At 39.6% G+C, this 142,899-nt stretch overlaps 5 protein-coding genes, 2 long non-coding RNA genes and 1 other non-coding gene across 16 annotated transcripts; 4 read left to right on the top strand and 4 right to left on the bottom strand.

Annotated features, from left to right (window-relative positions):
- Window positions 1-8,097: 8,097 nt before the first annotated feature.
- TRNAT-AGU (transfer RNA threonine (anticodon AGU)) lies at window positions 8,098-8,171 on the bottom strand. The gene has a single exon. It is a non-coding gene; the product is annotated as a tRNA-Thr (tRNA).
- Window positions 8,172-9,281: 1,110 nt separating this feature from the next.
- On the top strand, window positions 9,282-18,525 carry LOC128812960 (uncharacterized). The gene is made up of 4 exons (XR_008438884.1): window positions 9,282-9,777; window positions 14,152-14,243; window positions 14,336-14,544; window positions 16,317-18,525. It is a non-coding gene; the product is annotated as an uncharacterized LOC128812960 (long non-coding RNA).
- A 954-nt stretch (window positions 18,526-19,479) lies between these two features.
- On the bottom strand, window positions 19,480-34,268 carry GPATCH1 (G-patch domain containing 1). Its single transcript, XM_053987626.1, has 20 exons — window positions 34,171-34,268; window positions 33,076-33,210; window positions 32,789-32,874; window positions 32,242-32,402; window positions 31,811-31,908; window positions 31,620-31,678; window positions 31,046-31,291; window positions 30,132-30,279; window positions 29,336-29,415; window positions 28,098-28,302; window positions 27,175-27,462; window positions 25,251-25,432; window positions 24,756-24,883; window positions 24,357-24,490; window positions 23,859-24,028; window positions 23,016-23,223; window positions 22,205-22,315; window positions 21,607-21,731; window positions 20,945-21,090; window positions 19,480-19,786 (listed from the first exon to the last, which is right to left on the bottom strand). The coding sequence occupies exons 1-20, from the start codon at window positions 34,241-34,243 to the stop codon at window positions 19,765-19,767; spliced, it is 2,805 nt and encodes a 934-aa protein (XP_053843601.1). The 5' UTR covers window positions 34,244-34,268; the 3' UTR covers window positions 19,480-19,764.
- Window positions 34,269-41,806: 7,538 nt separating this feature from the next.
- Window positions 41,807-72,521, top strand: RHPN2 (rhophilin Rho GTPase binding protein 2). The gene is made up of 15 exons (XM_053987178.1): window positions 41,807-41,969; window positions 52,631-52,746; window positions 55,897-56,025; window positions 58,780-58,855; window positions 59,830-59,907; window positions 60,581-60,705; window positions 61,636-61,802; window positions 64,108-64,295; window positions 65,662-65,818; window positions 66,278-66,397; window positions 66,494-66,688; window positions 67,821-67,897; window positions 68,639-68,785; window positions 69,600-69,755; window positions 71,059-72,521. The coding sequence occupies exons 1-15, from the start codon at window positions 41,907-41,909 to the stop codon at window positions 71,308-71,310; spliced, it is 2,046 nt and encodes a 681-aa protein (XP_053843153.1). The 5' UTR covers window positions 41,807-41,906; the 3' UTR covers window positions 71,311-72,521.
- On the bottom strand, window positions 46,713-58,545 carry LOC128812658 (uncharacterized). Its single transcript, XR_008438787.1, has 2 exons — window positions 58,458-58,545; window positions 46,713-48,878 (listed from the first exon to the last, which is right to left on the bottom strand). It is a non-coding gene; the product is annotated as an uncharacterized LOC128812658 (long non-coding RNA).
- Window positions 72,522-75,241: 2,720 nt separating the features above from the next.
- On the bottom strand, window positions 75,242-78,466 carry FAAP24 (FA core complex associated protein 24). Of its 5 annotated transcripts, none has more exons than XM_053987183.1 (6): window positions 78,264-78,466; window positions 78,026-78,137; window positions 77,590-77,741; window positions 77,002-77,141; window positions 76,541-76,693; window positions 75,242-75,568 (listed from the first exon to the last, which is right to left on the bottom strand). In XM_053987183.1, the coding sequence occupies exons 3-6, from the start codon at window positions 77,699-77,701 to the stop codon at window positions 75,332-75,334; spliced, it is 642 nt and encodes a 213-aa protein (XP_053843158.1). In that variant the 5' UTR covers window positions 77,702-77,741; window positions 78,026-78,137; window positions 78,264-78,466; the 3' UTR covers window positions 75,242-75,331. The 5 variants fall into 5 exon arrangements, with proteins under 5 accessions (XP_053843158.1, XP_053843156.1, XP_053843157.1 ...); XM_053987181.1 differs by lacking the exon at window positions 78,026-78,137 and adding an exon at window positions 77,885-77,976 and having other exon boundaries at window positions 75,482-75,970; XM_053987182.1 differs by lacking the exon at window positions 78,026-78,137 and adding an exon at window positions 77,846-77,976 and having other exon boundaries at window positions 75,482-75,970.
- Window positions 78,467-78,592: 126 nt separating this feature from the next.
- Window positions 78,593-111,738, top strand: CEP89 (centrosomal protein 89). 5 transcript variants are annotated; one of them, XM_053987431.1, is made up of 19 exons: window positions 78,593-78,810; window positions 80,561-80,667; window positions 81,855-82,010; window positions 82,832-83,033; window positions 84,286-84,388; window positions 86,407-86,435; window positions 87,619-87,673; window positions 88,273-88,491; window positions 88,879-89,021; window positions 89,377-89,427; window positions 90,525-90,608; window positions 91,467-91,568; window positions 92,733-92,844; window positions 93,466-93,646; window positions 94,513-94,677; window positions 95,499-95,631; window positions 96,913-97,002; window positions 103,807-103,976; window positions 109,017-111,738. In XM_053987431.1, exons 1-19 carry the CDS (start codon window positions 78,772-78,774, stop codon window positions 109,282-109,284), a joined length of 2,409 nt encoding a protein of 802 aa, XP_053843406.1. In that variant the 5' UTR covers window positions 78,593-78,771; the 3' UTR covers window positions 109,285-111,738. The 5 variants fall into 5 exon arrangements, with proteins under 5 accessions (XP_053843406.1, XP_053843404.1, XP_053843409.1 ...); XM_053987429.1 differs by having other exon boundaries at window positions 78,594-78,810; window positions 95,499-95,640; XM_053987432.1 differs by having other exon boundaries at window positions 78,595-78,810; window positions 82,862-83,033; window positions 95,499-95,640.
- Window positions 111,739-123,886: 12,148 nt separating this feature from the next.
- SLC7A9 (solute carrier family 7 member 9) lies at window positions 123,887-135,443 on the top strand. The gene is made up of 12 exons (XM_053987499.1): window positions 123,887-123,991; window positions 125,218-125,365; window positions 126,305-126,547; window positions 127,106-127,231; window positions 127,572-127,671; window positions 129,041-129,085; window positions 129,469-129,592; window positions 131,309-131,412; window positions 132,187-132,283; window positions 133,541-133,690; window positions 134,235-134,409; window positions 135,322-135,443. Exons 1-12 carry the CDS (start codon window positions 123,887-123,889, stop codon window positions 135,384-135,386), a joined length of 1,482 nt encoding a protein of 493 aa, XP_053843474.1. The 3' UTR covers window positions 135,387-135,443.
- Window positions 135,444-142,899: the final 7,456 nt, after the last annotated feature.

The following is a 142,899-nucleotide window of genomic DNA, read 5'->3' on the forward strand; positions in this document are numbered from 1 at the left end:
AACATGGAGGCAGGCAGATTCCTTGCTCCTCTCTCATCGCAATAAATTTGCCACCATTAGGATAAATTATGAGAACCTGCTAGAACACAAAATTCTCTTCAAATTACATACATTAAAAGATCTTTTATTTATTGTTCCCAAGTTAATTTGTAAGGCTTTCATGAAAGATTGGAATTATAGTATTTTCTGTTCCAGATGGAAAATGTTTTATTAGACTAATTCAAGACAAGGCTTCACTTTCAACTCGTAACACGTGAGAGTGTCACATGAAAACCAATAAGCAGATTCTGGCCAGAGCACTGCTTCAGGCTGGACTCACCTGACCACTTCTTTTGCCATGTATTTTGAGTGCCTTGCATTTAAACCAAGTCAAAGGCAGGCATCATAAAAATAGTCACCAAATACATAAAGGTAACATAGTTGATTATATAAACTGTGCTTTTCTAAGCTGAAAATCTTTTTGCTGAGCTTAACACTGCACTGCATGGCTGACATGAGGTTCTGGTCACAGATTATGCATGAACAATCCAGAACCTCCTGACTTCTTCATGAATTTGTATCTTGTGTAATTTGTCCTTGCCCACAGAAGCTAGAAAATTAAGGAAAACATGTACAGTTATTAAGAAAACACAGTGCAATTTAGGAACAATTCAAGAAAATAATGGTTCAATTACCTATGTGTTACATACAGAGATGACCCAAACAATTGCTGCTGAAGAACTTATACCATTAACTTCATCACAAATTTTCAAAGGCAGTTGGATTTGCTCTTCCTGCTCAAATAATTTAACAGAATTCTTGCTATTGGCAATTAAATGATTATTTGGTTCCACCTTAATATGATTTCAAAGATTCATTATAGCTCTAAAAGTGTAGAACACTGTGTGCTTTGTGGATAAAAAGACCAGAGAATAGTTAACAATTCTAGGGATTTGTGTCTATCACATTGATTGGTCAGGGTAATACGCGAGCTCCTGTAAAATCCTTTTACAAAATGTTATCGTTTAGCGTACTTGAAAAGATTCCCTGTCTTTACCAGGTGTTAATTTTAAAGAATCCCAGAATCAGTTAGGTTGTAAGAGATCTCTGAGATCATTGCATCAAGCTTTGGACCAAACACCACCTTGTCAACCAGACCAGAGCACTGAGTGTCACGTCCAGCTGGTCCTTGAACACCTTCAGAGATGGTGCCCCCACCACCTCCCAGAGCAGCGCCTGCCAATGTTTAAGAACCCTTTCTGTGAAGAAATTCCTCCTGATGTCCAACTTAACCTTCCTGGCATAGCTTAAGCCTGTGTCCCCTTGTCCTGTCACTGGTTGTCTGTGAGGAGAGCCCAATCCTCATCTTACTAGAACCTCCCTCAGGGTGGTGTAGAAGTGACAATGTTCCCCCTTGAGCTCCTTTGCTCAAGACTGATCCCTCCCAAGCTCCCTTAGTTCTCTCACACACTTCCCATCAGACTTATTCTCTAGACCCTTAATCAACTTCCTTTCTCTTCTCTGGACTTGCTCCAGCACCTCAATGTCCTTCTGGAATTGAGGGGCCAGACCTGGACACAGCACTCGAGGTGTGGCCTCAGCAGTGCCCAGCACAGGACAATCTCTGCCCTGGTCCTGGTGGCTACACTATTGCTGATACAGACCAGGTGCCACTGGCCTCTTGCCCACCTGGGCACAGCTGGGCTCCGGTTCAGCCGCTCTCAATCAGCCACTCTTTCCACAGCTGGGAGCTGCAGGGGGTTAGTGTGGCCAAAGTGTACAACCAGGCACTTGGTCCTGTTTAACCTCATGCCAGTGGTGTCAGCCCAAGGATCCAGCCTGTCCACGGTCCTCTGCAGCCTTCCTGCCCTCCAGCAGATCCATCCTCTGACCCAGCTTGGCGTCATCCATGGATACACTCAATTCCCTCATCCACATAATCAATAAAGATATTAAACAGCACTGCCCCCAGTACTGAGCACTGGAGGACTGGAGCACTGACCAGCTGCCAACTGGATTTAACTCCATACCAGCACTCCATCAGCCAGGCCATCAGCCAGCTTTTAACCAAGTGGAGATGCTCCATGAGCTGCCAGCTTCTCCAGGAGTGTGCTGTGAGAGACAGTATCAAAGGCTTTGCTGAAGTCCAGGCAGACACATCCACAGCCTTTCATCTATTGGCAGGTCCCCTGGTCATAAAAGAAGATCAGATTGGTCAGGAAGGACTTGCCCTTCCTAAACTAGTGCCAGCCATTTCTGATCCCCTGGCCATCCTGTAGGTTCTGTGTGATGGCACTCAGGGTGATCTGTTCCATAATCTTGCCAGGCACCAAGGTCAGGCTGACAGGTCTGGAGCTTCCCAGAGCCTCCTTCCATCTATTCTTGTTGGATTGGCATCACATTGGCACCTCCAGTCCCCAAGGACCTGCCTGGTGAGCCAGGACTGATAGATAATGGAGCATTTTAAGCTTCCATTTGAAGGAGGCAGTCATAATGGGAACATAAATTGGGTATTCACCCTACTTTCTTATGGACTGCGGCCGTTTGGTTTACATTTGGCATCAATAAATGTCACAACTGGAAAGATTCTAAAGTGTTTCTTAAATACTCATAACCTACATATTACACTTAACCCTTCTCAGGTAATGCCAATCATATATTGATATCATAATCACACACCTTCATGTAAAATGTTGCAATATTTTGAGAGATTAAAGTATTTTGTCAGAAAAATACAGACCTGTAAAAATAGGTATTACATATATTTCTGTGGATAAACATAAAATAATCTTAACAGTTAATAAGCACCTTCAACAAGAAGGCTAAAACAGTCCTACATGCTAAATTTTTCAATGAACTCCCCTATTTAATAATTTCAAAAGTTTTATTTGCAAGTTGTTTTTCTGTCTCATCAACGAGATGAAGTGAGTCAGGCCCCTTTTCTCAGAAACAGTCTAAATGCATCTGTGAATGCTGCCAGCATTATTGAAAAGGCTTGGTCCCAGCATGACCTGAACTCACTGAGGAGAAAAACAAAAACATGATTTTAATAACATTGATTTTATCTGAGAGCTCAGAGTGCTTCATACTACATTCATTAACTCTCCCAGCAACTCTGTGAGAGCAGTAGGTATTATGGTAATGTTGCAGATGGCAAAAGAGATGAAAAGTTAAGAGCAGTGTGTGCAGAGCCAAGGAGCAGCTGAGGGACGAGGACAGGGCTCATGATGCACTGGGCTACTCTGACCAGGTGCTCTTGCTCGCTGGAAATTAAATAGATCACAGCTGAGTACAGATGGATTTCAAACACAACCTTGGAAACACCAGTAGCATAAGGGCCAGGGGGCCTATAAGCACAACATGCTGTATTTTAGAGCAGTTGATAATATAATTATATACAGAGTACAACTGCTTTACCTCTCTGGATAGTGATGTGATGACAAAGCACTTGGGTGAGGGGTGGGAGAAGGAAGCTTATCCAGCTCACATTAAAAATAAAAAAGCAAATATTTATACAAAGAGAGCTGTTATTGCCTGCTACCTGGCACACCATGTATAAGCTTTAATGCAATTTTAACAACATTCACAATTTTGTTACTACAATCCTACTTTAGAGTTAAGCAGACTTCTTCTGGTCGATTCCCACATATAAATGCAAGAGAAAAAAAAATCCCCATACACACTCAACATATGCATTTAGCTTAAGAGTTAGTGATTTATTTAGCAGTTTTAAACTACCTTTAAAAACTTTGGAGAAAGTCAAATGATAAACAGTACCAAATATTTTTGGCATGATTGGTATTTAGATGTTTTAACAGAGGTGTTTTTAATCAAATGCATTAAAGCACTTTACACAATCCCCATTGGTGAGTATTTTCCTTGGGTTGCTCCCCCTACTCTCATCTTAGGAACTAAATATTACCTGTAACAGAGGGAAGACACCTGAAGCCTTAATCCTGGGGAAAAAGAAAAAAAATTGTCAGGGAATAGTTTCACTAAGGTTGGCTGGATTGACTGAATAATCCAGTTGCCCACTTTGGCAAAGAAAACGAGTGATGTAGTGCTCAGCCAAAATCAAGACCCAGTTCAAGAAGCATAGACACCCTTTCTATTTCCAAATTGAAATCTGCCCATATTTCCCATTTCAGGATACTCAAAAAACCCAACCTTTTTGAAGAAAATGGAATTTTGCCATTCGTTAGACAGCACTTAGCCTTCCTCCTCGCAATATGCACAAAGGTGGTGTAAAACATTGGAAAAAATGAATTAAGAAAGCAGATGGACTTACACCTTTTTAGGCTGACATATTGCAGTTTGAAAGGATCCTTCTCCCCTCCAAGGAAAAGACTGGTAACAAATCTTGGAAATAACTGCACACTAAGATGTTGTTACAGCAGAACAGGCACAGTGAAGTGAGTGTCACATTTCTTATTAGTGTTGATTGCTAAATAGGAAATACAGCAAATTGCTCAGCCCAGCAGGCCCTTCAACCACACACTCTGAGCAGTCAGAAAAAGCTCAGTACTCAGATGAAGGCATTTAATAAAAACATATTTAAAACGTCCAAGGTTGAGCCAAAACAAGCAACTGTATGGTGTTTTTTTTATATCCTTCAATCTAGGCAAAAAAAATATGCCTTGGTTCAATCAATTTACTTAAATTTGTCTTATAGGATTAATTCTCATGTAAGTATATAGATCAACCTTGAAATTTGGGGATTTCAGAAGGTGGGGCTTTACAGAAGCTGGAGCTACATATTTCTGACTAATGCATAAAAGCAGAGTCTTGCAAAATCCAGACAAATCAGGTCTGATTCAGATTCTGATTTTGCCCTTCTTCTTCAAATATTTTCATAGAGTCATAGAATCATAGAATATGCTGGACTGGAAGGAATACATCAGGATCATTGACTCCAACTTTTGTCCCTGCACAGACACCCCAACAATGCCACCCTGTGCCAGAGAGGATTGTCAAAACACTTCTTGAGCTATGACAGGCTTGGAGCTGTGACCACTTTCCTGGGGAGGCTGCTCCAGTGCCTGACCATACACAGGGGAAAAATCTTTTCCTGATAACCATCCTAAACCTCTCCTGATTCAGCTTCACGCTGCCTCCTCGGGTCCTGTCCCTGGGCACAGAGCAGAGGTTGGTGCTTGCCCCTGTGCTGCCCCTTGGGAAGATGTTGAAGAGCTCAGTGGGGTCTCCCCTGCGTCTCCTCTTCTCCAGGCTGAGCACACCAAGTGCCCTGGGCTGCTCCTCATTGAGGGCTTCCCCTCCAGCCCCTTCCCCATCCTCACGGCCTCCTTTGGGCCCTCTCCAATGGCTTCATGTCCTTCTCATGCTGTGATGGCCCAAAGTGCCCCCAGCACTGAGGGCGAGGCCGCCCCAGCCCAGAGCAGAGCAGAGCAATCCCCTCCCTGGCCTGGCAGTGCTGGGCCTGATGGCCCAGGACAGGGATGTCCCTCCTGGCTGCCAGGGCACTGCTGGCTCAGCTCCAGCTGGCCACGGAGCAGCAGCCCCAGGTCCCTTCCTGCAGCTGCTCTCCAGCCTCTCACTGCCCAGTGCAGCACAGAGCCAGGGCTGCCCCTTCCCAGGGGCAGAGCCCAGCCCTTGCCTGAGCCAAACTTCACACGGCTGGGGATTACTCTCTAATTTCTCTAATTTGTTGAGTTTTCCCTCAAAGGAGTCAAGTTTGAGTTTTCAGGCTTTTTTTAGGGTGCCCATGTTAAAGCAGGAAGTGACAAGCCCCTTCCAGTGCCATCTTGGCTGGCTCATCATGCCATTCCTGCTGATGCATTCAAAAGAGCATTAACCATTTTTATACAAATGCCTAGAACTCTTCATATTGGTGGTTCTCATCTACAAGCCAAAGATTGGAACCTAGCTGGAAGCGAGCAGAGTAACAGCAGGTAGAAATATTCAAAGCAAAGGAAGCCCAAGTAATCTCTCTCCTGTGCAAGAGCTGAGAACAAGTCTGTTTCATTGGCTGCATTCACTGCAGCTTCTTTTCCCAAACCATCCTTAATTTGCACTTTCCAGTTGTCTAGTTCTTGCTTTCTTTTGGATAATATCAATCTATGGGAGCTTAGTCTGAAGCTACTTCTAATTTTTTAAAAATATATCACAGTTTGCAATTATGGTTTACTTATATTTATGACATATCAAATACTATCTAGCCTACATTTTTACTGTAAGTGCTACTCAAAGAAAGATTCCTGCAGGTAAACATTATAACCAAAATGTTAAACCTAGACATTAAGCCTTATACATTACATTTGAGGCTACCGACAACTGTGATTTGGGTGCTGATCTGAGTCCTAAAAGCTCTAACCCCCAAATGTGGCTGCCAATCCATTTACTCCCATCACTGCTGTGTGAGTGCAAAAAAACCACCTGAAGGATATGGTTGCTAGGCTGGAACTTGTACTAATGGATTTTAAGCCTTTTATCTTTAGGTTTAGGGATGGATTCTGCCTTTTTTTAGAGTAACACAAATTTGGAATATTTTTGCTGAACCTAATTCCCAAGCCTAACAGAGCAAGGTTTGGCTTTTGATTTTTCAAGAATTCTAGGAACACCCCTTTGTCCCTCTGCTGTGTCACTAATGACGTGGTAGCACAGAGTGCTTATTGCAACTCTCACTTGGAAAAGCCAGACTTAATGTGACAGTAGCAGGTAAGAGGCGAAATGCAGGTCTCAGTGCTGATGGACAACAAAAAGCCTCAGCAGCAACCACTGAGTCACCAGGCACTCCAGCTATAAGGGCAAGAAAACAGGCAATAACAGCTTTGTTTACCCTAGGGGCTACTGAAGATGTGGCAATTAGAAGGAAAAATTGTGAGAGGCATTTTCCTGACTCTGTGTGAATAAACACTCCTGGAAAACAGCTTCCTCATAAAGGAAACAGGAGACAGCCTGAATGTCCAGCTGCCGGCTGCTTCTGCGTGTCTGTGTTCACACACACACCCACCACACACCCACGGGTGTTGAATTTACACACACACACACCAGGCTGTTGTGTTTACACACACACACAGCGGGCTGTTTGCTGTATTTACACACACACAGAGCGGGCTGTTTGCTGTATTTACACACACACACACACAGCTGTTTGCTGTATTTACACACACACACGCACACACATACATGGCTGTTTGTTTTATTTACACACACACCAACCACACACACAGCAGGCTGTTTGTTGTATTTACACACACACACAGCTGTTTGTTTTATTTACACACACACCAACCACACACACAACAGGCTGTTTGTTGCATTTACACACACACACCGGGCTGTTATATTTACACACACACATACACACAGGGCTGTTGTATTTACACACACACAGCAGGCTGTTTGTTGTATTTACATACATCAAGTGGGCAGTTGTATTCACACACCCCCCCGCTCTGTTTGTTGTATTTGCACACACACCAACCACACACCCACCGGGCTGTTTGTTGTATTTAGACACACACCCCCCCCCCCCACTCTGTTTGTTGTATTCACACACACAGACCCTGCTGTGTTTGTTGTATTTACACACACACACCCCCCGCTCTGTTTGTTGTATTTACACACACACCAACCACACACCCACCGGGCTGTTTGTTGTATTTAGACACACACACCCCCCCCCGTTTGTTGTATTTACAGACACCCCGCTCTGTTTGTTGTATTTACACACACACACCCTGCTCTGTTTGTTGTATTCACACACACACACGCTCTGTTTGTTGTATTCACACACACACACCCCGCTCTGTTTGTTGTATTCACACACACAGACCCCTTTGTGTTTGTTGTATTTACACACACACCCCCCGCTCTGTTTTTGTTGTATTCACACACACACCGCGCTGTGTTTTTTGTATTCACACAGACCCCTTTGTGTTTGTTGTATTCACACACACAGACCCCTTTGTGTTTGTTGTATTTACACACACACCCCGCTCTGTTTTTGTTGTATTCACACACACAGAGCCCTTTGTGTTTGTTGTATTCACACACACCTCACACCCACGGGGCCGTTTCCCCCTCACCGCAGCGGAGCCTCCGCCCCATCCGGGCCGGTAAAACAGCGCGGGGACAAAAAAACCACCCCTCGGGCGCAGGCACCGCTGGGATTCGAACCCAGGATCTCCTGTTTACTAGACAGGCGCTTTAACCAACTAAGCCACGGCGCCGCGCGTTGATCGGCACCTTAGTGCAGCATTAATAGAGCTGACAGTGCGGGCCGGGCCTCCTCCGGCCCGCCCGCCCCGGCCCGGCCCCGTGCGGGACTGCGAACCGCACACGCGTCCGCCACGGCTTTGGCGCCACACGCGTAGGGAGCGGAGGAAAATGCATAAATGTCGGCTTTTCAGACATTTATACGTGAAACTGCCTCCAGAGCTCCAGCCCTGCCTCATCCTGCAGTGCCTCGGCTGGCCACGGTTCGTGGTGTTGTAGATACATATTATAATATTGGCTTTTAGCAAACATTAAAATGGATTCTATATGTGTGGCTTTATAGTAACTTTATAATAAAGATATAGTTTTTATTTCTGTAGTTAATTAAGCTTAGACATAGTAGTGCAATAGCTGATAGAAGTGTGCTTGTGTTAAAATGCCTGCTGGGACGGGAGAACACCCAATGAACACAGGATAAGGACACCTGCACACATCTGCCAACCATCAGCACTCACCCTCTGAAGGCACTGTGCACCAAGGCCCAAACTGGAGGTGATAAAAAAGGACTGAAACCACAACCAAAGAATCCGCATGCTCTAAAAAGGCAGACACAAGGAGGAGCCAGGCTAAACAATTCTTAGAACATGTAAACTAGTTTGGGGAAAAGTTTACTGTGCATGAGTAATACGAATATGCAACAGGCTGATGGAAGGGAAAAGGTATTTAAGGGGTATCCCCGAAGATAACAGGGTGCTCTTGGCTGAGGGCTGAGATGCACCGGCTGTAACAACCTTTGCCCTGTGGTCCTTGTCGCCTATTGTTCTTTATTAAGGTTGTTTAATTTTCGCAGGAGCGTGCCGGAGCTTCCCGCACACAAAACAAGGCACGCGCACCGCACCCACACAAGGCCGCAGGCGCGGCCCAGCCTGCCCGGGCTGCAGCGCCGCCCCCGTGCGCTTCCGGCCACCGCCGCCAGGGGCGCTGCGGCTCCCGGCCGGGGCCGTGGCTCCCCCGCGGCTGCAGGGGGCGCTGTGGCGGGCGGGCCGGCGGAGGGGCGGCCAAGGGGCTTCCTCGGCACAGCCGCAGGGGCCGGCGGTGCCTCAGGGGGGCGGAATGGCGGCGGCGGGGCCTCGGAGCGCGGCGGAGCGGCAGAGGCAGCACGAGGGGCAGCAAAGGCTCCGGAGCCGTGCCAGAAATTGCCGTGTGTCGCGTTAAAATGTAGCCAAAAACCCCAAGCAGCGGCAGACAAACAGCAGGGCTGGCCGGGAGACGCTCCCTTTGCGAAGGGATTGGGGTCGGGGTCCCCTTCCCAGCGAGGTCAGTGCTGGAAAAGGTCCCGATCCAACAGCTGCTCTTGCGAGAGTAAGTGGAGTGAGTACAATCAGTGCAGGATGAAAACGCCGCGGTGGGAGCGAATCCTCTGGGCAGCAGGGCTGGCACCAAAACCACCCCTGTGCACTGGGACCTGAGAGAGGGAGGAGCTGAGCCCAGCCCCTGAGCCCCAGCCAAAATCTCGAGCATCTCTGCACTTCCCAAGGGAAAGCTTCTCTTGGCCCAGCCAAGAGACTGCAGTCAGCTGCACGCCTCCTCCTCCTCCCAGCCACATCTTCTGTCTCCCAGGTATCATCATTGCCATCTCTTAGGCAACAAATGGGAGAATATTCCCTGAGGGATAAAAAAAAGGAAAAATCCTAATCTCCAACACACAAGTAAACGAAAAAAAAATACATAAGAATGTTACTGATTTAGGAAATTAAGGAGATGTCTTGTTCAAAAATTAAAATACAGGCAGTTGCAGAATTGTTAGTTCAACTATGAATAAAAACAAAGGAGAGTTCAGTTGCAAAGCATGCTTTCAGGTTCACTGCTCACAAACCTATGTCCCCAAGCCACAGGTACGTTTTTCCCCATAGGACTGCTGTTTGGTTACTTGAGTTGCCCAACTCAGCTGGCACCATTAGGGTGTGACCCCAGATTAATCTGGTGGCAGCAGTACGGGAGTCATCTTCATTACAGCATTCAGATCTGAAGTTGCAAAAGAAAACAGCCAGCTACATCACAATGTAGAAATTCACGTGAGCCCCTGGCAGTGAGGAGAAGAGCTGTGCAGAGCAGCAGTGGTTTGCTTATTTCATGTTGTGGAGGGACCAAGAGTTGTCTGTGATCCAGCAATGAAACTAGGGCAGTAAGAAACAGCTCCCCACTACTTCCACGCAGACACGGGTAAACTGGGCAATCTGATTATTTCTCTTTATTCATCCAAGCATCAAAGAGACATCTAGTTACAGGTGCTGCATTGTCTTGCTATAAAATCATGAGTACCATCTGCTACAAATACGGTAGTTCCTGTGCTCCTTCAAAGCAGCTGAGGGTATCCATGAAATCTTTCAGGTGTGTTATTACTGCCACGTGTGCTCTGGGCTGTGGGTACTAACAAATACATACACATTTTCCTAATTATTACAGATCAGTACAGTATTTACTGAAGGAGGTTTTTTTTTAACTAATTAATATTAGGACAATATCTGTGAGTGCTGAGTTAATCTTCTAACATGCTGCTGTGCTTTTTCTCCATTATGTTCTTCCTATTATACTTCTTGATGGATATATCAATTAAGTAAATGTTCAAGTTGCCTCATTAAGACAGAACCCAAACAATCAACTTCAATTTACTTACTTAGAAGGACATAAATGTGTCATAATTAAACATGTTTTCCTGCAAATGATGAATTAATTACTTACATGATTAGAGTGGTCACTCTTGGTGTATCTGAGATGTCCTACAGATAGGTGTTGAGATACATCACCCACTAGTACTGACATACCTCTCTTTTTTGGCCAAAAAGAGAGGAACTGACAGAAGCCTCAAATGCTTGGTTCAAGGAAACAGGTTCATGACATTAAAATTCTCCTGTCTTTATATCCCATCTTTTTAAGCTTTTGTCCCAGGTTGCTGTGCACAAGTAATGACTACCAGCAGCAAAGCAGCAATCTGACATTGCACTGCTGCCCCCTGACATGAAGAGCACAGGAAGGGTGAGCTTTTGTAACCATTACAAATCTCTCAAAGGGCATCCTGCAACTTTGAGATCCCTGTCTCCATCCAGCAAAGCAGAAGCATATTCTGAATTTTAATCACACCAGCAGTTCTGTGAACTCTCTGGAGCTGCTTACAATCTCACAGCCAGCACAGGCTTAAAGCCTTATTGAAAGGTCATTTTGTAGGACTGAACCCAAGTTATTAAAGAACAAATGACCAGGTAGTTTCTCTGTTAAAAGCAGTTTAACAAGAAATTGTCCTGCAGATACAACCCACCTGCATTTTAATACATTACAAAAAACAAAAAAAAGCGCACCCATTTTTCATTTAAAAATAAGCATCCATCTATCTCTATGCATAAATTTCAACTCAAATATTCAGAGGGAAAAGATTAAAAAATTCTTGATTAAAAAATCAAAGCAGTCAGAAAAGAAACCTGGATGTTCCAGAACTCTAGTGCTTCCTGAAATCTACAGAGGGGGAAAAGCTTATGAGCATCTCTTACAGGAAACAGTGCTGTAGTCACTGCAATTTAAAAGAAACCTTGTGGTGTTTCAGATTGAATTTCCCATCCAAAGTAATTCCTAATTCCTCAAAGACAATTTTATTACAGTGTCTAGTGGCAGACTCTCTGTGATTATTGCTTTAAGAATGCAAAGCTAAATTGGTTGAGTTTATTTAATGCCATCAATATTTTTAACAATTGATTTGACATCTCTTGTTGCATCCTTCCTTCTTAAAATGGTAACAATGCCCTAAATTGACATAAAGGTTTTCCTGTTGCTGACTTCAAAGTGAGCTTATTGAGTGAAGGCTCAGGAGATCATACTGAGCAAGGCTTCTGGCACTGGGAATGTCTTTCTTCAAAAGCATATGAGGAAAAATGACACAGGTAAAAGATCTCCTGGTAGTGTCACCTAACAGAATTCTAATTGTTACAATCCATTTGTTTCATGTTTTATTTTTAAATCTAAATGAATTATCATCAGGCTCTGATTCACTGGAGCTAACTTTACATTTGTAAATGTAAAGGCTGCTTATATATTCTGAAACCAATTCTTAAGGAATGTCAAACTCACTGACCTGAGTGGAAGCCTCACAGAACTGAGGTCTCAGTAGAAAAATTACCTTCAAAGGAAAATTATTGGTCAAAAAATAATCATTGTTGGTCTAACTTTGGCCATTATCTCCTTTTTGTAAGTGTATGCTGAAGAATGCTATGAAGAATGCTAGGTTTAATGTCTTTACAGATCACTCTCTTTGCCTTTCTCAAGTAAGAATCTTCAAACTGAATGGAATTAATTAATTTTTTTAATAAGATTGTTTTTTTTAAATCAAGAGCTGCATTAACAAGATGTAAAAGTCGTAAGTCATGTTTTACCTTGGATATGTGCTATTACTGTTGGATGCATTGCATCAAACACATCTGTGGTATTTTCTTTGTCTCAACCAGAGACATACTTCCTGTCACAGGAAATATTACATGAAATTACAATGTCTTCATGTTCCACTGTCCACTAAAGGGAAAAGAAAAATTCTTAAAGGTCTGAGGGAGTTTTTTGGCAGATTTCCTATAACCTATAAGCAGATTAGGAAAGAAATCCTTAGTACTTTGCTTTCGTAAAAGCTGATTGAAGTCTTCAAAGTAAATTTTTCTATTTTTTCATTAGTAATAAACTTAGAATTAGACAAGGACATCCTGTTAAAATCTTAAAATGTTAATTTAATCAACCTTAAACAGATCTTCTGAGATGGGTTATTATTATCTTACCCATTTGTATATGAAAAAAGCAAGAAATGCTCATGTTCAGAATTACCTGAGATCGAGCAATTAGCAGCACCAAAACTAGGATTAAAATCAAGCCCACTTACCCTAATTATATTTTATTGTGCTAAAAAAGAATGTTTGTTTTCTTATTTATCAATAACAAAGCAATAAATAGAAATTTTGCAGTTGTACCTTCTGCAAGATGCATTTAAAAGGATATATACAAGTGTTTTTCAACATTTAATTCTGACAATTGTTTCACCTTCTCACACCCACTAATTAAAACTAGATTCTTAAGGGCTACAGCAAAAATTATTGCACAGCTTGGTTGAAAAAGGGATAATTTATATTTCAGATAGAAACTAAGAGCAAAAATGTCATGTATGTAACTTTCAGTGCAAGCAGTCAATTTCATTTCATCATTACAATACATTTAATTATTTCTAACATTAGAATAAATATAAAACCACTATGAATATTTTTTTAATGAGTGTGAACTGTTGGCATCAGAAGGTTTTTTGGGGTTTTCAGTGGTTAGGTTGCTGGGTAAGCCTCTACCACAAAATCTGTTCTGCACAAAGTTGTGTTAGACATCAAAGCTATTCAATAAAGTTTCCTAAAAGTGGCAGGTTTCCATTAAATGGGCTGACAAAATTTCCCCCCCCCCCCATCACACAGTTTTATTAAAATATTTCCAGATATCTAAAGTAATATTTATATTGAAAGTCACTAGATATGAGAAGCATTTTAGCAACATTTTGGCTGTTTGTTTTTATGAAGTGCATAAACTGTCACTTATATATATTTCATCTGAGGAATTTGATTCATTAACATTCTAACAACTAAAAATATGACTAAATATATTACTAATCTTTTTTCTCCATGGGGATAATTCCTACAACCAACACAATCTCTGCTCCTAAACAGAAATACATAAAGCACAGGACCACATGAAATTTATGAACTTGCAGCATTTTTCATGGGAAAATTGTTTCACAGATCTTTACTCAATGTATTTTACTTTCTGCTCAGCAATTTAAAAAAATATACAAAATTGCAATAGACAGCATAGCATTTGTACTATTTAGTGATAGAAAAAAATCCAGAAATAGTACCACTGGAGGCACTATGTTACTTACTTAAACATTAATATATGCTGCAGTTATTTTAATTATTATGTCCACAGATTGACACTGGATCAGGATGCATTTCTTCTTTAATTGAGAAGACAGGCTTAATGGAAAGGCTGCATAACAGAGAAAGAGAACTTCTCTGAAGGTATAAATCTCACTGACAAACAAATCCCTGCACTTTGGCTAATTCAATGTTGTTCTCTATATAAGTGACGTATATTTATATATATCTTTCAGAACACAAGACAATGACACTTCCAGCCCTGTGTAACTCAGAAGCAGATTTAGACAAGTCCTTTGTCCTGAAAGGAGCCATAATCTATCAAACTATTCCACTATGCATTTAAAATAACAAAAATATTACTTTTGCATTCAAGAGCCATAGCCATTCAAGGCAAAACAGAAAAGTTTTAAGAGATTCTCTACAAATTTTAGATGAGAACAAGGTGAGATTTATGGTTGTTCATGTGGATGAAGGAAGCTGGCAGTAAACAGTCTGCTAGCAGAGTACGGGTAGCATAAATGAAAGTGCAAGGATGGGGAAAAGTAGGAGCATAGAGGAGCAAAGACAAAACTGGAACAGGCTTGGAGCTGTGACCTCTACCCTGGGGAACCTGTTTGGGTGCCTGGCCACCTTCTGGGGAAATAACTTTTTCCTAACAACCAACCAAAACCTCTCCTGATTCAGCTTCACGCTGCCTCCTCGGGTCCTGTCCCTGGGCACAGAGCAGAGGTTGGTGCTTGCCCCTGTGCTGCCCCTTGGGAAGATGTTGAAGAGCTCAGTGGGGTCTCGCCTGCGTCTCCTCTTCTCCAGGCTGAGCACACCAAGTGCCCTGGGCTGCTCCTCATTGAGGGCTTCCCCTCCAGCCCCTTCCCCATCCTCACGGCCTCCTTTGGGCCCTCTCCAATGGCTTCATGTCCTTGTCATGCTGTGATGGCCCAAAGTGCCCCCAGCACTGAGGGCGAGGCCGCCCCAGCCCAGAGCAGAGCAGAGCAATCCCCTCCCTGGCCTGGCAGTGCTGGGCCTGATGGCCCAGGACAGGGATGTCCCTCCTGGCTGCCAGGGCACTGCTGGCTCAGCTCCAGCTGGCCACGGAGCAGCAGCCCCAGGTCCCTTCCTGCAGCTGCTCTCCAGCCTCTCACTGCCCAGTGCAGCACAGAGCCAGGGCTGCCCCGTCCCAGGGGCAGAGCCCAGCCCTTGCCTGAGCCAAACTTCACCTGCCTGGGCATTGCCCTTCTCTCCCGTTTGTCTGGGTCTCTCTGCAGGGCCTCTCTGCCCTCAAAGGAGGCAACAGCTCCTCCTAATTCAGTGTTATCAGCAAATCCTGAGGGCTCCTTTGAGTCCTGGGTCCAATTCCTGAATGGAGATGTTGAGCACAGGGCTGAGGATGGAGCCCTGCAGAACCCCAGTGGTGACAGGCCCCCAGTCTGATGTCACCCAGCCACTGTCACCCTCTGTGCCCGAGCCGTGAGCCAGCTGCTCACCCGTCCCACAATGTGTTTATCCAGCTGTGGCCTGGACATTTTGTCCAGAAGGATCCTGGCAGAGACAGTATCAAAACTTTACTGAAATCCAAAATTATTACATCTAGTGGCTTTCCTAGATCAACCAGATGGGTTACTCTGTCATAGAAGGAAATCAGGTTTGATAATCAGGACTTTCCTCTCATGGAGCCATGCTGACTGTGACTGATGACTGTCTTGTCCCCCAGGTATTTTTCAATACTTCCCAGTAATTTTTTTCCATGACATTACCAGGCACTGGAGTGAGATTGACAAGATTGTAGTGCCCTATTCTTTCTTTTTAATATCAACTAAGATAGATATCTTCCCCTATCACACACAGATTTCTATTTACCTCCTTCCCCTCACAGTTTTAACCAAAAATTACTTGAAAAGAGGTTAACTTAGACTCTCACATCCATGCCCATACCTAAATCCCAGCAAGTTTTTCTTCATAAATTATATGGCTTTCCATTATCATTCACATAATTAAAACTCAGGCTCTCAAGGCCTGCCATTTCTGTACCAGTTGTTGCAACATCATTTTCTTCATAAGTGCAGGCTCCTGTGCTTGTATCCACGTGCAACACTCCTCCACAGTGTCTTGGTTTGAAAGATGGGTGTCTGCCAAGGAAGGCAGGAACCTCCCTTGGAATGGAAAATATGACCCCCTTCCCCCTAAATTGTTATAACCTTGAAACGCCTGTGCTTTCAGGCAAAGCCATGGGAAAAGGAGTAACAGTTTGTTGGTGCTGTGTTTATGTATAAGAAGGCAAACAAAGCAGAAGCTTGGCAGGACAGCGCACCAAAGCAGAGAACCCAGCCGAGGCTCTTTCAGCACCTGCCCCGGTGCCGTTCCGGGCACAGCCAGCAGGGGCGCTGCTGGCTCCCGGCTGGGCAGGGCTGCGCCGACGGCGGCTGCAGCGGCACAGGGGCACAGCCACGTGAGCAACCAAACTGGGCAGAAAACTCCACAGCCTCGGCAGGAGCCGCGGGGCTCGGCTGGACACGCCGCTGGGTCAGAGGGTAGCAGAAAAGCCTGAGCCAGAGGCAGAAAGCAGAGGGGCTGGGCAGCGGCAGCCGGGCCACACGCAGCCGGGGGACGCGCCCTTCGGGAAGGGGAGAGGGTCAGGGCCCCAGGTTTTACCCTGAGGAACCCGAGTAAATGCTGAGGGTCCTTTCCAGTCAGCTTGGGACTGGAACCTTTTCCATGAGTAACCTAATTTCTACAATCAGATTTTTGTTTGTGTAAGTACAAAGAGATTTTAGAATCAGTCAGAAAGTAAGCAACATAAACTCCCTTCTTGATATGTTCTTTCATTTGTCTTCAATATGAAAATAAAATCTTGTATCTGACTGTAACTACCCTTTTTGACATCAAGTGTCAGATCTAGAGCTGCTCCCTCACAAGGACGTTCACTGGAAGGAGCTATCCTGCTAATTTGGCAGCCCTTGATAACAGACAAAACTTGAAAGTAAATTTATTTTTCACTTTTTCACTTATTTTCTCAGTGTGTGTCAATGTACTGACACCAGGATGATTGGGAATGTCTCTAAGATCAAAGAAAAAAAAAGATCAAAGCTCCTGTGTGTTCTTGTTCTATCGAGTCAAAAAAGTCTTGCAGTCAAAAGTGCCCTTCTAGACTTACCCAGTCTTTGTCTGCTGCATGCACTATTAATCTTTGTTTTCCAGAAGATATGTGCACTGTCAGTTCAGAGATACTGTTTGTTGTCAAGAACAACTTCAAATGCTTTCTCAGGACAGCCAGCATTTGGTATCTACTCTTTCAAAGGGAAAAAAAGAGAATGCCAGAGTGAAAATTGTCAGGGCTAGCCTAGTCCCCCATGATCCAAATCCACCATACTCTCCTGAATTCTAACTGCTTCAGCTGTTCCTGCAGGGGAAGAAATTACACTTAATATATTTCACATAATCTTGCCTTATATATTGCCGTCAGGAAGTTCCCAACACTCAGGGGAATACTTTTAGGTAGATTCTGAAAAATAAGTATTGCTCAATAAGTGTTAAAGAAAACTTCCTTAGAGAAAAATTGGAGAGGTAAAATTTCTTAAACAGAAGTTAGACACTTCAGACAAGTGGCACATTATAGCCTTTTCAGCAAAAAGAACATTCAAGGATCTATTATACTTTAAAAAAAATTAATGGATGATCTTCTTATTTTCTGGGTTAGAGTTCTGGGTTGGTTTCAGTTTACTTACACAGAAGAGAGCTGAATAGCATTTTGCTGAAGACAAAAATAAAAATTCCAGTTCTGAGTTCAGACAAAGCAGGAAAGTTTGGAACTGTCAATCTGACAGTTATTCAATTGTACATGTCGTGACTGATACACTGAGACACTTATTTTTATATCTCCAACCTACAATATCTGCTTACAGTTGCCACGTGTTTATTTACTCATCATTAAAAGATGTGACTTTTTCCTTCTACATTTCCTGGTTTCTTTGAGCTAGCCATCCACAGCTCCTTGCTAACATAATGCTGCTAAGCTGAACCTTGTCTGGACTTTTTGTGCTTTTTGGCTTCTTGGGCCTTTTCAGTATGCCTGGAAAAGCTTCTGGTTATGGTAGAAACCTAGCACTGCACAGCAGGAAATCGACATTTTAGATACTTTGTTAAATTATTTCATCTGAATTAATATGACATTAATGCACTACTACTCATTACCAATTCTTAGATGAAGTCATGATTGCTTAATGTATGCAGATCTCAATGCCTGCAATCTGCTTAGCACAGATTTGCCTGCACAGCACTCACGGTTCGCATAACCTGACAGTTTAGTCCACGAGGGGGAGTAGGAAAGCAGGAACCACAGGAGAACGTATCCTAAATTCCAAAGTTCCACTTGACAGCAAAGTTCACATCCTTGACACTACCCTGGCACAAATTTACTGAATCTGGTTGAATAAAAAATGCTGATGGATGGAGGACTGTGTTTTTATTTTTCTGGATATTTGTTTTCAAACTCTTCTTCCTCTCAAAAAAAATAATGTTTAAATCTCATGAAGTCTCTCAAGTCTTTCAAACACTTGTTTCCTTGATTCTGGCCCATCGAAACGCAGCACATCGAGCTCTCAGGCCACATGTTCTAGCCAAGACTGTTACAGATTTTGGCAAAGATATTTCGAAAAGTAATTTCTTCCCTCATTTGGGAGTTTGCTCATGACTGCCAGGCACGTTTGTGTGAACAGAACTACCGAACACCAGCTGCATTAACCACACACAAAGTGTCAGAGAGCTTTTCGTGCCTGGGCTGCCAGCAGTCCCCCAGCTGCGGGCAGAGGGCCCAGCCCCCCCGGCCTCTTGCCCTTCCCAGAGCACCTGAACCCAGAGCTCCTGCCAGGCCTCCGGGCTGCCCCAGAGCTGCTCCCCACCACCTCCAGGCAGCTCAGGATTATTTCATGGCTCACATTTAAATTATTCTACAACATGACAACTGCGGACAAGAAGTAGCATGAACAGTTTTCTTTGTAACTACATAAAATGAGGCAGGTTATAAATCATACATAATTTTTTAGCTGATTTGCTGTGATAATTTATGTGAAATGAACTGTGCAGGGCCCGGATTGGGCTTGATGATCCTGAGATGTCCCTTCCAACTCAGCATATTCTGTGATTCTGTCAAAGGTTATTGGTTTAGAGCTGCTATAGTAAATGTTATACAATTTGGAGAGGCAAAAGTAACAGCCAGATACTCAAAAACTGCAATGTGAAATTCTACATTAGATTGAATAAAATACTTGCACCCAATAAAAATTTTACATTGCTTTAGTTTTAACTCCCTAACTTAACTCAGACTGAAACTGACTCTCCAGCATTTTAGAGATCCTAGGCATAACAAATTATCACAAAACAAAACTTACTTGTAATAATAAAGTTTATTAAAATGCTTTTTTTATTAAATAAACAGAGCCTGCAGTATTTCAGACTATTATGCCCTTAAAGGGGTCTTTTCAATGTTCTATCATCCATACATTTTGAACTCACGAAACATCATAAACATATGCACATTTACTTTCAAAGAAATTCAATATGAATACTGTAGCTATAGTGCTTCACATTATACACCACTGATCTACCATCACAGAGGAGATCAAAAATTTGAGATCAAGTCACACAATACTGAAGAACACAAGAGAGCTCTTCAATACTGAAGTTGTTTTAATCTGAAAGGGAGGACAAAAAGCAAAATGTCACTAAACAGTCACACACCACATTAGGAATATTTCATTACTTAAGTAGTTTCTTAAACCTTAGTTGCAGAGAGAGAGATCTGAGTTGTATCAGATAAAAACATTTTCTCAATTATAAGGGACATGCAATTGTGAAGATTCCAAAACAACTGCTTGTACAAAGAAATCTATTTTGTGCAAAATGCATAGAAACATGTTTCAGCTATTCAGAAACCCAAGTAGTAGTTTGTTTTTTAGTATGAAAACACCAATACATAACTGACACTCAGTTCCAAAGGAATGGAAGGCAGAGTCCTTTCAAGTGCCAGTTGGTACCTGCCCCTTCCACTCCACACCTTGACCCCAGTCACTCTGCCAGTAGAGCAGATGGATGTGGTATCCAACAAATACCTGGAGACCTCTCCTTCAGCTAGTCAGAGACACTACACAGAAGCCACTGCAGTTCCACATGGGACATTTCTGAAGCTGACTATGATCTGCACTAGAGACAGTTAGGCTTCTTCTACTTTACTTCAAGTGTGTGCAAAATATTGTGAAATGTGCTGTCCTGATTTTCACATTTATGTTAGCACTATCTTCAAGTCTCTTGTTTATAAAAATGTAATAGCAGTGTCTAAATTTAGAAGGCATGTACATGACTCAAGTATTGTTCTGCTTGCTTCACTGTGCCTTGCTGAAGCACACACTAGCTTAAGCATTGGTGCCACACAACAGATCAATCTGAATGGAATCTTAGCAGACAATGTTTCTTCCAATGTTCCCAAGTAAAGAGAAGTAGATAAATTAAAATATTAATTTCCACCTGCACTAGTTCAATTTTTCATTCCAATTCAAAATACCTTCCAAAAATATCAGTCATCTTTAATTATAATGTCCATTAGCTCTGCTAGGCCTGTGTGTTTAGTGGTCTTTACCTTAAGAGGCTTCTATCCTAAAATTAATTACCCTCTAGATTAAAATGTCTAATATTTGTACTCCTTCCTCACCAAAGTGAGCAATATTTTATCGTTATAATGAAACTGGCCTATTCACATTTGCTGCAAATAGGTTCACTAGAATGACAACTCATAAATTGATGTTTTAGTTATTCACTGTAAAATTTTCAAGTGTTTGAGTAACCTTTCTGCTTACCTTCTTAGAAGTTCTTTAGGCGACAAGCCTGTGGTATCCATATCACTAAGGCTGTCACTGCTATCTGTAGTGTCTGAGCTGCTGTCTTTTTCTGATCTTTTATTCTTGTGTTTTCCTTTGTTTTTCTGCTTCTTATGCTTCTTTTTCTGTAAAAAGAACAGAAATAATCCTTTATCTCCTTGTGAAAGACTTCGGTTTCTGAATGTCAACAAAAGAAAAAAGGTCATTTCAGTAAGCTTTTCAAAGCTTAACTGAAACAGAACACCTATCAATGACTCTTACCCACTACTCAGAGTAAGATTTAAAAAAATATATATCAACCAAAATTCATTTAATCCAAGCACTCAACTCTTCATAAAGCAGACATTTCATTACATTAATTTGTATATAAGCCATGAATGCAATTCCCAGAACGTGTTTGGCATCTTCCACATAGAACATGAAACTACCCACAGTACTGTACCTGTAGTCACATATGTGCATATGGAAAAAGCAGCATCATCGCGGGGTAATTTTCTGGTTTCAAAACATCAATGAAATTCTATTCCTTAAATTCTAATCTCACTATATATTTTTTTTCTAAATCAGGCATAAATAATAAAACATTTTGAAAGGCAGAGCAAAGAATCAATAAATCAAAAATCAGTATTTAAATCTATTACCTTCTCCTTTTTTCGTTTGCGTTCTTTCTTAGTCTTGTGCCTCTCTCTGGTTTTCCTATGTTTTTCTTTCCTACTAGGCCCAGGAAAAGTTGCTGGCATCTCTGTTTGTTGTTGCCAAGTAGTGCCTAAAGAACAAAGCAAAATGCATACAGAATAAAAAAAAAACCTGACAAAAATAGGGTAATTTGGTTATTACACTCTGTATTACTTTTAACATAATATGATAGTTAAACAAACAAAACCCCCAGCTTAAAAAAGGAAATTATGTATCTAAAACTCCTATCTGCAACATCCCTATTGTAAATATTTGCCTTTGCAATCTGTTAAAAAATGAAATTGCAGGGCTGTCCTATCTTTTCACATCCATTTTTTATCATTACCTCTACAGACTTAAAACAAACCTGATACACAGGCAAAGATGTTCCTGTTGGTGGGTCATAGCATGGCAACAAAACGTTTGGTGATGCCTGTTTACATAATACACATTTAAGAGATAGATGGCCTATTCACAAAATGCTTTTTTTAAAGAGAGATATCATTTATCTTATATACAATTTCAATGTGCAGAATTTACACTCTAGATGCTTACAAAACCTACCAGAAGAAAAAGCTGGTGGCAACTTTGGTCCAAATTCCTCTGTTGCATCCAGTTCCTGCTTTGAAGTAGGCAACGAAGAAATGCCAGAATCAGTTGAAGCAGTCACATTCTCTATGAAAAAAAACAAAACTTGCTATATTTGAAAGGAAAATAAGAAAACACTTTTTCTAAGAAGTGTTGAATAAATTTCAAGGAGGCTTTCTAAAAATCTTTAAGAAAGCAAACTGATCAGCATCCTCTTTCTCTTTGGCCAACTGGGTAGCCGACATTCTGAAACATGTCAACATACTGTAGTTTTTTTTAATCAAGAAAACTATAAAATTATATTATTTTCAACTATAAAATTATTAATTTAATTGCTATTAGTATATTTGTTTGCTTCCCTCTTGTAACAGTACTACTTTTCCATTACTCAGAATGAATAAAAAACTCCATGAGATGTATAAGGTTAATAAACACTAAAAGTTAAATGTTAATAGAACCAACTGTGACAGTAGTGAACAAAGTATTTTCATTTTAAGTATGTTCTTACACTGGATGCTTTGTTCCCCCTCCCTGTGTAACAGGCATATTCCATAGAGCAGTTTGTGCTGTACAAAAGGTAGGTGGCAATGCTAGTAACAATGTAACATGCAAAGCTTTATTCAGTGCTGTATTATTTGCATTTTCTACACGACCAGCTCTACCAATCTCAGATTACCTGCACTGGTTAGCATTGTCCTAACAGTCCAAGAATGTGTGATTCAAAAACGGAACTTTTACAAGGTATTTATTTTATGTTGCATAAAAATCAACATCCATTAAGTACTACCTTGTAAATTAGAGGAAGAACTCTCTGCTATGTCAACTTGCTTGGTGGTTTCTGACTGTCTTTCTGAAGTAGTTGGATGCTGTTCTTCATCACTCTCTTCTTCAGAGGAAGATGATTTTTCATCTGAGGAGCTCACAAAGATGGCCTTAAATAAGTCCATGGGTGGTCGTCTGCTTTCTTCCTCCTGATTCTTATCTTCATCAGCTACCTGCTAAAAATAGCATCACAGAAAACTATATTTAAGCACTAAAGAAATGAACACTCTCTCTCTGATAAGGAATAACCTCAAGCATGCTGACAGGTATTTACAAAACATTTGGATGGCACAATAGCTGTGAAATAAACAATCTGAGTCCCAAATAGTAATTAGCTCTGAAACGCTGAGGAACTCAGCCAGTGTCCTATAAAGAGTAGTGCAGTTTGTGAAAACAGATCCCCAGATATTATAAATTCTAATTCATTAATTCAAACTTCAATTCTATAATACTAAATGTAAGCAAAGGGAAAACATCACCTTTCTCCCCAAAATATGCACTCTCTTCTACAGAAAGGAGAAATAAATACATTCTGTGCCTGTGAGCAGAGTGGTGACTGAATTTAGCTCATTTTCTCTTCTCTTAAGCCCTACTTCAAGTATAATCAGAGGTAAGCTGCAAACATCTTGCATCCCAGAGTTAAAACCTCAAAATTCTTCAAAGTGCCATCTCATGCCTTTGCTGATCCGAGCTGGCTCTTGTGCAAACTGATCTGTGTTAGAACCATTAATGTATTAACCCATCTTGTTTCTGGGTTGTCAAGGTTTACAGCTATTCCCTTTAAGTTCAAACCTTGTTGTAAACTCACCGCAGTGGGAGGAGTTTCAGTTGTCCCTGTTCCAGATTCTTCTTTTGCTGGCACTGGGGGCTGCTGCTGAACGTCAGCTTTTGATCTAGCAAGACTAATGAATTCACTGATAGAATCTTTCTTCTCCTTCTCTTTATCTGATACATCCCACCTTGAAGATTTCTTTGGTTCTAAAACATCCAAAATATTCAAATCACCTGCATGCCAAATTGTTCTGCATTTCATGGCCTACTTGATTTTAAATTACTCTGCTTCTTCAGTTTGACATTTTTTTAAATCTTTCTAATTAATATTTGACCTATAAATGTCATTTAGGTAGAAGAAATTAGCTTTATACCACTAACTTCAGTTTTTATGACACTGAATTTTTATTATGAATTCCTTTGTTTTGGCTTTTTAAATGAATAAAAAATCATGTGGCTAGGTTCTCAATGAAAAAGATACCTTTTCTGTACTATTATCTCATGTACAGTTAAATTAATAAAGTAACAAACTTACTGTTGAGACTGTTACTCTCTTGGGTCTTTTCGTTTGTTGCTTGAGTTACAGATGTGGTGGGCTCAGGCACAGTTAAGAAATTAAAAACGGAATACTTGTCTCGTTTCACTTTTGGCAAACCCACTACAGAAGACCTAGAGAGAAATAAAATTGTTTGCTGATTATTGTTTTTAACACAGAAAAGTCCTCAAATTAGCTACAACAAGTTGAAGCCCCTAAACTAGTCCTTCAAATGCATGCTATTTTATCAGAGGTCACCATATTTTGTGACACAAATAAAAACTTTGGGCAGTTCTGTATTACCTTATGACACAAGAAATTTTCCACAGATTTTCCACAAGCAAATTAAAAACTCCGTATTTATAAAAAGTTTTAAAATATAAGTATCAATTATCTTACTCAGGATATGGATCACGAACATTAAATCTTTTACACAGCAGCTTATCAGGATGCCATTCAAAATTGTCTCTTGTGAGTTTGCCAAACATCTTCATCTTCACAGCTGTTTCCTTATCATCAATATCATTCTGAAAAAGTCAAACATTTACAGCTGATAAATAATTTTTTAAAAGATATAATGTATTTAATACACAATTTCAATGTGCAGAATTTGCACTCTTTAATTTACAGAATTAATTTACAGAATAAATTGCAGAATTTACACTCAAAAAAACATACTGAACTGTTGTAAGATTTATCAACAGGACAAATCCATCAATATTTAAATGCTGTTTAACGAATCACTGCTCTGTATGCACCAAGTGTTTTCAAAAGCTGCTAACAGAAGGGCAACAAAATAGTGACATATCTTCATGAGAGTTTAAAAGAAAAAAAGTCAGGGCTAATGCAACAACTGCAGCTCCAATGTATTAAAAGACTGTAGGCAGCAAATACCTCTTGGTCTCGAGGAACCTCAACTTTGTCAACATCATCTTCGTATTTGGCCCGGGTGAACCTGGATGAGAGTGTTGAATTTGAGGATCTGTAGAACATTGCTGCACGGAAGAACTCCTCCTGTTCTCTGCCTCGCTCCCACTCTGTCATATTCTGGTCAAAAAAGCGCTCCAGTCTTTCTCCTGTAGGATGAGGAGAGAAATGCTTAGCAGAGATGACAGCTTACTTTGGGTCAACACTTTCCAAACAAAAATAACGTTCTTGCAAGTATTTAATGAATATTTAGCTTAAGGGTAGTATTAATCTCAACTGTGTTAATCCTTGATAAATGGAGGTCGTTTTTCAAGACAGCATGAATGACAGCATTTTCCAAATGCAAAATTGATATTTTAAGTAATTTTACTTGTAAAATTGATTCCTTACTCATTGCCCTTTAAAGAATGTTCAAAATACTTAATGGATTTAACAGGTGATTAAAACAAAAAGTATAACCCAAAGCTTTATCATATACCTAAAACATAGAACAGAAGAATTTAAGCCTGACTATGCTTTGGTAACTTGCTTTCTGGTCTACGACGTGCTCACAGATAAATACAGAGTTTGCACACAGGTTTACAGCAACAGGTTCAGTTTCTGTCCCAAAGGGAAGAGGAAATAACACCAGCCAAGCAAATGCACTTACAGTAAAGCAGACCTTTAGCTGTTCCAGTTATTTCTACATTTCTGCATTTTCATCATTATGACTAGAGAGACACTTACTGTCATAACTGGGAATACTCAACTTGACCCAGGGAAAATCCCAGTCCTGAACAGAGGAACTATGGACTCAGAGCTCAAGTAGTCTGTCACAATGTGGCAACCAGAAAATACTTATTTTATGTAATGAAAAGGACTTAAAAAAACCAACAAAACAAAAAAACCCCAAACCACAACTAAATCAACACACCCAGGTTTTCTACCTGTCACTATATACTTTCCTCTGTCATTTCCCTGGGGCCCATTTTCTTCTTCCCCAATAGCCCCTGTGTACTTCAAAATCTGGAAAAAATCCAACCTTTTTTTTTTTTTTTTTTTTTTTTTTAAAGTTTATTTCAAGGCAATTTAAAGTCATGGGCTGATGATGAACTCCCTAGATCAATTTCAGCTTTTTAAGCCTTACAGAAAAATCACAGTACTGGAGAACTCACCACAAGGTATCTCAAGTACCTAATTTAATCTAAGGTAAACCACAGTATCATTTAATATCAAAAACCTAAACAAAATGGAAGGAGACTGAAACAGCATGAAAAGAGATGATGAAGCAGATTGGATGTTTCTTGGTTTTGAGTAAGAGCTCTGCATGGATGCTGTGTTTTTACAGTCATAAATTTTTCTGCTAAATTTTTCACATAAGTGACAGCAGAAGCTTGAGTATCTGAAGGACATACAATAGAAGCTTTGATAAGTGTGGAGTACTTCATTCACTTCAGGGTTCTTATCTTCCCCTGGTGCAGAGGGTAAGGGCTTTCTTTTGATTCTACTGTTACCTAACCATCTTTCTGCTTTTATATGATCTGTCAATTTAACTCCTTGAAGAGAAACAAACTAAATTAAAAGGCTTGTTCCACTGACCAAAGCTGAAGTGTACCTTGGCAAATGAAATAGGGAAAATCCAGGAAATGAAGCAGAACTTAACTTCTGCTACATCACAGAACTATGAAATGTAATGGCTAAAATCAAGACTTGATGACAACTGAATAACTGAGCAGTTCTCTTGAAATCAACATGACTAAATATCAGTAAGATTTCTGTTAATATTGGTCCTGAAAAGACAAAATGCTGTGGAATTCAGGAAGAGAACTCACAGTGAATATAAAACGCACTGGGAATAAAAAAAAAAAAGGGGGGGGAGGGGAAGAAAAAAATTAATCAATAAATATTTTACCTTTTTCTCCTCGCTTAAGACTTTTCACAAAATTTTCGTATCTCTTTTGTTTTTCTGAATTTTTTGCAAATGGTTTGAAGTCACTAGAACCAGCATTTGCTACCTGTCCCCCCAGCAGCATCTGCCATTTGTGAGCAGCTTCTTCTGGGGAGGCCAGCTGGAATCTGCTATTTGGTGACTGCTGAGACACTGTTTTTGCTTTCATTTGTAGTTCAGATGCTTGCTTCACTTCTTTGAGTCTTTCTCGATCTTTCTCAGACAGATATTCCAAAACAGAAGGAGCCGGACCTAAAGCAGAAAACAAGCAGTAAAAGATAAAGAGAAATGAAAAATTACTAGAACTATTTCTTCTACTTCAGTAGAAGAAAAATCCCTACCACATGTTTATAAATTCAGATAAAATGCTCTTAGGCAGAAATTAACAATAAAATGGCATACATGGCAAATAAAAATTTGGCCACTACTACATTTTTTATGCTATTTACATATAACTTGATAAAGTTTACTATTGCGGATACAAATGTGAGCCACAGTTACAAATTATCTTTGTATGTCTGAATGTATTTCAGCAAAACATTTTACAGAAAAAATTATCACAGCCTATTATATTCATAAAAGGCCTCAACCCTCCCACACAAAATTCAATCCAACACATACTTTTTGTCTTTAAAATATTTAAGTAAGTGAATATACAGATTCTTAAATATATAAGTATTTAAATATATAAATATTTAAGTTACATAAACAATTCAACTGCTGAGATGAAACTGAACAATTAAATGGTAACTAGCTATGGTAACTAGATTTGCTATATTTATGTTAGAAAATAAACACTCATGGCCAGACCAAATTCTTACTTTCTATAAATAAACATACAAACATGCTTGAAACGCAAACTAAGATATGGTCAGGTATCTTACTACCTTTCAGCTCAGTCTCTCCTAGTTGTTCCCTCCTCTGAGCTGCATTTAAAGCATGCCTGCTTTGGTGTGTTGGATCACTCTCCAGTTTCCCAGTTGACTCCTCCAATGCCTTCTGTAAATGGCAGCTTTCATTCCCAGCTGTTATCACAGGTCGAAAGTAATGCACTGGTCTGTAATTTCGTGGCAGGCTAGGCGGTGGGTAAATCTGGGGGGGAAAATGGGCAACAAAACAAAAACCCACTGAGACAGAGAGAGAGAAAGAGAGAGCTTTGTATGCAAGACTTATAAATGTGTTTCAGAAAAAGTCAGCTCAACCTAAGAATTCCCCAGTATACATCTCAGCAGTAGAAGCAGATAGTACAAGCTAACAATTCCTTTAGACCTAGTCAGTGAGTGGCACTGTAATACAAACTATGGGAACAAGTATATTGACAATATATTTACAACTATGAAAAAATATGAAAACATGCACATTAAGTGACAAAAAAATTAACAAGAGCCTTAGGATGCACTGCTTTTATTTGAGAAAACACCTTTTAATATTGCTTACTATTCTTTTAAACTGAAGTCAAATGATTTAATCAATTGGACTACTGAATACTTCCATGCTTACTATATTTTAAGGTCTTTCAAAGTGCTTTTCCCCACGTTCTTCATTCAAGCCATTATTTAAAGGGTTATCTCTGTGCTCCCTATACGATGGGATTTTAAATACCACACACATATTCCTCCTTAGAAAGAGGATCCTGTCATACAATTGTTTGTCATTCTAATTTATGCAAATATATATGGCATGAATTATGTAAACCTGAAGACAGGACTAAGAAATTAAATTGTCACCAGAATAGCAAAGTGGACAAAGCATGAGGCCTGCTTTTTACAGAAAACTGAATGTTACATATGGAAGATCTAGAACCAAAATATGTAATTTTTTTTTACTTTTTTAAGTTAAATTAAACCATTCCTCCAACTTTATGGCAAATAGCAGTGAATAGTGTGGAAGGCATTTGTTCAAAGCCAGTACTCAGGCAAAGCTTAAATATCTTCAGAAGTCTGATAAATTTTAGGTTTCTGTTGAATAGCCCCCAGTGTTATAATTTTGTTCCTTCAGCAATTTTTACTGCTGACCAAAGCATTTATTTCTAAGAACAGAAAAACACCAAGAAGCAGTAGAGTCTGCACAGTTCACATGATGAATGATGTTACTCTTAATACATAAAATATCACTGTCTGCTTACCTTGATTGGAGCGGATGGTTTTGATGCCAAGGAAAAACCAGCCAGGACTTTGCCTATATATTTAAATTCTCTTTCAGGCCCTGCAAAATGATCACAGATATAATATTTAAAACATGCATGTTAGGCAATTTTTTTCTGAATACTTTCCATATGTCACTGTCTATTATGAGTCATAATTGTAGTTAGTCTTCACCACCTTTCATTTAAAATTAAGGGTTCTGATTCTGGATTAGTATTGCACAACTAAAACCTGCTCCCAGAGTGACTGCTGAAGGTTGAACATGGCTTAGAGTGAACAGTATCCATACTGTTCACACCATCAGTGCCATTAATGTGTACAACTAATGTGAACAGGTACTCCAGAAATTACAACAGTGTTTCATGCACTTACACAGTGCTGTAAAAATCAAGTGGTACCAAGATACAATTTACAAAAATTATCTAAAAATACAGAAATTCAGCTAAAAAAAAAAAGTTCTCTTTTTAAGTGCTGGGTCATATTTTATAACTGTGATTCACAATCACTTGTTTTCTTCAGTGAAACTGAACCCTCACCAAGCAGCACATATTGTCCTTTTGAAAATAAGCCTTGAGGGTTTAATCTACACTGGGATTAGTGGAAGACTTTGGAAATCATTTCTGTAATTGAACACTTCAATATAGAAGGAGGACTAGTTGAATTTTCAGATATCAAGGCTGAAAATTAAAATATATGGCAAATACAGACTACATTTCTTTTTTTTTTTTATTCCCCTCCATATTACACTCACTTTTTAAAGAGAATAATAGTTCTTACTATTTTTGGATTTATACTGTTTCGGTGCTGTCCAGCCATACAAGCCATCCCCAGGCTCCTCATCCTTTAGAACTGTATCATATTTTGACAGTGTGTCAGTTGCATAAATATCATCATCTTCTTCCTCTAAAGCTCCTACACCAAAAGCCTAAAATATATATTTTAAATGAGAACTCAAAAGTGTAAAAACTTTTAAGTCACATATCAGAACACATCTACACAGATATCTATTCATCTATATAAAATCTACAGTACAATGGGAAAAATGTACAGTTTCACCACAGAAACTGAGGTGAAAAAAAAACTTTACACCTCAGTAAGCACAAAAGCAAACACATTCCACTCCCTTGGCAGGGAGGAACAGCAAGTTTGGTGTGTACAAGACATGGACAGCAGACTAGTTCCGCCAAAATAACATGTGCAATCTGACTAAGAGCAGGTTGAATTCTCAAAAGTAAAAAATATGTCAGTTAACAGGGAAATTAAACAAGTAGAATTCAGAGAAAACATAAACTGGCAGTGCTTCTAGGTAAGAACTACAAATACCCTGGAGCAACACAAAACCTCTCTAGCTGACAGATACAGCATTCCTGAAAGTACAATAGACAAAAAACGAACTAAAAACATACTGAATATTAACTTTACCTAATCAAAATAACACAGAACATTTTTCCATCCAGCTACTCAAGAGTCAGGTAGTTTTATAGTTGTCTTTTACAGTTTCAATAAGTGAAGGCATTTGAGAGTTCTAAGGATTTTTCCACATCTTCAAAATAAGTTTTAAAAAAATCCTATTCTCAAACCACGCTTGACATTTCTTACAATAATACAATGATTAGGAGCTTTTAACTTAAAACAAAATGTATGTGGGTTTTACTGCACTAATCATAAAAATGCATTTAAAATGTCCTTACCTGACCTGTAATACCTAGTTTTCTCCCTTTACTATGTCTCAGATCACCAAGTAAATTGCTTGTTTCTTCAGAACCACCAGTGAAAAGATTCAGGTGTTCTCTTCCAGACACACCAAACAAAGCTTGTGAGGGGTCCAAACCCTTATAGCCAAGTCCATGGACATTCTCTTTCGGAGTCAAGTCTACAGGCATGACATCTTTCGGTGCAAACGTCACATTCTCTGGCTGGTATTCATCCTCTTCATCCTTGTACAAAATAAAGGCTTGTGAGAGCAAATATGACTAAAAGTTCTGTATGTTGAGCTTTTACAACATTCAGTTAGCATGAGCCTAGGCAAGTTTGCATTTCCTGAATTGTGTATGAACCGTAACTTCTTACATAGCAAAAGAAGAAATTTAGATCTTAAAACCTTTGTTCACATTAAGCATAGGAAGTATTTATAAACACTTTTAAGAAGATTTGCAACTACATTTTAAAATACTGTTCGAGGCCATTAAAGAAGTTGTTTTATTTTTTTCATCTGTTATCACATATTCTTACATAAGCCAACAGAGCACTTTCCCTGTACAATACCTCAGAGCCCTCAGACAGTCCAGGTGGTAATGCACAACCATATATCTTCACTGTAGGATCTGTAAGAGACATCATAACATCATATTACATTAATAAAAAGAGGGTTTAAAATCAACTTTCTAATCAGTCTATGAATGTTAACTTTCTACTAACAAGAAAGCTAATTAGCTCAGGAACTTCCCTGAACTTACCAGGTTTCTGTCTCCGTGGCTTTCTTTTGACTCGTGGTCCAATTCCTTGTCCTTCTTTCCAGCCCATTTTTCGTAACAGCTCAACCCCAACTGTTATTCTAAAAAGAAAACAAAAGGAAACAAAACCAAAAATTACTTCAAACCACACTTTTCTTATTTGTTGATAAATAATGTACATATAAAATATTTGAACTTCCAGTTATATATCCCACTTTAAAATCAGTTACTATTTGCATACACACTACCTGCCAGTTTATAAATGTTTACTTGGTATAAGTCTGCACATTCAAAACAAAAATCCAGGTGGAGGCCACTTAGGAAATGTAACACTGCAGGATCTTCCAGTCTCACAGTTATGGTGGTCAAACATTACTTTTCTAAGCAATACAACACTCTAAGTGAAATCAACAGTTTCAGGTAAATTTACTTACTTAGATGGTCCAATTAAATCATCAAATGCAGTGGTTCCTGGAATGGGAGCAACCACTCCTGCAATCTGTCTGGCTTTCTCCTTTATTCTGTCTTTAGCTTTAGACGCAAAATCATCTGTAGTTGTAATATCTTTTGGTGCTATCCCAAATTCACTAAGGTCCTGGAAACATACACAAAATGAAAACATTTAGATTAAACATCCCTCAAGTTCCTACTTAACTGTAACAGTAATGTAATGAAAATGGCATATGACCTTTGTATTTGCTAATTTTCTCAAGCCACTTATGCAGTTGTTTTCATAACAACTTTAGTGGAAATATCTTAAACAGTTTCAAAAGTATTTGCATTTTCTGATAAAGTGAAAAGGTTGAGTTCTGGTTTTATTTTTCAATACTGACATTACAGGAGCTTCTTAAGTGAACCTATGAAATAGTCTATATAACCTAGTAGAATAACACTGTATACAAGAAGTAATTTCAAGTTTACTTCAATTTTTGTTGTCATGGCAACTATTTACACAAGTTTTCTATTCCTTTCTAAATTTACCTCTTCATCCATGAAGTCTTCTGGTCCAAGAACGGTTCTACCTGCTCTCTTTTGCCGTGATGATACAAAAGCTGATGGCGTCCATCCTTTAAAGAAGGAAAATATTTAAGTAAGGTACTTAAGGCAACATAGTACTCAAAAACACTTCAAATATTTCAACCTTACACCTTAAGGATACATCAAAGGAATATGTACAAAGTTACAGTCCAAAAACTCCAGGAGAACTAACTTCAGCAATACTATTTCAACTATTCACAGTGTAAGGAATAGCAGGAACAAAAACGTACCTTCCTTTGTACCAACAGTGTTAAAGTAGCCGGCAGAAAAGCCACCAGTAAATGCACCATGGAAACGCTGGTATCGTCCCTTTGCATCTTTAACAGTCTGCTCTTGAAGAGGGACTGGCTTTTTAATCCGTTCACCTGCAGTCAAATAAACCAGAAAGTAAGGCACAACTTTACACGAAGGAATGATTTCCCACTTCCTCCAGAAGCTCTTTCTTCCTTGCAAGTAAGAACAGGATCAAACACTAGTCACCCTGGTGTGGAAAGCATCACGTTTTATTTATTTCTGCTCCACTGCAACTATTCATGTACAGCACTGAAAAAGGAAAAGCATGAAGTGTTCACATCAAAATTCTTAATTCTACTGACTTCTGAGAGCATTGGATTTTTCTTGTGAAAGGAAAGTTTTAATTTTTAAGTATGCAAGACCTCTGGCAGGATTTCTTCACTTCAGTAATTGCTTGAGAAAATACACATAAAAAGTGTATAAACCGAAACAAAACACAAAAGCCACAGACTTTGACACAAACATTTACTTCTTTCAAACAATATTTCTTCAATAAAATGGCACAGACTTGGGAATCACAACTGTACATTAGTCCTTGCCTTGTCCATCTCAACAATATAAGCATAGGACCGTCAGATTAGCATAACTGCGTACACTTGAACTGTACTGGGTTTTTTGGGGTGTGGGGAGGACAGAAGCAAAGACCAGCACCCAGCTCCACCCAGAGCAGCCGCCACCAGCCCGGGGTATGGCAGCCAGAGCCGCGAACCGCGCTGGTGCCGAGCAGGCCTCTGCCCGCTCCGCTCGCACGCGGCTGGGCCAGACCCTCTCGCAGCACAGCACGGCTGCCGAGAAAGGCCCCGCGGCAGCAGGAGGAAGGGGCAGCAGGTCTGCGCTGGGCCCACACGCCACAGTCCCTCACAGTGAGGGCTGCAGGGCGTTCAGCCGCGACCCGGAGCGGACCGGACCGCGCAGGCCCTTCGGGATACCCCGGCCCCAGCGCCTCACGCCGGGCCGCTCTCCAGCGCTCGCCACAACGCTTTGACAGAGAGAGGGAGGAGGAGCAGACGAACCACCCGGGGGTCCCTTACCCTCCTGCAGAGGCTGCAGCGCGCTTCCATAGCTCACCAAGTCCTCCTCCTCGCTGTCGCTGCTCTCCGCCATCTTACACGACCGTGGCCGCGCGGGACACGGCGGCGTCACAAGAGGGAGGCGGAGCCGCCGGCCCCGCCCGGCCCCGGACGGCTCTGAGGGGGAGCGGCCGCCTGCACCGCCGGGACCCCGCCGGCGGGCCCGCAGCGGCAGCGGCAGCGGCAGCCGCAGCCTGCACCGCCGGGACCCCGCCGGCGGGCCCGGAGCGGCAGCGGCAGCGGCAGCCGCAGCCTGCACCGCCGGGACCCCGCCGGCGGGCCGGGAGCGGCGGCGGCAGCGGCAGCCGCAGCCTGCACCGCCGGGACCCCGCCGGCGGGCCGGGAGCGGCGGCGGCAGCGGCAGCCGCAGCCTGCACCGCCGGGACCCCGCCGGCGGGCCCGGAGCGGCGGCATCGCCGAGCGTCCCGGAGCCCTTCAGCGCCTCTCGACCTCATGGCGGCACTGGGGTTGCCCGCCGGGCAGAGCGCGGTCCTGCGGGCCCCCCTCGGTGCCCGCTCCTGCGGGAGGCACGGCGGGGCCCGCAGCCTGTCCCGGGCGCACGGGTCCCTCCAGCGCAGCCGTGTTTGGCTGGAAGAGCCCCAGCTCCAGCGGTGCAGGAGCTCTGCGGCGCTGTCGTGTGCGGCTCCACTGACTGGTGTGTTTAAAAATGACCCACGGCACACAGTGTCAAACTCCCGGTCACCAGCAGCCATGCGGTAACTCCCTCCAGTCATCGAGTGCACCACATCAGCCCCCCTCAGGCTCAGGGCTAGGAAAAGGGCAGCAACGACTCTGACAAATAGATTTCATCTAAATCAAGGTGTAAAGCGGACTCCTCCCTGAATCAAAATCAACGGTGTTGCGGATTTCACTGTACACTTAAGCAAATACATGGCTAAATTTGCCTAACCACGTTGTCTTACACGCTGTTCAAGAAGAATTTGCAGAGAAAACGGGGCAGAAGTCTGGGCGTTCAAACCTTCCCTCAAAGAGCTTAATCTGTGAACGCTTTCAGGAATCTCTGAGCCTCCTTAGGAAGTCCTGCATCGAGAAAGAAACGTTTACTGAATGTATTTTGTACAAAGACCAATATTCACCAGCAGGACCCAAGTGTTCAACATTTGGATTTGATTTCCACTGTTACCCCCCTCCCCCCCCCAAAAAACCCAAAAACCAAACGCTTCGATTTGTGTTGAAGATTCTATCAGTCCACAACTTTTTAAAGTATCATAAATTTGTTTGAAATCCTTGAAAATAAATCAAAACACAGTCTTCAGAGATTCCTTCCCTTAACAGGTACGACTTCTGTGTATTCTCCATCCCACTGTTTATCTGCATTTGTTTACATGGGACTGGTTTCTTTCAAAGTGAAACTGCCGGAGTTGCACGTGACTTCAGGTTTCCATAGGAAATCTTGACACGGTTCCATGCAAATGGGGAGTACTCTGTTTCATTCAGGTCTCTAATTCGCTCAAATCCAATATAGTAGAAGCCACAGCCACTATCTACGTGCGTTGTCTTTTCTCATCATTACTAAGCACTTAGCTAGAACACACAGTGCCAAAACGAGTTGTTAGCATACTTGCTGTTTCTCTTTGTTTAGGAAAGAATTGTTCCTGAATAGTCGATACTGTGTGACTTTGAAGTAACACACCGGCTTAAATAAACCTTTTTTGCACAATGCTAACAGAAAATCTTTTGAGTGTTTTGTCTGATCAGTTCAAAGAGTTGGGGTAATCAAATAGTAAAGCTTTTTTTCCGTTAAGTCTTTTCTCAGATTAGAATCACTTTTGTATCCCAGTGGTATTTCCTTTTCCATGGTAAACTTTCTCGTTTACAATTATTAAACCAGGTGACAATTGCTATTTGTAGCTGTCACATAAGACAATAATTCCAATGTCTTTTTCTTTTTAAATCGCAATGAAACTAAAATATTACTAGAATTTAATAGCTTAGGTTTCAAATAGTTTTTTACAGAAATTTGGTTAAAAAAAAGTGCATTTTTTGAATGAAAGTTCACATATTTGCCAGTGGATATAAGGCTGAAATTGATTCCTAAAGCCATGGGTAGGCTTCAGGCTTTTGTTTTCCAATACAAAGTTTTGAACATCTGGTTCTGTATTGGTTCATCGGGAAGATCAGGCATAGAAGTGTCTTGCTATGTCTTTTGTTGTATTATTTAAAACCACTTCTTCAAATAGATTTGTTGATTAGTTTTAAGTCATGTGAGTCACGGGAGCTTCAGACTAAAATTGGTATAATTGATATATAAAAGAAAAAAAAGCAAAAACTTGATTCATCGAAAGAGATTTTAAAAAATCACATTAAAGAAAAAAAAACCAAAATCATAAGCACAGGAAGTATGAAATTCCCATATTTTTACAAGCAATAAAAAGAGATAAATTCATCTCTGCCTTATTTTGCATTCAGTGGGAATGTTTCTCTGAATATTCATCCTGCCAGCTCAGGGCTGTTGCATCAGTTGACAAAACAGTCACCTGAAGGTCAGCCCCTGAGGCATTGCCTTAGCTTCTCCAAAGTGCTACTTTTCTTTTTTTAAAGGGCTGGAAAATAAAAAGAGATAACACATATTGTTCTTAAATACCCAGACATTTATCTGTCGATCTCGGTTAAAGGCAAGGCATTAGCTGGGAAAAGTGGTGATGATTTTGCCCATGTTTGATCTTAGTTTCCACATAAACTGCAATGTCTTGTTTCCAATGTGGTTTCACAGTAGAATAGGCAAAGCATATTAGATATTTAATAGTAAATGGGATTTCAGTGAAGATAATGCTGCAGTTAATACGTGCATTTAATAACTCTAAGGTGAAGAAGCAGCAGTGGAGCACTGCACCTATAGCAAAGCATCTCGTGCTTATCTAAAGTCCTGATACTGAGTTTGTGTACCATTTTCAGATCATTTTATTGTTCCTCAGTAAATTTCTTAGTAAGGAAATCTTCTACTCCATCTAGTAAATTTGTTAACAGTCTCAAAGCAGATTCACATTACTGCTGCTACTGTGCCTCATGCCCTATTTTTGCAATTTGCCATCTTTTTTTTTTTTTTTTTTTTGCTCCCCACAAATACTATTTGGAAAGAGAATGGGAAAAAAATCGACCTATGATGATGTTTCCTCATTCCTCACCTAGTACTTGCTTACAGTAGGCAGACATTTGTTCATTAAGAACTGCAAACTTCAGAAATAAAGGATGATACTAACTCAACTATATCACTGCAGTGGAATTTATTGACAAAAGCTACGAGCTCTCGTGATTACTGACAAAATCTTTCTCCTTCTTATCAGAATCTAATTTTAATATTCAAAGCCACCAACAAATTTTCCTATTATGTCAGGTTCAGAATTCAAAAACCTACCTTGAGAAGCAGCAGGAGTTGATGCATACTTCTCCCCTCATACAGTATAACTCTAAGGTGCTTTTGCTGGTAAGCCTCTGGGTCTCTCCGGGACAAAAGATGTCTGTGACATGCTATCACCATATAGCCAAAAGGTCTGTAAAATCGGAGATAAGAAACGTTGTCTCTCCAGAGAGCAGCCAGATTCCTGTCTTGGGTATGGAATGATACATAACCAGTCCCCCAGCAGGAAATCAATTTCCCAAACTGGAACTAATTCCTAGCGGCCAAAGAGAAGACTATTGATGGGCTTTCTTATATTCACATATTTTTTTCATGAGATGGAGCAGGAGAAGAAGGAGAGGATTGACAGAACGAGTGGAGTGATACAAACATATGAGAAATATATACGTATATATCATATATATGTGTCTGCGGCAAGGGTGTTCAGATTCTGGTCCCAGTTCTCATCCCTCTTACCTTTACTATTGTGGCACAAAACATGGGACAACTCAAGGTCTGCCATTATGTGCCTGTTTCCAGCATGGTCATTGTCTCCATCACCTGGCTGTTTTATCTGTGAAAAAGCACAAAGCCAGTTAGCACCTAGTTCTGCTAAGAACCAGGAGATGATGAGTTCTTCTGGAAAGAACTCAGAGAGGCGATGCAGAGATAAGAACCAATTCTTTCAGATTCAACACTTCATGCAGAACTGTTTTGCCAATTGACAGGGCAACTTAAAGGACACAGACACCAATGGAGAGAATGGTCTTATTTTCCTATGAATAGTAAGGCAACACAAAAGTAAAATGATACATTTAATAAAACAATAAGCTTACCACTCAGCTTTAACAACAAGCAAAAATAAGCAAGTAATGCTTAATCATTACCATACAAGAAAGAGAACAGTGATTGAGAAAGATAGATCACCAAGTGCCTAAGTACTTTACCATCATCCAGAGTCTGCAATTGCAATTGCTGGTGAGCCCCATTTCGCAGAGAGGACCTCGAGAACTCTTCCTGTCAATTGGGAAAATTCTACATGGTGCTTCCACCCATAGGTGAGGCTTCCACATTCGCCCTGAAAGGGAGTCCAGTTTTGATAGAACCAAATCAGCCAGTCAAAGTGACCTGTTTATATTTTTAGCACAGAAACACCTGGATCTGGTGGCACCCTGGGCCAGAGCCCAGGCTTCAGCGGGGTGGGTTTGCCCTAAAATATCATACAAACATACAAAATATCATACAAACCTCTATTAATGTCAGCTGGGAAAGTTTCTTAAAATTATATATTTTTTGCAGATAACTATACAAGATTATGGGAAAGTTTCTAAAGCAGCCTGTTTGGTGTTAAACAGCTGGCATAAGTGTCTTGGTCATCTATTTTTAGGTAAGTAATACTGATGGTGTTGGTCACACAGTGCCCAGGGTTGTAAGTCAGCCCTGGCTTAGGCCTGCTGCTCAGGCCTCAGCACATGAAGAGCATATTGATATTCTTTAGATGCAAATTCTCAAGCATTTGATGCTTTCTTACAGATAGTGCGTGTCCAGTTCACCAGATCACAGAATTGACTCTTTTCAAATATTAAAAGTAAATGTTGAGCAAACATCTGTATCTATACAACCCGTTTTCTGAATGCATTAATCTGTATTTCTAGCCTATATTTCTCAATCTTTACAATGCAGCAACCAAGCCTTCTGACTCAGGCAGTAATCATGAGAAGGTTTGTGGTATGAACCCAACTCTATGTAGGAAATCTAACAGCAACCAAAAAGCTACTGGAGACAAGATGGAGAGAAGAGCAGGGACATGTGGTGGTTTTTTTTTTTTTTTTTTTTTTTTTTTTTTTTTTTTTTTTTTTTTTTTTTGAGCATAAATCAGGTTTTGGAATGTTCTAAGCTGCAATTTACATTCCAGGGTCAGAGAGCACTCCTACTCAGTCATTATACAGCTGAGCACTACTGAGACCATACAATCAATATGTGCTTTTGCAAAAAAAACCTACGTTCAATATATACTCACAAAACCTACAGTGACTTAGTGAAGAAACACTCTATCAGTCCTAATGCAGTCATGATGAAATACCCTTTATTCGAGCGAGGGTGAGGCACGGTCTGATCTGGCAGTTGTGAGGCTGCTGGGTGATACACCCCAGACACTAACAACAGGGAGGAGGCCAGCTATCTTGGACTCCTGCTTTTACTGTAGAAACTTACTAGATGTGCTGCCTTTGCTTTATTCAAAGAATCCACCAGCAATGAAGAAACGCTGCATTTTGTCACCGGCATATATTTGAAAGTGTCTTTGGTGTTGTATCATGCAGAAATCTGCAAATTTGTGTTTTACACACACAACCACAATAATCATAATTTTTGTTAACTGAGCCTTTGGCCTGACTACAGGCTCTTATTTGGAATAATAGCTGTAACCTTTCAATGAGGTCAGTTTTCAATAAAGCCAGTGACAGCAGTGCAAACTCCAAAGAGGGTTACATTAATGTTGTTTTAATTGGCACATTGTATCAGCACAGCCTGCCTGGCAAATTACTCACTTATCTTAAACTAGTTTCTATGTATTGCTTTGGAGTTTTATACTGATTTGCAAGATTTGAATTTTAAACCCCTTTTTGTCAGATAACTACCTTTTTTAATAGGATAAAATTTAAAACATTTTTACACACTCAAATCAGAAATTGAAGCAAGAGTCCTACTTTCACCTATTCATATCTAATACATATTTTGATACATTCATCCAGTATCTTTAGAATTATTGGGGAAAAAAAATAGTGAGGTGAGAGTGAGCAAAATCACAACAAACAAAATTCAGTTGCTTTCAAGACAGCAAATCTGTGGATCCCAATTTCTGAGTTGCTGACTCTAGTATTCTTCCTTAAAAACATGCAGTAGACACACAGTTTAACCAGCCTGCCTTGTAGAAACCTTTGGAGACCTCAATATTTTCAAAGAACAGTTTCCATTAAGAATATAATTCCAAGGATATTTTTTTCCTTTGATAAAAAAAAAAAATGCTCTCTCTTCAATTTTTTTTTGCCTGACACAACTCCACCATAATTCAAAGAAAGCTAAAAAAAGATAAATAAGGCCGGGGGAGGTGGGGAGGAAGGTAAGTCAGGTAATACCGATTGAAGTACTGCATCATTGAATGCTAAATGTGCAGGAGGCTCTGTAGGTAAGGCACGGCTAGGAATAGGAACCAATATTGGCAAATTCCAATATTTGGAACTGGCAAGCTCTGTAGGTTAGGCATGGCTAGGAATAGGAACCAATATTGGCAAGTTCCAATATTTGTGTCCAAATATTGGACACTTGCGTGTCCAATAACATTTGTGAAACCAGTTACACAACGGAGTGTTTCAGACAGGCGGTCTCTGCAGCACGAACAACTGCAGACCTCCGCAATGTTGAGGCTGGTCCCTCAGCAGTTTCCCGGAGCAGAGCCAGCCCTGCCTTTCACTGAGACACCGCTGCCCTTTTCAGGGGCTCGGGCTCCGGCACCTCTTCCAGCCTTTACACAGAGCAGGGTGCGGGGGCCGGGCCCCCAGAGGGGCCAGGGAGAGACCGGTGCTGCGAACCGCGCCGGCAGTCGATACCCACCGCAACGCGGTCAGCGCCAAGCGGCCGTGAGGGCCCTGGGCCCCACCGCGGTGATCCTCCTCGCTGCGGGCGGCACCCGCGGGGCTGGGAGCGCCCCTCTCGGAGCAACGAGCCCGCTCTGAGGGGCAGCCACCCGCGGGGAACCTCGCCTCCCCGAGGCGGTCCCCAGGGAAAGCTGGTGGCGGCCCGGTCCCCAGGGAAAGCTGGTGGCGGCCCCACGGGGCCGGGAGCGGCCGCTCCGGGTGGCCGCCCCCAGGGGCTGTGGCCAGGCTCGGCGGCGCGGGAGGCCGCGGGGAAGCGCCAGGAGGCGAGCCGCGCCTTCGAGGCGGCCGGGCAGACTCCGGCACGGTCCAGCGGAGAACGGCCGGAGGGCCGAGGAGGAGCGAGCTGAGCCGCCACCGCACAGCGGGGCACCGGGCTCCGCTCTCAGTCAGGCACAGCCACCGCCCGTCTCCGCACGAGGGGCGCCTCAGCCATCCCGGCGGGGCTTCTACGGGCCGAGGCGCGGGGGTCGCTGCCAGGACCTCCGCAGGGCCACTGGGCGGCGGAGGAGCAGCGCCGTGGGGCGGGGCAGCTCCTCCCCGCCACCGCCGGAGGTGGGGCCGGGCGGTGCCGTGGGGCGCTGGTGGCATTTCCGCAGGGTCGTGCTTTCACGGAGAAGGGCTCGCCTCGTAGCAGTGGCGGACGGACGGACGGACGGACGGCTGGTCGGTCGGCACGCCCGAAGATGACAGACGCCCTGCTGCCCCGGCAGGCGGCGGAGCCGGCGGGGGACGGCTACTTTCGGAAGGTGGGAGGCTCGGTGGCCAGCCCGCGGCGCGTGGCTTGCGAGCACAGTGGGCTGTGTGCCCGGGGCAGCGCCTCCCGAGGGCGGCTCGGGGCTGGGGTCCCCTCACGGTCTGCTTTCTCCCGGCGGAGCGTCGTGGGCTCCGTCCTGCGGCAGCCCACGGGCGTGGGGAGCAGCCTTGGGGGGCCAAGGGCAGGGAGGCGAGACGGGGACCTGGCGCTGAGGGAGCGCGGAGCGCCCGGCGCGCACTCCGCCTTGAGCTGGCGGAGCGCTGCGCGGGGACCCCGGCGGCGCTCCCCTGCTGCGGAGCTGGGCGTCACCCTGAAGGACAGGAGCCCTCGTAGCTTCCCAAAATGAGTCTAATTGCGCTTGTCGGCCTTCTTTTTGCTGTCTTTATTTATATTTTTTCCCCCCTGCTCTCTTCCCCGTTTGCTACTCGCCGCGTCTCCGCGCGCTTTCTAGTAAATTGCCTTATGTACCTGTAAGAAAGTTTACTGGAGTAAGGCACGAAGTTAACAGATTCATTAGGAAGTTCCTAATGAGCATCTGCCCTAACTACTTTTCAGACTGACTGGGCGGCTTATGCCGTAACCTGCACCTGAGTTCTTTTTGCACAACAGTAATTATAGTTAAGTATTGCCTGTAATGCAGCCCTGTGGGGTTCTGTGAACTTCACTGGAGGTAAAGGGCAGTAAGTGCCGTTTTCAGAGAGCTTTGATTCGGCCTTCCCTTGCTGTTTTTAAGTTCCCAGCACCTGTAACTCCCGTCCATAGGTTTCAAGTCGGGGTGTAGATTCTGGATCCAGGACCATGAACTGTGTAGTCTATGGAGGGGGTAAAAAAAAGCTGCATACATCAGGTTGTTGCTGCTCGCCTCTGCCCAAAAATAGCCCCCTTACGCACTTCAGCAACCACCTGGATTACGTGGTGTTGAGGTACATAGGTTTTGCTTTGTTTCCCTCTTTACAGGCAGTTTGATTTTTTTGCTACAGTATTTATCGAATTTATAAGCCTGCAGGAACTTAAACAACATTGCCCTTTAGCAGAGGAACTGTTTCTAGCTGAAAAGAGCCAAGCTTTACCTGTGCCAGCCATGCTGCAAGGAATCGCTACCACCTTGTAAATAACTAGACAGGCTGAAACAAAACTTGGACCAAATCTTGTCTGGCTTCCTCATTTGAGTAATCCTCCTGTAATATTTGGCGAGTAAATCACTTCTGCCTTAGTAGTCTTTAGCAGGACTTCCAGTCTTTAGCAGTCTTTCCCAGTCATACAATGTGGCCAAGTTGTAATTACTTCGTTTTCATAGCTATGTTTTCTACACTGTCGGAAGCTCATGGGCTGCCTTGAGGCATGTTAGTAAAAAAGTTGAGTTTTCATGAACTAAGTTGCTGATAAGGGCTAACTGAAGTTTAGTAGCCAAATTGTGCCTCAGGTCCTATGAGTAGTAGATCTTCTACACTCAGACTTGCTAAACGACTGAGTTTATTTTAAATGAAGTTGTTGTATGTTGCAGTTTTGGTCACTGAAACATATTAGATCAGTGTAAAGCCTATTGGACAGGAATGAAATTTTTTTCATATATGAAAATACTCTAAGATCAACAGGAGCATCTTTCTTATTACTTACTGCTTTAAGACATAAGTAATGAAAAAGTGGGGATCTGATAAAATCTGAATGAGCCACACGCTGCAGTAAAACATTCTTGCCTCTGTTGCCCCAGATCTTGGAAAGGTTCAGCCAGCTCATAAGTGTCTTTATTAAAGTTAGGAACTTCAGATTAGGCTAGATGCTCAAAGCCTTTAGTCCCCAAAAATAAGAAGAAAAATAGTATACCTTGTTATATGTTAGTTGAATGGTCTCAAAAGTCAGAGCTTTAATTCTGATTTAGAAGTTCTAGGTGAAGGGGGAGGAAAAACAAAACACCAAAAAATGGACCAAAACAATCCCACTCCTGGAATCTTTAACAAGTACAATCTGTGAACCCAAGGAGATAGTTTAAATGTGGTATCTACATGTCCCTGTGAACGGTATACTTGGTGATTTCATGTGACTGAAATTAGTGACAGAGCTTTTGATGGGTGTCTGTGGGTCTTCCCCCCCTTCCCCTCTGAGTTACCTTGGTATTGTTTACTCCTTCCTTTCTAAATCACACTGTTTGTTTTCCTGAAAAGATTTGAGGGTTGGTTTACCACTTTTGTTGGTGCAGAATCACATCAATTTCCAAGGATAGTCTTTGTGTTTTTAGGTCAAAAGGTAAGTACTTAATTGACTTTTTTTATTCTGTAAGCTGTGTAGTAAGGTGAAAACACTTGCTTTGCATCAGTCCTGCTCAAACTCGGCTTCCAAGCACTACTTACACAGTGAGGTTGTCTCTCATACTTTCTAAGACTATTGCACAGTGAAATTTTATAATTGAGAAAAATTGGGCAATTCATACAGTATTCAATTGTTTTAGACTTTTGATTTCTTTTGATGAATGGATTACTATGGGAAATGTGCTCAAAGTCTCTCTTGTTCTTTTATGTATTAAGCCTTTTGAAGTTTTAAATACGGCATACCAGAAAGCAGTCCTCACTATCCCCAAGATGCAGTATGTAAAGCAACATACTTAATTTTTGTTTAGTGCCCTTTTTTTTTTTTATGTAGGGAGGGGGCCCTGTAGAACTATGACTGGCCAGAAACAGGGACACAGATGCACAGTCGTGTTTCCTGCTCTGATTTCTGTTGTCACACTAAAAAGTGACTCTGCCGTGAGTCTGAGATGTGGTGGGTGCCAGGAACTGAAGTTCACTTGCAGCCTTTCTCAGATCTACCCTCCCCATTCCCTTGCAGTGATGTCAGAGCTGCTCCAGATGGACCTTTTCCCTTACCCTGTCTTTTTCCATTATCTCCTTTTTCCCCATAGCAAAGACCTATCATTCATATATGCAAAATTTTTCTTTAAACCTGTAAGATGCTTTGAGCTGGTTCAATGCTGGTGTATCTTTTGTTGGTGTTTTTTTAATCACCTTATTTTAAGGAAATTACCTGTGCAGCCATACAGGGTACATTTAACTCTATCACTGTTGCCCCATTCACTTCCTCTTATATTGCCCTTTGAAACAACCCTCTTGAGGTGTTTGATGAGCTGCAACCAAACTTGGGAGAAGGTTTTTTACTTTTAAAAGCAAAATGGATAACAACAAAAAATAGCCTTTGTGGGGTCCTGAAGAGAGTATGGCAAAATGGAAGAAGCACCTTACTTTTCATCAAAAAGAAGATAGAGCTTCTGCCTGGAACTTTTTAATTTCTGGCATGATAATGTACCAGGAACTGGTTTTGCTACTGTTGTGTTTATCTTGGCTTAGTTCAGTGTACATTGCCAGGGCACACTGTACCTGTTCTCCTAGGTGGTGTGAGTGCTCTTGGACCATGAGCCTCATGTCTTGACCTATTCTGTGTGGAGTTTCACATTCTTTCACTGTTACTGACAGCAATCAGTGAATCAGCAATGCATGTCCCACACATCCATCCAAATTCTGCCCCTGGTCTTCCTTGTCTATGAAAATAATGACAAAACTAATGATAAGAGGAAAGAACAATTTGTTTTAAAAGTAGAGCATTTAGACGGAAGAATTTTTCTACAGACCAATAGTAGTTAAAGCAGGTCTGTTATCATGGCTGCTTTGTTTCCATGAGATGCTTTTCCCAACCATGCTTATTTTTTTCACCTGCCATGGTTCTGTGGCTTGCTTGGCCTCTCAAATGTCTCCCTGGGTTTTTTTAGTTACCTTTGAATGCTTATGAGAGAAACAGCTTTCTTTTTCAAGTTGTTCTCACTTTTTTTTTTCTTTTTTTTTTTTTTTTTTTAATAGCACACCACCCCACTTAACCAGTAAGCTTTTGCAAAGTAAATATCCCTGAGACACATCAACGTACAGAACTCAGGATATTTATAATACAGTACTCACCCAGTCATGGGATCCAGTGCTTGTGTCATGAACTATTAGTAGGGCTATGTCTGCCTTATTTTTTGTTTGCTTGTTTGGGGGTGGTTTTTGTTTTTCTTGTTTGGTTTTTTTGGTGGGTAGGAGCAGAGCAAGGAAGAGATACCTTGCCAGTTCTTTCTACTCTGTTTTTCCCACCTTGGCTTGCTGCATTGTAACACCTTACACTGGCCATATTTTCAAATGTCTCTCACCAGTCAGAAAGTAGCAATGAATGGTAAGAAAAAGCCATAGTTAATTTTCCAAGGTTAACATTTCTGCAGCTCTCTAGGTATTGGCTGGCTCAACATGAAACATCCCAGCTTGTGGATAGCAGTCCACAGAGGCAGAGCAGTAGGACAGCTAGCTTAATAAACCTTTAGGTTCTGATCAGTTGAACAAAGGTGCATATTTTTTTTTCTCTTTCTTAAAGCTTTGCTTTCATCTGTGAGGCTAGATGCTTATCATATAGACCAAGCTGATTCAGAAAGAATGACTGTATATTAGTCCCCTGTGTCAGGGAAGAAGGCTAAAAGCAGAAGCAAGCAGCTCCATAAGTGAGGTACCAGTCTGAAGATGATGATAGGTATGGTAACAAGCTCATGAATCAGCACTTCCCTAATTAACTCTGTGTCCTTCCCCCTCTTTCTGAGCTTTTTCTGCAGGGCTTCCCCCTACCTGTTGTTAATGTATCAGTTTACCAACCTGCCACACCTGTCATTCCACTGGGGTTTAGCTCCTGGGTCTCTTTTTAAGTCATTAGTAGCCAGGCAACCATCAACATTAGCATTGACACAGGAATATTTATTTGGCTATTTGTTCTCTTTCCTCTCATCTGGCAGAACAGAAACAACATTGCAATGATTCATAACCCTTGTCATCCAAAGTCCACTCATTATATACAAATTCATAAAACCTAAAACAGAAAGTAGGCCTTCATGTGGAACTAAGAATCATCTGAAACTTGGTTAGTCAAGAGACAGATGTCTGTGATGAAATATGAATGTTAAATTTTGCTTAGTGAGTGCTGTGACAAGATGGAGTTCATGTAGGAAATACATATTTGGAGTCTAATACAATAATGACTTCTTTAACTTTATATTAATCTTTGGGCGCTTAGAACTATAAAATACTTCATTCATAGCACAAGTAGACCAGGCTCTGGAAGATCAGATCTTCCCAACCTCTTTATTAAAGCAAAAAACAACAACAACAACAAAACACTCAGATAAAACTGGTGCTTCTGAAAGATCTGCAGTATATAGCTAAATTTTCAAAACTGAACTAGTGGTAACATGCAAAAACCCATTCATTATAGTACTTCAAGAAGGTAAGGAAATGACAATTTAGCAGGACTTGGGATCAGTTCTTGAAATATTGGTGTGAAGTATGCTGTTTTCTATGATTGCTGTTAGAACCAAAGAAGTTATGTGCTTAAGTTCCATACATACTTGTTATTTAAACATGCATGTTTAAGTACCTGGAGGATATGTTTGTGTACACTGCTGGGCTTGACAATCTGCACTGGCTGGAAAGGACTGTTTTCCTTTAAGCAGGGAGGCACACCCAGTTTCAACTCTGTGTCACCTTCAGACAGTGTGGCTCATCTTAAAAGTTCAAACCACTACTTTGTAAAGCATATTTATGTTAATTTGGAATACTTACTGCCATTACTCATTGTTTGGCAAACAGTCATGATTTTTGCATTCATCATGACTGGACTTTTGATGTGAACCATGTAGAAATGCTGTTTGGGAAAGGGATCTTGTACACGGAGGAAGACAAAACTAAGCACTTGCTTGGACCTGTTTGCTAAAAAACTTATTAGCACACAGAATTTGTGCTTTACACAAGGGGTATCTTTCCCAGACTATGTATTTCTTGAGTTTTTTTTTCAGATATTGGTTATTTTCACGGTTCTCTACGCAGACATCTACCTTTGTCAGATTAAGCTCTTTTTTGACTTAGAGATGGGGTAACTGAGAGGCATTTTAAAAACTTTAATTCTATTCTTAGTCTCATGTGAAGGGTGAGACAATGCAGGTGTTATAATTCACAACATCACAATCAGAAATTAATTACTTCTTAATTACAATACATTATAAGCATTTCTTAGCTTATTAGTTTTTGCTACACTATGCTGTAAATGCTTTAAAGCCAATCATCTAAAATTACTTCGCATGGGTCTTACTATAATGCATTTTTCATTGTTCTATTTCACTAAAGTATCTAGTCTTATTTTTAAGGTTATCTTTTGAAACTTTTCTAGCTCCATTTCTCTCTCAACAACGTCTGTCCTATTCTATGACATTTCTAAGTCAGCATTTGTTATCTCACAGTTTGCATATAGATACACACTACGTGAGCCTCGTCAGGCTTTGAGAATTTTCTATAAATCCATTTCCCACACTATCCATCAGTTTTATGGCAGCTTGATTACAATAAAGAGTTTAAGCCTGCAAATGAACACTAACTAGCTGAGTGTCCTCATCCCTTGTGCAGGAGATGTAAAGAGCAACATTTCCCAAAAAGTACAATATTAATTCCTTGTAGGCTTTGTGAAGTTAATGGGAGCCATATGCTTGAACAGGTGGGTGTATCCTGAAAACAGACTCCTCTATCCATAAGAAGCCTCTTATCAAAACTGTTGCACTTGCAGGCACACTGGAGGTTATACAGATACCTTGGCCTGTCAGTGCCTTGTCCTGGTAGGGCCCAGGGCTGGTTTTCCTTCCTATAGACAATAGTGCCTGGGGACCTGAAAAGGAGGGAAACATCTCTTACGCTTTTTCTCTTTGCAGAGAGTTTCAGATCACTGCAGTTTTGTATTCATTGTTCAGTGGGAGCTTGATCAAAAGTTCATTCAAATGAAGAGATCACATCTACAAGCTTCATGGGCTTAGGAATCAGGCAGTTGGTCTTCCTGAAAAATTTCTGAAGAGAAGCTGTAAAGAAGTATTTGAATGATGTCGTCAAACATGTTTGGCACACCAAAAGGACCAGGGAATTCTGGGAGGAAGCTGCAGCTTTACAGAAAAAATGAAGGGCAAGGCAAGGATACATTTTAGAAGGATGCTTGAACTAAGTGGTCAAGAAAGAAGTTGGAAGGAAGTACCTGTGCATAAATATGGAGATAACAGGTCTGAGATGAGAATTAAATACTCAAAATAAATGCAAGAGCAAATAATTTGTGAGGTTCAAATGAAAAATGGCATGGATAGAATGGAAGGAGATAAAACTTCGAATAGCAGTAGTAAAAAAGACTATACAACACAAAATGAAGGAAAATCAAAGTGCGGAAGAACAGCTTCATCCCAGAAAAAGAACCAGACTAAGAGCAGACAGCAACTTAGACCATGTTGTACACTAAACTGTGCGTTGCTTATGTCTTTGTTGTGTGTAAAGGAGCATAAAGTATTTGGTAGTTAAAGGACTGCTTCTAATCCGAGATGAATGAGTTTGCTGCATGTGTGTATTCCCTCCAATAAAAAGTTCATCTTCTCTGTGTGTCGTGGTTTGACACTGGCCAACCAGGCACCCACGAAATTCTCTCTTGCTCTCAGCTGGGCAAAGGAGTGGGGAAAAAAAAAAGAAATTAACAAAGGGTTCATGAGTTGAGATGAGGACTGGGAGAAAACACTGTAAGGGCAAAACAGATTCAAATTTAAAGGTATAAAGTAAATTTATTATTAACAGAGTAAGAGGAGCATAATGAAAAGTAAAATAAGCCTTTAAAACACCTTTTTTTCCCCACAGCCCTTCCCTCCTTCCCACCGACAGCCCGGGGAGACAGGCATGGAGGTTTTGTTCAGTTCATCACCTGAGAGCTTCTATTGTTCACTCAGGGAGAGAAGTCTTTCCTCTGCTATGCTGTGGGCAGACAGTCTTCCCAGAACTGCTGTGGTGTGGGTCACTCGTCCACAGGGTGCAGTTCTCTAAGGATAGGCTGCTCCAGTTTGGGAGCAAGGGCTCTCTCTCTCTCTCTCTCTGGCAGCAGGGCCCTCTCTCTCTGTTTGGGTCTCCCAGTGGATCACAGCTTCCTCTGGCACCCACCCACTCTGGTGTGAGTGCTTTTACCAGTGGATCTCTGCATCCCCTGTGGATTTACATCCCCCTGTGCATTACAGGGGGACAGTTGTTTCACCATGGTCCTCACCATGGCTGGCAGAGGAATCTTGGTTCAGATGCTTGAAAACCTCCTCCCCTCTTTCTTTCCCACTGACCTTGGTGGTGCCATGTTGTTTTCCCTCACATGCCCTCACTTCCTTCTCTTCTCTGACTAGAAGAAAAACTGCTGCTCGTAGGTGCCATCACCAAAAAGTTCCACCAATTCAAAGACTCTTGCACGACCCCACACTGCTGAGAGGTTGATTTCGTCTAGCTTCAATATCAGAGAATTGCTCGCCATGTTTCCGCTGCCAGCCAGGCGGCCCTGCCGGCGCTGCAGGGGCAGCGGCAGATCCCATGGCGCTGGCATTATTTAGCACCTCTCCTCAAGCTGGGTGCCAGGAGGGAGAAACCACAACTGCCCCTGCCCTCCCTCCCTCAGCATGGCTGGGAGAAACCACAACTGCCCCTGCCCTCCCTCCCTCAGCACGGCTGGGAGACGCCACCAGTGCCCCTGCCTTCCCTCCCTCAGCACGGCTGGGAGACGCCACCAGTGCCCCTGCCTTCCCTCCCTCAGCACGGCTGGGAGACGCCACCAGTGCCCCTGCCTTCCCTCCCTCAGCACGGCTGGCCAGGGGCGGCCAGGCAGGCAGGGCTTGACTCGGGCTGTGGCACCTCTCCACCCCTGGGAAAAACTGTGTGCGCTGTTTTGATTTTCTTCTTAAATGTGTCATCACAGAGGCATTGCCAACCTCTCTGACTGGGCCAGCAGCGTGTCCATCTTCAGAGCCATCAGAGATTGGCTGTGTCGGACATGTGGAAGCTTCTAGCAGCTTCTCACAGAAGCTACTTCGGTGGCTCTCCCCTGCTGCTCGAAAACGAGGCGGTGCCAAACCAACGCAAGGCGTCATGCTTGCTGTGAGAGCTTTCTCAATGAAGAGAGCTGTGGGCTCATGCTGTGAGTGGTATTTCAAGGCAGTAATTCAATGTGGTATGTTTTTTGAAGTTACATGTCAAATGGTGCTTCTGGAGATGTCTGCACAAGCTTCCTGCCATTTTACCTATTTATTACAAGCTTTTCAAACTAGGTATGTAAAATTAATATTATTGGGCTATGTGCCTTCTCAGTTGAACTAGAGTAATCTGGTTTGATCGGCTCATTTCTCTGTTGTCAAGTCAATTTGCTTTCACTTGACAACAAAAACAAGAACTGAACTTCATGATCAGAATGTCATGTTCTGTTTAAATACTACCTTTTGTTTTGCTGGTATGTCATTGCTTGGCCACTCATAATTAGAGCTTGTTAATAGACTTTTAAATGCTCTTATAACAGAATACATTTTTTCTAGTCAAAACTAAGAGGGAGAGGTCCAAAATAGTGCATAATTTAGTGGCTGGAGTAGTTGAAAGAAGACTTAGAGAGGTCTGAGCCTCCTTCTTGTGTAGTAGACAATACAGTAGGACTGATAAGCTTTGTAATCATACCCAGTGAGGCCTCTCAAAAAGACATTCTTCATTTAAGTGTAAGCCTTAAAACAGTGATTTTATTTGCTTCAGAATTATTAGTTAAGGCTGCAGGGATGTGCTGGCAGATTCCTGAGTATTAAGATTCAAAGGCATTTGATACTTTTTAAAAAAGGGGTGGCAGGGGCAAAGAATAAATTTTGGAAGAGAAATTTCTAACATATTTTTAAAAGGTGTTAAAATTGTGTTTCCCTTAATCAAAAAAGGACAAACATGCAGTCCTATTCATCTGTAGCAGTTTTAGCTTATCAGTGCTCAGAATACAGTGGCTCAGTCCTGCTCAAACACGTTTCAGCAGTTTGAGTTTTGAGTCTTGTACTTGTGTACGGTATGCACATACATGGGAGCATTCTTGTGAATTCTAGATTTCACACTTTACAAGAGCCTAATTTGATAAGAGTCTGAGGGTATAATCATTTTACCCTGTTAAGCTCTATTTTGGTAAGTTTGAGATGTAAAGAAAGGAGCCTAGGGAAGGAGGGGGAGGAATTGTACTGAAGGTCTGAGCCACCAGAAGGAAAGATCAGAGATCCTAAAACTGGAAGCAGGTTTTTGGGCCCCAAACTTTGAGCACCACAGTCTGTTTTGGACAGAGTTGTATTTCAAGGCTGCATATAGCCCAGTATGGAACTCTGATATTTTACAAGGCAGAAGCTTTGATGAGAGTTGATGTCTTGCCAGATACTGTTTTCATAAAATCCTACAAATATCATAACATTCTGTCAAATTTGATTGCGTTTGCAAAGTACCTTGAAAATATTTTTAGGGGAGAAGAGACTGGCTCACGTGTACTTAAGGTTTAAAACAAATATTTTCTGTCTGGATTTTGATGTTGAAATGTACTATGGTCATGGTCCCTTTTGATTTTAATGACCAAGTTTGAGACAAGAAATACTGTTGTTGATGTCAGATCATCCTTGATGTCAAGGTAACTAATTTGTATTCATATAGAACCTATGCCTTTAACACTGAATTTAAATAAACCTTGAAAGTTCATTTAAATTCCATGTTAGTCCCTCTGAAGTTTCTTCCAACAGCAACAAAAAACTTGTTTTCTTAATTCTAGGGATGTAATCCTCTTGCTGAGACTGGACGAAGCAAACTGCAAAATCAAAGAGCTGTTCTAAACCAACAGATCTTAAGAGCAGTGAGAATGAGAGCTGGTGCTGAAAACCTTTTAAGGTACACGTCATGGTTTCTTAGTTTTCTTGCCCAAGCAACAGTTGTTTAATTTTCTTTTAATTTTGTAGAAGTCTCTTAGCTATTGTTATTTTCTCCTCATTTTCCCCAAACATGCTGCATCTCTTACTGTAGAATGATTTGTGAATCTCCCTGAAATTTTTTCAAGCTATAGCTCTACAGAGTCATTATTTGCATTCAGGTGCACTTTCATACTATGTTGTAGTAAATGAGCTAAATGTTAGACTTTCTTAGGTTGCTCTCTGTGTTCAGTTTTATTGCTAGTGATAATGGCAAGTGAACCTTGCTGAATATTGTAATGAGTCCCTTTTACTCTTCAAATCAAATAAAGGTATTGCCACTATGCTGTTGGCTTTTTCCAAGATCCTTTAGTTCTGTGCTGCATAGTAGAAAGGACCATCCATTGCCTTCTTTACTCCCTGTAATAATGATACAGGAGTAGCAGGGTAGCGCACATCTAATTTGAGCTGGGTTACCACCAGTTGCCACCAAATTCTCCTACAGTTTGAGGTAACTTCATCTATGACATTCTGTTAGGATATATTTTCATATGTGGCTGTCCCCATAGGAATAGCCTTATGTTGACCCTGCCTTAAAGCTGTTACATCCTGTGATCAACTGTTTGGCAAACAGCCTGTATATTTCCAATCTTACACAGAAGAACTGAAAACTATCCCAATTCTCATCTGCAGTAGTTTCCTGTAGTGTCTTGTTTCTCTGTAACTGGAACAACAATGGGTCTTCAAAAACAAAATCTAGCAAATATACTTAAAGAAGTTAAAATGCTTGGATAAATTAATTTTTTTTAAACTTGCCATTAATCAATGGGTTGCATGTTGTCTGTTACCTGCTTTTATCTCCACTCTTGCAAGAGATGTGACAGGTTGAAAACTTAGGTAATTTTAGTCTCTGTGACTGACTTAAATTTGCTTTGTTTACTGGTAATTGACTTAAGGAGTGAGACTTAAAATTTTACTGCTTTTTGTATGTTTTGCATTATACCTGCTTTTGAAATGGAATACTTAATTCAGTTAATGTTTCCGCTTGTTGATTCAGGAGTGTTTTGGGAGGGCTAAAGAGATGAGAAAACTGGTAACGTTTAACCTAGATATCCTAAAGTTCAGTTTCTGATGCCAGCATTAACTGCTGAAATACTAGAGTTGCTATTTACAGGAGTGGGAACTAAATCTACTTAAGAGTAGAGGAACAGATTTATTTTTAAGATTTTAGAAATCTAAAATGAGTGTACACCTGTTGAACTATTAAAATTAGCTAGTTCTTTGAAAGAAGCAATTTAAAAAATAACCTGACCACTAGACAGTTCACATGATTAGTTATATCTACAGTCTCCTAAGGAAAAACATAAACAAGCTTTTTGTTTGCAGATTCTATTTGAATTTCATCAGGTTCTAAAAGAAACAAACCAATTGCTGTCCACAAGAAGCCTCCTGGATTAGAATTTGAGAAAAAACTGGAAATGCAGGTTTCTTTACTTTTGGCTGAAAGTAAGAGCTAGGCTTGAAGCACATGATCCATATAGTGCAAAGACTTCTGTTCTTAGAATTTCTAAAAGTCACCCTCTCCTTCTTTATTGCCTTCTGCTCTGGAAGTTGAGTTAAAATTAAATTCAGTGTAGAGTTATCTCAACAATTTCACATTGCCCCTGTAGCTGTGTTCCGCTGGTTGTTACTAAAAGGTGTGTCTACAGTGTAAAAAACACGAAAAGGTAATCAAATTAAATTGACAGGGATGTTCATAGCCATAGAGCAAATAGACAAGTCAATCTGGATGGAACTGTGGGGCTTCTGAAAAAGATACCAGAATCCCTCCTGTGGAGGATGGTAAGCTAGACCAAATATGGAGCCTTAATACATCACAATTAAAGTGCTTATAGCATCAAAACTTGCCCATTTACCTGTGTGGTGCTGCCTTTATCAAGGAAGGTCCACCCCACCATATGGTTGTATCCAGTTTGGTTTATCAAGGCAACACATGTTAACATTGCTTAATTTAAACAATCCAAGGTATTCAATAAAGTACAGCATAGAAAAATCACAGATAACTCCTTTATAATACGAAAAACAAACATAGAATTTTAGTTTTGGAATAATTATTTCTTCATAAAGGTGCTCCATAAAACTGGAGAACTGCTCCAAGTGGAGCCTAGATTTATGAGATGGTTGTTCATAAATATTTATGGCTGTGAATTTTGTCTTAAAATAAAGGTAAATGCAAAATTTTGCAACTTTTAAGTTCGTTACTGTCTTCAGATTCAGACTCTAATATAAGGGTACAGTATCTTAAGCATGGATAACTTTTATCTTAAACTCATAACTGTGGATTTATAGATACAGATGATTTAAGTATCTGGAAAAGAGTAATATTCTAATGAAATTGTCAGTATGGAGACTCAGGTTAGAAATTGTGACATAAATGCACAAATAAATAATCACAAAGAAATGCTTGGGGGCATTAAATGCTGACATCCATTGTGCTTGCAGTTCAAAGTGTTGCCATTTAAATACATAAATGGCAAAGGAAACAAGCAAACAAAATCATATTTGCATCCAACAAAATCAAATTATAGAGAAAATTGTCTTGTATTAAAAAGATCTGGTTGAAAGATATTTTTTTTTCTGTAATAACTTTTGGGGGAAAGTAATTTTCTTTTATTCTTAAGATCTGAAATCTCAAAATATCTTTATTCAGTTTCTAAGGTGGAGAAGTCTCTGTTGAAGAATGTCTCCTGACTTGTCCCACCTCCACCAACCTATCTTCTTCGATTAAAAAAAAAAATTACATAATCTGAAAATAGGATAGTGATTCTGATTAAGAGGCTTTAGTTTTGTTGATGAATGTATCTGAAAATAAGCTTGACCCTTTATCATACACGGAAAATTGGGCATATAGGAAATCTGTGGCTGCATGCTATTATTGTCTGGAAACTATCCCAAGCACTCTCTTGACAGAAAAACTAATAAATTCTGAAACATGAGGTCTTGTATAATCTCTTAAGGAGATAAAAAGAAATCTTAAAAATGCTGAGAATGCTTGCATTGGAGGTTGAAGGGGGTCAGCCAAGCTTGTAGAAAACCTTTTCCTGAGCAATAAAAAATTGATATGTCTCTGCAGAGCAACCACCAATAACAAAGTACGAGAGCAAGTACTACTGGAACTCAGTTTTGTAAATTCAGACCTGCAGATCTTAAAGGAAGAATTGGAAGGACTTAATATCTCAGTAGAAGTTTATCAAAATGCAGAGTAAGTATAAAGCTAAGTTATTCAATTATTAACAGATCTTCTGTTTACCCTTGAAAACAAAATTGTTTCTAGGTGAGTGTGAATATTGGACACGAATCATGTGAAAGAACAGAGAGCTTGATAGGAAGAGAACATACTTGATGGTAGATTTGTTGACTAAGGGTTAGTCTGCATATTTGTCCTTCTCTTGGGAAATGTATGTACCACTAATCCTTGGATGTGAAGTTCCTTTGAAGAGAGGAGTATTGTGAGAATTGAAAGCTCTTGGAGCTATACTGCAAGCAGTTGGCACTTAGCAGAATTTCCAGTACTGGAATGGCTAATTGGCTCAGTGCATTCTGGAGTGAACAAACTTAGCCATAAAGTAGTATCTCTTCTCAAATGTGGTGCATATAACAGTCCTCTCTGGAGCTGGAGAGCAGAGACACAATGCTGATCTGATGTTTAAAGCAGACTAAGTAATCTTCAATGTGTGTTCTTCAGTGACAGAAAAACACAAATTCTTTGGGTAAAGCAGAGGAATTTTTAGTAGATGAAGTTGGATTTTTTCCAAGATATTCTTCTTCACTTTGAAGAGCACACTGATTTTTCAATTGCAATGGATTCCTCAAAGATAAAACTTCAAAGTTAAGGAGTATTCATTGCCTGCATACTGAAATGATTTCTGTATCAGTTATATGTCTTGTTCCCCCTAAAACTAAAATATTTACTATTTGATTAACAGCAGCTCAAGGTACAAATTGAAATGCTTCATGTGATGGGGGTATAATTTTGTGCCTCTCTTACCACTGTTCTCAGTTAGGTGTTAAACTTCTAGGTGGATTACAAGGAATTCTTAATATAAAAGGATGAAGCACATTTCCAGGGAGGTAACTTCCAACTGAATACTGACTTGATGCAAAATATCTATGTTGTAGTTTTCTCAAACAGCAACTTGTGGTAAACTTCTTACCCTCCACCCCCATGGCAAACTTTGACAACTGTTTGATGCAAAAATATTTTGGGGTTTTTTGGTTGGTCTTTTTTTTTGTTTTAGATTTGGGTTTCTTGTTCAAGTTTTTTCTGGTCTTCATAAATGCATGTGAGTACAGAGAGCAGTTACAGCTGTGGAAATGAGAGCAGGGCTCCACAAGTACTATTTCTTCTTCTAGCTAAACATTTCTTCTTCTAGCTAAATATTAAAAATATTTGGATTCTTACTGAAGGATGAGCAGTAGGTCAGGCCGCAAGGCAGGCAGAAGCCTTGAGGCTGGACAGCAATATGCTTGTAATTCTCTCCTGATCCTACTTTCCCAATCTAATTTGAATGGTGTTTTGCCTTTCTTATGCTTTTCATTCTAAGCTCTAGATGCTTTTTATGTTTCATCAGCTAAAATAATTAATTTCCCTGTAACTGCTCCAGCCTTTACCAGTAAGTAGCTATTAATAGTTCTTCTCTGACTATTGTGTATACAGTTGTTAACATAAGGTCACACCCATGGTTTACTGGATTAGCCTGGATTGTGTTAAAACAATGTAAGGGTTGGCCCTCCCAGTACTTGCACAAATGTCAGCCTGATTGAGAAGGGTGATGCTATTTCTACTCAGTTCTGGAAATCCAGGATCACCTCCCTAACTGTTCAGTCCTCCATGGGTGTGGCACCTTAGCTGTAGAGAAAAAATTAAATTCACTTTCTTTGAATGACCAATGCTGATATCTACAGGGAATGTGCACGGCAGTAGAATGGATTGAATCAGTAAGTTAGGATTTCTTTTCCATGTGTCTCACTTCCTTTTGAGGAAAAAGCAATGATATAATCTGTGGTAAAAGTATTGAAGTTTCTTATAAAAGCGTCATCAGAAATCAGATAATTTGCACCACTTGAAATGGTGTTTTGGCTCTGTATCCTGGAAGTCCTGGAAGTTAGCAGAGCCACTTTCTGGATCATGAAGGACTCTTGCTCTGCTTAGGAAGCTGTGTTCCTACTGCCACCCTCTCAAGATGGAATTTTCACCAATAAGAAAGTTTGTTTTCCTGACAAGACTCTAAATGAATGTGGGATTTTGTAGTTGATAATGGAATGCTCTAAACAATGGTTAGACAGTCAAAAAGTTGTTTTCAGGAAAAATCAAAATATTAGATGAACTTTATAATTGCTTGATAGTGATCTGTTAAATCTACACAACCAGCTATGTATCTGGAAGCTATTGTGATCTTTTTTTAAGTCAGCTCTCATCCTTATTGCCCTTTGATATTCTAGAGGTTGACTTGTCTGGAGGTTAACACCTAGCATTGCCTAGAAGCTAGGTAGTTCTTGGACTTCTACTCCTAGACCTTTCACTGTGAAAGCTGGTACACTTTGGCTCTGCTTCTCCCTGTGTTGCACAGATAACTGCTACATACAAAACCATTGGTAACATGTAAAATACTGAATATAACTGCTAATACATACCATCTGCTCTTACTGTGGCAGATCTCCTAGCAGCTGTGGAGCTAAATTGCAGTAAGGCAGCCTTTGAGGGTCTCCTTTGCTTTGCCTGGAGGAAAAATAGGCTTAAATAATTAAAAAAAAAAAAAAAGTGAAGGCAAGTAGCTTTCTTCAATCTTTTCTTGAGAAGTACAGGCCATTAGGCAGATTTTCTTGTGCAGGAAGGAACTGTATACTTTTCTTTTTACCTCATCAATGTATGAAATTCCTGTCATCAAATAAAACAAAAGTAATTATAACAGAAGCAGAAAAAAAAATTGTGACTCTTTTTGCTTTTTTTCCATAGAGAGACTTTCAGTATTCCCCTGGTACCTCTTGGCCTAAAGGAAACCAAAGATGTAGACTTTACACTCCCCCTCAAGGTAAATTTTACATACACATTTCAGAATGAATAGTTAACAGTAATAATTCCCATTTCAGATTTGTTTAAAGAAACAGAAGTAATTTAGGTACAAATTATTTTTTGTTTTGCCCTAAGATCAACATGTTAAAAATTAACTACCGCTGAGCTGGGTCATTGCTCCTACCTAGTTAGGACAAGAAGTCCAAAAATGTTTGGACTCCAAAGAAATTCCACTTTGAATTCAGAGTTAAACCAAAGAATAAAAAATCCTTCTATGGTTTTGTTTCTAATAGTATTGATTACTGATGTAAGTGTGAAAGGAAGTAGTAATGAAGGTTTTACTCAGTATTACGTAGTGATACACCAACGTACACTAACCAGGATAGCTCAGTTGGGAAGCAGTGTTGCAGCATTAACTCTGCTTGTTTGTTGTGTAATATACTTTGCTGGCTACTTGAACCATCCTCTTTATTTTCTGAACTTCTGTGTATTGTGCAATGTAGATTTTTATCTCACAGTCAACCATCTTGTATCACTGTAGCATTTGTCTCTATTTTTACTTCTGTGGGTTAAATTCCATGGTCAGATCACGGTGCCACTTGATGTCATTGCAGCTTTGTTATTTGAAGTGTAGCTCACAGGAAGTTGGCAGTCTCTTTCTGTTAACAAGTTTTTATGGTCACTTGATCCCCTTGTCATTTTGGACAATGGGGTTTGTTTGTCCCTTTCTAAACCACTAAGTGTTGTTGTTTTAAAACCAGTTGGAGCTAATGTAGCACATGTTTGGTTCCTTTACATCACAGTGAAATTTGTCTAAGATATCAAATCATAATTCTGCTGTCTTATTGTAGTCTCACTGTTGTATGTTGACTGAAAGGGAGTAGACACCGTTCAAATCACAACTGAATCAATTTCATACTGTTTGTAACTGCAGAAAAAATAGTTTCGGCTAATTTTAGATGCTCCAATTTTTTATCTTTTTTTCTATTTTAGGACTTTATTCTGGAACATTATAGTCAAGACAGTTCAGAGTATGAAGATGAAATAGCAGATCTCATGGATCTGAGACAAGTAAGTTCAAGTATGGTATATTATGAGGTCTCTTAATATACAGTTGTAAATAACATTTGTATGGAATCAAAATATGACATTTTTACTTAGAGCTTACTATACTCCAGTTGACTTAATTTCTGAGACATGGTGTATGAATGTCCATTGTCCAAGAGCTTTACAATCTGAGTAAAGAAAAAGTGAAGAAACAGATAAAGCTATGCAAAATGATTGAGCTGGTGATGTAACTTCATAAATTTTGTTAATCCAAGACTTGTCTTGCCTACTATTTTTTATTTTAAAGTATTTCAAATTTAGCAGGAAGAGTGTTGGAGTGGATTAACCTAGCAAAATACTGTAGTAGAATGGTTGGTATTTCTGACTATTGTTTGTTTCCTGTACTATGATAGAAACAGAAGCCTTCTCTGTAGCTTTCATAAGATACCTACAATTTTTATTTAATTAACTTTGAGACTTGCCAAACAGATTCTGTTTGCTTTTTTAAAGGTTGTGTGCTACTTGTGTGCAGCTGAAAAACTTTTGGCATGAATCCATATGGCTTTAAGCTTACTGTTCTCAGATTCCACACATTTCTATGATATGCAGAAGTCCAAAGGAAGCAGAGCTTTATCCTTCGGGTTTCAGTATTCATCCTCAACAGAATGCACTTAATTTTAATCTATTGTATTTCAAGGCTTGCCGCACTCCTAGCCGAGATGAAGCTGGCATTGAGATGTTGATAAGCTATTTCCTGCAACTTGGTTATGTAGAAAACAGATTTTTCCCACCCACCAGGCACATTGGAGTCTTATTTACATGGTAAGTGTGTAGTTCATGTTTCTCTTCAGTCCGTTTCCCCCCCCACCTGGTTAATCATTAACTGGTTAATCATTAACTGTCTTTTAGTCTGTAGTATGTCAGTGTGTGTCTCCTCTTGAATCCCTGCAGTGTGTTGTCAATTTTTTTTTTTTTTTAGTTAAGAGTAAACCTGAATACAGTACACCCTTTACATGCTTAAGAGTGAAACCATTGGCTAGATTATGATTTGGCTACAGGTTAGCAGAAGGGAGAAAGAGAGAAAATAATCTTCATTTTGGATAGCTACAGATATTTCTGAATTCTGAACCTAGCTGTACAAAATGAAGACAAGGAACGGGGCCAGACCTTAATTGCCCTCCTTCAATTTGTTAAGAAGACCACTTGGGCCACAGGAGAGAAAGAAGCAACTTATTTTTTTTATAAGGGAGTGCTTACTATATCTGTGAGCAAAATTTGACTCTGAATTCAAAATTTTTATGATGAAAAAAGATGACTACCATGTAGCCAAGAGGAACTGTTAATTTTCTAGTCAGACCTGCAAATAGAAATTTTAAACACAAGCAGTAGAGGGTCTGGCCATGCCCGTTGATCTTTGGCAACACCTAAGTAGGAGAGTGTAGCAGCACATACTGATACTTCCCCAGTATGCTCTCCACCTCTGTGATGTTTTATGGGCACTTCTGAGTTAAATGTAATGAGCTTATGGAGGCACTACTGTAAAACCTGCTGAAAACTCAAATAAAGCTGCTCCCTGGCTTGGTTAATTATGTGGATTATCCTTGTAGAACATGGGTTTCTGTTCACCTTCGTTTTCGCTGCAGCAGAACAGTTAATAATTCCCCTTCTCATTCAGAAAAACAGAATGAAAGTACTTGTTTTTTCAATGGACTCTGCTAATCTTGACACCTCTTCTAATATTTGTTTCCCAAGGTATGATTCCTTCACAGGTGTCCCAGTGTGTCAGCAAAACCTGTTGCTTGAAAAAGCCAGTGTTTTATTCAACATTGGAGCTCTCTACACACAGATTGGAACAAGATGCAATCGTCAGACCCAGGCTGGACTTGAAAAGGCTGTTGATGCTTTTCAGAAAGCTGCAGGTACACATCTTAAAATACTGGAAAGGTCTTCACGCAAATGTTCCCAATCTCATTCTGATGTCATATGGATTTCTGCATTTTCTACTGGCCTGATTACGCAAAAAAGGAGGAACAGGGACATTCAAGAAGCCCAGTGAAGAGCTCAGATGAAGCTTTAAATCAAAACCTGGAAGTGCAGTCTGAACATGCAGATAAGATAGTGAATACTGTGGTTAATGATTACTGAAGTGCAGTTCAAAGGTCAGAGTTACTGCAGTAGCATTAACTGCTTCATTCCTTGTTTCACCAGCATAACTTTTACCTCCATGATGGCACCTTGGTGTCAAACCTGTACAAGAGACAATTGACAGGTTGGATAAAAACCCTGCAAGCATAGTTTTCCATATGAGGGTCTTAAAAATTAATCTTACCTTTTTCTCTGGTGAAAGTTGCAATTCATTGGAAGTTGACTGCCTGTTTTCCATAAGTTCCAAAGGCAAACAGGTTCAAAATAACCTATCTCTGTCCCAAGCAAGGAGAAATAGAAATTCTAACAAAGGGAATCCTTTCCCTTGAACTAACACGTTATAAAGTCTTCTGTTTTCATTGGGGGCTTTTAAATAGATTTACTGATTTGTTTTGTAAGTATCATCTTCTGCTACATGTAATATTTAAAGACATGTCCTTTGTAATTAATATGTACTGTAAGATTTATTTCTGCACTAACATCTGTGACTACTGGTTTGCACTGTATGGGTAGCTTTATCAACTAAAAGCTGTGGAGCACAGAGTTGAATTTTCATAAATCCCCTCCTTTGAATACACAGCTATCAAAAAAAAGTCTAGTATTTCTTCATGTATATTTAAAATAAAGAAAGAAAAGGAAATTCTTTCTCAACCTTTGTATTTTGTCTGAAAGAAATTTCAATAGTTAGGAAATTCCTCCATTTTACTCCTGCTTCTTCCATTTTGCAAATAAAAAAAAATCACTGCTTTTCACTTCAACATGTTTGCAGAACAGCATTAATGCAAAACTGGAAATGTGTTATTTGCTACCACAGTTACCTTTGCAGGGCCCCAAAGCAACAGGAGGCATTTCATTGTACCTGTGCATGGTGCTGTAACACTTCATTATGTTGGCAGAGGCATGATACAGAGTTTGTATGAACTGTTTCCCAGTGCTGAATGAAAGATGTTGCACAGAATTTATCCCAACATAAGCAGAAATATGTTGAGAACAAAAAAAAAAAAAAAAAAAACAAAAAAACAAAAAAAACCAAAAAAACCAAAAAACCATGTTTTTTTCCTCCTATACTTTCAGTTCCTTTTGGTAGGGCACTCTATCAGTACTTTACCAGGCATGTCCTGGTAAATTTGGGATTAATTTTGTTAGTGCAAAACAGTAGGAATGGCCACATTTCTTTAATGGCATATTAAAAATTGAGATATGAGTGTAACATGGAAAATCAAAAATCACAGACACCGTTCAGTGGCAAAATACTGCACAACATGGCCAGAACTGAGTGTGGTGGCAAGAAGTAAGATTACAGAAGCTGGAATGCTTAAAAGGCAGAGGCCTTAGTGTTCCACTTCTGCAGGGCTGTCAGCATTCCCGAGCTAGCTGAACTCACTAAACCAGTCTGATGACATGCCTGCTGAGGGTTCTGCTTCCATCCATGAAACTGTTACTTAGTGTTGCACTACAGTTAGTGTTTGTTTTAGATTTGATATGTGATAGAAATTAGTAATGTTTTGGTGGAACCAAATGTCTAGAGAACAACCTTATTTTTACCCTATTAAATATATTTATTTATCTATAAATAAAAATTCTAGCTTACAGGCATGGAATGGAGCTTTCATTGGGACACACAATGCTCTTAGCAGCATCTGAAAAGAAGATTAATATTTAATTAAGTTTACACGTTTGTGTCTTTTCCTTCTCTCCAGAGGATCTACTACTGTCATCTCCTTAAAGCTGTGCAGATTTTTCTCTTTTTTTGTCCCCTCTGTAAGCCATAGCCTGTCATTCCCACGTATAAGTCACATTCAGTTCAGCACAGCCTTATGGTGAATCACAAGAACTTTTACAAGCAAATATGAAGGCTGCTCAGAAGTGTAATTTTGACAGCTGTACTTGGGGATGGTTGATAGCAATGCAAAGCAAAACCTGTAGGTCAGTCTAACTTTTTATGCACCAAGAATTCCTTCAGATTGCTGTAGTGCAATACTAGAAAATATCCTTTAAATCCTAATTATTATGGTACATACTAGAATTAAGTTCACTTGTTTATCTTCGTAATACTAACAAAACCATTTGTAATTGCAGGAGTTCTAAGCTACTTAAAGGAGACCTTTACTCACACACCAAGTTATGACATGAGCCCAGCTATGCTGAATGTACTAGTGAAAATGATGCTTGCACAAGCTCGAGAGTGTGTTTTTGAGCACATTGGTCTTTCTGGAATACGCAATGAGTTTTTCACACTAGTAAAAATGACACAGGAAGTTGCCAAGGTAAAATATGGGACTTTAAATCTAGTCTTTAAAATAAGTGCTTACAGTGCTGTGTTATTACCTACAGCTTTTAGTAATATTAAATATTATTATATCTTATTATATATAAAAATATATACTATTATGATTTATTATATATACTATTATGATCTATATGAATATATAGACACATTATATAATATTATATAATAGTAATATTTATTAAATTTAAATGTTAACAACCATTACTGGAAACCAAAATTAACACAGGCAGCTCACAAACTCCAGTTAAAAGCACAGCCTTTCAGAGGATTAAAATGTGAACAAAATTTAAATATTATTCTAGAGTTGTTAAAATTTTTCATAGTTCATGGAGATTAACAGAAATAGGCAGTGAACTTGCTGAAGGTTTTTAACAAGCTGTTTATGTTGGTCTTTGAAACATACAGATTTCATCCACAGAACTACATACAAACGTCAGGGGGTGTTTGTGTGGTTCCCTGTTAAGTATTGAACAACTTGACTTGTTTCCCAGCTGCTGAAGGGTTTGCAAACCAAAAAAAGCTTAATCAAGAATAGCTAAATTGTAACTGAGGGAGGGAGCTTGACAAACAGTCAAATTGGTACATGCAGAGCTGTCTTGGGACTTGCCAGAAAATGAGATAGGCTTGCCCCAGAAGGTAGTGTTAATACTTGATTGAGGTATGTACCAAGAAATTAGTATGCCATGAAGATAGTCCTGTGCTTTCTCAGTTATTTCAGAGTAGCAGATAAAAAAGTGGTTCCATAAGAGAAAAAGGCAAAGCCTTTCATACCAACCCTGTAAAGCCACCGTGACATATCTGTGGGATTGATCAGCTGCAGGGGAAAGATTTTTGATTCTGTCAGTTGGAGTAGTTTGATCCATTAAAGCAGCATTCACTGCTTGAAAACCTATTTCATTTCCTCTGTATAAAGGATAATATCCCAGTTTTAACTAGACCACACAAACTTAAGACTATGTATGACCCCACAGTTTCAAAGTGTAGCACAAACCTACTGTTTGAATATGCTTCACTTCTTTTTTCAACTCAGTTAATGAGATATATTTGTAAATTAAGACCTGATTATTATATGGTGTTTTTATTTAACTATGAAGCCATATAGATTGACTGATTTAGTCCATCTGTTCTTGTACAAAATTGATTTACCTTTCTTGTGAGGGAAAAACCAGAGAAGGCATTACCATTTTTTTCTAAACTTAATTTCAACCTATCCTAAGCATGTTTTTCCTTTCTTTGTTGTGATTGTATATGAAATTATCTTAAGCCTGAATATGATACCCCTTACTTGAGTTCCTAATACCTCATATTAAGTTCTAATATTTCAATTATTTGCTTTATTTTAGGTGGGAGAGGTTTACATGCTGGTTAACACTGCAATGAATCAGGAACCAGTGAAAGAGAATATTCCCTATTCCTGGTCTAAGCTGGCACAAATAAAGTCAGACCATTACAAAGCTCTGGCACATTACTTCACTGCCACCATTCTGTGTGACCATGAATGTAAGAATCATATTTTTTTATATGTTTGTATTAAAAAAAATACACACATCAACAGTTATAATTTGGTCTGTGAATAAGTTTTGGAGCCAAGAACTTTGGTGCTTTAATAGATATTAAATTGTAGTCATTTTCCCCACTCAAATATGAGGCCATGCTCTTTTTGTCTTTCGAGAAAAATGTGAAAATTCAGTAAACTAACTTTCACAGAAACAAAAGTTATATATCCATTATATGCTACTAAATAGTTCAGATTTTATATATATGTTTTGGCATGCAAGTATTACTTGCATATTGTAGATGATAAAACCAAAAACTTGAAATTCTTATTTATATATTTATATATGCGTATGTAAGTATTTTACTGCATTAGGAGAGAATGTAGTAATAAGTACACAGTACCCTAAAGGAAGAGGGGACCAAGAGATGTGTATGCTTAATGGTTTTTATCCATCATTACAGTGCAGCCTGGTGATGATGAAGATCAGCAGGAGAAAGCCTTGTCCCAGCTCTATGACTACGTGCCTGAAGGGCTGATGGTTCTTGCTGTTTTAAAGGACAAAGTTCAGAGAAAACAATTAGGTAACTGCCACTTTCACACAGCTACTAGCTGCAGTTTGAAAACTCCCTGGTATTTATTGTCTGTGGATGACAAGCAGTGGTTTTTAATGTTTTCAGGGAAAGCACATTTACGCAAAGCCATTGTTTACCACGAAGAAGCTCTCAGAGTCTGTGGACTCTGCAAAAAGCTTCGCAACATTGAGGTTCTTCAGGAGGTTCTGACAGCTGCACATAAACGTTCACTCCTCAAATATGCTCAGCAAGAGACAGAAGATGACTTCCTAAGTCTAATTCAGGCTCCAGATATACTCCGTAAGTGTACACAGCCAGAAATAAAGGATATCTAACCATAGGCAAATATGCTTTCATGGAGAGAGGCCTTTAATTTATATGTATCAATACATACAGAATATGCTTCCATACAGAACATAAATAATGTAAAATATACACTGCACATTTGTAGAGTTCCTGTCGTAGTTGAGATGATTACAATGCAAAGCAACACACTCCATTTTCAGAAGGCTTCAAACTGTTTTTATTCTAGCATGCATGCTTTTTATACATTCTTGCAAAACTCATATGTTTACTCATTGGTCACTAGAGACAAACAAAGTGCTGATTGGAATAGGCAGTTGCAGGTTTCTCGTATTTATCCTTCTTTCTTTCTTGGTTTCTATGTCAATGACCTTTGTAGGAAATTTTTTCAGGGGTAAACATGGATCCTCTTATCAAACTTCTCTCTGGCTCACAGAAGTTGCTGTAAAACCTCTTCCACAAGTTCGATTCCTTACATGTTTCCTCAGTCACAGATCAATGTATTTTGATCAGTATATTATTTTGCTAGAACTCTTTTACAGTATTTCTGTCTCTAGCAACACTGGTTTTTGGGGTAGATAACAATGGTGGTTAGTTAGAATCCAGCTTTTTTTGGTGACTATCTTGTGAACTAGAAAAAATGGGGAGACTTGAAAAAGTTAAATTCGTATGGGGGAAAACTACAGTAACTGTTTCTTGAGCCCAATTCTTGTACTAGACTGGGCTGTTAACTCAATTTGATGGCTATTTTTTTTTTTTTCCTACCTTAGACCAGCTCATATAACTCTTTCCTCTTTGGATGCAGAAGGAAACTGAGTGCTGGTTTTAAAAACTTCTCAAAGGAAAATAAAATAAAAATGACAATAGCATAATTTTGTTCTAAGGGATTTTTTTTAAGTTTTCCATAATGATACTGTGAGCTCTGAAGATATTTTTAAGGTAGTTCTGATATCTAACAAGCTTCCACAAAGAATAATTTTTCCACATCCCAGTAAGAATTTAGGACAAATTCCTATCTAGCTTGGAATGCAAGAAAAATAAATTTTGATGTCTTTTAACTAATACTTAAAAATACTTAAAAGTCTTTTAATTAATACTGAAAAATAATTTTATTTTCTTTTTATTTCAGCTAAAACAGAACATAAAATAGAAACAATTGCTCCTCAGTTTTCCAAGGTGAAAGTTAAAGACTTCTTTCACAAGCTGGTATGTAACATACTGATACTGACCAACATCTGCCATTTTGATAGCAACTATAAATTCACTCTTAAGTGAGAGAAGGGACACAAGTATTTTAACCTGAAAAGATAATCCTGTAGTAATTGAGCTTTTTTCAGAAGCTATTGGAGAAATCACTCCTAGCTTTAGAGGTGTAAGTCAACTTTGAGAGAAGCAAAGAATAGAAGTGCAATTTCTATATGGCTTGTGCAACATTCAGTCTTGAAAACCTTCATAAAAGTCCCATGAAGTCTCAACAGATAATTGCACACAGCTTAAGGGGAGGGAGAAATACCTAGTGTGTGGAGACAGGCATGCAGAATGTGTGACTTACATGTGACACAGCCAGTCTTTCAGGTGGCTCTGTATGTGTCAGTGGGCAGAAGGAGCTGGGAGTTCTGGTTAGGATCAGAATATGCAATGTTTCATGAATCAGTTTATCTCCTCTGAAATGGAGTAATACAGGACCTTACAGCCTATGCAGCCAGAAGATTCTGTACACCTTAACAGAGATCCTGGAACAACTTAGCAGTTGCCTTTATCCCACTCTGTTTGAAGGATCAACTGAACAGTCAAAAAATCCCTTTGCATTTCTGGGGAATTAGCTGGGAGTTAACCTGAGGAACATCTACAATAGAAGAGCTTAAAGCATTATGCCTTACAAAACCAGAAATGCTCACTTACAAGTGACAGTAAACCATGACACGCCTGCTGTTGTGTTCCCTGCAGGGCCCACTGACAGTGTTCTCAGCCAAGCAGAGATGGACAGCTCCACGTACCATTTGCCTCCACCATGAAGCAGGAGAGCTTGGATTCAGTCTGAAAGGAGGTTCACCAGTACAGGTTTATTGTCTTGATCCAGTTTGTTCTGCAGCAGTAAGTATATTGGTGTGATTTGAACAATTTCTCTGCAGACTCTAGTATTAAAATGTACCTTTAGCTAGTTCATACTAGTGGGTGGAGTATTTCTTGAGTTCTATACATTAGGATAGTAAATTCATAGAATCTGAATGCATTTTAAGTGCTATATATGCTGCAGGTTGTTAAAGTACCCATATCCCCAACATCACATGAAACTAGAGTTCATTTCTTTCTCTGTTCATTCTTAATAGTTAAAAAGTCACAAATAATAAAAGCAAACATTACTTCTTGTCTTATTCAGGAAGTTAGAAGGGATAAATACTTTAAAAGGTAGCAACAAGAATAAGGATCAGGAAGGGAATGCAAGGTGTAGTGTTTGCCTAAGAAGGGCAAGAACATTTTATTGGCTTGTAATGATGTTCTTTCAGGGAAAGTCCAAAGGGATAAAGCAGCATGCAGTGAAAAGCAGTTTACCTATAGAAAAGGCAGAAGTAACCACAGAAATACAAATAAAAATAATGAAGAAAAAGAATTAAACACTGCAGAAAATGTCTTCTGGGGACAATAGCATAGCAAAACCCAGGGTTGATTTACTTAAGGAGAAAAGTGAAAAGAACATAAAACCAGCCAACATTTGAGTATAGCAGAATCACATCAATGGTAACTCCAGAGGTAGTTTGTGTACTTGAAAGTTGCACATGTGTGGCTAGAGAATGGGTTTGTAGCATCGAAGAGTGAAATGCCTTTGGGGCAGATACTCTGTGATGACAAAAATATTTTACATGTCTTTTTAATTCTGGATAATAACCTGTGCCCAATTTTTTGACAGTCAGCAGGCCTAAAAGAAGGTGACTACATTGTTTCAGTTGGTGGCATAGATTGCAAGTGGCTTGGTGTCAGTGAAGTGCTGGAAAAATTGAAAAGTGTGGGAAAGCAGCCCATGGAGATTGAGGTTATCAGTTGCCAGGATACAGCAGCATCTTTGGTATGTAATGAGGCAAATATGTTTGGCAGATTTGATATGCTAGAGTTTTTTCACTTGCCTGCCTTCAGTTCCTGATTAATGTTTACTTTCAGGTAGTCAGATATCCCACTCAGCCTGTGAATATATAAAGCCTTCAGATGTATGTTCAGCTTTAAACCATCTGTTTAAACATTGTGACCTAGCAAGCTAAAGCAGTCTGTCTGCATAAGAATGGTTGGGTGGGTGGTGGGCTTTTTTGTAGTGGAGCTACTTAGATTAATTGTATGAAAAATCTGAAGACCTAGTTTATTTCCCCTAACTTGTCCCAGAGGATGAAGGCATTAACCCTCATCATCAGTGGACAAATCACAATGAAACAATAATGGGATGAAATAGAACATCCAAGACCACGTTTCTTTTCTGTGCACTGTTATTCTAAATGATCTGTGACTTTTGTATTAGATCGTGGATTATTGTATGTATTTTTTTTATTTTGCTGAACTTTTAACTGTCTAGTCAGTTACAAAACTACTGCAGAAGCTTTAGACTAAGGGAAAGTCATCATAAGATTAAAAAATACTCTAAATAACTCTAAATAATAAAAATACTCTAAAAAAGCTCTAAATAACTTACTAGTTGTGTGAAAGAGCCTGTAGCTCAGCTAAATCCACTGCTGCATGCTTTTAACATTCCCTGGCAAGCTTAGACACTCAAGTAGTGTTGCCTGAGAAGATATTAAGGTGCCCCTGCTGCTGTTACGTTTTCTTGTTTTGTAAAAATTGGTTTTACTTATTGAAAATAAGGAATTGTGCATCTGCCATTTCAAGTTGCAACTGGAAAGAAAAGGCTAGAATATAATCAAATTGCTTCAGGGCAAAGCTAAGAGGAGACCGAGAAGGCTGTGCCTTTCAGGTATCCCAGGAGAGTGTCACACAGGAGCTCCTATAGTTGTGATCATTGTAAAACCTGTCCAAAGACAGCAGAAGTACTCCCTTCACATCTGTGCAGGAATTACACACTTGAGCTTTGTAGGGGGCTTAGTGTGTACATTAAATAGTTGTTCTAGAAGCCAGTAAATGTTTAGCAACCCAAGAAAAAAATGACAAGTTCCTTTATGCTTTGCAGAGTATACCTTTGAGTCCACATGTGCAAAATCCCAGGGTCACAGCACTCTGAAGGGCCTGGTGCTCAGTGATACCATTAGCACAGAAAGCTTGCTGCAGTCTGCCCTGGAAAACTGTTTGCACAGTAACCTTTTGTTATTGTCAAAATTCTGACCCATTTTGGATGACTGATTCTTAAAATGCTTCTCTTTTTCCTACAGCATAGCAAGAGTGCAACTTACTCGATGGGAATGCAGAAGACATACTCCTTAATCTGTTTAGCCATGGACGAGGATAAAATTGATCAGACCAAGAAAGCCCCACTAAAACTCCCTTTTCTAAGTTGGGGAAGTAAGAACAGACAGAAAGCTGCAAGTACACTCTGCCTTCCTTCAGCTGTGGCTGGAAGTTCTCAGGTTAAGAAGAAGCTTTCTCCCTTCACACTTTTCAATACAGAAAGTTCATTGTACTGAATCTTTCGGAAGTATCTGTTAATGTGACTTTTGTTTAAAATGCAGATAAAAATATTGATCAATTTTGTCTTCACATACATAGGTATAAACTCAGACAAATACTGGTGACTTCATTTGCTGTGCATTGAGCCACTTATGGTCAGAAGCTGGCAGAAACTGTAAAACTGAAGTATTTGAAGGTTAGAATGAAGTCATTTGGGAGGTATGCAATAACAAGATGTAGATTATAGAATTGCTTACATGAGGACTGGACTCCTTTTGGATTTCAAAATACAGTTAGGACTGATTTTTCATAAAAATAGTCAAAACTATGCTAGATGGGAGTTATTTATCATAAACTTGATGCTGAAAGCAAAATAATAGGGGAGACATTAAAGAATGATTTTGCTCTTAGAGCCAGTAAATCACTTAACACTACTTTGAAGAATTATCTTAACAAACCACAGGTGAGAAGGAATCATAATATCCAGAGAAACAAGTCTTGTGCCAAGCAAGAGTGTCACAGAGTTGTGTTTTTATGCAGAGGTGCTTCCTCACAGTACTTAGGTGTAGCCTACTGAACAGGCAATTTAATTCTGGAAGAGAATTACAAGGCTTAAAATCTAAAAGGTCTTTTAAACTCCAAAAGGCTTTTACTCTCTTCTTTTTCAGATTTAGGTAACATTTTAAATGCCTGCTGATTCAATTGTTAAAAACAAGCTTTATTCCAAATGTTATTTAACCTACTTACCTTAAGACTTGTATCTCACTTGTCTTGATAAAATGGATAGCTGTGAAACAGATCTCAAAATGGACATAATATGTTGATTCAGGGGCACATAAATTGCAGTGATGCTTTAAAATATGATAAAAAAGTGCCTTGTGCTAAGTGGCAGGATATTTATTTACTATGACATCAAGCAAAAAAAAATTCTTCTGCCCTTGGAAAAATTTAATGAGCAAACTGTATCTATAGTAAGGAGGGGGACAAAAAATAACAGGTGAGCATTTCTTTGAGATTCTTCCATTTCCTTAAATTAACTGAAAATTGCTAACACTGTAGTGTTAGTTAACTTTGCCATCTACAGAGTAGATAGATACTTAAATTTTACACAAAAATCTGCATCTTGGTGTAAACTTTAAAGTTGTCATGTATTTTTAATTTCTTATGTAGTAGGTGTAAATATCTTGATGACCATTATTTAAGAATAAAAATCAGATGTTGCCATTTAGCAGTAGCTTTTTAATTCTGCTGCAGCTTGGATGATAAAGCATAATTTACAGGTATTTGCTATTTACTGTTGCCATACCTCTTGTGTGTTTCTCTAATGTTGCTTACAGAGATGTAAGAAACTTTTAAGAAAAGTTCCTGTATTGTGCAATATCAACTAAGAGTTTAAAACCAGCTTCTATTGTAAATGTAGGTGAACCCAGTGGGAAGAAATGCTGATGTCTGACTCCAGTTCAGAAGGCTGAATGATTTCTTTTTTATAACTACACTAAAATACATTAATATACTATTTAAAGGAGATACTAAAACTACAAACCTACTTTTCTAACTACCATATCTAACTCACAACTCATGGCCTCCTGGCGAGAGTCCAGCCACAGGTGGGTTGGATTGGCCATCAGGCTCAAACAATCCCCACCAGAATCCAATCAAGCAATCACCCCAGGGAAAATTCTGCAAGCACATTCCACATGGGAAAAACAAGGAGCAGAAATAGAAATTGTTTTCTCTTTCTTTCTTCTGTACTCCTCTATGAAAAAATCCTGAGAGAGAAGAATGTGCCTGCCACAAACTTCCTTACAAAGAGTGTAAACATATTTCTAGTTTCCCTGTAAAGGCTACATAAAAAAATAAGTTGTAAATTCCTTGGGACTTGCCTATCCTTAGCAATTACTCTTTAGGTGTATTGGGAGTAGTGCTTCTATTACACACACAAGCAGCAGCAGCCAGACCCTGATCTGCACAGCCCTGCCTCACAGTGTTCCATACGGATGAGATTTACTTGGTCTGTGTGCTGAAATTGCTGATCAAGTAAGCAAACCTTTAGCAGAGTCACAGCAATCACCCTTCCAGCTCTTCATTTCTCTTAAACCACCATGACAGTCTTCCTGGAAATACTTTCCCTCTTAGCTCCTGAATAATTGTCTTTCCCTTCCCATCATCACACTCACTTGTCCTTGAGGAAAGCTTGGCTTTTTAAATTTAAAATACACTCCTTAATTCAAGTAAAAATGTGGACTTCTCAGGTGCCATACAAACACTCTTAGTTTTCTGTCAGCTAACTAAAGACTCATCCTGCACTGAGCAGTAGCCTACAGCTAACTTAACTAGCTGTGAAAGGAGTATGTGCCTTATGGCCACAGGAATTTTTGTACCAAGTGTCTACCTGTTGTATTGTGTTTTTACAGTTTTATAATTGTTCTGTAATGGTTTGTCCCTTCACCCCCCATTTTCTCCCGATGGGTTTACCTCAAGTTTTCCCGCCTCTACCCTCAAGGTCGATCTCGCTGAAACTGCTTACTCCTCCCGCTGTTCCTCCCTCGGTGCCTTGTCCATCATCGGCTCCCCATCCCTCTCTTCCAGATTCTTCCGTCTTGTTTGTCGAGTGATTGGACGAGGGCCAGGGGCCCCTCCTTTGATCCTCCTCCGTTGGTTTCTGTACCCGTCTATCCCCTCACCCTCCACGCCCTCAAATCCCCCTTTGGCCAATGGGTGTTCCCTTTTCCCGGTTACCTCCCCCCTATTTAAGCTGTTGCCAGAGGGCAGGGAGGGCTGTCGGTTGTTGGATCCTTTGGTGTTCGGAGTTCCTCGGAGCCTGGATTAAACCAAGTTTCTTCCCCAGCCTTGAGTCGGCTCCTTTCTCCTCTCCTTGGACGCGGTGTCCGCTCCACGCTGGCCTGACAGCGAAGCGCTCGGTCCAAGCCGCTCCCCGACTCTCCCGGAGATCCAGGGGAGCGTCCCCTGCAGCTGTCTGTGCCACAGCTGGGCAGGTGAAGCCAGGGGGCTTCAGGTGGACACGACAGCATCTACCCACAAGGATGTGCAAGGCTGCTGTAAAGCCCCAAAAATAAAGGTTAGCAATGGATTAGTACTACAGCCCATAATTAATATTAATTGTTACTACTTCAGCTGAATGCTATTTAATGCACGAGCAGATGGCCATTTGCCATAGGGAAAAAGGTGTTTGTCTTGCAATGTAACAGCAACATGCCTTCAGATGTGAAATCCAGTCTTCACAGCAAAGTGACAAAACCTTAAAGGGAATAAAATCCGAGCAAACCCGTGTATAAAGAGGATTAAAGTGCTCCCTAGTTGCCTGAAAAAAAGGTAGTATCTTTTCTTGTACTTTTCTGATGTTTAGTATTCACTAAATGAAATAATTATGTCTAAATCACAGACAAATTTTCATCCCAAGTATAAAATCAATATAAATAGCAGGTCCACCTGCTGTCCATGCTAACCAGTGTAAGAGAGGACTTGCAGAGGTGCCAAGGCTTCCACAACAGGGAGTGGAAAATCCTACTCAGCTGTCTTCCTGCTGTGGTCCAAACTCGCAGATGGTATGAGAGATGCTTTTCACACACCTCCTCAAGGAAAAACGCAATTTTGCCCTTAGAAAATAAGATAAAAAGATAACTTAAAATGCAAGATGTCAGGAAAACCAATCCTCTTTACAAGTAGATTTTCAAAATATTAATACTGGAAGAGTAGTATGAATTAGGAATTTTCTTCAAAGCTTCCCATATTATTTTCTTTGTAGTGTATATTATAGTATGATTGATAGTATAATTAACATATTAGAAGTTATAATTAATGTATCAAAATATTTTTCAATTTATTATTATTATGCCAACCTACATTCATAAGGACAACATGAATTAACCAATATTTTGGATATCAGGCACATGGGAATAAATTTGTTAACACCCTGTGAACTGGAGGGGTGACCAGAGAAGGAAGTTAGTGTGAAGTCAAACCTGTATTCCAGTAGGACTTTCCAAAGGAACTCCAAAAAGTTCTAAATCAAGGATGTTACTCTAAAACAGTATATGCTAACTTTTTAAACACACCTAACATATTTCCAGTTCCTGAGAAGTTACTATGCACATATTCATATGGTGTTTTCTTTCTGGAAGACCAAAGTAAGCAAGCAGATTGCTCTTCCGTATTGAAACACAGATGTTGAAAAAGACAGCTTGCTTGGTTTTTATTTGTTCCAGACAGATGCAAAATACAGACTTCTGTCCAAGGCAATTTGCACAGCTTAATCTATATGAACAGAGCAGATGTTAAAAAAGAAGCATCAGAGTCCAGTTGCTGCTAGCCATGATTACAGAAATCAGCATCTTCTGATTTAATATTAAAACCAAACTTTTATCATTCAGAAGAAAAAACCCAAGTTTTGCAAAATACCACTGCACGTGCACGTCAGGAATGCAAAAAAGTATAAATTTGTTGTGCTACTGCTTGTCCAAGCGCTTGCTCAAGCTCGTGGATGGCCGCGTTACAAAGCCGATGGATGCTTCCAAAGCGCTGCAGTAAGAGCAGAGCTTTTGCTTTGCCAACGCCGGGGATGTGCTGCACCGCCTGGAGCACTGCGGCTCCTGCCAGCTGAGCGCGCCGCTTGCCAAGGAAGGGGTTGGCGCCGCCATCCCTGCTCTGCTCCCGCACCTGGAGCCGAAGAGAGCTGTCAGCGACACCCAGCGCTTCTGCCAGAGCCCCGCGGCCAGGCCTGACCCCGGCTTCATCTCTGCACAGCTCAGGGCAAGCGCTAGGAAGCTGGAAATACAAGCTCCCTCCTCCATCCCTTATCGGATGCAGTTCGACGAAACCTTACTTAGGAACAGTTTCTTACTAGCAACAACAAATGAAAACAATGGTTTTTGTCATCTTTGGGATGCAGTCAGAGAAAGGGTAACAAGAAACAATTTAAAACCAGTTTCCCTAGCCTTAGAGAAAGCAAAGTCTCAAGCTGATTTTGACAGTGACATCTGCCTAATACTACCTAGTGGTACCTCACATGTACCTATATACATTAGCTAATGTAAGATTACACTTAAAAAATCCAGGATCAAATTCTTCAGCCTTTTTGCTTTGTTCCCAAATGAGCCTTCTTTCCACTGAACTATACTACTGAAGATTTATTCCTTCCATGCAAATGATGCTGTGCTCCTTTAAGATCCTATGTATTCTCCCTGCTTTGCTGTACATCTCATATTTTAATATAACACAGAAACTTACTAGTTGAATAATAAGCTGAGAAGCTTCTCCTTGATTGGCCACAGGAAGCAACACCATTCCAAGTTCGAGTACAACAAGTTTTTGTACTCCTAGGTAGTACTGACCACTGATTGGGGTTTTCTCTACGATTACAATTCCCCTAAGACTGCTGGCCTGTGTTGAAAAGAAAAAGATATTAGGCAAAACCTTGTTAATGACAAGCTAATGCAATGGAACAGAGAGAAATTCTTTCAAGTATGAGCTGCCTAATAGCAAATCAGAGGAAGAGCATAAGCTGCAGCAACAGGACAGAGGTTTAATACAGCATTATCACACAGCTGCAGAATTTTTCTGTTTCCAGGTGAAAATTATCCCAAAAGGTCATCTCCAATGGAATTGTAGAAAACCACAAGAAGAATGTTTTCAGAAGCATGGAATAAACAAGTATCAAGTGAAAACTTTTCTCTTTATATAGCACTTACATTTCTAAACCTAACCAATCTTCGTTTGAATTCATCCCCTGCAACCAAATCTGCTTCGGAAATAAGTAAAATGCAAGTTCTGTTTGAAAGATGAAAGTCCACCAGTCCCAAGGCATCTTCAAAGATGACTCTAACTTTCCCTTAGGGTGAGATTGTTAGAAGAAAACATACAGTAGTTAAAAATATACTAACAATTATTTCACAACAGAGCGTTCCTAAAGTAGCAGTAATTCTAGTGACTTGATAATGAACTTTATAAAAAGCCTTTTCTCCCTTGAAGTAAATCTATTACAAGCAATCCGAACTACTGTGTGATGTCTTTAGTAATGCAAATTAATAGCAGTTCCAATCTACAGATTTAAAAGTACTAGAGCTGCTCAGTAAACGCTGGACTTGAACAAAAATACCACATGCTTTTCTGGAGGGATCATCACAATTTAGTTTCAGCCTGCTAAGATAGTCCATAGCACAAACATGGGACCAGTCAGGCACAGAGTAAAGCATATTCCAGCCGTTTCACCTTCCTGGGCAATAGAGGGGCATGTTTTGCCTGACTTGCTTTTCTTCTTCCAATTTGTTTGTGCTTACCTTGTAGCCTTTGGGCTAGCTCTGACCCTCTCCACTTCTCATTTCCAATCACATGCCCGTAAGGGACAACTATAGATCCCGCTGTCACAGGAAAGTTTGCCTTTGTTGTCATCAGACCTCCTTTAAAATCCTCCTTCAGTAGCAGCTACACCCTAGGAAGAAATGTGGAAAAGTAGCAACACATTTTGCAAACCTGTTCCAAGCGTATAAATTTTAATCATAAACTTAGGATGCAATATTCTGGAAGAGACACTACCTCCTTTCTCAAGCTTCCTTACAGCTAAGGTGAACATACCAAAATCGGCCAGCAACTCTGTTCACTTTTACAGGCCGTTGTGTTGGCGTGCAAATTCCACTTTCCGCTTTACTGCTCAGTCTGAAAAACGCCTGAATTAAAACACAGGTGATGAAAAAACCCACATTGCCTTTTCCATACCTTCATCCACCCTTGCTGGGAGAAAATCTTCCTGAATTACAAAGCCAACTCCAGAGGCACCTCCATCCCTCAGTTGGTGGAAATCTCCAGACCAATTATTACAATGCAGCTGCTGGGAGAGATTATTTTAGGTTTGCCAGCTTTACGCTGTGTTCTGACTTTAACGAGCCTTGGGGGCTAAGGTACGATCTAAGTACAAGCACCACAGACCAGCCGGTACCACCGCAAAGACACATACCGAAACACATCCCGGAGCGGAGCCCCGCTCTGGGGAGCGGGGAGAGGCCGCAGGGGCGCTGCCGGCCCAGAGGAGCCGCCCGCAGCGGCCAAGGGCCCGCCAGACAGCGGGACCGCGACGCGGCACACGGAGCTCGGCAGGCCGCGGGCGGAGGAGGAGCGGAGGGGCCGAGGGGCGGAGGAGCAGAGGAGGAGCGGAGGAGGAGAGGACGAGAGGAGCAGAGGAGGAGCGGAGGAGGAGAGGACGAGAGGAGCAGCGGAGGAGAGGAGGAGCGGAGGGGCCGAGGGGCGGGCCTCAGCCGGGGCCGTTACCGTTGCCGTTACCGTTGCCGGGGCGGTTGCCACGGCCGAGCGAGGGTGAGCAAGGCCCGCGCTGACTGGAGGAGCGCGGCCCGCAGCAAATCCGCCGTGGCCTTGTTTCCAGGCGGGTCGCGAGGGCGAAGCGTCCGGCGCGGCGAGGAAGCGGCTGTGAGGCGGTGGTTGGAGCCGTTTACATCAGTCCCGTCCTGATGGCGTTCCTGTTCAGGAGAGGCCAGAGGGGCCCCTTCGTGAGTATCGCTGTGCGGAGCGCGGGGCTCCGTTACCGTGAGCGGGGACAGCTGGACACGGGGCTCAGTGCGCGGCTGGGACGAGGGGTGGTTTCTGCGCTGATGCCGGCGATCGCTGAGCGCTTTGAAGTGAAAACCGGGGAGAAAAATGAAGTCCAAGCCAAGGCAAAATGGTATCCGGGGGCTGGTGCGTTCCTTTCGCTCAGGCCTGCCCGGCTTTTCGGGAACGCCGAGCTTCCCTTGCCGCGCCCTCCGCTCCGGGGAGCCTGGGCGCGGGCCCGGGCTGGCGGCGCAGCTCGCTCGCCCCCAGCGCTGCCGGGGCGACCCTCGCAGCGCCCGTTCGGTGCTGTAAAGTGAGCGGATAAAAGTTCTGACCGAAGGCTCAGAGCAGCAAAGGCTGTACGGTTGTCAGCAGCTGTGTGGGTGTTCTCTTCCAGAGTACTTGAGCTAACTGAATTTTTGTTTATTACTATAGTGAAAGTATTGATCTTCTGTTGTTGTCATACTTTACTTCAGCTGTGTTCCCTGATAGTCCCAGTAGGGTCAGTCATAGTCGTGTCTGCAGTCAATGGCCTGTAGTAAACGAAATGGTGCATGCCGGGCAGGCGTGCAGAATTAGGGAGCAGTGCATTTGCAAGACTGAGTAAAAAGGCAGTCTTCTAATGCACCATTTAATTATTTGATGTGACTTCATGTAAAACCAGAAATATTTCCCAGTTCGCATCTTCAGTCTCCTGTTGGAGAGGTGAATTAAAAAAATAATTGGGGGAAAAAAGGTCTGTAGCAGAAACAGCAGGAACTTAGCCTGTTTCACTACATAGAAAAGTAACATCTGCCCAAAGGTGATGGACTTTATTACGGACTTCATTATTATTCTGATGCCTAGAGAGAGAACAAGAGGTAATGAGCACAAACTCAAGCACAGACAATTCAACTTAAAGAGAATAATAAAATACTGTGAGGTGGTTCAGTACTGGACCAGGTTGGAGATACACAAGACTTGACTGGACAGGATGCCAAGCAGCTCTCTCGTGGTTGAGCCAGCTTTGAGCAGGAACTTCAGCTAGACAATCTCCAGAGCTCCCTTCCAACCTCAACCAGTATACAGGTTCCTTCACAGTGCTTTTGTAGGAACTCTGGTCCCAGTTTTTCTGAGCTGGTATTTAATGTTGTACCATTAAAAAAAAAATTACTGTGCTTACTGATGAAAAAAATGGTTGGGTTTTTTTTTTGGTTTTTTTTTTTTTTTATGATTAAGGTTGCAAGACTTAGTGGTGGGTTTTTTTTTCCCTCTCATACTGCTATGACTAAGGATTGACAAACTGTATAAGAAAGGGACTAATATTGTTAGACTGAAGCAGCATTCCAATATTTGAAAAAAGTTATTTTCTAATCCAATTTTTCTGGTATATCTGTAGGAAAAAGATGAGTAATTTAAAATTCTGGTTTTGCAAATTGTCATATAGTGGATAGAAAATGTACATTCATGGGTCTCATGTAAATTACATTTCTAACTTTCAAGAGCAGCTGTTCATAAATGTTAAATGAACTTGCCAGCTTTATATGGTGTTCTGACCTTAAGGGAATGAAATGCCATTTCAAGTCTTCTGTTTACATTAATTGCATGTAATTGTTCTTCCTTTTTGTATTATTTTGCATTGTTAGTTTCTGTGCACATTCAGTTCTGTGTTTTTTTTCTCATTGTAATCCTTAAAGTCATTGTCAACTAATTTTATTTTAAATCATTTAGAAACATATAGCTCATGGCCTGGTCCCTGCTGCTACCATAGCTCCTAAACCTGCAGTTCCCCGCACCCCTCCCCCTCGTAGTCCAAACCCTTCTCCAGAAAGACCCAGGTATGTGTTGGTTTTTGGGATATTTTGAATTATTTTTTCTTTTTTTATATATTTTTGTTGTTTCATCAGATATTGTAGCATACTAGAAAAACCTGGTTAGAAGAATTGCATGTCTTTACAATATTTACAAAACTTTACATAAAAAGAATATATTTTTAAGGGGGGTAGTTTCACACTCTGAACTTTTTCCCCACTCCTAAGCATGGTAAATATTCAGGACAGTAACTGTTATGAACATGTGACTTATCTGAGTCAATTAAAGATGAATTGACTATTTAAAGTTAGTGGAATTTTTAATTTGGCTGCTACAGTAGAGTGTAGGACTGCAGCAGCATGAGTGCTGTGAGTCAAGAAATGTTAGCTCATTAGAAAAACATGAATTAAACCTTGCTACCATACCAGGGACTTAGAAACCTGGCATGTAACACCACCCTGGATTGGAAAAATGCAACTTCTTTTTCTTTTAAGTTGTAGTTTCTTACAGTTCTTATTCTATGCTTTCTCTGCATTCTGGTTGTTTTCCATGGCCTTTTTAGTGTCTGTAACATTCCTACTTAATTCCAGCTAATTTCTTCTTCCTTTTTGGCCTCTAGTTCTTGTCATTCTTTTTACAGTTCTCAGCATTTCACTGCTTTTATCTTAGTTGCTACTTATTTTTCCTTTTCATCATACCCTTCTCCATACTCCCCAGCATCACACAAATAGGCACTTCTGTTTGCTTGTCCTGCTTTGCAGTGTGCCAACATTTATTAACAACTTCAGTAAAAGGTTTAGAGTAGGGAATAATGGAGACAAAATAGCAGGACATGGAAAACCTTTTCAACACAACACAAGGGAGTATTGTTAAGGCTAAAGTGAATGCTAAATACTGTAAATTATTGATGTGAATTTTGGGAAAGTAGCTCAGTATATTCCAAGATTTTCATGCATGTGATTTAGGAAAACCAGTAGATACTGCACCTTACTCTTGGATAGCTGCATTACAATAGCAAGCTGTTTTGTGCTTTACTTTGGGAGGTTATAGTTTATAACCAGTCCCATGGCCTTAAGTAGTATTTATGCTTGTTAACTGTGAACATTTTGCTTTGATTAAATAGCAAACCCATTTTGCAAAGGAAAAGGTATCAAATGTGGAGCACAGAGAAAGCCTCAGTATTGCTTCACTGCTCTATTCTGTTTTCTTCCAGGTCTGCTCTAGCAGCAGCAATCCTTGCAACAACACTAACAGGGCGCACTGTTGCTATTCCTCAGCCTCGGCAGAGATCCCTTTCTGAAACAGATTCCACCTTCTTGGAGCAAGAATGTTTGGAACCATATGCAGCAGTCACAGAGCTCAGAATAGGGTAGTGTATGCTTTCTGGTTTGATACCTTCAATGAGAAATGGAGTCTCTCAATGATCAGTTTTACCAAAGAGTCACAGCAAACTCCTGCTGTTACAGCTACTTACTTTTTTCTTACCATATCATAAATTCAGTCTGAAGTGTCTAACAATCCTTATTCCATTTCTTGTAAAGTGATGTCACACATACAATCTTCAGAGAGGCAGATTTTGATTGTACAACAGTCATAAGCAAAATCATATACTATTTCTATCAAATGATGATCAGTTTTATAGTATGTGATGAACTGAGGAATCATTTCAATTACATGTAAGATATTTCCTTTGTGTTAAAATGATTATTTCAAACTTCTGGCTGCAGTCATAACTGCACCCAGGGGGAAGTGCTTGCAGCCAAGGCTGATATAGGGTTTCTTGGGGGGAGGTGAAGTTTCACAATTTCAATATTTAGCATTTACTCATTTTTTTCCCTGGTTCTGTGCCTTGCAGGCATCTTTTTTTTTTTTTTTTTTTTTTTTTTTGTTAATAAACAGGGTTTTTTTCACTTTCACCCCCTGGTATCCATTTCTCTCAGTGGCAGAAGAAAAGGGAGTTATTGATGCCCTTTCTCTTTAGAGGAAATGCTCATTCCAGGGTGTTTTCTCCTGAAATTTGTCTCAAAAGCAAGACAACTACATTCCTTGTTTGCAGCTAACAGAAGCTTAGATGTCTGTCTGTCTCTTTGGACTTGTGTATATTGTAAGACTGATGATTCTGCTTTGCTAGTGTTGGGTTTTTTTGAAGAGTACACAGTGCTGAAACAGGCATTAAATTGCTTTTTGCAGCTCTAACTGGAAACTTGATGGTTGTGACAGGTCTCCTCTGCAGTCCCTGGAAATAACAGGCAGTTATGGTGAAGAAGAGGACATGGATACATATCTTTCAGATGCTGATAAAGAGGCAGAGTCCAGCTGTAAGAGTAATGAGAAAGAGGAAGGAAGCTTTAGCACCAATGCTATTTATGCTGTTCCCTGCAAAACTAAAAAGGTAAGATTTTTAAATGTATTAGTTCCTTTGCCATGTTTTAATATATTAATGCACGTTAATATTTCGGGTGCTTTGCATTCTCTTCTCACTCTTCAGACATGTATTCAATATTTATTTCACATGCTGATTTTTGTGATTCATTTACTCTTACATGAGTTAGGTGGGTTTGTTGGTTGTCACAGAGTCTTGCTCTCTGGTTATTAGGAGCGCACTGGTATTGTATATAATTATCATGCATAATTATATTGTGTATAATAATCATGCATAGTCTTGTAAAATGTCCATTAATTTATATTGAGCATGGTACTTATATAGTAGGTGATTTGTTAGAAGCACTGTTACATGGTGAAAGCTTAGTTAATGGTTCAGTATTGTGCTAATGAGCACAGACCTATGTAGAAATGGGGAGATTCAGAATCAAACCAAATAAATGAACCTTTTCTTGAAGACCAGGGAATTTTTGTATGCTATGATTTTGGATTGTCTTAGCCAGAAATGAACTTAATACTCCTAAGGCACATTTAAAATTAAATCAAAAATGAGACAAAAATTTAAGAAGTACCTGAGTAGGAAAAAGGCAATAAAAGATCTCTTAAAAAATGCTTCTTCAAAAAAAACCCAGCACCAGTAAAGTAGAACCATCAGTCTTAGAATATACACCACAAATCCCAAAATGTGAAAGAATCCATAAAACACCCCAAGGTGAAGAGACAGTAGCTGGTAAGAAGAGGGAAGGGGAAGAAAAAAAAAAAAAGGGGGGGGGAGTGAGTAGAATATGTGAAACACTGGTGTGTGATCAGTGGGAAAACCAGCAAAGATAATGTTAACAGTGATTCATTAATCCCTCACAGCAGTGATACAGTAGATAAATGGTTGATAATGAAGGTCACATACGCCACAGCAAACAAGCAAATGGAGAATAATTTCATGGACTCTTGTAACCAAATAAGGTGACAGAGAATACTTGAACTAATCACTTCATACTTGCTAACTCCTGTTGGTCATTGTAAGGTTTTGATTTTATTTACACAGAGCCCTAACAACAGCAACACAAAAAACCCTGCAAAAACCTCCCAAGAAAACGAGAAGAAACAAATCTTATAATTTGCTCTCTTAAAGTATTGGTGAGCAATTCTGAACGTAACTGGGACGTTAATACACTAAATGTGTCATACAGATATCAAGGTACTGTCAATGGGCTATTTTAACAATGATCTCATGATTTAGAGAGGTTTGTCTTATTTTTACATAGGAGGAGTTTCCACCATCTCCTATCCCTAATGCTGACAAGGAAGTTTCTTCCCTTGAAACTGAGTGTCAGGTGGTGGTGGATAAGTCAAGTGTGCAAATAGAAGGTAAGTAAACTTACTTTAAGTCAAAATGCCATCCATGCCTTTTAATATCATTGGGAAAAAAATTAATAAAATAAATGTAATACTATATTGTAATACCATACTCCTATTTTGAAATGGCAGTTAAAGAAATGCTACTAAATACTTCACAATTTCTAATAGTTACAGAAAATTAAAAACCTGCATAAAGAGGGAAGATTGGTCTATATTCACTGTGAAATGAACTGTCAGCCACTGTAAAATGAGGGTGTGGGGTGAAGGTTTTGAACTCTTGTCTTGTAAAGTGCAGTCATTCTCTACTATGTTTTTGTTGGTATAGGTGCCAGAAGCAGTCAGGTTTGTAATCTGGAACTTTTTGGTGTGCTACTGTGTTCAGAAAAAAAATAAAAAAGGAAAAAAGTAGAAGCTGTAGAAACTAGCAATGTTCCAAAAAAAAAGCAGCTAGAGGAAGACAATTTTAGTCACTTGTATGAAAAAATGCTATATCTGAAAAACAGTAGGGGAAACTCCTTGAGTTTTTTAATAATCAAATGGCATGATAGTAGTGTTGTTTGTACCTTCTACAAAAGTTGTATCATTATTGGTGTCAGCATGTTTTTTTCAGAATAAAGAGAAAAACATGATAATCAGTCTCAGGCTATCAACCTAAGCACTGAATTGTTAAACTTCACAAATAAGTTTTTTCATTAAGTAGTTTTGTTAGATTAGGGACATCTGAATTGTTACTGGATCTGTCCTTAGGTTATTTTCTTATAACAATAGAATATTGTGGACAGAAAAATTATAACAATAGAGCAAGACCAATCTACTGGTATAGCAGTTTTCTTGCATAATTATCTTGTCTGTTATTTTCAAATCAGGAAAAGGGAAATCAGAATTAGTTTCAGAGCTGGAAAATGCAGTTTTTGCAGAGGATGGTTGTAGCAATGATGAATGGAAAAACATGGACTCCCCATAGCAGTTGCAAAGGAAGATGGTTTATTGCAAAAAAACAGGCCTTTTTATGGTGTATTCAGACATTAAACTCTTCCTGTTTCCATTCTCATGAGACAGAACAAACATGAGTTGGGTGCCTGCACTGCAGGTGTTGCTGTTCACATGTTCTTTTACACAATCACCTTTTTGATCACTCAATGTCCACAAGTGCCTTTGACCAATCAGAATCCCAAACTCGAGGTGGTCACACACTGGTTATATGACTTGTTTTCTGTTTATATGACTTGTTTTTTAGGTTATGTAACTTCTTTTTTGTCATCCCCTTAGCTGAGACTTTCCCAGAGTGCTGTCTGGTGAGCTGAAGTGACAGAAATTAACAGAAATGAGGAGAGGCCTGTCTGGCCCTTACTCTGTAAGATTTTTCTTATCTCCCACAGGTGGTAGCACTCTGTAGCTAGTGGATAGGAAAGAGGAAGCAGAACTGAGTCAATCTGCAAAAAAATTGTGTCTTTCTAAATTCTATTCATGTTGGATCCCAGCATTTTTTTCCAGTATTGTTTCAATGGACTCTATTTATTTCTCTATTTCATAGAGAACAATATTCAGAAAGAAGGGTTGCTTTGATAAAACCATTTGGGAAGTGAAGGCATTAAACTGAAAAAAATGTAGAATACATACACTGTTTCTAATCCCTCTTCTACATAGTAAGTGCTGCAGGTCTTGAAAGCTGTCAGAATTACACTTGTTTAGTTCAGAGATGCAATAGGATTTGAGTCCAGTAAAATCAGTGACAATATTTCATTTGTTCTTCAGTCAAATTCTAAACTTATAACAGAAGCCAGCAATACAGCTTCATTTCTTCCATACTTGCACCTATCCAGTGTGAGGTAAAGTGGGGTCTCACATCAGTGTCCTGATACACCATGGAAGAGTTAATGGAAAATTAGTGATCTAATCTGTGGTTTGGGAAGGACTTTCTTGCATTTATTGTATGTGTGCATACATATCCTTATGAACCCTTACAGCTTATGGACTTAAAATAATTTTTGTTCTAATTGACTGAAAGATCTGTTTTTCTTTAACAGGAGACCAAAATCTGGGCTTGAATTTAAAGGTAAGACTTTCATAAAGGTTGATTTATGCATTTTGGAAAATAGGTTGTCATAAAAAGCTGATAGGTTTGCAGTCAGTTAAAAGAAAACCAATTTATTGTCACTATGGAATCTTTTTCTTTTGGAGTACAGAAATGGCTAATCATTCCTTTTTAAAAAATGCAACTATGTAGGTAAAAGGGCCATACAAAAGCTGCTGGTTTTTTATAGTATGTTGTCTGTTACTCCTCATGTGAAAGAAAGAAACTGAGAATGAGAGACAACATGCTATAGCAAGAGATAGCTCATAGTGTTAATATTCAAATTCTGAAATGACTTTACTGTATTTTTGTATAGTTTTCTATTTGAGCTGATCTGACTGCTTTCTTAAGCTTGAAAAGGAATACCCAAAAATTAGTTTTTCAGATCAACTTGCCAGAAGATTGTTTATGAAAATAGTCAGTTCTTCCATTGTTACCATAACTTCTTTTCTACAAGTTCTTAACCACGTATCTTTTCCTTTGAAATTGTTCATGAGTTTTGTCTCATTTAGTCATTGGTGTCACTCAGGATCATCAATGTGTTAAATTACATGACAGCACATCCTTAGAAAACTTCACTGCTGTTTCATAAAAACATGAAGAAAGTCTCTAGATCACCTTCACCTCAAGTAAATACATTAGCATAAATGACACTAATTCTTTCCTGGTGAAAGAACCTTCTGAAAATGTACAAATACTTTTGGTTTTTTTTTTTTCCAGTAAAGCAAGAACAAAGTTCTTCAACTCTGAAAAACCTTTTACATTTTAATTGATTTGCTGATACCAAGTTAGGGACTGACATAATTGATTAGTCCAAAGTCTTACTCTGTACAAACTAACAAGTGGGAAGAATACCTTTCCTGTTTTGTCAGGAAGCTTTGTGTTTGAGACTTTTATGTTAGCTGTAAAAAAAAACTGGTTTGAGAATGGTACATTTCTGACTACTAAAGATAATAGTGAGTTTCAGGTGTCCACAAGTGACTGATGGCAGTGATAATTGATAAAATGATGTCTAGATGAGTAGATGGTAAGTTGTGTATTATCAGCAGTGAAATCAACCTTCAATTTAGTTGATATAAAAGAAAATCCTTCAAAAGTTTTATTTCTTAAGTTCGTCAGCAGTAATGCTGTAAAAACATTATCTCATTTTTTATTTCTCTGCTAGGAGGAAAAATTAGTAGCTGAAAAACTGATACATGACAAACCTCCACCATCCCCAGGTACTTTGAATTTTTCTGTGACTTTGCTAGATATTTTCACTTTATTAATATGCATGTGTATATGAAAATCAGTTTTACTGATGCAGCACTATATCCAGAGTTTTGCAGATAATACAGAAGTTTACTTATGTAAGAATTGTTCAGTAACTTCTATTCGGTAACACTGAAGCTGTTCAGTGGGAAGGAATGAAAAGCTTTCATTGTATGGGTGATTAAAATTTGCAGGGATCAAGAATACTGACTAGTCCATGCAGGGCACAAACACTTTGCTTATTGCAGTGGACATTTCAGTTTCACCTCTCCAGTCACTGATTTTTGGAAGAGAGAGATCTGCTGACACTATTTTTTCCATTAAAAGAAGGAACGTTTTTAGTGTCCGAGAGAAAAGATGGCAACTTGCAGTCACTCCACAGCTCTCTTTCCAAATCCACTTTTTTTTGTTGTTTCTGGTCTTACCTTTTGGGAGTCATGAGCTGACTTAGATCTTATAAAGTATGACTCATATATAATGTTAATGTTAGAACAAATGGGGTGTTATTTGCTGAAACTCCTGTTCCAGTGTGGATGCCATTTAAATACCTTGTTCTGTGGCATTACAGATGTGTCTGTTCGGGCAAGGCAAGTATGGGAAAATATAAGCAAAGAAAAGTTCAGAGAACTACAACAAGAAAACTGGTCTCTGAACAGGACATACCAAGCTCTGCTCCAGCAATATAAGGGAACAAAGCAGTGCATGGAAGAACAGCAATTAAAGCTGAAGACACTGGAAGAAGAAAACAAAAGACTTAAAGAAGCTGCAGAGAACTCACCTAGAGGAGGTGAGAGAAACATATAAGCTATTCTGTAGTTATCTTGTTTCAATTTTTCTAATTTCTTACAACCTTTTCCTCTAGCAGCACGTTTCAAGTCATTGATTTAGACAAGTATGTATGCAGAAGTAGTTTCCAAACAGTATTGCTACATTTGTAGAAATTTCCTTTTTGTCAAGCAATATGTACGTGATAAAAAAAAAATTACTTGTTGTTTGAAATAGAATGGATTTTTTGCTAGTAGGTTTTTGTGGGATTTTTCCTTAGCAGTATTTTGAGAGAAGTTCTTGGTTATTATTCTAGCTTATTTATTTTTTTTTCATTACAATTAACAAATTGTTGTGAACATTTCTTGAATTTTAATGGAACTTTCTTGTTGGATATTTGTTTTAATAGAGGAGGCAGCAGAATTACTTTCTCTCAGACAACAAGCACAGGAACTGGTAGATGAAAATGATGCTTTGAAAATGGTGGTCCATCGTTTAAATGTAGAATTAAGTCGCTATCAAACTAAATTCAGGTCGTTATCCCAAGAAGAGGTGAGACTCCTGGTTATCAAAGCAGTTTCTACTGAAATGTCCTACTGTCTGTTATTTAATCTTTTGAGTTTTTATTGCTTTTTTCTCCAGATTTGCCATCAAGTCTACAAATTGCACAGGTTTTTTCTGAAATTCAAAATAAGTCTTTATCATTAAGTCTAATATTAAGAATTCAGTATTATTTTGTATCAGTAAGATACTGAACTTTCAGTTTTACTGGGTGTGTGTTACATACGCAACACATGTAATGAAAACCTAAGCTTGTTTGGGGTGATAATTGTGACTGCAGTGGACAGTTGCTGGTGCTTCAAAAAGCAGGAAGTAATGTCAGTATCTTTTCAAATACCTATTCTAGAATGCAAAGCTGAAAAGCTTACCCATGAAAGGACCACGACCACCATGGCTGGTAAGTCAAATAATATTTGCACTTAACTGTTCATTCCTGTCTAAGCAAAGAAGTAGAATTTCTTTATTGGAATCAAAGTATTCAGCTATTACTCTGCTGAACTATCACGTACTAATAGAATATTATAAACATTTCTTTTGTTGCAGAAAAATATGTATGGCAGAACTTTGTAATGAATATGTGCAGTTCCAGTTGAGTGTACAGTAAGCTACAAACTGCACATAGTCACCAAGTTTGAGCTATTGAAAAGTATAGTTACTCTGAGAATCATAAATGCCATCTTCACTTAGAATTGTCTGGCATATAGTTTGCTTCAAAGTCTTTCAAGGTCTATTGCTTGATTGTTAATCTGAATTGGTAATCTTTTGCTGTTACTTTTTTTGCGATTATACTACAAGAAAACAGAGTATTTCTGATTGTAAGACTGGTCATGGATCCAGTAGCAGCCTATGAATTTCTGACAAGGGGAAGGCAAATAGTTTGTGAAAGGGAATGCATATGTAGTATGTAAAAACAGTTTCTCCTTGAAATACTAATCAGATCTTATGTTTTCCTTCCTCACTGTTACTGAGAACTGTACAGAATGGGAAAGTTCTCCTGCTCTGTCTTTTTAGCCAAAATAGCCAGTAATCACATACGTATGTATTTAGTCTTAAAGATGCAGATTTGAGAGTGTAAAACTTCCTTTCCCACTTACTAATGAATCTGGGATAATTTTTTCTAGCAGTAGCATACACTGTAGTGTTTGACTCTTGTTTTGTATTCGTTTGCATCCATATTCTCCTGTGTTACATACAGTGATAACTTAAAGCTGCTTTTTAGAAGAAAGATGCAAGTGAAGCATGAGGTGTTTTCCTTTCCAAAGCTTGCTCCTAACACAGTATTGTGAGGTGTTTCTGCAGCATCATTGTGCATGTGATGGTTTGTGTGCTTGTATAAGTTCTGCACTTTAGTCTGCAAGTCATACATGAAACCCCTTTTAACAGCTTTCAAAACTAATAATCTACAGCCAAGCAGATTAATTAAATTGAAGTAAAAAATACAGATGAAATTATGGCTTGTAATTAATTTACATGTATTTATTTTTTAATTTTAAGGTGGACATGAAGTATTTGTCACCTCTTCTCTTGGCATATGAAGATAGAATAAGAGAAAAGGAAGAATTTATTCTTGAACATGAGGCAAGTTGCCATTTAGAAAAAATATACACTAAAGCAGAAATAAATGACTGAATTTTTTGAAGGGATTTGCCAGTGATGTTCTCAGCCTAAAATTTAAAGTGACTTTGTTTTACTTTTCCATGCATTGTTATTGTACTGTCTCATCCCACTTGTTTCTGTCAGCCTGTTCACATTTAGGAGCATGCACTACACTGAGATACGCAAGATGTGCTCTGAAAACAGAGCAAGTTAGTAGTAGAAAGAATTTTTCTCATTCATGATGGGAACTCAGTGCTCTTGCAGCTGCTTGTGGGTTTTGTGGTAGAAGAATACTTACTTCTAGGTATGAAAAGAATGGGTACTCTTTCTGCTTTTTAGAAGTATTTTTTGTCACTGAATCTTTGAAAAATAGCTATTTGTTTCAGAGTACAACTTTCCTACGTTTTGAAAGTAAATGTATTTCCTTCAAAAAATGCAGCCATAAAATAAGCAGAAAACAGCAAGGGTTTTTTATATTACTGTAAATTTACTGTGTTGTCTCACAATATTCAAATCCAGGTCACTCCTCCTGAAAATGGGTAGTATCATCCTGTAATTTCCAGAATTCAGCTTTTTAAACCTATCTTCTAAGGGTCTACAACTTGAAAAATATGGCACAATATTAGTATTATTTTTAATCAAATATTACTAGATTAATGAAACAATTTAGAAATAAAATATGGACACCTGAATTAGAGATGAGTGGGTAGTGAGATAATATTCTATTACAAAAAGAACTAGAAAGCACCTAAGCATGTGTACTTACAAAAGTTTTTCTTGATGTAAAAATTAAAGCAAAATAATGATAAAGAATTTGATATGAAATCCTTTGTCTTCCAGGAGGATATGAAGAATTTTAAAGCACGAGTTGAAGAGTTGGTGAAGGAGAATGAAGATTTGCATGAACAATTAAATAACTTTGTTACCCCTACAGAATGGCAAGTTACATTACTAGAGATTAATTTCAAAATTAAAAATTGTTTTGCTTATTTCATGCAAACTTTTAAAATTACAGATCTTAAGGAATTTTTTTTTGTCTTCAAATATTGTTTTTCTGAAGAATTAATAGCATCAGAGCTGTCATGTTGGAACAATGCTGATCTGCAATGCCTGGAATAATTTTGGAGTAAAGATTATATATGAATGTGGAGTTTTGCACTGGAAGCCCATGTAATTCTGCCCTAGATATTGCAGGTTACATACCTTTACAGTGTGCCAATGACATCAGCTTTCCACTAATACAAAATAGCATTGGAATGTGGCATTAGAAGAATTTGATGTTTTTGAGAAGAGAGACAATGCAAATGAAGTTAAGTGAGACAATGCAAACAGAATGAAGTTAAGTAGTTGTTGGAGGTTAGGATTTTTCCTTTTTTTTTAGAATTTTCTTCTCCCATTTGTTGCCTAAGAGATGGCAATGATGATACCTGGGAGACAGAAGATGTGGCTGGGAGGAGGAGGAGGCATGCAGCTGACTGCAGTCTCTTGGCTGGGCCAAGAGAAGCTTTCCCTTGGGAAGTGCAGAGATGCTCGAGATTTTGGCTGGGGCTCAGGGGCTGGGCTCAGCTCCTCCCTCTCTCAGGTCCCAGTGCACAGGGGTGGTTTTGGTGCCAGCCCTGCTGCCCAGAGGATGCTGCCCACCGCGGCGTTTTCATCCTGCACTGATTGTACTGGCTGTGGATGAGCTTCTGCTCACAAGGAGGTTGGAACAGGTTTTGGGAGAGCATCCACTATGAGTGAACGTAAAAATTCTTCCTGCACCCATGGCACAGGTAGTAGTTGCATGCAAGGGCTCAGATGACACCATGTCTACATGAGGAGGACTTTGGAAGAGACAGCATGCATCATAATCTTAAGTCTTTCTGCAGATTCACCCAGTGTCATAGACCTACTTTCAATGAGGCAGAAATACAGATGTTAGTATCTGCATAGATTTGGTTACCTCAGGTCCTGATAATTGCTTTCAATAAGGATTTTTAATCTGTTTTCTAAAGAGGTTCAAATATGATTTTGTAAGTTTACACTGTTCAAAATCAGTTGTGTTTGTTCTTTGGGCATAACATCTGAGTAACATTTTATTTACAAGCCAGTTATCATTGCAGGCAGCTGCTGCAAACTCAGGCCAAGCTGGTCTTGGAAGAAAATGGAGTGTTGATGGAGCAACTCAAAATTCAACAAGCAAAAGCAAAAGATAGTCACAGACAGCATGTTCAAGAAGGTAAAAGTGCTTGAGTTGCTAGTCATCTGAACTACACTGAAGATGGTACTGCAGGTTTTGATTTCTGTAGGGTTTTTGTTTGTTTTCTGTTGTCATTTTTTGTTTTGGCAAGCTTGGCAGTGTTTTGGTTTTGGTTGGCTGGAGGTTCTTTTGCAACTCTATCTATGCCAAAAAAGTGTCCTTGAACATAGGTAACGTTATAGGAGATCAAGTTCTGGATGTCAACTGATACTTAAAAAAAATGTCATTATCACCTACTGACACTATTAAAAATACTCCAATTTGACTTCTTCTGAAAAAGGGAGGAGAGCTGTTAAACAGCAGTACAGTCATTTGCATAATTGAAGAGCACTTTAAACTGAATCAGAATTTTTCAAAGTAAAATGGCATTTCAGTGAGCTTATAGCCTTGAAAAGAAGTACTCTTGAAGTTTCTGCACTTTTCCAAAACAAGTTGCTTGAGCCAGCAAAAAGTTAAGTCCAAACTGTTAAAACACAAACTGACAAATGCTCTGTTTCATAATGTTCTAAACAACTAGGAATTAATGTTGTTGAAGTTTCACCCCATGGTTGAATTAGTTCTGCTATACACAGTTGACTTTTTTTTTCCTCCTTCCAAAAGCTCTAAAGTTGGCCAAACAAATAGTAGTCTTAGAAGAGAAGAAAAAGAGTAAAGAGGAAGAAATAACAGAGTACCAGAAGCAGCTAGAAGCTTTGTGTTCTACATGTGAAGAGCTGAAAGCCAAAATGGACAGCAGAATAACAGCAGAGGAGTACTTGGCTGTGGTGGATGATTTAAAAAGGTGTGAGTTCACATATGGTGCACATATGGAGAAACACTGGTGCAAAGCATGCACATGACCAGAGCTGCACTGATAGCACTCTGTAGGTAGGAGGCCAGTGGAAACTTATGCTGGTAATCCAGAAAGGTAACTACCAAAGCACAGAGAAAGGGAAGGAAGTATTTAAAAAATACTTAGTTTTTAGAGACAGTTCTAGAAACATTGGTAGAAGTGTTTTTAACATAGAGTACCTACTGCTAATTGTACCATTTTGAATAGTAGAAGAGGAAGCACTAGAAATACCATTTTGGTCAAATCTCTTTGCTTCTGTCAGTACTGTATAGAAAATGTTCTCATTCTTGCATTCCCATCTTTGGAACATGTCTAAAGAATCTTGAAATTCTGAACTAGGAATTTCTAGAAATTTCTTCAGTTGTTACAATATGGAAATGACATGAAATGTCACAACTCAAAGGTGGCTGCTGTGCAGCATAATCTGCAGAGTAATGTTTCTGTGAAGACATTCCATAAATTTGTATTCTTTCAAGCCTTTGGATAGGTTACTGTTCCATGGTACAGTGCCATCCTGAGAAGGCCTCAGACCTTGTGTTTTGGCATTGATAGTAATTGATTTGAAAAAAAAAAAAAGAAACATGAAGGGATTACATCTGGACCATGTTTTTTTATAATTTAAATAAAGTGCACTCAGAAGGAACTACTTGAATAATTTGATCTGAGATTGTAACACCTCTCTGTTGTCACCAGTGAACACTGAGCATTCTCAGTGTATCTTTTTTCATAACTTCAACGTGGGTATCTTGCTGTAACAGCATTTTAGTGATGTAGATCTGTACATGATACCTGTTCTACACTGTTGGTTTTTGCAGCTGTTTACAGCAGGAGCAGAAGAAGTGCTGTGGGTTGGAAGCTGTAATGGGAAGGGTAGCATCACTGCAAACTGAAAACAAGAAACTGCTCTTAGAGAAAAATAACTTCATGGCTGACAAGAAGATCCTGGAAACTGAGATGCAGAGGACTGAAAAGACAAACAGGTCTTACCACAGTTTCATTTTCTTGTACAGAAACACTTTTATTTCTAAAAACAACAGAAATACCTGTAAAAATATTGTCTAATTTCCCATAATGTGTATTTTGTACCTAGTGCAAAAAAACCCACGTTACCTAAACATATCTTTGTCATGTCTAGAGGCCTGGTTGTCAAGTTTTGCTAACCTTTGTATGTTTTCATGCTCACTTTTCTGTGTGTATGTGCAAATTAGGAGTATATCTTTAATTTAGTAGTTAGTAGTTAGCTATAGCAATTGATTATTAGGTGTACTTACCTGAAAATAAGATGAGCAGACATACACTATATGCACAGTATAAGGATAAGACTTACACTATTAAGAATATGTCTTTAATTGAGTAGTTAGCAGTTAGCTATAGCAATTAATCATTAGGTGTACTTATCTGAAAATAAGATGAGCAGACATACACTATTTGCAATTAGATAAGGATAAGACACTATTTGAAGATCTTCTCATGCACCTGGTTGCTTCGAAAGGAGTTCACAATATTTTAAAAAGACAATATTATTGTTCTATATCTTAAGGAATATGAGCTTGTAGCCATTGCACAAACTGTTCTTTTGAATCATTGTTACTGTTGTTATTCAGATAACATACTGTAAAGAAAAAGCAGCCCCAAAACCTGGAACATGATACTATTGGCATTGCAAATATTCTGAGCCAGTGCATTTTTAACAGTATGCATGATTGTTTGAGACTTGTACATGTTGATTTGCACGTGTGATACAAGTTTTTTAAGGCCTTTACTAATTCCCAATCCAAAGATTTTCCCTTTTCTCTTATAGACGATTAAAGAAGAAAATAAGTCTTTTGCAACTGCAGCTGGAGGAAGCAATGGAAAAAGAAGTCACAGCCTATCACTATCTAGCAAACCTTATTGGGCTGGTGGAGAAGACAGCTAAGGAACGTGATCATCTGGTATTTTTGGTAATTACCTTTAAATGGACTTCACTGGTATTTCACACAGTCGTCATGATACTGGCACAATTTATTATTAGTCTGAATTATCAAAGAATAAAGCTGTAATTCCAGTTTAAGGATTTAGCTCTATTTAAGTAGACTTTAGCAAATAGGATAGGAGCAGCAAAAGATTTTCTAGAGGAGCAATTAAAAGCAACCACCCTTATTTCTGGAGGTAATACAATTAAGCCTTAATTCACATGAGCGTTAGGGTCTGCAGTGGCACTTACCAAGTTTAAAAGATTTTTTAAACCTAGTTTTAGAAGTTGATGTTGAGCTACACATAATTAAAAATAGCAGGCAATCATAAAATTTTAATATTTGTGTTTGAGTCTTAAGGGTGGACTGTTATGCTTGAAGTGATCTGTATGGTCTGTCTGCTGTGGATGTATATGCATATTATTGCTCCTTATTGGTTAGCAGTCATTTTGACAGGCTGAAAGAGTTTTGGAACAACTTCTGTTTAGTGGAAGTGCCTGGCATGGAGGTTTTTGGGCTTTTTGTAAGCCTACTTTGTTTCTTGTACAGGATACTGGGCACAATTTAAATTTTTCATATTCATACTCTTGTCTTCAAATGGAATCTGAAATAATTTCACAAGACTTTGTTAAAATAAAGCTTCTTTTACTTGTTGTTCAGGTAGTAGACAAAGGTTGTCATCAGCATTGGATAAAAAGATACAGCAGTTAGTTCCTAATTCTAGAAGAGGAGCTATGGTGACACAGCTCAAATCCTTGTCCACTACAAACTGGACTGCAGGATTGTGAAACAATAAATGTATCCTAGAAACTGGGGGAACTGATTCTTAGATCTCAATCTCTGGGATATCTGCTTTGAAATATTAATCATACCATATTAGAAATACTCTTGCCTGAATGCCTGCCAATTTCAAGAGCTTGTTTGAGAGCAGATTGCTAAATGTGACCTAAAGGATGAGTCTTGTGCTTAAAAATGGGATCCCCACCTATGCATACTTAAATCTATAGGAAAAAAACACAGAATTGGTTTGATTTACAGTATGTTTCATTTCAGAATAATACTGCTTCATAGTATTCACAGTCAGTTGACAAATTATTGATGAGCCATTATGAAAATAATTTCCATGTTGGAAATTATTATGTTGGACTCTTTATCCATGTTGGTTCTTTAGAATGTTGGAATTCAAAATGGAATTGCTGTGTCTGCCCTGACAAACAAACAGAGTGGTAACATGTAGCTTTTTTTACTGCATGGTTGCAGGCCAGATGTTTGGAAAATGAGAATCATGGTGTTCTCAAGAAAATTGTAGAAGGCAGTCTGCGCTTAGGAAGATTGGAAGAAAAAGTTAAGGTAAGCAGTGTTTCTAAGCTAAACATGGACTGTGAAATGTTTGGGGTTTTTTAGTGAGAAAACTAGTTCATCTCTGGCAATGTTTTGGTGAAAGATTTATGTATGTATGGATTATCTTCAAAAGTTTTGAAAAAACAAAACAGATCATCATTCTGATTTTCACTAGTGTCTTCTTCCATTGTATAAAGAAGATACTCAAAGAAGATGTGCGTTGCATATCTGCCAGATCATCATGTTTACATCATTACTTGGACAATTATGACTAGTTGTATTAATATTTAAAGATTATTTGTATTTCAATTTTGCTCTCTAATGTAACCCAAGTGTTCTGTCTTCTACTTTTTTGAGGCTGCATCACTCCTTCAATTTGAAGTCCATTACCATTAGATTTGGAAGAATGAAAATGTTATCTCAGGTGTACAGTTTTCATCAAGTACTTTCTTGTGACCATGGGGTAGAAGGTTGAGAAACTCAGAGGATGTTCAAACGTCCAGCTTAGTTAATGAATACATTTTAAGTTATCGTTACAAGATAACTTATAATAAAAGAAATAAAAAGCACAGTATGTAATTGCAATATAACAGTGAAATAAATTTGAAACATTTATGTTTCAGCATCTTTGGTGCTACCATGATTATTTTTACTGTAATCTTAAAAAAAGAAAGGAGAAAGATAGCTGCTATATTGGTTTCTATGTCTAGAAAGTAATGTATATATTACTTTCAAAAGCTGTTTTGTATTAAGTCAAGTTTGTTCAGTTTATCCTAAAGCAGAGAGTCTCCATGTTATACTTTGCCAGTCAAGACCTCCACTGCTGTTCCTGCATCAAATGACACAAATGTGCACCACCACTATGTTAATGGAGACCATCTCCTTCTGCACTTTCATTGTAAGGACCGACACAGCATAGAATTTAGCAACAAAGAAAATAAATGAAATTGTAAATCTAAAGAGAGCAGTATGCTGAAAAACAGCTTGAATTTGCAAGGAGCCCTTCATAAAATACCTGAATGCACGAAACACTACTGTAAAAGATTTACTTAATTATATTAAGACAGCCATCAAATATTTTTAGCTTTTTTCACCATCACTCATGTCTAGCTCCCCTATTAAGAGAGTGGTTTGTATTCTGGTTAAATGTGGATCTTCTGCAATGTAATAGATCTGTGACTACTCTAAGGGATAGAGAAGAGGTTGGTATAAAATTAAGGACATTTACATGTAATGAATTTTAAGTGCAAAAGGCGAAAGGACAGGCAAGGACAGCCTCCATACTTCACTGGATGCAGGAGGAGATACATTAACTTAGGATGAGGAGAAGGCAGAGGTACTTAACACTGTCTTTTTCTCAGTTTTCAGCAGTAAGGCAGGTTGCTCTCAGGACAGCTGGCCTCCTGAGCTGGGAGATGGGAAAAGGGAGCCCGCTGGAGATTAGCCTCCCTGTAATCTAGGAGGAAGCAGTCAGAGCTATGCTAAACCATATAGATGCTTACAAGTCTATGTGCCCAGAGGAGATCCACCCCAGGGTGATGAGGGAGTGGCACATGAGCTTATCATCAGTCCTGGCTCACCAGGGAGGTCCCAAAGGACTGGAGGTGCCAATGTGAAGCCCATCCACAAGAAGGGCTGGAAGGAGGCTCTGGGAAACTCCAGACCTGTCAGCCTGACCTCGGTGCCTGGCAAGATTATGGAACAGATCACCCTGAGTGCCATCACACAGAACCTACAGGATGGCCAGGGGATCAGAGCCAGCCAGCGTGGGCTTAGGAGGGGCAGGACCTGCCTGTCCAACCTGATTTCCTTCTATGACCACGTGACCTGCCTGGTGGATGTGGGAAGGCTGTGGATGAGTCTATGTGGACTTCAGCTAAGCCTTTGACACTGTCTCCCACAGCACACTCCTGGAAAAGTTGCAGCCCATGGCTGGGACAGGAGCACTCTGTGCTGGATGGCTGGTCCAGAGAGTGGTGGTGAATGGTGCAGCATCTAGCTGGGGACAGTCACCAGGGGTGTCCCTCGGGACTCTGTGCTGGGGCAGTGATCAGTCCTGTTCAGTATCCTCCTCATTGATGATCTGGATGAGGAGCTTGAGTCCACCATCAGTAAACTTGCAGATTACACCAAACTGGGAGCATATGTTGGCCTGCTGGAGGGGTAGGAGGGCTCTGCAGAGGGACCTAGACAGGCTGGATAGATGGGCTGAGTCCAACAATGTGAGATTTAACAAGTCCAAGTGTCCAGTCCTGCACATTGGCCACAGAAACCCCTGCAGCGCTACAGACGGGGGACAGTGCCCAGACAGAAAGGGACCTGGGGGCACTGGTCACCAGCCAGCTGGACATGAGCCAGCAGTGTGCCCTGGTGGCCAAGAAGGCCAATGGCTCCTGGCATGGATCAGGAATGTGTGGCCAGCAGGAGCAGGGAGGTCATTGGCACTGGTGAGGCCACACCTCGAGTGCTGTGTCCAGTTCTGGGCCCCTCAGTTTGGGAAGGACATTGAGATGCTTGAACATGTCCAGAGGAGGCAACGAGGCTGGAGAGGGGCTGGGAACACAAACCCTGTGAGAACAGCTGAGGGAGCTGGGGGTGCTCAGCCTGGAGAAAAGGAGACGCAGGGGAGACTTTTATCACTCTGTATGACTTCCTGAAAGGAGGTTGTAGTCAGGTGGGGGTTGGTCTTTTCTCCCAGGCATTTAGTGACAGGACAAGAGGACACAGCCTTAAACTGTGCCAGGGGAGGTTTAGACTAGACATTAGGAAAAAATTCTTCACAGTAAGGGTGACTGGGCCCTGGAATGGACTGCCCAGGGAGGCGGTGGAGTCACTGTCCTTGGAGCTGTTTAAGATGGCTGCATGTGGTGCTCAGTGCCATGGTTTAGTTGATGAGGAGGTGTTAGGTCATAGGTTGGACTTCATGATCACAAAGGTCTTTTCCAACCTAATTCATTCTGTGATTCTGTGAACTGAGAGATACTGACTCAGTGCCATGATCAGCATGGTAAGCTGAGGTAGTACTTTGGCTGGGGTCAGCATTATAACCTGAGGTAGTACTTTGGCTGGGGTTCCCTGGGAGGTCTCCTTGTAGTTCATAATTGTAATTACCAAGCAGTTTGATGATCCATGGCAAGAATTTGAGGAAGCCAGTTTTTCTGGTGTTAAAACTATTCCTTTACAGTCAGAATTCTGCACTGTTTTCTCTTTGAATATGAGTTTGGACATATAGTTTGTCTCATCAGGGACTCCTTCAACTTCATGCAAGGGGGACAGCTAACACAGAAAGATCTATCCTTTTTATGAGGTATTTTAGTCAAACATCTCGTACAAATTCTGTGGAAACAATTCAGGGTTTTGGACTTAGAACTGTGAATAGTAAGTCTCTGATAACAGAATTTGCCCTCCAGTTCATCATTAGTTCCATTCACTGCAAGTGTAATTCATCTTTGAATTATGCACACACTGTTGAAAAAAAGAATTTAGATTACAACAAGTTCATTCATTCTGAATCTCTATTTGATAATAATTTTTAGTCATGAGGTTTTAGTAAGAACAGAAACAACCTTTGTATTGAAGGCATCTACCATCTCCTACTGTAACTGCCCTATATGAGGAGCTGTGTACTTCAGAACTACATGTACTCATTGTAGAACTTCCTATTAGTATGACCAGTTGCTCATGCCAGCACATTTGAAGGAGACAGTGTTCCTATCACCAGTGTTCCTTTGCCACATTCCTGTCAACATTAATCTGGACTTAGGGGAAGGTGCTTTGTGTCTGAAATCAGGATACCATGGGTAGATTTAAGTCTTGCTGCCTACATGGCTTCTCTGTTCAGAGTATTCATTCTGCTTTGTTAGAGGAGCCCCTTGAAAATTCATGGAGCATTGCTGGTTTTTTAAATGCAGCCACTTAAGAAACTGCTTCCATTGTTTCATCAGTCCTAAAGATGGACTATTTTTTTCCCCAAATCTTTTAATTATCTGGGCAGGAATTCACTCCTGTTTTTGTCCCAAGTTACCAATCAGGAAATACAAGGGCCCAGGTAGTACAGCATATAATATTGCAACACCTGTTTTCCCTTCGTTCATATGTCCAAAATTGTTCACACTTTGTGATGTTAGCTGATGTACACTCAGAATCTCTAAATTATTCTGGTGTATGTCACTATTTTGTATACTAATTAGCTTATTTCTCAGAGTTTACCATGTTTGCATAGAAAACAGAAAGTATAACCAAAATTGAAAGGAAATGGATTCATCTTACTGGTAAGGAAACACTGGATTCTGTTTCACACTCATAAGTTGATCTGGATACAGAGGAGAGAGAAATGTACCCAAATTTATGCTGGCTTTTGTCTGAAGCTGTTTCAGTTTTTTCACATTTTCCACTCAACTGTAAACTTGGAATATGACTTGCACACACTGCCACTCACACAAAAGTGCTGCCAAAAATCATGGAAGTGATTAATATCCCCAGGAAAGTTCGTTATATGTCTCAGGCATTCTGAGCCTGCTGAATAGAACCTGTCTTTCCATGACTGCAAAAAAATCATCTGTTTCCAAGATCTCTGTGCCAAACCCAGGAGCCAAGGGCCTCCTAAGGAGACTAGCCAGAATGGCAGCATAGTGTATGCCCTGACCCAAAAAAATCATATATGCATATTTCCTCTACGTCATCTTCAGTCTGCTTTACTGTCTCTTTACCACCTGGGAGTAAATTATGTCCTCTTCAGTACCAGCACCTGCATCCATAAACATTCCTCATCCTGCTTGCTATGTACATGGAGTGCCATGGCCAGCTCTAGAGGAGAACATTATGACTTCCAGCTATGTGTTCACATCCTCTTCCTGAAAACTGTCATCTCCACCAGTCTGTTTGCTGCTACCTGCTTCACTTCAGAGAACAGGAATAGGTTAACTTGAACAATTCAAATGTGTGAAGGATCTATAAATGCCAGCAGTTGCATGTGTCAGTGTGCCCAGGACCATCCCAACCTGCCCAGGCTGCATTTTACAGACTTAATTATAATCCATCCATTGAGACAAGATCAGAACAAGGTATCACTCATATCTAGTTTCAGACTATAATCATATGGCCATAAGAAAAAGGTGCACTTCTTCCCTCTGATTTTGCAACCATTCTGCACATGGGACTCAGCGTCAGTTGGCAAAGGTAGAGCAGGAGTGCAGAGCCAGCAGAGGCAGCTGTGGGCTATGGAGGAGCCAGAGGCCTGAAGCACCTCAGGCAGAGTGCAGCTTAAAACACAAACCTCAGCTTGAAACACACACCACCCTGTAGCTGGATGGTCATTGAGCACGTGATGGAAAACAGTTTCACCAGCCTTCCCCGTGATAAAGTCGAGAGAGGAAGTTTGCTCTTGTTCTTTGAGATTATTATGGGCATCTAATCTACAGAGGGCATTTCAGGTCTCACACCTGGCTGGACCTGGCAAGTGCTGGGACTTTTACTGACAGAGGGGAAGGTTCAGCTGTTTCCCTATACTCTGCACTTCCTCTAGGCTGGCTCTCAGCAACCTTCTGTTCAGAAGGAACTTGTTTACTTTTAGCCTTCCATGACATTACTCTGCATTTTGAAGGCTTCTCTGGGAATCTAAAAAGTTGAGTTACTGGTTAACTTGCAAGTTTCTTATTCTTCTATTAGAACTGTCAGGGAAAAGTTAGGATAAAAAATCCTATGTAAGTCAGCATTAAATATTGAATTACTAATATTCTAGGTAAATATTATCTGTTGTTATCCTATTACCTCTAGAAAATTAAACTTCACAGTGACACATTTTGCAAGTGCTAAAAAGGAAACAGTTTGTGGGAAGGATTATATAGCTTTATATACAGCATGTCTAAAAATGCCTTTTTTTTAATTCCTCCAAAAGGCAAACTTTCTCCCATGATTCAGATGTAGATAAAACCTTAGAGATTAGCACCTGAAATAAAACTTTATATTAGCAAGACAAAAATAGCAGTATTTTCAAAGCTTCACTACATTAGTTTACAGTTTTATTAAAGGAGGTGTTTCCATCCCAAAACTGTTCTGTAGCCTATAGGAAACATCACAGTCTGCAGAGAAAAATAACGGTTTTAGAATTCTATTTCTAATCATGAGAAAAATAAGTTAATACTGGATTTTGGTATTGTCAGGAGCAGCAGCATCTAGCAATGTGTAACAATGCACAAACCAGTTTTCAGTTTCTTGTGTGCTTATGCAGTTTAGTGGGGATGTTATTTCAGAAAGCAGTTACTTTGTACAAAAATAATTTCTTACTTTTGAGATGAGACCAGTCATTAGTTATCATTTAGTTATTATAGCCATTAATCAAAAAATCACTTGTGCTTCACTGAACAAGAGGACTGTTACATGAAGCAGCAAGCAAAGGTATTCTTTTCTTCCATTTAGTATTAAGATTAAACATCTAACAAAACAAACACTTTTTCATGGTATGTACTGATAAGTATGACTGTTCAGCAAGTAGGAAGCAACATGTGCTGTAAAGTGTAGCTTTGTATCTTGGAAAACAAACCTTTTTTTGCAGGTAATTGTGTTTGCTGTAAAACAAGCATACAGTATGGTATTCATTGTACACACAAGTTTTATATGCAGAACAAAATGAAGTGTAATTCCTTCACCTTAAAAAATAGGGTAAAAATCCCACAGTGCAACCTATCTGGCATAATTAAGCAAGGCAGCATTGATGTAAAGATTCAACTGAAAATCTCTAACTCTTTTGTTAGTTATGACTTGTCCTTATTTCTCCTATAATCACACTTTTTCTATTAACTTTAACCCTTACAGGTATATAAAAAGAAAGCAGCTGAGAAGCTTGGAGATCTTAGTCTCAAGATGACTGAGCAGGAGAAAGAATTTGAAAGGAAGACTCTTCAGTATGAGGAAGAAAAGAAGCACCTGAGGTGTCTGCTGCAAGACAAACAGGAAATCCTCAATGAAGTGCTGCAGCAAAACAGGTGAGTGGGGCACAGGCAGGAGCCATCCAGGCAGGGCAGACAGGTAAGGGACAAGGGAAAGCACCTGCACACAGCCACCAGCAGAGTCCTGTGGTATGTTCTGAAAATGAAAGTGCTGAAACCCTGCTCATGATTCCCAGCTCTCAGAAAGGTCTTTGGAAGGAAGAATTTATTCTATATGGCTACTGCTGTTCTTAAGACTTCTTAAGAAGGATATCAATTTGAGAAGGATGTCAATCTGTGTGAATCTGTGATAATTTGAAAGGATTCTATAAATCAAAATATATGTTGATTTCTTTTAATAGCACCTTCTGCTAAAGGCTGAACACTTTCTCATTCATACCCCTCAACAGTTTTCAGAATAGTAGGAAATGAAGGGAATCTAATGAGTACAGCAAAGATCTGTTTTCTTTTGAATCTGTCTTACTGATCTATTAACAAGTGACTTAGACTGGCTATGTGCAAAATAAAGAGAAGAAAATGTAGCAGATTTAGAGAAGATTATGACTGCAGTGTTGAGATATCTTTTAAATATAGAGTCCTTTAAAGGTATTTTTCCCTGTGATAGTAGAAAGCTTCATAGCACGTTTACATTATCAGCATAAAAGAAAAACAGTTTCAGTTTACAACTGAAGAAAAGTAATAAGCAGTCATTTCTTGAGTGATCACTGCTATTGTGAAATAATAGATTTAAGTAGATTTTATCAGACAATAGAAAAACAGGGCTTGGTATCATCTACCTTATATCACTGCAGACCTTCTCAGTTACTTTATACAGTGCACTTAAACAGGTGTAAGTAGCAGAGTTGTACAATGAACATTCCATTAATCTCTGAAATTTGCATTAAAAACCAGATTGAACTGATCCACATTTCTCTGGAAATCTTTATTTAGGATTTTAAACTAACTAAATGACTTTCATATGTCTGGGCTCATGTTACAATTTTTTACTGTGGAGAACAACAGTTAAATAAAAAGGTTTTTTTTTTCAAGGTAGGATAGAGCATAGTTTGAAGTCCCACAATATGGATAAATCAAAATTTACCCTTCTAGCCCCAAAGTAGACAAATTAGATAATGCAACCCAGGTGTATAAAATAATTAATTACACTTTCCATACAGTGTACTAAATCACTTTTACCTTTTCAGTCAAAATGAATTCATTTTTTCTTCAGTAAACACACACAATTAATACTTGCAGCTACCTTTTAAGAAACAGGATCTGCACCTGGAACTACACCATTGTAGTCCATTTAACTATATGGTAATGAAAAAAAGTGGTTTATGGAAACAAGCCCAAGATTAACCCCATCAGGTTATGTCTTTCATTTCTGTAGTCTCTACCATTATTGAATGGTGTAATGAGTGACTGCTTTTTTCTGGTGGTAGTTAAATCTCAACAGTAATTATTGGAATATAATATAATGAACACAACTCTAAAAGTAAAAAAGAATTTTTACTGTCATCTTCCAAGTAGTATTTTGGTTAGCCTCATGATTCACTATTTTCCTTTGATTACTATATAAAAAATGTAGATTAAAAAAATTTAAATATTACTGAGAAATCAACTGAATTCTACACCTATATAAGAAAAAATAAGTTTTTTTGCTTATGAAACAAAATCAATGAAACCAACTCACACCATGACTGATACTGTACATGTGAACTAGTTTCTTCATATTCCATTATTCTTCTCAAGTACTGCAATATAAAGTAGTTTCTCAAGGTAATCCAAATATGTATCTACTCTTTTATGCCTATCAGCCAGAAATTAAACATGTATTTTGGTCTCCTTTGTGTATTTATGATTTTACAAGGTTTATTATTTTCTCTCTCCCTTAACACAGTCACAGGAGTAAGGAGGGGAAAATTATTTGTAGTTCAGATATTGCTCCTCATCTATAGCTTGGCAGTGAAAGTCACTAGTGCTAGGAGAGTACCAAACATTTAGATTTATTGTGACTAGCTGTGTTTACAGAGTAGATTTCTAGTCCAGAATACTGTCCAGCTGATAGTGTTTCTGTGCAAAATGCCTACATAGACATCAAGATAAGTGCATACAATAAATATTTGTTCTCTAATTTCCAATTTATTCTCCAATTTTACTGTTAGATAATGAAGATCAGAGTAGCATGCCACATTTAAAGCAGAAAAGCCAGTCTAGTTTAAAATCTAGCTGAAGGTGTGATGAATCACTGTAAGCAGGGGAAGACAGAAAACTATTTCATCTATTTTGTTCTTGCATTTAGTTTAATAATATAGAGTCAGGAAATTGGGACAAGTCTGACTTAGCTACCACCATGAAATTCTTTCTCATAAAAGCATACTATACCTGTTGCTGCTGGTAAGTTTTCTTGAAAAGCAAAGTGAGATCCCACTTCAGATCTGGAAACAGCAGCGTGCTTTCCGTGAGCCCTGCACAGGGATGAGCAGCCCCAGGTGATGAAGCTGAAGAGGAGCAGAGCACGCCCGGGTGGTGGCAGCTCACAGCACACTGCACAGCCCCTGTGTGCCCAGAGGCAGAGTAGCTGCAGTCACAGCATGGCCACAAGGAATGCCTGTGGAGACAGAGATGTACTCATGTTCTGTCCTGTTTTTAACAAGTGTACTCCAAACTAGCATGGGTTTTCATCAAACATAACAGACATGACTTGCCTTTGAAATTTTCTCCCCTCCTGCAGTCTTTCACCTCTTAACAAAAATCAGGAGTTCCACTACTTACCCATTGCATCCAAGGGATGAGAATTTTTTCAAAAAGAAACACATACAGATATAGTTGTACTTTTGATAAATAAAAGCTTTTAAAGATAGGCAGATTTCCCTTCCTGGAAGCTGCTCTTTAGAGCCTTATTGGTAATTACAGCCTTTGCTAGACAGTATTGCAAATTCCCAGCAACCTTTAATGAGAAAGCAGTAGCATTTTGTTTTTCAGGCAGCTGATAATGACATCTTTATTAGTCACTGAGTAACCTTAAGAGATATCAATATCACAACCTTTCCTTAAATAAGAGGTTTGAGATATAAACAAAGTTCATTATGTGATCCTAGGGTAAAAAACCAGGTTCATAAATGTTTCCAGTCTTATTTGACAGGTCATAGACATTTATGAGTTTTTTTGGTCAAAGTTTATTTCATAAGACTTCTGCAGAGAAACAGTACCTCAGGGTAGTTACAGCTGCAGTGCTTTGGATGCAGAATGTAAATTTGAAAGTTCATTAAACTGTCCTTGGAGGAGGATCAACAGCAGAAAAGCTTTGCAGCTGTGCATAGGCAAGGGGGAGGAGCTGTCTTATCAGTGAGGTGACATACAAAATTATAACCATAGTAAAAACCTTTGTGATAAGGAATATATAAATAAACTGTCACAGGATAGATGAAAATGGATTCTTGAGCCAGCTCAAATAAGATTCTGAGATTTAAGGCTGAATTAATTTTGTTCAATGAGGGCATGTCTTCTTTAAAGAAGAATCTTTCAGAACCTACTTCTAGTAATTTTTTCATCCTCAAACATCAGTGGGGCACTGGAATTTTGCTTACTCTCGACAAGTTATAAAATCCTACATCTTGGCTAGGTTAGGGGTTGAATGAAATTTTTATTTTTACTTATTTAATTAATAATAACCTACATTAATAAGAAATTAATTTAATGCCTTTTGTCTAAAGGCATCTGGAAACAGCATGTGTATCTAAACTGAGCATGTGTCTGGTTTTAAATGCCAAGTGGCAAAGACCTATGTTTCAAGAGGCAAACCAGCTGTAGAGGCAAGGAAATTTTGGTGTTGAAAAAGATGTACAGAGCATCAGTGGCTGTAGCAACCAAGCTGCTCTGTAATCCAAATTCCTTAAGGGAAGGGAGGTTGTGACTAGCAAAAAGACACCCTCTCCCCAGCCAACTGCTGAGTGCATTTTTAAATTTCAATCAGGTCAAAATTTTCAAACAAAACCAAGAACACCTGGGATGCTACTGCTTCTTCTCAGATGCTGACCTGGACAGCTGAACTGTGAAGCAGCACGTTGTCCCACTCTGCAGAGCCTTACCTGGGACTGCAGCAGCACGCTGCTGTGTGTGCAGCAGGGACAGCTGCACTGCCCTGTCTTGGCAGCAGTGTGCTCTGACTGCTCATTCCAGAGCCAGGTCAGTCAGCACTCTCTGGCTCTGCATCTCTCAGCTCTGTTTAAAAATTAGTCCTCCAAGAAGAGTTCAGATTCACAGAATCACTGGGTTGGAAGAGACCTTCAAGACCGAGTCCAACCCAGCCCCAACCCCTCAACTAAACCCTGGCACCCAGTGCCACATCCAGGCTTTGTTAAACACATCCAGGGATGGTGACTCCACCACCTCTCCAGGCAGGCCATTCCAGAACTTTATCACTCTTTCTGTAAAAAACCTTTTCCTAATATCCAACAGATACTGCCTTTGACACAGCTTGAGACTGTGTCCTCTGGTTCTGTATTAAAATATGTGTGCTTATTTTCCACGCATCAGCTATGCTTTCCATGTCAATTGATCTTCATTTCCTTATTATTTTTTATTTTGACATACACTAGGAGTCAAAGGAAACCCAAGCTCCTGGGCTTTGTCTACCTTCTAAGTTGATACCACTTTTGTTTGGCTCCCACAAAGATGCATCAGCTGAGCACAGAATCTGACACAGATCAGACCCTGTGGGCTCGGAGGGGTGAGCACAGTGCTCTGGGCAGAGGGGCAGTGCCACGTGGGAAGCAGAGCTGTGCTCACCAGGGAGCCTGAGTCAGTGGAGAGTGGTAGTCACAGTATTTGGGTCTCACATGCACTGCTCTGTGTGCACACTTAATCCAACTTGTTACATAATGGGTAGTTTTACATGGGTAGTTTTCTGGTCATATCCTATTTAGCATTACATTTAATGAGCTTTTTCAAAAGCAAAAAATGAATGAATTTCAATCAGGCAATTTCAAGCACCTAAATACAGGCCATTTCTAATTTGCTTATCCACATAGTATAATTCTGCACTGCTGAAACATTGTTAAAGTTAGGATTTCTCTTCATTTTTTTCCCTAGGAAAACAGAAGGGGTTCTTGAAATCATGTGGGAATCCACAGCAATAGAAAACAGGAGAATGAGAGAAGTCTTACAGAAATCCCTGAGGAAGAACAACGCCTGGAGTGCTGTCACAGTTCATGAACCACACTCTCAGAAGGATCTTGTTTATGGACATGATTTTAGCTATTGTGATGTGAAAACTTCATCCCCTACTGAAATGAAATTCAGCAATAATGTCAGTGATAAGAATCTGCATCTCATCCAAGAAAGAAAACTTGGTGCCTGAATTTGACTTTTTCAGCAGCACAAGGTGTAATGGAATGTTTACTGTCTTCAATATTAGTGTACTTTTAAGGTCATCAAAATGACAGCAGCACATTCTCTACTTGTACTGTGAATAATGTAAATCTAGCCTAAAATATTACTTTGTTATTTGAAGCAAAGGCTATTCATTCTTAAGACAAAATGTGGTACAACCTTAAGATAACATGTAAAGACAAGTAACTAGTTAAGAGGAGAAGCAGCTGGTAAGCTTGGTGTTCAGCACAGACACACACCATGCCACAAAACCAGTGAGCAGCAAGACAATGCTTGTTAAAATTAAAAGGACAAATTTCAGTAAATTGTCCCTAAAATGCCAGATGGAGTATGATCCAAAAAAATGTGGCTTGTACTTTTTCTCATGAGGAAGCATCTTGACTTCCTAAGATGCAAGGATGTCCTTATACTACATGGTGTGCCAAATATCTTGTCATCTCAAGGACAGAGAAAAATTTGACTGTGAAGCAGACAAGACTGAAACATCCTCATGACAACTGCTGGTGCCTGAATGCACAACTGTCCAGTGTGTAGATTTACAGGATGCCTGTTGGGAAGCTCCTACTATGGGTTTGCCAAGGGGAGGAGCTGCCAGCACAGGATGCAGCTCTCCTCCAGATTGTTTTGTTCATCCTGCTTCAGACTCAGTGGCTTCAAAAGCCACCCAGAGTATTCTCTAAAGCATGCTTATTGTATATGCCTTTAGACTATTGACCTGTATTTGTCTTAGCTTTCAGATATGTTGATTTTTCACAATATTGCATATCAACTTTCTAGTAGTATGCATTACTGTGATATGGCTTTATTTTGGATTTACATATAACTTGCTGGATGAGCTTTTTGGTTTTGCTTCATTTTCATAACAAAACACAAATGGTACCAGAAAACTGTAACAATACAAAAAACATGTAACTATCATAGTTGTGTAGCATTAGAAATCCTACAGCATTTTCCTTCATGGTAAGGCCATGACTCAGAAGAATGGCTTTGTTCAGAAGAGGGTGGGGACAGCACTTCCTATCACACCATGATGTTCAGGGACAGGCAGATGTACAGCTTTCAAGGACAGGTCCTGCAGTACTGTGCAAAGCTAAGAAATGTACAGACTTCCAGAGCCCTGTCAGAACCTCAGTGCACTCAGATACTGCCCTGATTATAGGAAAGCACCAAAGTAGGTGAGTCACACATGCAGGCAAGATTTTAGGATGTACTTTAATTACTTTTCTATAACAGGAATTACAGGAGTGCAACACTCTGACCAGTTCATAAAGATAAAACTTAAGCATGCCAGAGTCTTTTAGACACTGATTAACAGAACTACTCTCTAACAGCACATTATCTTTTGGTCTCTGCCCAGAGACTTAACAAGAGCTACACCTTTGAATCCTTTCACTCTCCTGGCTTTTTCAACTTGATTATTTTAGGACTCCATGCCTCAGCATAACAACCAGAAGCTATTTTTAAGCAGTCTTAAATAACGTCATTAATATGTGAAATTGTCATGGGGATGGTCTATCACTAAAGCAGTCCTGTCCCCTATGTTCCTTGAATTTGAAAAAAAAAATAATTTGAAATGTCAGGCCTGAAATACCTCTTCAAATCAGTTAGACAGGCATACACACTCCTCTTGTTTCCACACAAGCTCCAATCTGCAGGTGTGCAGACTCTGGAAGAGCATGGAACATGGCCATACCCTCAGATTTTCACCTTTTTAAAGGCAAGTTTGGAAAATGAAGTCCTTCATGTCATATGTTTTAATATAAATATTTCTGAATATGCAAATACCAGCTCAGAACTGATTCATTATTTACAAGATTACCCTCATCTGGGTTTAATTGCCCTTTTGAGTATGTTTTAAGAGTTTGTAAAAATCAGCTTCACAAGGAAAAGCTATTGTATTGGTAATTCCTTAGAAACAGAAGCAAGATTTTCAAAACTCTGAATTTTGGCCTAACTGTTCTTCCACTGAAGTGACCTGACAATGTCTTAGAACTGTACTTTTGCCACACCTGCTGCCCATTTTCACAGCTCTTGTTTTAGAGTAGGTTTTAATACATGGTTCAAAGGGCAGCACCTTGACAGTGGCACTCTTAAGGCTTTGTTCAGAAATGCTATACTTTGCCATTCGCATGTCATTGAAATATGACATTAAACTTTAAATAAACTAACATTTAATCAAATCCCTGGCTGATTCTCCATACTCAGTTTCCCCAGGAAGAAAACTGAGAAAAAGTTACGTCCTGTGGATGAAAAAGTCTTTCTGTGGCTCAGGAACACTTTTTTGGCATAAAAATCCTGTTATAGGCTATTTTAAGTAACACGTGAACATATTTTAAGTACATATGAACCCATTTGACATACTTGGACAGTAAAATACTGGAATTGTTTCAGATCAGCAAAAATAAACCCATTTGCAAGTGTGCCAAGTGTGCAAGTAGAATTGATAATTAGACAGGTGATTCCCTCCAGTTCCTTCCAAGTGGATTCTCTCTTTTATTAACAGCTGAAAGAATTTGTTTTCCTGTAAATCTCTTTCAGATGAACCATAAATCTTATGCTCTGTATGTTTGGTAACTTGGTTTCAGTGTATCTCTATGTACAGAAAGTACACAATGTAATGCTTATTGCTGACCATTGATTTTAGGACTAGAAAAAAATTAAAAGACTAGCATTACATGAATAAATATTCTTTTGAAAAAAAAGAAAATATGTTTTTTATTAAAACATGCAACATTTAAACATAAAGGAAAAATAAAAACCAACAGTAAAGTCCTGCTAAAATGTCTAACAAAGTTGATAATTTTAGGAGCTAAATTGCCTAGCAGGCCATACCACTACCTAATCAAAATCCAATGTCTCAAAAGCTTTCTAGAAGGAAGAACTCAAAGGGTGTGTGTGCAGGGCCAGGAACTGGGCTCAATCCTTGTGGGTTCCTTCCAACTCAGGATATTCTGTGATTCTGTAAGTCATCTTTCACTCTGTGGAGGAAAGACAACCAGATCCAAGTAGTTAATTAGGGTTCAGCTGCAGCTGTATCTAATACTGTATGAGGTAATATGTTTAGATCTCTTAATTCTATAAGAATTCTCTACAGTAAAATACACTATATTGTTTACCCTTTATTCTTTCACATTATTTGCTTACATTCTTTCTCAGCTGAAGCCAGGTGGGTGGAGCTGTCTGTCACCTCAGTTCCAATCAGCTGAACAGCTTTTTGCAAGAGCTGGCAGAAGGGTTTTACTGAGTGTCATTTGGTGTTGGATCAGTGTAAGTGCAAAAGGTACAACGTAATACAGTGAGTGCTTTTTAATCTAAGTAAAAGCACAACATGTCTTGCAATCAAAAAAATGTCAAAGATCAGCAAAGGTGCTAAGATCACAGGAGATCAGATACTGTCTTGATACTGCACCCCTTGACTGATTTGACATGCATTTACCTGCTCTCATTTTTTATAGCATTTTTTATAGCTCTTTGTTTAGATTTTCTTCTTAAATGTGTTTTCCCAGAGGCGTTACCATCATCTCTAACTGGCCTTGGCCAGCAGCAGGTCCATCTCCAGAGCCATCAGGGACTGGCTCTGCTGGACATGGTGGGAGCTTCCAGCAGCTTCTCACAGAAGTCACCTCCATGGTCCCCCTGCTACCAAGAGCCAGGCCATGCAAAACCAACAAGTGTAATACTGTCTTGCCTCATCACTTATAAATCCTTGGTGACTGTACCCAAAAACTGCTGGTCACTGTATTCTTTAGTGTTTCACACTATGATGAAATGCATCTTTGACTTCAGACCTATCTGCCTGATACCCCTTTATTTAAGCTATTTTTCCTGTTGCTCTGATAAAGTGAGTTTCAGAAACACAGTTCCTTGTGACATTTGGTTATAATAATAATGCTGTTAAACTCTCCTTAACTGCACCTCCTAGAATTATCCTCAGTTTTTGATATTCTGAAGCTGAAAAGATTAACTAACAAAACATACAAAATGCCTCTAAATTGATTGGTTTCTAGTGGTTCTTCTTTCTCTTTCAGTGCTAAAAGATAATTCTCTTCTTATTTTTAACTCTTAAGTGCCGAAGTGATAGAGATACAATCCCACCCTGTGCCTGGGAACATTGTCCAAGTGCTCCTTGAGCTCTGTCAGCCTTGGGGCCATGGCCACTGCCCTGGGAGGCTGTTCCAGTGCCTGACCACCTTCTGGGGGAAGAATACCCAACCTAAATACCCTTTGATGCAGTATCATGCTGTTCCCTTGGGTCTTATCACTGGTCACAGAGAGCAGAGGGTGCTACCTGCTCCTCCACTGCCCTTCCTGAAGAGCTCAGTGGGGTCTCCCCTCAGTCTCCTCTTCAGGCTGAGCACACCAAGTGCCCTGGGCTGCTCCTCATTGAGGGCTTCCCCTCCAGCCCCTTCCCCATCCTCACGGCCTCCTTTGGGCCCTCTCCAATGGCTTCATGTCCTTCTCATGCTGTGATGGCCCAAAGTGCCCCCAGCACTGAGGGCGAGGCCGCCCCAGCCCAGAGCAGAGCAGAGCAATCCCCTCCCTGGCCTGGCAGTGCTGGGCCTGATGGCCCAGGACAGGGATGTCCCTCCTGGCTGCCAGGGCACTGCTGGCTCAGCTCCAGCTGGCCACGGAGCAGCAGCCCCAGGTCCCTTCCTGCAGCTGCTCTCCAGCCTCTCACTGCCCAGTCCATTCATACACGCAGGTTTGCCCCGTCCCACATGGAGAATCCAGCACTTGTCCCTGTTAAACTTCATACAGTTGCTGATTGCTCAGCCCTCTAATTTGTCCAGGGTCTGCCTTCAAGGCATTCAACAGCTCCTCTCAATTTAGTGTTAATCACAAACCTGCTTAATATCCCTTTGAGTCCTGCATCCAAATTGTTTATGAAGGTGTTGAAGAGCCCCTGTTGAACTCCCACTAATGACCTGAATTCCTCTGCTACTACTACTGGTTTTTAAATCCCCTAGCTCTAGTATTGCCCAGTACTAGCCACTGACCAGTTTAGTTTTCTCCACTCCCAGCTACTACATACAAAACTGAGATACTGCTAAAGGATAAGCAAGCTCATAATCTGATAACATTGACTGTAGTGTCATCTTTGGAGGGAACCTCTGGGAGTTACAGATTTCAAACTAGTGTGGTGTCCTGCTTTAAAAGAAAGGTCTCTGCCAAGGAAGGTGGGAACTTTCCTGGAATGGGAAATATGACCCCCTTCTCTCCAAATTATTATAACTTTGAAAATACAGGGTTTCAGGCAAAGATATGAGACATTAATTTTGAAGAATTAAGAATTTTAGGAAAGTTCAGATGATAGTTAAATTAGAGGTTGCTGAGTTAGCGGAAGTAGATAGATAATTGGCTTTGTTCACAGTTAACAGTAGCTGGATCTTAGATAAGATATCCACGATCCAGTAACTCATTGCTTGTCAACTTCATGTTTGGGTAGCTGTGCTTATCATGAGAAACAGAATGTGATAAACAGATTTCAGGGACACGAAAACAGTTGCAGACTTCCCATACTTGAGGAATCCATTGATCACAGGAAAACTACAAGGGTTCATTTGTCACATATGCATTGAAAAGGCAGAAAGGTCAGAACGAGGAAGACTTATTTTACTTCTTCATTTTGGAGACCCCTCCCCAAAATGGACCCCGACTCATTTTGGGGAACAAAACTATGCATGCTTGATAGCCTTTTTGCCAATTAGCATACGAAGGGAGCAGAGGAAGTGACAGGGATATGAATATGCATTCATATTTTGAGTATTCAAGACTCCTGTAAATAAAAGGGCTTTGTAATACCTGTGGTTTTTGCAGTGCACATTAGGGAGTTATCCCACGCACTGCCCGGCAGACGCAATAAACACACACTTTCTAACTTTAAACTGTTAGAGAGTTTTTGTCCGTCACAGTTGGATATCGATATTAGATCAATATTCATTTTTTAGTAAATCAGATATGGGAAAAGGAATAAGTTTTTTGTGTATATATATATATATACATACACTCATAAATACATATGTGTTTGTATATAAATACACACACACACACACACACACACATCTATATCTATATCTATATCTATATCTATATCTATATCTATATCTATATCTATATCTATATCTAATCTATATCTATCTATCTATCTATCTATCTATCTATCTATCTATATATATATGTATATGTACACACACATGTACATACAAACAGGACCAAGCGAAACCCAGCACCTTTTTTCCCTCGGTATCCCCGCAATCTGCCCCCAGCCAGGACTATTTCAATGGAATATCGCGACGCCCAGCTGCATCTCTTGTTTCCTAACTGCCCCATTTGTCTCAGGCCTGCTTCCAGGTAGCAGGAGATGGGAGAAAAATTCACTGAAAAAGCCAGACCCAAAATATGTGGGAAAAGTTAGGAAGAAAAAAAAAACAAACCACCAACTTGTAATCATTTTCCATTTTTCTGTTAACATCAAGAATGGAAATAAATTACTTTTCATATCTGTGAAAAGCAAAGTTCACGCTTTAGAATTTTAAGTTTAATAAGGGATAAAACAAGGGAGAGATATCCAGCGCTGGGGTGCTTTTGGCGAACAGCCAAAGAGCACAAGGTCAACTTAAACATCGTTCTCTAGATCCTGCTACACTGCTGGGAGTGCATGCATATTCATGAGTTTATACATTATTCAAACATTCCTTTGAGTTTTTGATGTTCCAGAAACTCTCTTGTTTGGTTTTAACCTCTGACTTGTCTGCAGGACATTCTGTAGATTGGGTGAATATATTTTATTTCTTCCTGTAGTTCTATCCTGTTGTTTCCCATTCCCTGATAGCGTGGAGTCGATAAATCCTTCCCGGATGCTCGTGCTCTGATTTCTGTCACCGTTATCTTATCACTTGGAGAGGCCAGAGCGCAGGTGTAAGAAACAAAATAATTGCTTTACACCATTCTCTGAGTTACTTACATAGAAGTATTTAGTCTTTATTTTAACATTTTGCTAAAGCCTATATCATATTTATCACACTACTATTCATAGAAACTATACAGTGCATATATAAACTGGCAGATTATACTATACAAAAGCAGTTAAAAATAAGTATAAATTGTACCATATCAAAATACTTGTGATGCAAAAAGCTAATCTATGAATGTGAAAGCCAGTATTATTTATATTGTCATCTGTAACAGCACCCTTTGAACCACACTAAGTAATAAGTTCACAGAAGAGAATAATATCGAAAGTACAATCTGACCTGTACAACTGCCTTGAGAAACTCAAAATGCGGAGACTGGCAGAGGCTGCAGAGCTTCTGTCATGCACGTGAAGGAAGGGCTTGTAACCTAAACTCCAGTGTACTCTGTGCACATGATATGGATATTGTAAACCTTTAAAGCTGTTCCTCCTGCAGCAACCAGCCAAACAAAGGTCTGCTGTCTTCTCTCCAGCTGCCATGATTTGCTTAGAAATCGCTTCACACATACCAGGGCACATACTGGATGTTCACAAACCTGAATTCAAAGCTTTCACGATGTCTTCTATAACTGAAGGGCCACAAAAGCTTTTCGTGGTTCTATTGTGTCTTATGAAGGTGGCACACTTGTTCTCATTTCTTTCCCATCTTTGGTGTAGTTTTCAGCACACTACAGAAAATCCAGGATAACTAAAAAATGCCTTTATAGGAGGATTTACTGGGCCACTACTGCCAGCTGATGTTTCGTTACAGGTGTGTAACTTTGTAAGAATTTTTAAATCATAGCTTTTCCTTGTTTCATAGATACTGTGCTAAATTAGGTGACACAACACTAAAGAGATTATTTGATTATCTGTTTTAGTCTAGTACAATAATTCTACCGATGCCAATTTGTCCTTTTTCTGTTACCCACCTGTCAGTAGCAGCTTGTTGTTTTCCCTTGACCACAGCTGACAGAGCATCCTGGCTCTGTTATATTGCTCCTGCCTTCCAGTTACAGAATCTTCCAGATCTTCCAGTCAGTAAATTGAAACCATGAAGTAGTTTCAGCTTCCTTTCACAAGACAACATAAAAACATTCTTCCCTTCCTACCAAGAAAAGAAGAAAAATCAGAATTTGTGGAATTATAGTCACATTCAAGTTTCATTGATGAATTTACAGAGCATATTCTGTCCATAATAACCGAACATTAATTTCCTATATTTTTAAACAAATAATGTGATTATATATTAAAAAACCAAACATTGCTATCACCTTTTAGCAACCAAAATCACAGGAGAATTCGGAGTGAAAGGAATGACGGACTTGTCTTTACAAACAAACTGTGGATTTCTGGTAAATAAAGCTAGATATTGAGAGATAAAAGAAACAATGGGAAGGATTCCACTGATTGATGAATGGAATGAGAGAGATTTGTCTTTACAAACAAACTGTGGGTCTGCTGATAAATAAAACTGGATACTGAGAGATAAAAGAAACAATGGGAAGAACCATAAATTCCATTAGGAATTCCACTAACTGATACAAGGAAAAGACAAAGTTGGGGGGTTATGCATTAGAAAGGAGTCTTAGGTATCAGGTGTTTGGAGAAATCTGTACCTCCCAAGTACCTCAGCCAATGGGGAAAGAGGAAAATGTGGCCAGGAAATTAGGATAAAAAGGAGGCTGTGTCCTAAAACTTGAGAGATCCCAGGGGAATGGCCCATGGCCTCTCCCTTTATTTGAATAAAGTTACAGGACTCCTCTGTCTCCTTTTTGGACATAAACCTCTGATGTTAGTGGATTAATTTTCCTGCCAGGAGTAAATCTCAGTAGTTCCAATGCATTTGCCAGCTACAGCTAAAATAGTGGCCTAACCTTTTACTCCATAGTCAGAACAGAGCACTTCACGCTCTGTTTTGGTTGTGTAAATAGCAGGGACAGTCTGACACTCAGCAGTCACATTAAGGAAAGTATGTACCAGTGCTGGGTGAACTGACACAGCTTTGATGTGTACTCACCTTATCTTTATTTCCACTTTCTAGAAAAATTCCCCTGACCATTGAGAAGTCATTTAAACCCAGGTGTTTTCTTTTCTCCTACCTCTATTTCCAAGTCAGAAAGATGCTTTTTTTCAGGCCAGGAGATTGCCTTTCACCAGCTCAGAAGAGAGACTACCTCCTAAGACTTTTTCACCATGAAAAATTCATGCCAGTATCCTGGCACATTGCATCAGGAGTTCTGAGAGCTTTTCCCTTGGGACTACAAGTCCTTCCTTGGGCAGGCAGGACTCTTCCATTTAGGAGAGTTCTAAACACTGATCCTTCTCTGCAAATCTAGTGTAGGTAAGTATGGTAAAAACTCCATGGTGTCAATCAGCTTGGATCTAGAAAAGCAGAAGCACTTTGAAGGTTTCTTTATGTTTAAAAATGTGGTTTCTCAGGGAGTGAGCTCTCCAGACTTTTTTGGTCCTGAACTGTTTTCTTCTGTACTAAATTTATTTCAACATACGTATATAAGCACATGTTCAGATATGAAATACAGAAAGCAATATATTTTAGCTATTAGAATTGTTTTATACCTGTAATATTTGGTTTCAGTAAATATAAAATTAAAATGAGACTTCAAAAGTAGCACAGAACATCACAACCTCAGGGGAGTGCTTCAATACTCAGTGCTTCCTTCCTCATCTAGAGATGGGCACAAGACAGATTTGTCTTCCAAAACCAATGTTAACTGGTAACCCCTCCTTGGTGGAAGGACAGTGGAATGCAACCTGAGTTTTGGACTCAAAAAGGAGATCAAAGTCAGGCTTTATTTTTAAAATAAAAAACCCACGAAAAATTGGATGTTCATCAGAAAAACCATTGATCCCGGTCAGAGTTTGAAGCACTGTTAAAAACTTAAAAACTAGTGTGACATGAAAGCTCATTTTCTCCAGAGGCCATCAAAATTCCTTTAGAACATCCTTAGGAAGAGACTTCTCGATTTTTTGGTGACCTTTTGGATAGAAAGACATACCCAGCATTTATGAGTTTATTTAGAGTCTCTAAACAGCTCTGCTTAAAAAAAATACCTGATATGAAATAAATCTCTCGTTGTACTAAAGACTCTGCACTATTCGGGCAGGTCTAGTGCAAAACCTTTAGCAGACCTGAATATATTTTCAAAAGCCTTATTTGTCACAGAAGAAAAACCAATGACACTGGAACCAAGAACTAAGTAGGGATAAAATACAGGTATTTAAACCCCATATATTCTGTTAAGAGCTATAGTCTATTAAGTAGCGCTGTTAAGAACCACCATCACCTAATATTTCCTACTGACCTCCACAAGTTGCAAAGATCTTGCAAACCAGTAGTATAACCCAGCACCACCATAGCTATTAAATCATATAATTTCTTTATATTCCTCTGCATATAAACTTGCAGCATACCTGCAGTTACTTAGGAAAATAAAGTTATTTAAAGAATGACAGTACTGAGATCAAATCTTAGAACACATCTATTAATGGTCAGATTTAAAGAAGACCAAATGCAGGGAATCACACTGGTCCTCTCATTAAAATTCAATAACCTGTAAGCAGGAAGGTGAGAATGGAAAGTGTTCACTCTGAGATACTGCTAAGCTACAATTAAAAACTGCAAGTTAGGACGATCCTTATCATTTGCTTTAGTATTGATCAAAGCAGAATATGCATTCCTGCAAGCAATAAATACCAACCCTAAGAAACATTAACCTTCATTCTTAGTAAGTAATGATAATAAAAGGTGTATTGCTATTTTCCCTTGCTATTTCCTGAATTAAAGTTGAAAATTACTTTTTACGATTTAATTGGTAAATAGCATTTTGAAAAGGTTCAAACTACAGTGTTTAAATAGGACTGGCCCTCAAAATGTTTGCCTCAAAATGCCTTAGAATTTGAACTCATTCATGTCTTCATCTATTTGTGTACCTATTTGAGAGGGAAGGATTCTTTTCCCATGGCTGTAAAATGTCATTTCTCTTGTCTACGAATAAAATAATATTAGAATCCTTGAAATCAATGTTTATTTTTTCCTTCAGTGGCTGAGGAAAAGAAGGATTAGTGGTAAAATTAAAAATATTTTAATGGGTTTACAGCATCCCAAGAAGAGCAACCCCTAAAACAAAACTAGACAATAAATGAAGATACTTTCTATTTTTATAAAGAAGCACAGGCTAGTTAAGGTCAAATCACTGCAGAGACTTAAGACACCTATAGAACAGATGGGAATTCTCTAGACAGACATTCCAAGTTGACTAAAGAAGCCAGTTGCTCAGGCAAAATCTCAAACAACATCTTCTCAATGTTGGGAAAACATTTTATGGGATCTGAAGAAACAGAATGGAGTACAGATCTGAAAGACAAAGAAAAGACAACTGACACATACACCTACACAAATTAATCAAAGATTTCCTACACTAAACATTATCTTTTCATCAAACTACGCAGGTTTTTTTTGGTGTTTTGTTGGTCTGTAAGTTCCAGGGTAGAGATGATGTGAAAGATGTGCCTGCTTCATTTCAAGGGACAATGTTAGCTCCATAGTATGACCTCCTGTTCTTTTTTTTTTCTTTTCACACTCGCTATTTCAATAGTCTCTGTGGCATTTCAGGAGCAACACAGGTATGATCAGATTATAAACCTTCATTTCAAAATTATCAGAATAAGGAACATGGAAGTACATTATATAATATCTGATCCCAAATGAAACTGGGAAATGTGAAATTGTGAAATTGAAGGATATGAAAACATTGGTTAATTTAGTCATACATCACAATTACCATGAAAAATATTTTATAAGTCCTTTTAAAACTTTGATAAAAAGGAATAAATTGTTTATAGCTGCCTTTTCATGTGGTTGTAGCATGACTATAATTTTAACATGTTTTATTCTCTTTATCTGTAGGCAAAGAAAAAAAACCCAAAGTTTTTTTCTGGCCATTCTTACTATGGTAATTTTTCAATAAGAAGTTATTTAAGATGGAAGAGCTTCTCTTGTATCTTAACCCAATTTTTGTGAGAATTAAACAAGAAAAACAAAGAGAGGCAAAAGCCAGTGACTAAAAAAGTACAGTTTTGATTTTATTTTTCTGTAACAACATTGCTTTGCAACCTCAGTTTTGGAAAAAAACAAGTTTGCAGTGTAGTCTGGCTCAACCATCAGAAAACATGGCAAATATAAACTAACAAGTGTTTCACATGTTCTTAAGAGTCCATTTTTAGTCACAGATTTACATCATCATTGCAGAGGGAATTCCTCTTGATCAATCTTGCATGCTTAAAAAGTTTGTTAAAAAGTGAGGAAAACAATTGTCCAGCTGTGCTTAGGATGGTTTTGTTGATACTCAGGCCCAACAATTTGGTCTTTATTTCCAGCCCTGTACTGCATGTTTATGAGCCATTATCTCAACAAGGCAACAAATGTTAAATGTTAACATCAGGGGCCAGTACCTGAACATCTTTTAGCTTTTAACAGTAGGTTTTTATTGACAAACTCATTTAGAGGGGGTTGGTCAGGACTTACTGATTGGAGTGTCATACAGCAAAGGAGTTGTACAACTGCATTGCTAAAAACAATTAAGTGATTAACGTGATTAAGGGTCTTTTTTTGCAAGTGTTTTAGGAATGACTAGCTCAAATGAGAGCAGTTACCTTATTACGGAATTCAGGATAATAATACCTTTCTTCCTGGATATACAGCTGCATAAAAACAGAGAATGGCATTTTTCACTGAAGCAAGATCTTTAAATATTTACAAAAATGGAAAATATTTGTAGCTGCAAGCAAAGGGAACACCAGCTGCCCACTCAGCTGCCTCAAGTTAATGAAAAACAAGGAAATATTTTTGCTTATGCTTCTCTACCTTCTCAAGATAGAAACATCAACTGTTTTTAATAGGACTCACATAACATCTGGGCACATAGTTTTAATGCACCCATAACATGACAATTACTTCAAGGTTATCTTGCCAAAGCATTTCTAAATTAGCAACTGCTTGCTATAAAGATCATCAAAATAGACTCTCCAAATTATGGTTCACTCTCACCATGTAATACACTACTTAGGCACTGGACAAACATTCTCACAAAAGGAACAAAGATAGATTTTCTTGTTTTTAAAGATAAACTAATTGGACTATCGGTTTATCTGTGGTCCCTAACTCAAAACTTCTTGGCAGAGAATGGGTTTAATGATTACCTTTTATAACCTCTGTACTTAGGCTGCTGCTCCTTCTTCATATTCTGGTTTCAGACATGGACATGCCTTGCTTGTAACTGGCTGGGAAATCTAACAGGAGAAATACACTTGGCAAGGATTCCTGGACCTGATTAACACCAAACAAATATAAATAAATAAGGTAAGTGAAAGCAAGAATTGCTAAAGGTAATGATTGAAGCAGTCTAAATACATGACTTTAAAAGAGACGTTGGGCACAAAGCTACAATGAAGTTCAGCTACCCAAGCCCTGCATTCTTCATGTGTGCAGCTTTCCATCATAGGTTTAAAGTTAGATTCGTTATGATTATTTTAAAAATCTATAATTCAGAATGATGACTTTATAGCCTAAATGTTTCTGAAGACAAACAATACTGAGATAGGTGTTCTGTCAATTTCAAACGCTGCAGTTTTTGTAGCCAGTTACTACTTAATTTACAAAAAAACCCCAACTTATGTTTCCTAAACCTGATGCTTTCCAGAGTTACCATCTGTATAAAAGCATAAGGATCTTCAGCATTCAAATTCAAGGTATTATAGTTGTAGAGTCTTAGGAGAAGAGAGACTTTTGACTGAATCTACTTTAGAGACTCAGGATGTAACCCAATCAATTTCCTCCACTGTCTCAGATTGTATTTTAGACCAATACTAGGGGAAACAAGCAAAATCCTCACCAAAAAAAAAAAAAAAAAAAAAAAAAAAAAAAAAAAAAAAAAAAAAAAAAAAAAAAAAAAAAAATCGTAAGTGTAAATTTCAATTTGAAAACAAACTCTTTACATTCCAGTTCTAAAAAGGACAAAACATTGAGTGGGAGACATTCACCATGAATCAACACAGAGAAGATTGGTGACTCTTTCTGAGGCAAAGAGCTGCTAAATAGATCATTCTAGTAACCCACACTCTGTTTAGCAGATGCTTCCATCTCCAAGGAACTGAGGCAAGGCCTGATTTAATGAAGAATGGAAAGAAGTTCTCCTAGATAAGAAGAAATTTGGGAGGAAGATAAAATCTGTCTGGACCTTTGGAGGAGTTCAAAGGAAGGACTGGCTATAAAAGCTTGATCGTTCCAGTGAGGACATCCTGGAAACTGAAGGTAAGAAGACACAGACATTCCCTGCCGGGTGGGTATAAGGAAAACCCACAGCAAGCCAGAGGAGGAGGTGAAGCTGACATCACTTCTCCTCTTCGTTTTCCTCTCTGAGCAGGTAGTTCAATGGAAGTCCTCTTCCTATGAGCAAGTGTGTGCATGTGTTTGTTTTCTGGTAATATTTACCTGCACTATTTTGTACCCACATACATCAGCAGAAGTCAAGCAACATTGATATGCTAGAGTAAGATTTTCTTGTTATTTCCTTAGAAATTTCAACAAGAAAAACAAATGGGTGAAGAAAGCTTGAAGAAAAGAAAAGGAGAGGACAAAGGAAGAGAGGACAGACAATCCCTTCAGAGTCATGAGCCCCAAACGATGAACCTACAAAAGCAGGCAAACCTTTTTCTTTTCCCTCTTTGGTCCGTGTGTCAGGGGTTGGCAGAGGGAGGCAGAAGGGGATATTTGTGCATATGCATCAGCATACAAAACCCACCATTGTGTCCCAATTTAGCAAAAATATCCTAATATCTCAAGAATGTGTTTGGTTTGCATTTTCAGAAAGAGCTAGTTACTGAAGTTAAATGGCTCTGATACAAAGAGACTAAACCCCCAAGAATATGTCATTGAAGTTATCAGATATAAAAACAATTCAAAGACTTACTCTAAGTTGATTAACTGAGGCATTTCATAAACTTTTTTTCCCACATGTACTTTTCAGAAGTCGTAGTGGGTTGTCCAGGTCATTGTTTCTCAAAATTGGTTAGTGATTATAGCCAGAAAATAGGCACTGGTGCTTGAAGACAAGTGACAATCTGTCTCCTCCAGAAAATTACAGATGCTTTAGAAAACGGTTGTGTCACTTCCTCTCAGGAGGGAGTGGCATTTCTCTTCATTTGAGTAGCCTGGAAAAAGATTATCTATGTGGTTTTAGTTTGGTGCCAAGACTGGAAAAATATTGATGCTATTAGAGGAGCCACAGCTGTCAGAAAATATTAAGTAGCCCGTGCCTCTTGTTTTAATAATACATGCCTCAGTTTCAGTGGTTTCATGTAATATTGTAGGTCACTACAAATTTGGGCGAAAATGATCTCATCACCTAGCAGTATCAACACCATTCCTAGGTACAAATATTTAAAGCAAAGAGAGGAAAACAGCTGCTCAAAAACAAAAACAAAACAAAACAAAAAAAAACCCAAAAAACCCCCAAAAAACCAGACTCCATCCATGAAAGACAATTTCTCAATCTTCGAAAATTCAGAATTCATCAAGTGCTTGTAAAGGAATGTCATTGCTTAATCAGAGAGGAAAGGGCAAGTTCACCCAGTCAAGGTTATATTTGAGACTCACATAGTCCAAAAGACAATTTAATAAAGGAAATAGGCAGGCAAAACTCAAATAGATCTACTTTTGAAAACAGCAGGAGTACACCACAGGGTACATACAGATCTTGGAAAGAGTGAAACTTTGCAAAATTGTTTAATATATTTCTTTATAGAACTTATATATTGAAAGCAAATAAAAATCAGTCAGTAATGACAATTACTGTAGTTCTATAGTAATGAGAAGTAATTGGTGAATTATTAGAAATTGCTTACAAAAACATCTCATTTTTTTTCAAGGTGGGCCTCATTAGTGGAATCTGTATGATTGTTGGTACAATTATTGGCTCAGGTATCTTCGTTTCTCCAAAATCAGTGCTTGCCAATGTTGAAGCTGTGGGTCCTTGTTTAATCATCTGGGCAGCCTGTGGAATTCTGGCAACATTAGGTAAAAAACTCAACAAAGAATCTGAATCTTTGCTTTAAATCTTCCTATCTGCTGTTTCTGCATACTACTCTCATGTCATAAATTAGCTTATAGCACCTAGACCAAAATCAACTAAATCCTGTTTTATGTATGCATAGAGTACTCAACCATAAACTAAAAATGTGGTGTTTATACAGGACAAATTAAGTTTTAAAATTGTAAATCACACTCTATTTTGAAAGAAAGTTTTAGTTTTTCCTGCTTCATCCGCTGACTGTAATAAAGAGAATAGTTTTCTACTTAAATAGCTGACAATATGTGAAATTTACTGGTAGTGAGCTAGGTACTTTCTGCTAGCTTTCTACTTCTGTAATTGTAATTCTATTATCTGAAAATTCAGCACTAAGCACCTCAAAATATTTCAAGAAGTAAAACAAAGAATTTTTTGAGGATTTTATCAAGTGGGGCAGCATACAAGAAAACCCTTAATTCAAGATTCCACATATAGCAATAGAACAGGAAGTATCACTGTACTTTAATGTTGACCTTAGCAGACATTTTATTTCAAAATTGTGCAGAAAGTCTGTTTTTTCAAGCTTCCAAAAAGCTGTCAGCCAGCGCAGCTCTCACTTAAATGCTTCTTATAATGTTCATTTCTTAAACAGAAATCGAATGAAATCAAAATGTTTGTTTGTACTGGTTTTGGTGAAGTCTGAAATATCAATGGTAGTAATTTTTAGACTGCATCTGAATAATTTCAGGGTATTTTTTTCAATTGCTCACAAGTAATTAAATTTTTATTTTGCATATACAGTAAAATATACAGAAACATGAAGAGAGTAATGGTACACTGTACAGATCATTTTCCTTCACTTTTCCACCTATTAAAAAGTGATCATCAGTTCAAGCAGTCCCAGGTTCAAAAGTGCATGAACTAAACCTGCTTTTCTTGTTATTCAGGTGCACTTTGTTTTGCTGAGCTTGGTACAATGATCACAAAGTCTGGGGGAGAATACCCCTACCTCATGGAGGCATTTGGCCCAATTCCAGCGTTTTTGTTTTCTTGGACAAGCTTACTGGTTACAAAACCCAGCTCCTTTGCAATCATCTGTCTCAGCTTTGCGGAATATGCCTCAGCTCCTTTTTACCCAGGCTGTGATCCACCCCAAGCTGTCATCAAGTGCCTGGCAGCAGCTGCCATTGGTAAGAGCCACACTTTCGGGCAGACCAGATCCAAAATTGCACAGTGACTTGGGTCTGGCCCCGTCAACAAGGGCACTTCAGTGCCCTGAAACTGCCTTATGTTCATCTGCACAAAGACACCAGAAATCGTCAAGACACAGTCCAGTGAGTCCTTCCCACAATAACGAATGAAACAGCATTAAAAGGATAGGTTTAAAAATGTTTTTTTTCTTAGTCAGAGCTTTTTTTTTATTCTTCATGATGATAGATACATCTGTATAATGAACGCTTATCTCTATCAGAAAAGGAAGAAAAAATAACCGTTGAAATACTATTTCTTTATTTATCAGAATGCTGTGCAACTTCAAAATGTTTTTTATTACAGGTATACTATAAAAATCTAATTCATAAATCTGTTTTTCCTCACTATTATAAAAGTTATCCAAACACCATAAGTAAAAACTGTGTATAATATAGACAAAAAGTGTGACAGAAAAGCAGTACAGTAAATAAGAGGAGTGGCAATTTTCTTTATATTCTGAAAAACAGTGCGAAAATTTATAATTTGATTTCTTTTAGTGGTAATTACAATTGTGAATTCACTGAGTGTGAAGCTGGGAAGTTACCTCCAGAATTTTCTCACAGCTGCTAAAATGATCATTGTCGCAGTCATTATTGTAAGTGGAATTGTTCTCCTTGCACAAGGTAATAAAATAAATTATATGTTATTTGAAAAAAATATTTTAGCTTTTGCTATGATCATTAAAAATTCCCCACTGACAGAAGTGACACAGAAATGAGGCATAGCCCTGAATCTCTTCATTCAGGGTTTTAGTTCTGCCCCTCTTGGAAACCATGGCACTTTCTTTCAGAGAAGGGGGATGGGTGCAAAATGCAACACTACAGATCAATTAATACAAAAGGGTATTAATTTTATAAGTGAAAAGTTTCAGAACATGAGACGTAAGTTGGAATGTTTTTTCACCTGGTGGGGATTACAAGAATTAATTTCAACACTGATCAGTAATCTTCCTCTTATTTGCAGGAAAAACTGATAACTTCAAAGATTCTTTCAAGGGCAGTAAAATTTCTGTTAGCTCTATAAGTTTGGCATTTTATAATGGACTCTGGGCATATGATGGATGGTAAGAAATCTTTATTAACCTTCACAGTTACAGTTTAACAGCCTTTAATTGGTTTACTCTCTCTCTGTTGAACTCTCTGAAGAAGTTAACAACTGACTTGTTATTAAGAATGTCTTGATGAATTCTGGAGATAGAACACTAGTTTGGTTTAAAAAACCACCAGAACTCCATCCTCTTTTAGTTGCTGTTTATTAGGGAAAGAAAATTTATTAGATCCCAAAAGTACTACTACTGTTTTGGTGCTGAAGGTGCTTAGACAATGCAGTAATGAGGAGAATATAAAACAGTTTAATTCCATTGTGTAAGACAAAATAGCTTTCCCTGCAGGTTACCCCATGAAATTCCATTTCTTGTGAAATATGTAGTGGTGTTTGATTAGTACAGGAGAACATAAAAAGGAGCATTGTGTCAGAAATTATAAGGCTCAACTTGCAGATTTTTTCTTAGGGAATGTCAGTTGGCATAGAGTTCTGTTGGCACAAATCCACTGTTATTCTTAAATGTACAAACTGCAAAAGTCTGTATATAGGTCAGTGCTTTGGAAGCAAGTAAGAATATAATCTTGATCTACCACATAGCAATTCCCATTTAAAAGCTTTTGAAACTGAATTTATTTTAAATAGATTCTTTTTTTAGGTTGTTTCCAAGCTTGAGTATCTCAACTCGGGCATGTAAGTCTGCTAATTCAGGCATTCATATGGACTTTTTAAGAGGGCAAAGAAGCTGATCCCTAAATAATTATTTGTGTATGTAACTCCCAGGCACTAACATTTGAAAATTTGCCTTTGAACTGTAAATACTAACTCTTCAGATTTTCAGGGTGGACGAATATAAAAACCTTGTTTCAACTGTTCTACATGCTCTAGCAAAAATGCATATTTGGAAATGATAATTCAGATGGGTATAATCCTTAAAAAGGTTTTCATGCCTGTTTTCTAAAGGCAGCCTGACTTACAGAACCACCGTGGAACACCAGCAGATTTGCTTTTCTCTTTGCCCTCAGCACACTTGTGCTTCTATTTGAAAAGACTCAGATACTGCAAAGCTTGAAGTTGGAAGGTAATCTTGTAAATCCTAGGATGTCTGCCAAATTTTTGTTTGATTATTCTGGGATATTTTATCCAAGATTTAGAGTCTCAGAGATACTAGAGATAATGCAAAAAGAGATGGTGGATCAAGAGGCTGACTTTTGGATAAGAAGCTCACATAGGTTTTGTCCTGCTTAAAAGATTGATTTTACTTTTTTTTTTTCCTTTTCTAAACTGAAAATATTAAAAACAATAGCACAAGAAATAATACCTCACCTCATAATATAGTTGTATTTAAACCCCTGACTGCTGAAATACTCTATGAATGTTTTTCCTTCCAGGAATCAACTCAATTACATCACAGAAGAACTTAAAAATCCTTACAGGTAAAACTGTGTAGGAAAGCAGTGTTTTTACTGGCAAGAAATCAAACCCTATATATTTTTCTATAAGCAAGCATATATTTTGGTTTGTTTTATAAAAGCACTAATATTCTGTTATTCAAGGTTTGAGCACTAGCAGACAAAGCTAATTAGCTAATTGTTATTACAGGCTTTGTATCTTTGCATAATTTGTATTTTTCCTTTTTTACAATCCTGATTTCCATAGCTCTACAGAAAAAAAAACAACCAAAAACAAAGAAACAAACAAAAAACCCTATTAAATACACCTAAGAGCATATCAGGAAAAGTAAGAATCCACAGTTTACTATGACAACTGTGCCAGTGATACAGCAATGCTGATGGGGTCTTACTTTTCCATTCTTTAGAAATCTACCACTGTCTATAATTATTGGAATCCCCTTGGTCACGGTTTGTTACGTTCTGATAAACGTTTCCTATTTCACCGTGATGACTTCAACAGAGCTCCTGCAGTCCCAGGCAGTTGCTGTGGTAAGCTACTTAATTTTGTAATAGAACATCTGAAGAAGGCTGTGTGCATTGAAGTCATCTAAGTCACTAAGTTCCATTAATTTTTTGTAGGATAAAATTAATTTTAGTCTAAGCTGTTAGTGCCACCTTTCCCCCCATTTTCTACTATCATTTCTTAATCTAAAATTTCAGTAATGCCTAACTGAAAGAGTAGTTCTGTCATCTCCAAATGGGAATAAAAGGAGGAAGCAAAAGTAATGCAGTCTTCAGCAAACATTTTGTAAACATTGCAGGTCAGAGGGTGACTGCTTTCCATAGGCATCAAAAAGATGAAAAGAGAAATAACATCTGACAGTTGCTTTGCCATTTTCAGTCTTTCCAGTATTTCTGAGAAAGAAGCACATGCCAAATGACAGTAGATCAAAGTTTGTTGTTATGGAGATAACAGCAAATAGTCCATCATTCACTTCCACCTTATTCTTTTTGGGCTTTTTTCCTAAACAAAATTGAAAGATAGGATTTTTACATTTTTGCAAGACATACTCTTTCAGGTAAAAGTAGAAATTACAGAAGTTTCTGAAACCATAAAAAATACATCTGCCCCTTCAGTTCCACTCAGTAAATTTTCTGTGTGTCTGAAACAGCTGTTGAGGTCCTGCAACAATTTTCCTAATGCTAGTTTTTGGGGAAAACAAACAATATGTGACCAGCATTTAAATATACAATCTAGCCCAGTGAAGAAGTGCAGTAATGTTGAAATGCTTAAAATTTTTCTTTAAAGAAAAGCTTTTAAAATTTAGATCTTCTGTGCATTTCAGCAGCTTGTCTGCACCAAAAGGTACAGCAAAGAATGTAGGAAGTTAAAACTTGTACAAGAACTGGTCCTCTTCAATACACCTTTAAACTTACAATCTGAACAACACAGCAGCTAGCACTGAACTGATGACACTGAATTAACAAAACCTCAGCGCTGGCTCTGAGCAGAGGCAGCACAACAAAAGGAGTGCCCTGTGCAGAGAGGTCTGTACAGCTGTAAGTAGCCTTTGAGTGCCCTACTTTTGGGCCAAGAAACATCACTGATGTCAGACTTTGCAAAACCAAAGCTCTTCATGCTTGACTTACCAAAAAAAAAAAAATCCAAACAACCCAACTAAAAATCTAAACCTACCTGTCAAAACCATTTAAATTCAAATTCATTTGCGGTTGGTCAATGAACCTACCTGAGATCTACAGCAGCAACTAACAAACGACACCACAGGTGAAAACTCAAATGTAGTGAAAGACCAGAGGGAGACCAGAGCCTTGTTTGCCCCCAGGCTCAGGCTGTCACGCTGTCACTACTGATGTTACTCCTTTCAGAGAGGCTGAAAACAGCTTTCTGTATGGACAGTGCTCTGCAGCAATGCCATCTTCCTTCCTTCTGTCTTTGCAGACACATCCCAGAGCAGGTGTCTTCAACAGAATTTAATTTCTGTGTAGTTTTTACATCTGCCTTCCAATGTTTCCTACAGATGTTGTATCTTAAACATCATGACAATAATACTTCATTTTATAGTGGTCAATGAATTAATTTGGCAGAGCATTCTTTAACAGCTACATAAAATATACAACACGGTTTTGTTGGTAACATAGCTCAGATACCCATTTACTTTACTTACAAAGAGGCTCTAACATTAATGAATATACTAAATGGTAGTTAATATGACAAAAGTGCTTAATTTTAATCCCATTTCCCAGACATTTGGAGATAGAGTCCTTTATCCAGCCTCTTGGATAGTTCCTCTCTTTGTGGTATTTTCGACCCTTGGATCTGCCAATGGCACCTGTTTTACTGCAGGCAGGTAAGTCCCCATTCTGAACATCTTCACATGAAAGCTTTTGAAAGATGGAAAAAATTATATACATGTACATAAGGACGTTCTTCTGATCCACATTACACAAAATGTAATTTGAAATTGCCTGTAAATCTAGCTCTATTGTTTAATTTTCAAAAAATAAACAGTGGCTATTCAGGTTTGAAAGAGTAGAAAACATGGTCTCTTCTTAATTCAATAGCACAAAAGGCTTTTTTTAATCTCTCATCAATTTTAAAGCTGAGAATTAAACACTTAAAAGTTACCAGTAAAAACATGACTACACCAGCAAAGGTAACTGAGAAGCTATTCCTTTCTACCAGTTGTTCAGTGCTTCCATTTGCTATTTAAAATATTTTAAGATTTCAAAAGCATCTGAATACAATGCTGCTGTAAAGACCACTTTTTGACAAAAGGTTGTCAATAGAACTTTTTGCTATGAAACACATGAAAAATGAAATATTTAATTAAAAGGGACACAGTCGGTAACATTTCCCAAAATAATTTTCAATTATATGTGCAAAATAATGATTCTGAAATTAGTTTCAAGTGCACTATTTAAATACTGTTCAGAATTTGTTTTACTTCACTGCTTTATACTGGTTATTTAACTTCCCTTGTTTTTAACTGCTACTATACTCTTTAAATCCCAATGCATATCAGAGAAAATACTGGTGAAACTAGTTGGATGTCTACTTTTAGTAACACTGTTTAAAGTCTAGGTGCCACACTAACTGCATTGCCTTGTTTTTGTTTTGTCAGACTTGTTTATGTTGCAGGTCGTGAAGGGCACGTGCTAAAGATACTGTCTTACATTAGTGTTAAGCACTTAACACCAGCCCCTGCTATCATATTTTATGTAAGTATAGATTTAAATACACAAAAATAATTATCATCTATCACCAAAAATTCTCCAGTAATACATACTTTCACAGCTTCTTACAAGCAGTTTTGACACCTGTCATTAACTATCTAGGCAAGAAAATTGCTAAATGCTTTTTGGAAAAAAGACTGCATAAAACCCCCAACTTCTCTAATTTGAATATATTCATTCCAGAACTGGACTTTAAAAATAAAAATGGTTAAGAATCAGTTGCATGAGAACAAAAACTTAAATGAATGATTAATATTAGGGAATTCTTTCACAAGATGCTTACAAGCAAGCTGTCATTACCCTGTTTCCTCCTTTTAGGAATATTTCCTCTATGTAGAAAATTTACATCTCACTAAAAAAACTCCAGTCAGTACATACATTTAGGAATAAATCTAGAACATGTTGTTATTTTTATTTTACCTATTTATCTTCAAGGCAAAATAAGATCTGTTCAATCTTGCCAGGAAAATTAATGCACAAACACTGGAAGTTTATGTCCAAAAAGGAGACAGAGGAGTCCCGTAGCTTTATTTGCATAAAGGGAGAGGCCATGGGGCATTTCCCCTGGTGTCTCTCAAATTATTAGAGGACACAGCCTCCTTTTTGTCCTCATTTCCTGGTCACATTTCCCTCTCTTTTCCCATTTGCTGAGGTACTTGAGGGGTACAGACTTCCCACATCACCAAATACACACCTTTCTAATGTGTGTCCCCCTGCTTTTTCTTTCTCCTTATGTCTCTGTTCTTTTTCTCTAAATCCAGAGATGTAGCACAGTCTTGAGTGAGTAACAGTCTGTGTCAATTAGTGGAATTCCTATGGAATTTATGGTTCTGCCCATTGCTTCTTTCACGTTTCTGTATCTGGCCTTATCTGCCCTCAGGCCCACAGTTTGTTTGTAAAGACACCTCCTCCTCATTCCTTTCAATTCCAGTAACATAAAAAACCCTAAAAATATCTTTTGTATCTTCAAGATAGTCAGTCAACAATAAAACAGATTAATGCATAAAAATTATAAGCATTTTGACTTAAAATGAAATTAAGATTTCACACAAAAATAACCACATGTAGGCAGGAAGCAGTCACAATCTTTAAAGGTGCTGCAATACACTTAAACCCAAATATTTAAGCAAAAGCATTCACAGTTCATACTCTGGAACACTACACATGCAGCTGTATTGAAACAGAAGTAAAATTCAGCCTTCTTCTATAATAGACTGCACTAATTTTTGTTTTCATTTTTAGGGGGGCATCACTATTATTTATATTATTCCTGGTGACATTGATTCACTCATAAATTACTTTAGTTTTGCAGTCTGGATATTTTATGGTTTAACTGTACTTGCACTAATTGTTATGAGGTTTACAAGGAAGGAACTCAAGAGACCTATCAGGGTAAGTTCTGTATGGCTTTTCCTCCATTCCATAGATGCTGTACCATGAATTCACACTAAATATATCTGGCTATTCAAACAGCACCTTTGGGCAGCATCCTTGTTTTTTATTCCCCTTACCTGAAATCCAGCCGTTTAACAGAAGATCTGCACTAGGACTAAGCACATAAGGACTGGGAAAAGTTGATTTTCCCAGTTGCATTTTCACTTGCACAGACCACAGGGCACAAGCCAAATTTTCAGAGACTACCACTGAAAGAATATCCAAAATAAGACCCCAGGTCATTGCATGTAAGTCAGTTCCCACATTTATTAAAATGCAAACGTGTACACTGCAGTTTGAAATAAGAGATATTAGTGAATAATTTGGCAGAAGAGTTTTCCCGGCCCATATTTCTGCTACTCCTTCAGTTGCCCCATCTGATTCCAGAAAATTTTAAAGTAAAAAAAAATGCATAAGGCAATAAAAATATTCTTTCATACAGGCAACTTCTGTAAAAACAGCTAAAGAATGAAGAAGTGATTTTATTCTTTGTATCTTGCAGATACCCATCATCATTCCTGTCATAGTGACACTGGTGTCAATTTTACTGGTATTGGCACCAATCATCAGTGCACCTGAACTGGCCTATTTGTACTGTACTTTATTTATACTTAGTGGACTTATAGTTTATGCACTTTTTGTTCATTTAAAATTCAGCTGGGCACAAAAAATATCAAGTAAGTACACCTCAGGTAGCCGGCTCCAAACTCAACATTTGCTCAACTTGAGATTAATTAGTATAATAAAGTTCAGTACCTTGTCAATCCCTTCTAAAGCATGTGAGCAGAATGTGGAGGGAAGCAATTTCCCTAGCATGCAGTGGGCTTTACTGAAGACTGTATTTCACTCCTTCCTGTTGAAAAGAAGTAATGTCTGACTTGAGGAAAAATTAAACTGAATTCACAAAAAACAACATATCACTGTAGTAGCACAGAGAAACAGAACTAATTAATCTGTAGAGTTAGTTTTTCAGTTACCTGTATTTCCAAACATTGCTTTAGCGATTAGCTGAAGATTAGCAGACAAATTCTTATGCCACCAAACACTGGGCTTTTACCTCTGGTTATTAATTTTACTATCCTTACTAAAGAAAATATTAACAGCATTAAGATAAAAAAATAATCCCAGGGCTGAGTACAGTGAAAGCTGCAAGAACCCAGCATGACCATTTATCAACTGATTGCATAGTCCCTAGAGAAGCTGATATTATCTCAGGTAAAACAGGATACACAGGTACTTCTAAGAGGCTAACTGGAATTAGCTGAATATAACAGCACTGATAGTTCTACAGACATTAAAAAACCTATAATCTGTCTCTCTTATCCCCAGGATGATTAATTATAATGTAATAATTGTAATTAATTATAATATTAATTATGCAATTGGAAGCATTGTACTCTAACGGAAGTTTGGAAATGTGGAATGCTGTAGTTTGGATCTTAAGACTGTTTATTCCTCACGCTTTATTTTTCATTTTGAAATAGGAATATAGATAAAAAAAACCAACTACACAGAAGGATAGTTTTCTCACTTAAGAGTTTGAATTGAAAGTTCTCTTATAAGCCTCTAACAATAAATCTTTTCCTCAGAGCCCATCACTATGCACCTCCAGATGCTTTTGGAAGTTGTTCCAGAAGAGGAAGTTACTGAATGAAGTATTTTATACCCACCAGGTTGCTCTTAAGTGCTGTACTGGTTGAAGTATATTCAATTTAGTTTGGCACAGATATATACTTGCTAAATTGTTATGTTCCTACTGGTGTATTAGTTTTGCAACACTTCAGTACTTCAAGGCATCAAATATATAAAATAAAAGATTTCTAAGCCAGACTACAGTGTCCAGCAAAGCTGGTTTTACTAACAAACTAATTGTTTGTTAGTAAGTCATGGTGTCTTGCTTTCGGAATTAATATTTTTAGTAAAGATGTGTTTTAATGTCTTTACAACCAATTCCATGGGTGTTAATGTCTTTGAAATGGGTGTCAATGTCTCTACCAACTTCGAGCCACAGGTTTGTTACAGAGCCCAGACAGTTTGAGTCCTGAAACAGACGGGGGTCTGCACAAGGCTGAGTTTGGGAACTTTGGGGGGAAATGCCAGGTTCAAGGGGGATATGGGGTAGGTGGTTGGGGAAGTTTGCACCTTTCAAGCACCTCAGCCAATGGGGAAAGGAAGAGGGCAGCATGTGGCCGGGAATTTGGGATGAAAGGAGGCTGTGCCCTCTGAAACCTCAACAGAGAAACAACTGTGGGCATGTGCTCCGGTGGACTCTGCCATTATTCAAATGAAGTTCCAGGACTCCTCTGTCTCCTTTATGGACACTGGTTTTTTATAGCATGATTTTCCATACAAAATTAATCAAAAAACCTTTTCAGTTATGAAGACGGCAAAACTTAGCAGCAACAGCGTCAAGATGCTTCTGATGACACTATGGAAAGAATGATACAGCTCTTACAGCATCACAGAAGGGACAAAAATCACATTAACACCAGACTAGCTCTATCCTCAGGTTCTTAGACCAAATATTAGCTATCAAAACATCGGTCTTTGAAGCTGGATATTGCATGCTATAATGTCAGTCTCACAGAGAGACATTCGGAGTCTGCTGCCTTAAAAAAAGGTCCTAGAACAAAAAAAAGTCAGTGCTGAGCATAATTTTTCCTATGCAGCTTTAAACTGTGCAACAGACATTGGTGTTATGTTTTTTGATTTCAGCTGCATACACCTTTACATTTTTGCTCTCTCACTGAGCCCAGATCCATAATCTTAATCTGGAAACAAAAGAGGAGTAAATGGCTGCTGAGTTTCACATTCACTTCGAAGGACATCAACACCACCATGCAAACCGGGGCTATGAGCTCCTTTCACACTATGTACTATCACATTCTTTAAATCATGCAGAGCTCCTGAACCTAAACTAACTGTACCAAATAGAAATACTGGTCAAAAAAGGTGCCTGATCAGCAAATGGTTGCTGTCTCCACGTTTAATTCGCATTATGTGAAAAGCAACACAGCCCGTGGAGTGATGCACTTTACCATCTGCTGCATGTATCATCACATTCATTTGTCCTTGCCAAGCCCAGCTTCTAAAGTTGCTCTGTCCAGCAATTGCTCCCTGTCCAAAGGTGCAAGAACAAAAGTAAGTGCTGGCCTTCACTTTCTCTTTGCAGCTTATGAAGTGCAGCACACACAGGTCTGTGCACTCCGCCCTCTGCACCCTCATGCACTTTCAGTCTCACGGAGTCTAGTAACAAAACTAAGAACATTCAGCTGCTGGTCCCATAGAAAGGGTTCTAGGAGAAAGAGGCTGCACTAGAATTCACTTTTGTTTTGCCCCCTATAAACTGCACAGCCAACAATGAAACGATTCCTCTTCCTTCCCCGCCAGATGCAGGATCCCATGCTGTCAGTGCCCAAGAGCCAGGATCCACAGCGGAGCTCTTCCCCCACTTCTCCCCCACCAACGGGGCCGGGTCAGGAAAGCGCTTGGCTTTTCCTGGGCACTGTCAGCGCTCATCACAGCAACCACACAATGGCACTGTCGGCTCGCAAAAGAACGAAACGCTCCGAGCCCAGCTCGAAACCACCCCCAGGGCAGAGCCAGGTCGGAAACGTTCCTGCTCTCGCATCTACTGTGCCAGCACAAAAAGATTCTGCTGATCTTCCCCCTCCCCTACTCTTCTTTGCACCACACTCAAATGGCAACAGGAAATCTTTTCTTCCAACAAAGCTTTTCACTCTCGCAGAGTCCTTCTACAAACTTGAAAACATCTGGCAAAAACAGAGCTCACAAAAGTGCCAGCTGAGAAAGCTCTTGCTGCCTACAATTTCAGTGGAACCCATGAAACTCCCAGCACGCACCCTGCTATTTTCACTTTCCTTCTCAGCTCTAGGTACCATCCTAAGCCTTCAGTCTCACAGTCAGGATCCAAATGGAATTGCACTGGGGACTGCTTAGGGAGAGTTTTGAGAGTGACAATTGTCATGTCCACAAGTTTCGTTGGCTCACTGGATGTATGGAAAAGTTTACTGCTAGCTCACTCGGTATATCAGAAATTTGTTTTTTGTTCGCCTCATGTATAGAAATTCTGCTGCTAGCTTGTTTAATGCATCAGCAGTTACTGCTCTCACCTGCTGTATCCGAAGGATGGTATTAGCAAGCCTAGTGTATCAACCACGAGTTCTAGGAATAACTTTCAACAGAGTGCCTCATTTTCTAAAAAACAAAGCACTTTCTAAAGTTTTTGTTAGAGGCAACTTTAATCTTCAAAGAGGCAGTGGGGAAACATTCTTTTCTTTTATTCTTTCCTTTTATTCTTTCATTTTATTCTTTCACAGAGCCATAGCAGGAAACCTTTCAGTTTAGACTCAGACTGCAAGCATGCCCAAAGGCCACAGATCCTAGAGCTGGGAAGGAAAGTGCATAGCACCAGTCTCTTCTAGGACCAGGGCTGTCAGCTGAAAATGATCTTCCCTGCTCAAAATCTAGCTTGCACTGATGCCTTTTCCTTGGACCTAAAAATTAAGAGCCAGACATGGTTAAGGGTTTTTACCTCATATTTTAATAAGGATCCTTATGGTGCACCACTTCGCCAAGGCGGAGTGCGCCGCAATGCACACACGGTAGATCACGTGTATACAACTTATAGACCTTACAAATTAGCATATCTAACAAAGATGCCCCAATTAGAGGCTTGGCTGAAGAGTGTGGTATCCCTCCATCTCAAGGAATATTGCCCTGGATGGGCCAAATTTTTAGTTTACAGGATGTATTCTAGAGAGGACCTTGGTTTCTCAAGATAGCTTAGGGCTTTCTGGCCTCCAGCTGCGAGGCCTCTAGGATGTTTGGTCTCCTGGCCTAACAGAATACCAGGACTATGCTAAATTATCAGACTGTCGTGGTTTGACATGGAATTTTTTCCAGGAAGTTGGGTCAAACTAATCAGTGGTCAGGTTTGGATATTGGCACCTGGAGTGACCACTGAAAGTATGGACACGCCTCTGAGAACACAGGGGGTTAAAAGCAAGAACTCCCAGGAGAACTGTCTCTTTGGTTCCGGTCGTCAGAGAGTGCAGACTCCCCCCCTGCCCAGCCATGGGCTGGGCGGGGGAGGGGAAGCCACGTGGCCTTGTCCAGGTAGGCCGAGGGGCTGAGGGTCTGGAACCGAGCCAGCTCCTGTGGACGGAAGGGTGGAGAGAAGCGGAGATGCCTTTGCCCCCCCCCCCCAAGAGGGAAAGAGACAGAGAGCCTGGCGGCACCTGGAAATTTGCCGGCAGAGGAGAAGGAGAAGGGGGGGGGGATGGTGCCCAGCGTGGGAGGTGGAATGCTGGACGGAGATATCAGCCGTCCAAGGAGTCTGAACTTTTAACCCTTTCCAGGGAACGAGGGCTTTTTAAAAGTATTACTCCTCCTTGATTTGTAGTGGAAGAGAGATAGTCCGGGACCTGAGATGTTAGAAGAAGAAATATTTAGGTGGGAGGAGATGATGAAGTAGCTTTTAGCTGGACTTTTCTTGTTAGCCATGGACTGAACCAAAATCTCCTGCAATAGAGACTGCATTTTAGGGGGATGCAGTGGTGACCCAGGGAGACCTGTTTCAGCTTCGAACAGCACAAGAATGGTGAGAAACGAAGAAAGCTGAAGAGGGAATGGTGATACCCTCTGTCTTCGGGAAGAAGATGAGTCCTGTTTTTGGACCCCTCGGCCCCAGGGGAAAATGGGGGGGACTGTAGTCCCAGGATGAGAAACTGAACTGTTATATCTTTGGGTCCGTGGCAAAGCATCCTTAAAGGAGCCCTATGAGCAGTCTGTCCATGCACGGTGGTGAGAGCACTGTGACATGGAATGGAGAGTGTCACACTGGCAGATTTTTTTTTCCGGGCGGTTGCCATGTGTGACAGGGAAACACAGGGGGGCAGCTGTGTTTCCTGGGGGGTCTGTGGTACAAGAGAGACTTCTATCTCCCTTGATAGTTTGAGTATAGATTACCTGAAGGGTGGTAATTTGATCAAGAATCCCGGGTGATGTTTCATGGCTGGGTGTTTTTGGAATTGGGAGGAGGAGGGGTGGTTTAAAAGGTCTTCATCCTGGATTTAGTTTATGTGTTTTCTGTATTAGTAGTAGTTTAATAAAGTTTTTTTTTCCTTTGTTATTAAGCTTGGGCCTGCTCTGCTCTGTTCCTGATAACATCTCACAGCATTTATTTAGAAAAGGTGCATTTTCATGGGGACGCTGGCATTGCGCCAGTGTCCAACCATGACACAGACTTAAGGAATTGCAAGTATGCATGCTAAGACTACTGAGGATACATAAAAGGTATATAAAAAGCATATGAAAGAAGAGGCAAAAAATCATCTTGGCCTCAGCACTCAGTGTGTCACATACTCTGAAATGTGCGCCCTCCCTCAAGCTCTAGGTACCAGCATAGTCTTTCAATCTCGCAGATACCAAAAAGCTTAACACATCCAGCAGCTTCTTCCTTGCAAAAAGTCCCACAGCCAAAAGCCAGGCCTGGCCTTCACCTTCCCCTTGCAGCCTACAAACTCTGCCAGATGTACAGGTGAGTCTCACTTTCCTTCTCAGCTATGTGGCAGTAGCATGTATATCCTCTCAGTGTCACAGAGTCCTTAGTGAAACTCAACAGCAGTTCCACTTGAAACAGCTCAGTGTGCCAGGACAGAAAGCTTTTGCTGACCTGCCCTCTTACCCCATGTGTCCATCTCCTTCTCTCAGAGACAAACTGTTTCTGTTGAAACATGCTCATGCTTTCCTGCTCAGCTGTTTGCACCATCACATTCCGTGTCCTGCTTGCAGTCTGAATCTGAACCGAGAAGTTTCTGGCTACATCTTTTATGCACAGGTGTGCCCAGTGAAGAGGTTGCTCGGACCTTGCCACTTCCATTCTGCAATCAGCAGACAGCTTTCTTCGCTTTACATCCTGCAAATTTCACTTAAACACACACACACACTGGAGCTATGCACTTCCTTCCTTTCTCAGCTGAACTCACCCATCCCAGCCTTGACTCCTCTACTGCTTTTCTTTTGGCCTTGCTGTGAATGGACTTTTCCTCTTAAGACACCCATTGTGTTGCCTACCCTTCTATTGCCTTCCCTACCCAACCCTGGATTTCCTTGTCATTCTTGACCATTCCTTTCCTTTTCCTTCTTTCCCCACACCTTGAATTGCCTTACGAACCCCTCTACAGCCTTTCCTTGCCCCTCCCTTTCTCCACTGCCCTGCACTGACTTGCTCATCCATCCTCCACTTTGACACTCCTTCCAATTTGTCCAGGTCCAGCCTTGCCTTTCCTTCTCCTTCCAGGACTCTCCTTGCCTTGACTACCTCTCCCTTACCATGCCTGGCAAGCCCAGCAGTTGCCTTTGAAGCCCTCTCTTGCCTTGCATTATCTTGCTCGTCCCTCCTCCACCTGGAATTCAAGACCTGTTTTTATTCCGAGCTTTTCCCAGCCTTCCCTTGCTCTCACCTGCTCTTCCTGGGACCCTCAAGGATCTCACATATCCCCAGTGTTTCAGGAGCACATGAGAGGAAGCCCTTAGGAGCCTATTTGAAGTCAGACCCATCTTTCTGGGCAGCTTTTGTCTGGTACCAGTGCTTGCATGTACTGAATTTTGGACAGGTCATCCACATTTTGCCCTTGGGCTCTGGGACCAGAATAGCAGTTCTTTAGCATATGAAGGAAAGCATGTAGCCCCAGTGTTTTAAGTGTGAGATCAAGGCTGGACAGACTAGTTGTTCCTGACCTGGGAGCAATCTTTGAATGTACTTCTCACTTGCCTTGCCTTGTCCTGGGAACCCAAGTTGCCAAGTTGGTTTCCTTGCCTGTCCTTCTAACTGTCTTGCATTTCCTTGCATGCCCATCCTGCCCATAGTGCTTTCTTGTTTCATTGTCAGGCCTTGCATTGCCAGGCCTTTATCTCCTTTGCATTTCCTTGCCATTCCTGATTACCCCCTTCCTTTGCCATGTCCTTCCCTTGCCCTTTCTACCACTTGCATTGACCTGCTCACCCATTGCCCGACTTGAATTCCCTACCCATTTTTACAGCTGTTCCCTTTCCTTTACTTCTCCTTCTAGGACTCTCATTGCCTTGCCTACCTTGCCTTGCTTTGCAAAGCCACCACTTGACTTACCTTGCCCTTGCACCCTTGCCTTGCATTATCTTGCTCAGCCCTCCCCCACCTTGAATTCAACACCCCTTTTTTCCAGCATTTCTTGGCCTTGCCTTGCCCTGACTGTTCCTCCCAGGACTCTGAACCCCTTCATGTACCCCCAGTGTTTCAGAAGCTCATGTGAGGCAGTCCAGGGGAGGTTTGTCCTGGCAGCTTGGATTGCTCTGGAAGTGTAGTGGGAAATTATCGTGGCCGGGGGTCTATGTACAAATCACTAATGGAACGGGACGGGACTGCTGAGGAACGCGTCTCGAGCTGTTTGTGTTCCAGCATCGGCCTCATTACATGGTTATGACAATGGGAAGATGCCAGCAGCTCACAACCCTGGCAGCAGAGAAAGAACTCAATGTTACAATTTACTTTAAAAGCTTTTTGACCAATCACACAAAGCAAAAGCATATTGACAGTAGTTCTGTCCAACCACTGTGAGCACACGTACCTTTGGTTAAAACCATTCTCGCTTAGTTCCAATACAATACCTGCTTGTAAGCCTTAAGATACAATGCACAGAGCTCCATTATTGGCTTAGACCTTCCTAACATCTCGCTAGGTATACTTTTGTGTAGCTTAGGGAGTTTTCTAGCCAAGCATTAATACACTGACCATTGTTCTATATGTCCTTGCTTTTTACTTCTTACATAATTTTTCTGCTGACAAATCTTACGGCTACTGCTTAGCTCTAATCTCAGTTCTGCTGTCTCTGAGGCCTGCCTTTTGCAACTTGCCCAAAACCCTCTGGTTTTAAGGATCCCCACAGGAAATGTGTGTTAGGAGAAGTGACCTGTGGATAAACTGCTGTTCTGCAGCAGTGCTGAGTTTTGAAGAGTCATTTAAGGGTTTGTGAGAGCAAAACAGGGAATAGACAAAGCAGCTCCAATAGTTTGAGGACTGTCTCCTGATATTTACAGAAGACTTGACTGCCAGTGAACCCAAAGCTTGTGGCAATAATGAATGGTGGCAATTGTGCCTTTTTATC

Source organism: Vidua macroura, chromosome 11, assembly GCF_024509145.1.
Source record: "Vidua macroura isolate BioBank_ID:100142 chromosome 11, ASM2450914v1, whole genome shotgun sequence".
Taxonomy (NCBI): Eukaryota; Metazoa; Chordata; class Aves; order Passeriformes; family Viduidae; genus Vidua; species Vidua macroura.

What these genes read in the sequence shown, in the direction of transcription:
- GPATCH1 (XM_053987626.1), bottom strand. Translation starts at nt 34,243, where the DNA reads ATGGCGGAGAGCAGCGACAGCGAGGAGGAGGACTTGGTGAGCTATGGA. An exon ending in AGGTTCCTCGAGACCAAGAG is followed by an intron (nt 24,884 to 25,250) that starts GTATTTGCTGCC and finishes TGACTTTTTCAG; the next exon opens with AATGATATTGATGATAAGGA. An exon ending in GCAAACGAAAAAAGGAGAAG is followed by an intron (nt 21,091 to 21,606) that starts GTAATAGATTTA and finishes TTCTTTTTACAG; the next exon opens with AAAAAGAAGCATAAGAAGCA.
- RHPN2 (XM_053987178.1), top strand. Translation starts at nt 41,907, where the DNA reads ATGACAGACGCCCTGCTGCCCCGGCAGGCGGCGGAGCCGGCGGGGGAC. An exon ending in TGCTTTTCAGAAAGCTGCAG is followed by an intron (nt 61,803 to 64,107) that starts GTACACATCTTA and finishes TTGTAATTGCAG; the next exon opens with GAGTTCTAAGCTACTTAAAG. An exon ending in TCAGGCTCCAGATATACTCC is followed by an intron (nt 66,689 to 67,820) that starts GTAAGTGTACAC and finishes TTTTTATTTCAG; the next exon opens with CTAAAACAGAACATAAAATA.
- FAAP24 (XM_053987181.1), bottom strand. Translation starts at nt 77,701, where the DNA reads ATGACAACAAAGGCAAACTTTCCTGTGACAGCGGGATCTATAGTTGTC. An exon ending in GCTAGCCCAAAGGCTACAAG is followed by an intron (nt 77,142 to 77,589) that starts GTAAGCACAAAC and finishes TCTCACCCTAAG; the next exon opens with GGAAAGTTAGAGTCATCTTT. An exon ending in CTCAGCTTATTATTCAACTA is followed by an intron (nt 75,971 to 76,540) that starts GTAAGTTTCTGT and finishes CTTCGGCTCCAG; the next exon opens with GTGCGGGAGCAGAGCAGGGA.
- CEP89 (XM_053987429.1), top strand. Translation starts at nt 78,772, where the DNA reads ATGGCGTTCCTGTTCAGGAGAGGCCAGAGGGGCCCCTTC. An exon ending in GTGATCATCTGGTATTTTTG is followed by an intron (nt 95,641 to 96,912) that starts GTAATTACCTTT and finishes GCATGGTTGCAG; the next exon opens with GCCAGATGTTTGGAAAATGA. An exon ending in GAAGTGCTGCAGCAAAACAG is followed by an intron (nt 103,977 to 109,016) that starts GTGAGTGGGGCA and finishes TTTTTTCCCTAG; the next exon opens with GAAAACAGAAGGGGTTCTTG.
- SLC7A9 (XM_053987499.1), top strand. Translation starts at nt 123,887, where the DNA reads ATGGGTGAAGAAAGCTTGAAGAAAAGAAAAGGAGAGGACAAAGGAAGA. An exon ending in CCCCTGCTATCATATTTTAT is followed by an intron (nt 132,284 to 133,540) that starts GTAAGTATAGAT and finishes TTTCATTTTTAG; the next exon opens with GGGGGCATCACTATTATTTA. An exon ending in AACTCAAGAGACCTATCAGG is followed by an intron (nt 133,691 to 134,234) that starts GTAAGTTCTGTA and finishes TGTATCTTGCAG; the next exon opens with ATACCCATCATCATTCCTGT.